Genomic DNA, 144,179 nt, shown 5'->3' on the forward strand with positions numbered 1-144,179 from the left:
TTTGGCAGGACCAAACTGGGGAATATGAGAAGAGGCCCTGTGTTCTACTGGCCTCCAGAGGATACCAGGGGCAGGGGTGTTCTTGGAGGGCCCAGGCCACACTGGTTGCCAAGCTCAGGGCATGATGGCTGCAGGGCTTCGGCGGCCTGCTGTCTTTGGTCTGATGGCCTCCTAGCAGATAGAACAGCCCCCAGCAGAGTTGGATCGATTCTCACCTGGTTCTCTTTCATGTTCCTCACCAGGTCTTTTGCCTGAATCCACAAGTCTCTGCACAGAGGGAAGGGAGCCAAGAGAAAAGTCAGTTAAATACAACTTTGTCAGGGGCTGAAAGCTTGCCGCTTGCCCCAGCCTACGCACAAGGCTCTGAGCAGGAGGCTGCATTGCACCCCTCCTGAGTCCTGGAAGGCAGACACTGACCTGATTTTTTTATTAGGCCCATCAACAGACTAAAGTCAGCACAGGAGACACATTTCGGCTTTAACTTAACACAGATCTTTCTTTTAAAGCCTCTTTGACTCTTCCAGCACCACCACCCTCCCCCAGCCCCCACCCCCATAACATCAAAGCCTCCCATCTATATGCCAAGGACGACAGGGCGCCCAGCCCTGCAGAGAGCCAGAAAAAGAGCTTACTCAGCAGCAGCACGGCCTACCGCTCCTGTCCTGAGGGCGCATATGGGCTTCAGAACAGATGGGCTGAAGTGTCTGATGACATCTGAAAGGACTAAAGAGAGAGCTGGTTTGAGGCTGTGGTCCCGGCAGCCAGTGACCCACTCTGGGGTGAGGTGCCAGGGTCTCCACCCCTGTCCCCAAGCATGACCTGCCTTGGGCTGTGAGGGCCACCGTGTAGCAGGCCCTTCGAAGTGAACAGAGTTGAGAAAAGGAGCATCCACCAGGTGCTGGCCAGCCAAGTGCTAAGCCCCGAGGTGTGTGTGTGTGAAGGGAAACTGAGGCTGGGGGAGGCTACACCAGCTGCCTGAGGGGGCTGGGATCTGAGCCTGAGCACTCAGATCCCGCAGCTCTTCACTGTCCTGCACTGCGTACTCGTTAGGGAAAGTGTGCTGGGATGGGGGACTCGGCAGGCTGCCTCCCTGCCCTCCCTCCTCCTGAGAGCGACAGCAGAGCGGGAAGGCTCTGGGGAGCTCACAGAAGACGTGTCCCAGAGCTGACAGCCAGAGGACTGCTCAAAATAGTGCTGTCAAGACCAGTTAGGCTGTGTCTGGTCCAGAGAGAGGAGAGGGCAGACGGGGAGTGTGTCACGGCAGCTAAGTGGTGTTCCCCTCCCTGGCCCCTCTTTCTACTGTCCCCATCCACAAGTGCCTGGGGCTTTTTGGAGCAGAATCCAAAAGATAGCTTAAGAGGGGCTGCTTTGGAAGGAAGCTAACACTGTGCAGGTAGCAGAGAGAGAAGGGGCAGAGAGCAGGAGTCGTCCACTGGGCTTCGTCTGCTTGGGCAGCCCACTCAGTTACCTGGGGCCACAACTTCTTCATCCTCAACCCAAACTCATGAGCCTCCTTTATGGCGCCCTGACCAGCCCGTGGACGGAGCCCGTCCCCTACGCGTGGTGGGAACCCAGAGCTGAAGGTGACAGGGTCAGAGTGGGTGTATGGGCGTGTCTGTGTGAGAGTGCGCATGTGTGAGTGGGTGGGGGGTGGGGCACTTTCTCTTCCTCACATCAGGAGGGTCTGCGAGGATGAATGACAAAACAGCTTGGTGTTGAAAGTTGTTCAGTCCTGTCTGACTCTCTGCGACCCCATAGACTATCCAGGCCGTGGGTAGCCATTCCCTTCTCCAGGGGATCTTCCCAACCCAGGGATCAAACCCAGGTCTCCAGCATTGCAGGTGGATTCTTTACCAGCTGAGCCACCAAGGAAGCCCAAATTAAGGGCATTTGTAAAACACTGCTTCTTTGTGATCAAACATGGCCTTGGGTCTTTTCACATCAATCTGCCTACTATTTTATTCTAGGGCTGCTGGCAGCTGCTCTGTCCTAGTTACCCCTCTCTGGAGTCAGAACAAAGGACGCGGGCTATGGGGCTGGGCCACCTGGGTTCCCAGGGACTCTGCCACATACTGACCGTGTAACTTTAGGAAGGTCTGTTTACCTCCCTGAGACTCAGTTTTCCCATCTGCACAATGGCACAATGGCTGTGGTGGGTGAGGGGACACAGCTAGACTGGAAGGGCTCTAAGGCTCTGGGGTCGAAGGACAGATGGGCTGAACTCGGGCCTCGATGCCCCTGTAGCACTTTCTCCTGGAAGACCAGTTGCTCCTCTGCGGGCCTGGCTACCCAATATTGCCCCTCCCGGGCCCATCCCTCTTAGCTAGACTGGCTTCACTGTAAGCTCCAGGTGAGTCCTGTCCCGAGGGCACGCAGGTGCACCCTGCCCTCACCGCCCTGCCTTCTGCTGCTCCTCTGGTCAGCGGGGCTCCTGGCCATGCTGTACTTAATGGGGGGCTAGCAGGACTTGTTACCAGGTGGGTCAGGGACCCCCAAAATGGAGACAGACTAAGAAATCAGGTAAAGCCATAGCTGTGCTTACGGTTTCAGGATCTAAACTACACCCCATCTTCCTAGACTCCCCCAGATACAACACTTCATTTCTTTTTTCCTACCAGTTAAAGGTAAACAGGGCCAAACCTAGCCTGCGCTGAGATAGTCACCAAGTCACAGGGGCCCGCTCCTTCTGAACCCTTGACTCTTTGCAAGAGGACCCCCCACCACTTTGGCCACCAATGTCCCCTTACCTGTCAATAAGATCCTGGAGGGCTGGACACCAGGCCTCTGCCTCCCCTGATGGATGGCAAGGGCAGAAGGCAGGACCAGTGTCTTATTTATCCCTCACTTTGCAGGGAGCCTCATAATTCCCAGGTCCTTGGTGACATTCACGGGCTCAACTGACAGGGCACCAATTACCTCACTTGTTATTATGCTCTGCTTGAGTGTCAGCTCAGGAAAGCATTTGCATTGCCACCCGAGTCTTTTCACTCTAATTATGGAGTGAAAAGTGGTATTCTTGCTCTTGGCTTGTGAACACCAGCCATAGGTGACTCTATCCACCAGGCTAATTCAGCTGGCATTAAGGCACTCAGGGGTTTCAGGATGACTTAATCAAGTTGCAAGGAACCTCTGATATTAAGTGGAAAAAAAAAATACTACATATAACATATTCCTAAGCACATTTATATATAAAAGGCCAAAATGTTAATAGTGATTATCTGACTCCTTGCAAATCCATGGACTGTAGATGCCAGGCTCCTCTGTCCATGGAATTCTCCAGGCAAGAATATTGGAGTAGATTGCCATTTCTTCCTCCAGGGGATCTTCCTGACCCAGGGATCAAACCCAGATCTCCTGCATTGCAGGCAGATTCTTTACCATCTGAGCCACCAGGGAAGCCCAATCATTATCTCTAGATGGAGGGATTATGGTTAGTTTTTATTCTTTTCATTTCACTTTGCTGAAGCCAATTGATATATCTATTTTGTAAGTAAGGGAGTTACTACAAAATGAAATGAACTGATAATTGGAGCTGGGTCTTCTCCTGGGTGTGGTGGTGGGGGCAGTGAATGGTGGACAGTTTCCAGATGGAGTGCTGTAAGTCCCGCCTTGGGGTCCTGGGGGAGAAGAAGCCTCGGGATTTTGGCCCAGGCACTCCTGACCCCTCTCCTACATCCCTTAACCTTAACCCCATGTCTCTTGGAGTCTTCTCACTCAGGGACCCTCGGACACATCTCTCATGCCTTCCTTTCAAAGGACATGACTCTTCACACCCTGGCTCCCTCTCTGTCCTCTCAGAATGCCTCCCCTTTCCTCAGGCTCTGCCACAATGTGGCCAGTAGGGCACATCCTCTTTTTTCACCAAAGGGCTGCTGTGTTGGGAGGGACAGGGACAATCTGGATTCCAGCCGTGAAAACATCGAACTCACCAGTCACCACTCCCACGCATGCTTGCAGCTCCTGCTTTTCAGTCCTGCAAGTAGAAGCAAGCACACAACGCCAGCCTGAGTTCGCCGCCTACCGATGCTTGCCCTCAACTGCTGTGGCCTCTTTCACAACAGGCTTCGGCTCAGCATGGCTCTGATTCTGGATTTATCCTTTCTGGAGACAGAGGCACACCTCAGAGGGCAATGGAGCTCCCCAAATGGGGTGAGCAGCTCTGGACCCTCCTCCCCACCCCTCTAGTCTGGTCCCAAGTTGGAAGGGGACACAGACTGCCACATAGAACGAGCCTGACCCTGGTCCAACTCTGCTGGGATCCCCCGGAGCAGAGCACAGAGGCTGGAGGAAGAGCAAGAACCCCTTACTCAGCCCTTCCCGCTGTTCCTCCCTTATTCACCCAAGGGAGCCAGGGGAATTCCTGCACAGAACGCTGGATGAAGAGGCAGAAGTTTGTGTTCTGGTCTCCACTCTTCTGCCTGCCCCTAAGGGAGCCTGGAGCAGGCGTCTCCTCCCTGGCCCTCAGGTCTCCACGCCAATGAAGCAGGGAGACAACAAGAGCTTATCAACCTGGAGGCTCAGCTCAGCCCTGTTGCTCTGGGGTTCCCGAACAATTACCATTCTTGTTCCTCCAGGTCGTGCGCCCCTGAGTCCGGAAGCTGGAAAAGATATGGGGTGTGAGCAGCCCAGCCAGGGAAGGTGGCAGAGCCTGGTCCTGGGGAGACCCCAGCTGCCTGCAGTACACTCCCTCCCACCAACAAAAGGGAATCCCTGGATCCAGAAAATGGCCAGACCTGCCTGCGTTCATTTTTCAGGGAGGGAAGAAAGGATGTTAGATTTTCTCCAAAGCTTGCTGGTCCAACCTCAGGAAATAACAGGTGTAAACAGTTTCTTCAGATTAGAAAACTGGGTGGGAAAGCTTAGACTTAAATGTGTCTCTGTAGAATGTTAACATCCTTCATAGAAACACAATAGGTTGTTTCATTGTGACTTTCCATACTCTAAAATAATTAGAGAATCTAATACACAGTCTAAAATGTGTGTGTTCTGTCTCCCTTGCATAGAATGAAAACTCCAGGAGGGCAGGAATTTGCTTCTGTGTTGTTCTTCATTATATTTCTCAGACCTAGAACAGCATCTGATGCATCATAAGTACTCAATAAATACTCACTCGATACTATTTTTTGAGTGAACAATGTAAGTGTTTGATTGTCCTCTTGGTAAAAGCTGAACCACACAGGACTCAGTTGGAGAGTTTCCCTGGTCATAGGGTTGAGGTGAGACCATGAGAATCTTGTCTTTTGTGAGGTTCCAGAAATGCCTGGGGGCTTCCCAGATGGTGTTAGTGGTAAAGAACCTGCCTGCCAATGCAGGAGACATAAGAGACTCAGGTTCAATCCTTGGGTTGGGAAGATCCCCTGGAGGAGGAAATGGCAACCCATCCCAGTATTCTTTCCTGGAATATCCCATGGATAGAGGATCCTGGCAGGCACAGTCCATGAGGTCACACAGAGTCAGACATGACTGAGCGACTAAGCACAGAGATGCTTGGAATTGTGCCCAGAACACTGAAAGTGCTCAGCACAAATTAGCTGTTGTCAATAGTAGTATTTTCACAGGTTCTGACACCAATTCTCTCTCTCAAAACTCCTAGAAGACTGTGTCTCCAGGTGTGGTGATGACGGGTGATGAGGTACCATCACTACCTTACACCCAGTCTGCAGCTGCTTCCCTTTAAAGGGCCTGCTTGTCCTTCAGGACCCAGCTTCAAAGACAGCCCGTCAGTCTGTAAAAATGGGCCACACCTCTGGCTCCCTCTGGGGAGGGCAGGCAGACTCTCCTCTGACTGGGATGGAGTCCTCTATTCTTTTCAACAAGAGGGAGCTTGAAAAAGTTTTCTGAGGGAAGGTAACACATTAAACAGAAAACCACATGCAAATACAGGTCGGGTGAAATCCTGAGGGAGGCCTGGCTCTGGGGCTGAGGCCAAGGGGTCAGCCTGTGCCTGGCCAAAGTGGACCTGACTGACAGTAGAGGTTTTCCTCAGAAAAGCCAGATGGGGGTGGGAAGGGAAAGGAAGGGAGAGAACGAGAGGAACAAGGTAGAGAGAACATGGGAGAGCTTAGGGAGAGGTCACAGAGGGGAAGGCTGGAACAAGCCCAGCAAACTCCTCTGCTACCATTTTGCCAACCCCTGGCCATTTCCCCCCTGTGCTTGAAAGGTTGTTGTTGAATCACGCAAAGACGCCGGGATTCTTGGCCCCCGGAGAAGAATTCAATCCGGGGCCAGAGAAGAGGATTGATCGCTCAGAGCTTTTGTGTAATAAAGTATTATTAAAGTATAAAGAAGATAGAGAAAGCTTCTGACATAGGCATCAGAAGGGGGCAGAAAGGGTACCCCCCCTGCTAGTCTTCAGCTGGATGTTATATAGTCACTAGCAATCTGTTAATGAAAGAAAGGAATGTCTTAAAATTCAGAATGGCACCAGGCCCCTCACCCATAAGATGCATTTTGGGATAATCTTGGCACCAAATGGTTCATCCTGGGCCATAAAATGATTAACTTGAATCTTGAAGAAGGGCAGATCACCATACAAATAGTTTTATTTACACAGATTAGGGGAACAACATCTGAGTATAACATATTGGTTTGTCAAGTAGGTTGTGAGCCAAGAGGCGGAACCAACTTGAAGACAGAGTTTGGGGTAAATCCATAGTACATTAGCATAGCTTAAGATAAACATTTTCATGAGAAAAAGGCATTGGTTAACTTTAGGTGAAACCAGGTGTCATTATGGCAACACGGTATTTTAAGAGAAACCTCCTTTTAAATCTGTATAGAGAAGGAAAAAATATCGCTAGTTTGTTTCCTCCTGCCACTTAAGAGAGATAAAAATGTCTGACACTTGCAGGCTATTTCCTCGGTTTGGAGACCCCTGGCCTTCCTGCCTGTTACCCTCTCACGCTTTTCACTGGCTGCATGTTCTGTGGCCCTAGAGACACATGACTGAGACACAAGCCTTGGCTTCAAGGAATTTGATAGAGTGGGTTATAACCTCCCTGGCACGGCAAATGTCTGTGGCACTTAGTTAAGAGGGATAAAAGGTCACAGATAGCATACTGCGGTGTAACCCTATTTAGGTCACACACACTTTCTCTCACACACGCACCCTATATATTGAAGTGTGTGTGTGTATGTATATGGCTGTTGAGACAAGAGAATAGGAGATATGACTGAGACCTTCCATTTTTTAATACTATCTACACATGTTTCATTTTTTCATTATAATGAATGTCTGTCACAAGTGTTAGTTTGAAAACAATTTTGATGACTCTGATCTTTAACATTCTGTGAGGAAAAGGAAGTCCAGATTAATTAAACAAGTGCTAGCATCAGTCACAAGTAAGTGCTAGGCTTTGGAAGCTCCAGGAACTTGGAGCAAAAGCACCGGCTTTCCACCTTCCTTCTTTTTCATTTCACTATCTTCCATTATCTTTCCCTATCCTGATGTCTTTCATAAACCAGGCTGAGTTCATGAGAGCTGACTCTCAGGGCAGACAGAGGCAGGCAGCCTCCTACGAACTGTGCTCTTGAGGCTTATCCTGAAGGTTGAGGATAATGATCCGGGGCTGGGAGACCATCATGGACTAAAAGCATCTCCCAGCACCCTGGGCTCCCAGGAGGAGAGAGGGTGAGCTGAGTGACAGCAGGAGCTGTGAGGCTGAATAATTCATGAGTCAAGGAGCTCTCTCAGAGCCAGGACCAAAGAGTGGAAGCCGCTGATTGGTTTAACTTTAGAAACCTGGCTTGGAGTGGAGAGTTCCCTGCAGGGAATTTCCCTGCCTCAGGAAGGAGAATTCGCGGGTCCTCCAGCCAGTGTCACACACTCCCGGCTCTGCGATGTCACCATCAGCACGCAGGGACACACAGGCTCGGCAGCTGCAACGTGCTCCTCGTGACAGAAAATCTCTCTTCTCATTATTCCCACCTCTCCTTTACATCCCTCCCCCTGGGACACCTCCGCCTTCACCCTCATCCATGTGCACGCATGTACACACACACCATCACACGTGCAGGTTTAACCCCACCATCACAAGTAGCAAAGAGCAAGGGTGGGAGCCCTGGCTGCAGATTTCACTGGGCCTGGTCAGTTTTTCTACCGTGAAGTCTTCACCTATGGCCGGCGCTGTGTGCAGGGAAGTGGGGTGGGTTTGCAGCAAGGAGGCAGCCTGGGCCAGGGGCAAGGGTGCAGAGAGCAGCGGCAACACAGAAGATGAGGGAAGGAAACGAGGTGGGCAGAGATGGGAGGAAGACATGGAGGGGAGAGGCGAGGGGGTACTGGTTCAGGTGCGAGGGGTACAGGGCAGAGCTGAGAACACCTGATTAGTGGTCCATGCCGCTGGGACTGCTAGGACTTGTGGGGCAGCAGTGCTGAGACCAGAGCAGTGGGACTGCGGGAAGCCAGGACTGACGGGAAATCACACTGGCTCTGCTCTCCAAGCCTCCGCTTTTCCTGCTTAGCCCTCTCCCCTCTCTCCATCCTTCCCTTATTGCTCCCTTTCTCAGTTCCTGACCACATAAAACAATACCACTTCAAAGTTATTAGCAAAGATGGGTGTATTTTTAAAAATTTGCCAAGCAGGTAAGGACATTTTTCTTCTTTATCTCATAAGTAGATAATTTAAGAGATTGCTTTTAAAATTCTGTGTGATCTTTGGCTTATTTATCAATAGGTTTGATTTACTCATGAGAAAGTTCAAAAGTTTCTTCATCCTAATGTAAAGAGAGTCAGTCACTCAATTTAAAACAACAACATCAACTCAGAACCCTAGATTTTAGGATTTTTCCAGTTCAGAGAATGTTCTCTCTCCCCAAGTGAAACATTCTTCCTGGTTACTAGGAGCTCATTCAAAGAATCCTCAGTCCCAAACCCCGCCTCCCACCTCCATCTCCTTGCTATACTCACATTACCAATGGCTGCCACAAATTTAATATCAGAAGGTCTCAGAGAGTGAACTGCAAAGACAAGAACCCATGTAAGAAGATCAGATCTATGTTTCACACAATGTGGGCCCAGGATGCCAAATGGGAGAAGCAGACCCAAGGTCCTCACCCCAAGGATGCCCCAAGGTCGGCCATGGGAGGGGGAATCTGAAGACCAAGAAGTCATTGGAAGCCCTAAACCTGCTCCAAAGAGGCTCAGTCCTCAGTTGGAGGCCACATTGCTGACTGGTCTCAGGATCTCCAAGGAGGTGTCCCATGGAAGGTTACCCATGGACCTCCTTTCCTTCTCACCTGGTGCTCTTTCTGCCTCTCACTTCCCTCTATCCTTTAACTCTGCATTTCTTGGCCACCATTAATAAGACCCAGGGACAGGGAAGCCTGGTGGGCTGCCGCCTATGGGGTCGCACAGAGTCAGACGCAACTGAAGCAACTTAGCAGCAGCAGCAGCAGCAGCAGCAGCAGCATTAATAAGACAGCAACACAGTAAAATGAAAATCATTTGGGTTCAAAAGGGATCAAGTCGGCTTGGAGGCTTGCCAGAGAACAGGGCTGTGAACAGCCTGTGAACACACATAAATATCAGACACAAGCGGCAGGAAGCCTCCATTACCTACCTGGGTCACCAGCATCCTTAAAATTAGGTTTCCTTAGAAACCACTGATATATTCCTTGGTCATGTTATGGGGGCATTAAGGGTAAGCCTCCTAAAGAAGCCACTTCCTAAGAAGTACGTCGATTTCTTTTTCTAACCACACTTCTTAGATGGCAGAATAGTAAGAATAGCATGCTTAACTGGAAATCCTGGTAAGCCAGTACAATGCAAACGAAGCCATTAAACACAGTCCACAATGCAGCCGTGTAAGATGATAAAGCTGGAGAAGAGGACCAGCTCAACAGCAACATTCATAGCATCCAGGTGTTAGATGAACCTAACCCATTATAGGAAAAAATATGTCTAGAGCAGCCACTGTGGCTACATTACGGGATTGGGAAGTTTCGTGCATAGCCAGGATCCATTCAATCCACAGCTCCTGTGATGTGGTCCACCCACCTGGAGGTGAGCTCCCAGGGGTCACCTTCACCCAGGTAAAACCACCATGGGGCCATGTTGGTTTTATCTCGAATGGTGTGTTGGGCTGTGTCCCTCCATAGAAATGACTGAGGATATCAAAAGAGGAGGGACTGAGAACAGGGAAGAGGGAAGATGTGAACAGCCAAAGGTGCAAGTAGAGTGGGGCTCAAGCCTCTGCCAGCCACACCAGAGAGAAGACGCTGGCCTTCCTGGCTCATGGCTCAGGGTCACGTACCTGAGTTAGAAGGCACACTGGATCCTGGAGAAGGCATATTCTCTGAGTTGCAAAAGAATGAAAAACTCTTCAGGCTCTGCCCCTGAAACCAAATGTCAGAAATATCAACTGCCTTGTAAGGGAACGTTACAGGTCCTGAAAGCTTGACGTAGAGATGACCACGTACTTATTCTATGAGGCTCAAAATCCAGAAGCAACAATTGTCCATAGTCATGCTCTTTCAACCCTTTACCCAGTTCACTTAGTAAAAGGAGCCATATGCCTGTTGAGAACGATTTTAGAGGTGGCAAGTAAGGATGCCTCAGAACAGTGGGGTGGAGAGGGAGGGAGGCAGGATGAAGAATAAAAACCAACTCTTGTGATAATGAGAAAGTTCTGGAGATAGAAAGTGGTGACAGGTACACAACAATGTGAATATATTCAATGTCACTGAACTGTACACTCAAAAATGATCAATTTTATATTATGTATATTTTATCATAATAAAAAGGAAATCATGAAGAGACCCAATATATCTAGACTAAAAAATTTTTAAATCTCTTCTATGGTATTATATTTTTTGTATTATCTACTTTCCTTCTTTAAGTTTGATTGCTTATACAAAAGTGGGTATATGGGGCATTATGTTATTTAAAGCTGGGAATTGGGATAAAGTGGAAATTGGGAGACTCTTGTGTCCCCACTGGAACAGAATGTGTCCTAAGTCCGAGGGGCTGCTGAAAGCAAGTGACGGGGGGGTGGGGGAGGGCTGGTCCTCAAGGCCACTTGGCTGCCTCAGATGCCCGTGTACATCCAAAGCAGCCTCCACTTCTGTGAATCAGGTGGAGGACTTTGGGAAAGGAGATCACATGTATTCTCCCCAGAACCGAGAGTAAAAGGGGAAAGATTCCAGTGGGGGAAAATGTGCAGTAAATTGGTTGCACATCTGTCACTAGGAGACACAAGTTAATTTCTCATGAATTACTGATTTCAGTAAGAGATAAAGCATTTACTTTCAACTCTTATCTTGTAGATATTCTGGGAAAAGCTCACCCAAATGATTTCGGATAACTCACAGCATCTGCTTCAAGGTTCACAGATATAACCAGCCTGTTTATAAGTTTTTCTGGGCATTTCTGGAACTACCTGCTCAGTCTGAAGAGATTTTGAGCCCCAAATTCCAGGAGCTACAGTTATGCTGCCTCCACTCTGCCAGGTAACCTCCCTGTCCCTGGGGAAGCAGCTCACCCAGTCTATACCCCCAAGGCCTCAGGGAAGGCCTGTCAACTTGTATCAAGACTTGGACTCACCCTTCAGCGGGGAAGTCACTACCTCTCCCATGAAGACAAAGCCCTTACCTCTGGCCACAGCTGCTCTTCCAATGTGTTCTCTCCAGGGGAAGTATGGGCCTGGGTCATTTCTAAAAGAAAGCAAGAACTGTCCTGGTTATTTACCTGGAATTAACTCCCTGCTCTAGATTCACAGCTTCCGTGCGTTTCCTCTCCACCCTACCTATTTGCCCTGCTCATTAATGTCCCTTGTGTTAGGAAAGTCCAGGTTCCATTCCTCCAACTATCACCTCCATTGTTTGGGACCCTGTACATCCATTAACGCAGCCTCTTAAGGCAGAATCCCCAGGTTGTGAAGCAAAAGTGTCATCTGGGAGGGGTTAGCAATAACCCTATACCTTGCACAGATACATTATCGCAGATTGCTTTGTGGGTTCCTTAGTGAAGGGCAGAACTCTAGGGGAGAGTGATGTTGGACAAATAACTGCTGTTGTTTGGGGATCCAGGACAAATCAGGGAAAGCGGAGGACATTCTGGACCAGACTGAAGGGTGATGTGAGCTTAAGAGCCAATAGTGGCATTCCCAATAGCCATGACTGTACGTAATAGCTGGACAAGGGCTGTCTTCAGACATCTTACTGAACATGAAATGAAGAGGAAGAAAAGACAGGTGGAGAGACTGCCAAGACACTGTTCTCGTCCCAGCTTACTTCGTGCCAGTCTTTTAAAAGTTAGTTTTTAAAAAATTTTATGTACAATGAGAGATTCACTTTATAAGCCAATGAGTTTCCCCATCAAACCTTTAGCTTTCTAAACCCACAAATAAGGCTGTAGCACAGTAAAGTGAAAGGGAAAGTGAAGTCGTTCAGTCCTGTCCAACTTTGCAACCCCATGGACAGTAGCCTACCAGGCTCTGCGGTCCATGGGATCTCCCAGGCAAGAATACTGGAGTGGACTGCCGTTCCCTTCTCCAGGGGATCTTCCCAACCCAGGGATTGAAGCCAGGTCTCCTGCATTGCAGACAGATGCTTTACCGTCTGAGCCACTAGCACAGTAACAGCACTCTAAATAAAGGAAGGAAAACAATCACCCATGGTGACCAGCACCCCTCTAGCCAAGAGTGGTTTCATGTGCTCACACTCATGTCCACCATCAGGCTCCTGGTCAGTCTCACTTTTCATTCAGTTGTAATCAGTGTGGATGCAATATTATATCCTACAAGCTCCTTTAATGCTGTATCTTGAGCTTTCTTTTTCACACTGATATATAATCTTGATTTTTACTTCAACAGCGTCAAGAAACATTTATGATACTGATATGTAATCAGAGGTCTGACTCCCTTGCTCCCTCTGGCTTCTCTCCATCCAGTTCTCTGTCCAGGGTGCACATTCCTTCAATGGGCATGCCATGCGAGAACCCCCAGACAGCATCAGACAAGGCCAAAGGCAGGCCTGACTTGGGGAGAGGGGACTTGATCTCTTTTCCACTCCAGCCTTCTTCTGCAGTTTTGCTTCCTAACAAGAATTTATCTGGACTTTCATGAGGGTCAAGAGTGTATTTCTATTTCCACGATCCAGCGGATGTTGGCAATTTGATCTCTGGTTCCTCTGCCTTTTCTAAAACCAGCTTGAACATCTGGAAGTTCACGGTTCACATATTGCTGAAGCTTAGCTTGGAGAATTTTGAGCATTACTTTACTAGCATGTGAGATGAGTGCAATTGTGCAGTAGTTTGAGCATTCTTTGGCATTGCCTTTCTTTGGGATTGGAATGAAAACTGACCTTTTTCAGTCCTGTGGCCACTGCTGAGTTTTCCAAATTTGCTGGCATAGTGAGTGCAGCACTTTCACAGCATCATCTTTCAGGATTTGAAACAGCTCAACTGGAATTCCATCACCTCCACTAGCTTTGTTCATAGTCATGCTTTCTAAGGCCCACTTGACTTCACATTCCAGGATGTCTGGCTCTAGGTGAGTGAATCCACCATTGTGATTATCTGGGTCATGAAGATCTTTTTTGTACAGTTCTTCTGTGTATTCTTGCCACCTCTTCTTAATATCTTCTTCTTCTGTTAGGTCCATACCATTTCTGTCCTTTATCGAGCACATCTTTGCATGAAATGTTCCCTTGGTATCTCTAATCTTCTTGAAGAGATCTCTAGTCTTTACCATTCTGTTGCTTTCCTCTATTTCTTTGTATTGATCGCTGAGGAAGGCTTTCTTATCTCTCCTTGCTATTCTTTGGAACTCTGCATTCAAATGGGTATATCTTTCCTTTTCTCCTTTGCTTTTTGCTTCTCTTCTTTTCACAGCTATTTGTAAGGCCTCCTCAGACAGCCATTTTTCTTTTTCTTGGGGATGGTCTTGATCCCTGTCTCCTGTACAATGTCATGAACCTCTGTCCATAGTTCATCAATGTTTAAAAAAAAAACTTTTAATATTGCATTAAAAAATAGTTAGGGATAAACTTGACCAAGGAAGTGAAGAAGGAAATGGCAACCCACTCCAGTACTCTTGCCCAGAGAGTTCCGTGGATGGAGGAGCCTGGCAGGCTACAGTCTGTGGGGTCACAAAGAGTCAGACATGACTAACACTGACCAAGGAGGTGAAAGACTTATATGCTGAGAACTATAAAACATTAATAAAGGAAACTGAAAATTATTCAAGTAAATAGAAAGCTCCCATGCCCTTGGATTGGGAGAATTAATATTGTTAAAATGACAATACTACCCAAAACAATCTACAGACTTAATGTGATCCCTATCAAATTACCCATGACATTTTTCACAAATAATCCTAAAATTGACGTGGAACTGTAAAAGATCCAGAACTGCCACAATAATCCAGAAGTAAAAGTATAAAGCAGGAGGCATAGCCCTCCTTCAGACAATACAATAAAGCTACAATACTCAAAATAATGTGGTATCAGCACAAAAACAGACATATAAATCAATGGAACAGAACAGAGAGCCCAAAAATACACCCAGACACATACAGTCAATTAATCCTTGATGAAGGAGGCAAGAATATCGATGGAAAAATGTCTCTTTGGCAAGTGGTGTTGGAAAAGTCAGACTACTGTATGTAAATTGATGAAGTCAGAGAACACCCTTCTCACCATACACAAAAATAAACTCAAAATGGCTTAAAGATGTAAAGACACAACATAAAGATGTCATAAGACATGACACCACAAAACTCCCAGAAGAGAGCATAGGAAAAACATTCTCTGACATGAACCGTAACAATGTTTCTTAGGTCAGTCTCCCAAGGCAGTACAGATAAAAATGGACAAAATGGGACCTGAATCAAATTTACAAGCTTTTGCACAGCAAGTTCAGTTCAGTGACTCAGTCGTGTTCAACTCTTTGCGACCCCATGGACTGCAGCATTCCAGGACCCCCTGTCCATCACCAACTCCTGGAGCTTACTCAAACTCATGTCCATTGAGTCGGTGATGCCATCCAACCATCTCATCCTCTGTCGTCCCCCTCTCCTCCTGCCTTCAATCTTTCCCAGCATCAGGGTCTTTTCCAACAAGTCAGTTCTTTGCATCAGGTGGCCAAAGTATTGGAGTTTCAGCTTCAGCATCAGTCCTTCCAATGAATATTCAGGACTGATTTCCTTTAGGATGGACTGGTTGGATCTCTTTGCTGTCCAAGCTGCACAGCAAAGGAAACTATAAAACAAAAAACCAAAAAGGCAGCCTACAGAATGGGACAAAATATTTGCAAACAGTGTGACTGGCAAGGGCTTAATTTCCAAAATATACAAACAACTTGTACAACTCACATAAAACTTAAGTGAAAACAAACTTAAGAATTGGCTGCAAATTTGTTTTCTTGCCCCACCCTACACACAGACCAATAAACAGAGCCTGAGAAACGCAAGGTCTTTGGCCACCACTATCCTTTTCAAAATCATTAATCATGCAAACCCAGGGCGAATTCTAGAATGTCAGGTTAAAAAAAGAAAAGAAAACACTGAGCAAAGACAATCAGTGTCTGCCCTCTGTGGGGGAAGCAGTTTAAGTTGAGGCAAGAAACTGAAAAATGAACCAACAATCCTCAGAAAAATAAAGCAGAATGCTCAATTTTATCAGACATGTCCAGTTTTCCATGAAAACTAGCCAGTGAAAAACTAGTCCAGGAACCAATGAAAACTGGCTCTGAGTGGGCCCAGATGTTGAGTTTTGCAGGCAAGGTTTTCAAAGTAGCTATTATATATATGTTCAAAGAATTAAAGAAAAATTTCCTTTTTAAAGAAAAAAAAGGTTAGAGATTCAACAAATAGGAGCTATATTTAAAAAGTCCAGAAGTGATAATTAAAATAACTGAAAAATTTACTAGATGGTCTCAGTAACAGACTTGAGATGGCAGAAAAAAAGAATCTGTAAACTTAAAGATAGATCAATAGAAAGTACCTTTCTGAAAAATACAGAGGAAAAGAAATTGAAGAAAAATGAATAGAGCATCAGAAGTGTGTGGGTATTGTCAAGCATACAAAATAACCAGGTAATGAGTCCCAGAAGAAGCATAGAGAGGGAGGCTGAAAATTAAGAGATTAAGAGAAAATGGCTGAAACAAAGAAGCAGGGAAAAAACAAAAGCAAACAAACAAAAATTTCCCTGGACACATCAACTGTAATAACTGATGTGTCTAGATGCATATTAAAACCGAGGTAAACAAAACTCAGCAGAAGAAAAACAACTTTTAATGTATAGGAGACTGACATTATGGTAAACAGCTGACTTATGGGAAATGGTGGAGGCCAGAAGGCAGTGGAATGATGCATTTAAAATGCTAAAAGGAAGATGATCCCATGTGGAAGCATGGTAATATAAAAAGAAATGAAGTACACAAAGAGTACATATGGAGGTAAATCCAAACTAAAATTGCCTGTATAAAACAGAAGTCAACAAATTATGACCCATAGATCAAATCTGCCCACAGCTTATTTTTATATGGTTCACTAGACAAGAATGATATTTACATTTTTTTTTTTAACTGGAGGCTAATTACATTACAATATTGTAGTGGTTTTTGCCATACATTGACATGAATCAGCCATGGGTGTATATGTGTTCCCCATCCTGAACCCCCTTCCCACCTCCCTCCCCATCCCATCCCTCAGGGTCATCCCAGTGCACCAGCCCTGAGCCCTCTGTCTCATGCATCAAACCCGGACTGGCGATCTATTTCACATATGGTAATATACATGTTTCAATGCTATTCTCTCAAATCATCCCACCCTCACCTTCTCCCGAGTCCAAAAGTCTGTTCTTTACATCTGTGTTTCTTTTGCTGTCTCACATATAGGATTATCGTTACTATCTGTCTAAATTCCATATATATGTGTTAATATACTGTATTGGTGTTTTTCTTTCTGACTTACTTCACTTTATATAATAGGTTCCAGTTTCATCCACCTCGTTAGAAATGATTCAAATGCATTCTTTTTAATAGCTGAATAATATTCCATTGTGTATATGTACCATGGCTTTCTTATTCATTTGTCTGCTGATGGACATCTAGGTTGCTTCCATGTCCTGGCTATTATAAACAGTGCTGCAATGAACACTGCAGTACATGTGTCTCTTTCAATTCTGGTTTCTTCAGTGTGTATGCCCAGCACTGAGATTGCTGGGTCGTATGGCAGGTCTATTTCCAGTTTTTTAAGGAATCTCCACACTGTTCTCCATAGTGGCTGTACTAGTTTGCATTCCCACCAACAGTGTAAGAGGGTTCCCTTTTCTCCACATCCTCTCCAGCATTTATTGCTTGTAGACTTTTGGATCGCAGCCATTCTGACTGGCGTGAAATGGTACCTCATTGTGGTTTTGATTTGCATTTCTCTGATAATGAGTGATGTTGAGCATCTTTTCATGTGTTTGTTAGCCATCTGTATGTCTTCACGGCCATACCACCCTGAACGCGCCCGATCTCGTCTGATATTTACATTTTAAAGGGTTATAAAACAAATAAGAACTTGTGGTAGAGACCATACATGATCCACAAAACCAAATATTTACCATTTGGCCCTTTATAGACAAAAAGTTTACCAAACTTGATATTAAAAAAAAAATTAAAAGGGGACTTCCCTGGTAGTCCAGTGGCTAAGACTGTGCTCTCAGTGCAGGGGGCCCAGGTTTGATCCCTGCCATTCCCTTCTCCCACATTGCAGACAGATTTTTTTACCCTATGAACTACCAGGGAAGCCCATTCATTTATTTATATTAGACTTTAATAGGACAGGGATGCATGCTATAATCAAATGCCAAAATAACAAAACTGTATAGTCAGCAAGCTAACACTGAGCCGGATAGCAAGGGGCAACTGAAGCAATAGAAATATTTAATCTGAAGACAAGAAAGAAGGAAAGAAGATCAAAGAACAGGTAGGACACATTGAAGGATAGTCAGATATCATTTTAAGACCAGAAATGGGAAGCTTAGGGGGGATATACGAGAACTTCCTTCAGGATCTGAAAGGACTGGAAAACCAAGGGGGATGGTGGTGTTCCACATGACCCCCAAACCAGGACAGGACCAGTGGAGATAGATTGTCCCTTGGTAGAATAGCCTGGGCTACCTCAATAAGAATGGGCCACTCAGGGCACCTGGTCCAGGCAGAGGCTGAGGATGAAGGCGAGCGAGTGGCACACATCAGACAGGTGTTAGGAGCTTGTCCATGGGATTCTCTAGGCAAGAATACTGGAGTGGGTTACCGTTTCCTTCTCCAGGGGAATCTTCCCGACCCAGGGGTCGAACCCAGGTCTCCTGCATTGGAGGCAGACGCTTTAACCTCTGAGCCACCAGGGAAGACTGGACACCCTTGGTCTGGTCAATCTCTCCAGACCTCCATTTCCTCCCTTTTAAGATAAGGTTGATAATCATTGCCTCATGGAGTTGCTGTCAGGATTAAACACATGTAAACACAAAGTGCAGGATCTGACACATGGTAAAGATTCAGTAACTAGTAGCTATGATTATTCAAATTTCAATATCAGAGAGAGGACCAAGCGTAGACCCTTTTCAGATCCTTCCAGTCTCAATGTTTTGGGATTTCCTCATATAACTAGAGAATTCACGTTTACCTTGGTGATTTAACTCATGCCTGAAAACTGCTCCGAGGCATCACAAAGAGGCTACTCCTGGAATCAAAGTGTCTAGACTTGAAGACCCAGATGGAAACTCAGGACCTCTTGGACCTGTCCCCATTGACTCCCAGGCCTTCACTCCAGTTCTGTTTCCCACTAGGTAAATGGGAAGAAAAATTCTTGCCTTTCTCACATCACCCTTAGGCCTTTTGGGAGAAATTGTCAGAGCCTTTGTGAATTGCTTGGACACTAATCATGGAATCCCAAAGGAATTTTCCAATTTGGAAAGCTGCTTTATTCTCAAGCTCATGGATCTATGAAGGGCTTGGAGTTTGCTGGAAAACTACCTGCTTGTGTGAAGAAGGGACCATTGCCTGAGGACCACTGCTTCTCCCTGAGACGCAGGAGTATAAGAGGAAACGGCTGCCTAAGCCAGGAGGAAAGCAGGCCTTGCCAGAGCCCAGCAAACACCATGTGGGGCCTTTTTCTAGGAGCCAGGCCCACTGACTCACCAGTCTGTCACCTCTTTCAGCTCATGACCTTTTATGTCTGAAGCCAGCAGGCTCATCCTGCCCAGAACACCACTTCCATTAGACCACTCCCCTGCTGAAGAACACTGAATAGTTCCCACTTCCCAAGACTGCAAATCCAAACCCTAGGCTTGTTGCACTTGAGCCAGTCACTCAACCTCTCTAAGGCTTAGTTTTTGGGGGCTTTTAAATTTTAATTGAACTATAGTTGATTTACAATGTTATGTTAGCTTCTGGTGTACAGCGAAGTGATTCAGTTTTATATATACACACACACACACACACACACTTTTTCCTATTCTTTCACAACATGGTTTATTACATGATTTTAATATAGTTTCCTAAGCTTCCTTGGCAGCTCAGACAGTAAAGAATCTGCCTGCAATACAGGAAACCTGGGTTGGGAATATCCTTTGGAGGAAGAAACGCCAACCGACTCCAGTATTCTTGCCTGGAGAATTCCATGGACAGAAGAGTCTTACAGGCTACAGTCCATGGGGTGGCAGAGTCAGACATTACTGAGCAACTAACATTTTTACTTAATGCTATACTGTAGGACCTTGTTATTTATCTATTTTACATATAGGGTTTAGTTTTTTTTTAATGTAAAATAACAGATTTGGATTAAATCATTTTAGAAGTCTCTAAGTCTTAAGACACTCTGATATTCTATTGTTCTCATCCAAGGATTTCAAATTTGAAATTTCATTCAAAGAGACGCTGATGCTGGGAAAGATTGAAGGTGGGAGAAGGGGACAACAGAGGATGAGATGGTTGGATGGCATCACCGACTCGATGCACATGAGTTTGAGTAAATTCCAGGGGTTGGTGATGGATAGGGAGGCCTGGCGTGCTGCAGTCCATGGGGTCGCAAAGAGTCGGACACGGCTGAGTGACTGAACTGAACTGGAGGATTTCAAGATCACTTGTCACCTCCCCCGACACCAATCCTGCACTGCAGTCCGCCAGGCCTGCTCCCTGCTCCTCAAACCCATCACGTTGAACCCTGACTTTGCCTTTGGGTATGCTGTTTCCCCAGCTTGGATGCCCTCCCTGTTCCTCTGTCTTTACGTTAATCCCACTCATCCCCAGCACTTAATTGAGTTCCAACTCCCACGTGAAACTTCTCCAGCCCACATTCATCTCTCAGTTCTCTGAGTCCTGTTGCTTTTATTACATCTACTTGCACCTATTTTGGTGCTTAATTCTTCTCCAGTGATTTTATGCAGATCAGGTCTCTCTCCCCAGAGGCTTCCTTACATTTGGTTTTTTATTTCGCAACCAGGCTCAGCCCTACTTGGATTCTTGGAAGGGTGCTCAGACAGTTAACTGACAGTAGCAAAAATGCAACTAGATGAAAATGATGAGTGACAATAAAGTCTTCAGTATCTACAAGGTGCAGATGACATTCCAGAAAAGTAGGACTCCTGAGCCCCCAGAGACAATCCCATACCTGTGCCTACTACTCAGGGCAGGAATTTGGAGGCAAGTGTGTGAGTTGAAGCGGGGGTGGGAATAGGGATTCAGGCATCTGATGTAGAGGAGAGAGTCTGACACCAGACTCCAGGGATGGCTCTGCACTAACTAGACAGGCAACTTGAGAAAGCCCCCCTGGCCGCCCCCCCCCCCCGCCCCGTCAATAACTGGAAGGATCTGGGCCAACCAGAAGTCCTTCAAGGTTGTTTTCTATTAATTGGAAAGAGACTATTTCTAGAAGACTGTACTGGTAACCTCCAGGAAGGACTGCAGGCCCTTGTAAAACAAACACTGACTAACTTTACTTGTTCTAATAATAAAAGAGGCATTCCTTTCCTCACAGAATGACTTCGCCCAGTTCCCATCTTTGGCTTTGCAGCAACAGGCCTGGCCTGGGTGTGCTACCAAGCCAAGAGCCTTCATTTACTAGTATGACAGTCTCCTGGAGAACTTCTGACCCCTGCCAGGACAGTGAAATTCTAGAGAAAATTGTATTTTATTAGGCATAGGGCTTCCTTGCCAACTTGCTTTAGCAACTTGCAGTTTTGAGATAGGGATGTTTCAGTTTTCTAAAAAACTTTTCTAAATTAAAACTTTCAGAACAGGAATCTGTTTTCATATGGGTTTTTTGAGTCCATTTTAAAGCTTGAACAAAAGCTCTGGTTTGGTTCTTTCCTCTGTTGGGCTCTATTGTGATGCAGGAAGATGATGAAAGGCCTTTTTTGTGGACTCAGAACTGAATTCTGGCTTTGGTGCTTATTAGCTGGATGAACTTGGGCAAGTTATTTAACTTCTGAGTCTCAGTTTTCTCATCTATAAAATGAGGAGAATAGTACACCCCTCTTAAAGGGAAGTTGTTATATATGTACAGTGCTTAGCATGGGGCTTGGCTGTTCTACTGAACCTCATGAATTTATTTTGAAGGGTATAATGGTAGTGCCCCAGGTGCCTGACGGATAATGTTCATAGTCTCTGAAGACAGGCATCTTCATCCTAGGCCTCAACGAATCTTAGTTTTTCAAGGAGTTAAAGCATCACACACTAAAAAGTAACCAAGCACATAAACAAACAACATATCCAGGAGCAAATATTAGCAGAAAAAAACAAAGCAGAAAATAGATCAAAAACTTTGAAGACTGAAATTATAGACAAAAATTATAGAACTGCTGTTTTTTAAAAAAAGAAATGTGAGGATATTTATAGGAATACAAAATTATTTTTTAAAATGACATTGCAAATTTGATAGAGAACTAAATGTAAATTAAATTTGAACAATGAAACCAATTGTATTGTATTCAATTGTATTCAAAAATCTGAAAGGAAAAAGATTGTTTCCATAGAACCTGAAAAGACCTTCAACAGCTTTAACATTCGTTTCTGATAAATGTAAACACACTCAAGAAAACAGAAATTTGTGGATACTTCCTTAATGTGAACACACAAAACATAATGTATGTGTATGTATGTATAATTCCCAAAGCCCATCATCTAACTGAACAAGGAAAATGTTTTCTACTAAAGTCAGGAACAGAGTGGGAATTCCCACTTTCTCCCTTGCTGTTTAGCACTTATTGGAGCAGACAATGCAATCAGAAAAGCAAAGTCAGAAAAAGGAAAACTATTGATAATGTGAGAGTAACCTTGAAAACTCTAGAGAATCAGTGTTAAACCTAATTCAAACAATAAAGTGATTTAGCAAGATATAAAGTATAAAATTCACATAAAAATTAAAAACCTTCACATACAACAGTATATGGCCTGGCTCAGTTAGCAAATATAACGGAAGACATTTATAATAATATGAGATAAAACACTTCTGAATAAGCCTCTTTTCCTCCATTTACTAATTTAAGGCAATTTCAATAAAACAGCAATACCTTTCTTTTTTCTAAAGCTAGGTGAATTGATTCTAAGATTCATATAGAAAAATAAACATGCAAAATAGCTATGAAAATCCCAGAAAACAAGAGCAAGGAAGTAGGTAAAGTAGATTGCAAAATAATCACAAATTCTTCCTATCCTTGAATGTATGTCACTTGGCAATATAACGCTGCTGTTCCTCCCAGCAAGAGGAGAGGTTAAGTTCTCCACCCCTTAAGCCCGGGGTTGGCCGTGTGAATGGCTTTGGTCAGTGGGACATTATGCAAGTCCCAATGCAAGCGTGAGACTTGAAAAGTGTTGATACTTTTGGAACTTACCCTCTCATTGCTTTTTGGCACCTGAAAATACATGATTTTTTTTTTTTTTTAAGACATCTTCCTTTGCAATCAGAGAATTTAACTAAAATACTACTTCTCATCTGTGACATTTCAAGAATTCTAAGGCCTGACAATATACTTTATTGTCAAGCTATGGAGAAGTAGGCATTTTCATAGATAGATAGATAGATAGATAGAGCCAATGGGAATGTAAAATGGTACAATTCCTATGGCTGGGGGAAATTTTGGTAATATCTAACCATTTGTGTACTTACCCTTTGACCCAGAAATCCCAGTTTTAGGAATTTACCCTAAGCTATGCCTCCAAAAACATAAAAGAGACACATGTACATGATTGATCATGACAGAATTACCTAAAATAGCAGAATATTGGAAACAACCTAATGCTCATGTTGGGAGACTGACTGAATACATGTGGTACACAATGAAATATCCTATAGTTGGGAAAAAAGTTAAAAAGATATCTGAACAGATATAACGTAATTTCAGGATACACTGTTAAATGAAAAAACAAACAGGATGAAAAAGAAATGTATAATAGTTTATCTTTGTGCAAGAGGAAAAATAATATATTTGCAAAGCGAAACATAGAAAGGATATGACAATAATTAAATCTGTTACCTATGGGGACAGGCAGAAATGGGATGGGAAGGCTAGGGACAGGAATGGAAATTCTGAGTATATCTTTTCACCTAGCTTTGACTCTTGAACCAGGTTAATGTTTTATATATTAAAAAAATAAAGTGAGAGGCTTCCCCAGTGGTTCAGTGGTTAAGATTTTGTCTTCCAATGCAGGCGGTATGGGTTCAATCCCTGATCAGGAGGCGAATACGTCTCATGGCCAAAAAAAGCAAAAAAACCCCGTAAAACAGAAGCAATATTGTAATAAATTCAATCAAGATTTTAAAAATAGTCCTCATCAAAAAAAAAAAAATCTTAAAAAAAAAGTAAAATCAACAAGAATGGGAGAAACCCTACAATTGAATACAAACAGAAACAAAATTAGATGTCAAATAGATAACCACACAGAGAAGAAAAGAGTTAATACAAGTGATTTCGATCAAAATATTTTGATTACATACCCTGAGTGGAACAGAACAAACAGTCTAAGGACAAAAAAAGAGATTTTGAACTTCATTTGTTTGCGGTGTAGTATTGCAGTAATTCTAATATTGTATGTACTATAGGATTCAACAAATGAACAAATGCGTCGAGTTTTTGTAAAGCTGGTTTGCACTGTGGGATAAGGAAAATACAAGTCTGGAATACGACAAGGAGATAAAACCCTAACCTAACTAAAAGTAGAGATATCTGTATAAACACATCTTTTTAAAAAGAAAACTATGTTTCTGAGTTTTGCGCTGAGAGAGCTTAGACATAATGACACTCCAGCAGCAATGAATACCACTAGCACCTGGATCTAAATAAAATCCCCTATCAATTAACATCTGAAAGGCATTGCTAACTGCATGGCTAAAACAGGGAAAATGGATTAGTCTGAATAACTTGTTCCATAAAGTTAGAGGTGCTTAAAAATTGATGAGGAAAAAGAAGTCAGCTTGGAGAGACTCTCACAGGCCAATAACTTGAGCATCAAAATGAGTAAGCACAAGGCTGGGTTATAACATACTGATTAAAAAAAGAATCCGTAAGTCCATTTTATCTTTTATGAAAGATAAATCTCAAAGAATGGGGTATTTTTAGAAGAGAATTTTTTTAAACAGGAATGCCAACTAACAGTAGAAGAGGAAATGATAGACATTTAAAAATCACAATCTTACACTCATCATGGTAATAATTCAGGCAAAATTTATCAATGGATGCTAAAACCATGAGTTATAAGAACAGTCACTTGGTATCTCCCTAAGAACAGTCACTTGGTATCTCCCTACAAATTATAAATCACATGGGAGGTACCTTTACAAAGGAGAAATATGGCAGACATCATCTTAACCAAATTATCGAATTTAACATCAATGAAAATATTTGCTAATATCACATGTATCCCTAAATGTTATACATCAAGGACACAACACAATCTGTGTTGTATTTCTACCTCAAGAGTTTAGTCTGTAGCAATAAAGAAACAATTTGGAAAAATTCAAACTGCAGTGCACAAAAGAGCAAGCCTCAATTTTTCAAGAACACAAAAATACAAAATAAAGAAAGCGGGGAAAAAAGAACTATTGTAGATTAAAAGGGATTAAAGAGGCAGGAAAATAAATGCAGTGTGTGGTCTTTGGTAAATCTAACAAGCAATGACTAAAAAAATGAACAAAATAATACAAAGCCAATTAACTTATTCACCATATTACAGTAAATCATACAATCATTTCAATAAGTGCAAAAAAAAAAAGCATTAGATAAAATTCAACACCCACTCACATTTTTTTTTTAACCTCAGCGAATTAGGAATAAAATAGAACTTTCTTAGTCTCAAAAAGAGTACCTACAGAAAAGCCTGCAAACACCCCAGATACTGATGAAACATTAAAAATATTTTTCTTTTGAACTTGGAAATAAGACAAGAGTGCCTCCAACCATCACTGCTATGAAAAAATTGTAGTTGGAGGCACCAGCCAGCACAGTAAGGCTAAAGAAAGAAAAGGTATACAAGCTGAAAAAAGAGCAACCGAACTGTCCTCACTAGCAGGATTGCATCTACAGAAAATTCAAACGAATGTACAGATAACTTATTAAAATTTTTAAGTTTGTATATGTGAAGTCGCTCAGTTGTATCCGATTCTTTGCGACTTCATGGATTATAGCCTGTCAGGCTTCTCGTCTATGGAATTTTCCAGGCAAGGATACTGGAATGGGTTCCCATTTCCTTCTCCAGGGGAATCTTCCCAACCCAGGGATCAAACCTGCACTGTAGGCAGACTCTTTACTGTCTGAACTACCAGGGAAGCCCAAAGAGTTTAACTGGGTACAAAATAAAAATTTATTTCTATATATCAATAACACTTTCAAAATGATAATTCAACATTCCATTTATCCTACACCAAAAGAATCACATAACTAAGAAAAAAATGAATAAGACATATGCAAGACCTCTGAGAAAACTATGGAGCATTGAGTGACATTAAAGAAGACTCAATATTGTAAAGATATTTATTTTCCCCTAAACTTAATTCATAGAATTCAGAGCAATTTCTATCAAAAGTCTGACAGGTTTTTTGGGGGTAGAAATTGACAAATAGTAAAATTTATATGAAAGTTCAAAGCCAAGTCACTTCTAAAGAAGAAGATAAAATAGACTTGATTTTCCCAATAATAAAGCTTACTATAAACCTATAGAATTAAGATAATGTGCTCCTGGCACAAAAATAGGAAAAGCAGCCAATAAAGCAAAACAGATTTCAAATAGATGCAGGCACTTGTGAATCCTTTATATGTGAACAGAGGCGAGGAAGCAACCAACTGTTCAATGGTGCTGAGACAATCAGACATTGTGTGAGAGGAAAAAAAAAACCACTAGGTTTTCCCTGGTAGCTCAGCTGGTAAAGAATCTGCCTGCAATGTAGGAGACTCCAGTTCAATTCCTGGGTCAGGAAGATCCCCTGGAGAAGGGAATGTCTACCTACTCCAGTATTCTGGCCTGGAGAATTCCATGAACTGTACAGCCCATGGGGTTAAAAAAAGTCAGAATCGGACACATCTGTACGATTTAAAAAAAAAAAACAACAGGAGGGGGATGGTTCTCCTCTTACATTAGTCACAAAAATCAATCCCGGATATCTTTTAAAAGATCCATGGAAAAAAGCAAATTTATAAAATTTTTAGAAGGAAATATAGGATAATATCTTCTTGACCCAGAGACCAGAGAGAAGTTCTTAAAGACAACACAAAAAGCACAAACCAGAAAAGATTTAAAAACTTTAGAAATGGACAGGTAATATACAAACAGACAATAGCCAGACCACAGTTGACAATACACCTTTGACCCACACGTCTGCAGTAGACAGGCAAGGAAGCCCCACCAGCACGCCCGCAGCAATCAGCCTAGGACAGTCAGGACCCGGCCCACGTCTCCAGTACCCCTACTTTTGTCTCTGCTCCCAACACAGGACGGACCAGAGAAGCTGAGTATGTTTCCTAGGGCCTGCCTTCCAGTTAGCCACCTGCAGCTACTTTCCCTCTGGCAACTGCAGCCAATCAGAGCACCCCTGAAACCTCCTTTTTGGTCATCAAGCTTTCCCACTCCTCTGCCTGCCTTGAAGGCATCTCTGCCCAACTCAAATGATAGCAGCTGCCTCCTGGCCATAGCAACTTTGGAGTAACACACTGATGTGCTCAGTCGTGCCTGACTCTTTGTGACCCCACAGACATTATCCTGCCAGGCTTCTCTGTCCAGGGGGTTTTACAGGTAAGAATACTGGAGTGGGCTGCCATTTCCTTCTCCAGGGGATCTTCCCAACCCGGGGATGGAACCTGCGTCTCTCGGCGTCTCGGCGTCTCCTGCACTGGCAAGAAGATTCTTTACCACTGTGCCACCTGGGAAGCAACTTCAGCATAAATGCCTCCAATTGTTCTCATTTGGGTGGTCTTCCTCTGGGATTTCCTGGTGAATTTACTTCCCCCTAAATTTAGAATTTTGCTCTCTTAAAGTCTCTATAAAGAGATTGGAAAAACAAGCGTCCAGAACAGAAGATATTTTTGGTTATACCAAACGAACAGCAAGTGCACAGTACCTATTAAAAACTAAAACAAAATAAAGTAGGAAAAAGGACAAACCTTTGGGAAAAAGATGGGAAACACACAAGAATAGGCACTTCACAAAAGAGGAACTCAAATGGTCAATAAAGATTCCTAGGCCTCAGGAGTTGGAGAAGGAAATGGCAACCCACTCCAGTATTCTTGCCTGGAGAATCCCAGGGACAGAGGAGCCTGGTGGGCTTCCGTCTATGGGGTCACAGAATCGGACACGACTGATGCGACTTAGCAGCAGCAGCAGCAAGCCTCAGGAGTAGTCAGGAAAATGCAGTCTTCCCATACAGGGAGCTGAGCAGGTACCATCTTCCACCACCACACCTACCTCCCACCCCAGAGACTCTGAGAAAGCAGCGACATATCCTAGGTAATTAGCAGAAGCAGGGCTTGGACACCAGTGGGCCCTGGCCTCTGTCCCCATCTCCTCCTCTCCATCAGGGGCCTGCAGGGCTTTCCCACTCTGGGCCCAGGCCTCTCATTTGGAGAGAGTAAAAAAGTCATCTTTAAGGTCTACTTCAGATTTAAGAGATTCTGCCTTTCTAGACAAAGGGAGAAAGGAAGAGCCAGGGGCCAGGAGAAGAGGGGCAGAGGCCCAGTCTTCTAACCATTAGCTCTGAGGGGTCCAGAGCCCTGGCTGGGCGACCTCTCATTTCAATCAGGGCCAGTATCCCTAAAAAGCATGGGGCCATCAAATCTGCCTCCCTCTCCCCTTTCAGCCAAAAAAACAAGCATAGCCCAGCGATCATACTAATGGGCTTACCATTAGTGGTAGTAGAGGTATTAATATCTCCATGTTAAGAATCAAGGTCCAAGGAGGTAGAACTTGCCCAAGACCACACAGCAGAGAGGAGCAGCCAGGGCCCTACCCCCACTGCTTGCTTCCCCACCATGGGGCTGCAGCCCGCCTGCACCTTCCCGCCTGTTTCAAGACCCGCCTCTTCCCCACAGCTGTAGGCACTCAAATCTCTGCTTTGCAATCGGCCTGCTCCTCTCCCACGCTCCGAGCGAAGCAATGTGGGACACCTGCAGGGCCAAGCCATTTGTTGCCTGATGAGCAAAAAGTGGACTTACCTTGCCCTAGAAGCAGTAGCAGCCCCAGGAGGAAAGTGCAGGGCAGCAGCCCCATGCCGGAACCTTCCAGATGTCTGCAGACTAATGGGCTCTCACTCTTCTGAGGCTTTTATGCTCCTCTGTTGTCTGATAGAGCACCAGTCATAAATTTTATTGTCTTCACCTTTGAGAGGGGCCGTGGCCAGCTGTAAATGATAAATATTAACATTTAGGCAGAAGACTTCTCAAGGTAGATGGGTCAAAGATGGGTGGCACATTCTAGGCAAAGGCACCAGAGGACCAGGACATAGCCCTCTTCGAGTGGCCTTCCAGGATGGTGAGGGCCCAGAAATTGCTCGTGTCTAGGCACTGGAAATGGAAGGTGCTGGGCTAGAATCCCGGGTCAGAGCTTGGGGTCATCCCTTAGGTTAGCCCCAGTTTTTCTGCTGTGAGTTCTGGAAATGAAAGCCTTGAGAGGACTGAAAGTACCTTGTAACATCTGTAAACCAAACGGCCACCTCCAAACGTGAGGGCTTTGAGTGTGCGATGTGTTGTGATGTGTTCCCACAGCGTATCAGGAGCGCCGACGGGCTCCCTAGTTTGCTTGGTGCAGAGAGGTTTTCTCAGACCGCCAACCCCCAAAGCCATGGGTGGTCGGGAGTGTGGGGCTGAAGTGCCTGCCACACATTTACTGGCTGCATGTTGAAGTGACAGATGGAAGCCAAGAGATGAGCCATGGAGCTCATTGGATAGAACCAGAAGCTTCCTTTGGGCAAACGAAGCCAGAATACTGGGCTGGGTCTAGGCTGAGCAGATGGAGCTGGAATTTAAAGCATGGGTGACAAAAGAGTCTTGAGGGTGAAGCTGAAATTTTTTCCCGCAAGTATCAAGGAATGATGGCCCATGGTTAATAAAACAGATGTATTTAAATCATCCTCACATTATGGCCACCCTAACAGCACCAAGGCTGAGAGCCTGGCTCCTGAGATCTAACCAGGGGACTGGAGCTGGTTTCTACCATCCAGGCTCAAGTCTTGATCTGCTGACATTTTCCTCAATTGCATAAAATCATAGTTGGATTGTCTTAAGTATAAAGTGAAGACCAAGTGGGTGGCCCCTTTGTTTCTGACTTCCAGACATTAAGATGTCTTCCTTCCTCACCTGCTCAGAATAACGTGGCTTGTGGGTGACCACAGGCTTAGCTATGCCAAAGGCTCAGCCTCAGGGTGACACGAAGGTCTCAGGTCACACCAGGGTGTGGAGGCACTTATTTAACTTGACCAGCTGGCCATCCACTGGTCCTGGAGCCTGGCAGAGGGTGGCACACAAGGCAGAGAAGGAAGAAGCAGTAAACCCAAGATGAGTCTGCAGGGGTCATTTGAGCATAGATACTTCTGAGCATCTGACCCTTGTTCTCTGTTTTATTCTTTTTTTTTTGCTTTATAATACTGTATTGGTTTTGCCATACATCAACATGAATCCGCCACGGGTGTACATAAGTTCCCACTTTTTGGCCTCATCATCCAGCATAGGGCATCTTGGTTCCCTGACCAGGGATCAAACCCACATTCTCTGCAGTGGAAGCGTGGAGTCTTAGCCACTGGACTGGCCAGGGAAGTCCATGACACTTGTTTTCTTCACCAATTTGCCCATAAGCTCAATGAGAGACCCAAAGCTCCCATTCTATGACAATGTTAGGAGTCCAGGAGTCAGCTCCAGGCCACTGGCAGCTTTGAGGAGCATCCCTGAACCTGCTTGGACTGCATGAGTGTTCATAGGTCCTCACTCATGCTTAGGTCAGTTGCAGGTGGGGTGGCAAGCATGATGAGCAATGGACAGAAACAGCCCGGAGTCCATGTATCCCCTTCCATCTCTTACTGCTTCTTTGCATGGCCATTATGGCCCAACCCTTTTCCATTTAGAAGAACTGAGAAGTGATTTAAAACCATCTTGAACCTTTGTGAAGCATTTTTGTATACTGAATTACCTCTTAGATAAAAAAAAAAATCTTTGAGTCCTGTCAGTGCATCAGGGAATTCTCATCAGCTGCGTGGTAGTGAGGGAATAACATTTCTTGGGCACCCCTGTCCCCCTCTGTGGTGTGCTCTTCACACGTCTTAGTCTAATTAGCACCAATGACCTTTGTGATCTGTTAGCAGCTGCGAAAACAAGGGGAAAAGGACTTGCCAAACTCCCAAAGTTTATAAACTTGTTCTCTGATTTTTGCTACTAAAATATCCTATGAGGACATGTCCTAGAGATTGGAAGGTGCTCCATTTCAGATTTTAGCAACATTCAGCAGATGTTCCTTTAGGGAAAGGCACAGCCCTATGAATTCAAATCTTTCAGGGATGGCAGTCCATGCCTTGGTCAGAAGGCATTTTGGTGACTGAAAAAGCTATGTGCTTACTGTTAGTTCTTGGTGCTGAAAAAGCTAAGGGCTTCCCTTGTGGCTCAGTTGGTAAAGAATCCACCTGTAATGTGGGAGACCTGGGTTCGATCCCTAGGTTGGGAAGATCCCTTGGAGAAGAGAAAGGATACCCACTCCAGTATTCTGGCCTGGAGAATTCCATGGACTGTATAGTCATGGGGCAGAAAAGAGTCCGACAGGACTGAGCAACTTTCACTTTCACTTTGCTGTTGTCTAAGAATCCACAAGGGGGCGCTAGACCAAGCCTCGGCCACAGGGCCTGTATGGATTAAAGGGGCCTCAGAAGAGTATTTTTCAAACTGGAGGGTTACAATCTATTATTATCCCACGAATTTTATTTGGTGGATGGTAATCCCATTAAAAAAAACTGAAAAGGATATAATGTAATGGAGTGCATTGTATATAGTAAGGATAAGTAATGTTCTAAGGAACTTTAATTTCAACTAAACCTGGTGCTACAATATTACAATATGTGTTTCTAAACATGGATCACAGTAAAAAGGAAAGAAAGAAAACCACTACCTCAGAGGGTAGTTGATCAGATCCACAAAGAAGTCCCTAGACTTCACAAAAAAGAAAGCTGATTTGTTTTTCCCTCTGGGGAAGGATACAGCCACCCCAAATTCCCATGTGCCAGGAGCTAGACGCCATAGTGGAAAGTGAGTCAGTCGCTCAGTCACGTGCAACTCTGGGACCCCATGGACTGTAGCCCGCCAGGCTCCTCTGACTGTGGGATTCTCCAGGCAAGAATCCTGTACTGGGTTGCCATTTTCTTCTCCAGAGGATCTTCCCAACCCTGGGATCAAACCCATGTCCGTTACCTCTCCTTCATTGGCAGGTGGGTTCTTTACCACTAGCGCCACCTGGGAAGCCCGTCATCCTTGTGATTAGATCTGGGCCTTGGGAAGAAAGTACAGACCAAGAGTTTAGATGGTTGTGAGCAAGGAGTAAATAAAATTATTCTCTTCTTTCAACAAAGGAAAATCTAGTCTTTGGCTCCTAGGTGCGCTCTGGCAATGAGGTTGAAGTGTGTGCCTATTATTTAGGACAAGTACCCATTGGGGCCTGTTCTAAAGAAGGTCCATAGCTGGAAGAGGAAGGGTACAAGCCAGAACTGTGGGAGGGGTGGAACCAGGAGTGTCCGTTTCAGAATAATCTGCACAGAGGACAGTCAGGCCCTGAGAAGTGTCTGCCCCAAGTTCTGACTTTTCTGAAGCACCTGCTGGCCTTCCCCATGACAGCCTTGTGTCACTCAGTCCTGCATGGAAATAGCCCCATGATCCTGGTGGGTTTCCTGAGGGAGAGGTTGGGGCTTTCTCTTCCTGCCATCTTAGCATTCCTGGAACCCCTCCCCACAGAGCACCTAGCTTGATGTCTTGCACGTACAAGGCCTTCAACAAATCTTCATTCATTGGTTGGATATTCTCCAAGGGCAAAGCGACAGCTGGTCTAACCAAACCTATGTTCTCCTAGCCCTTCCTGGTCACAGAAGTAAAAGGAGGCTTGGATTAGGCATCTCCAGACCTGAATGTTACCCAGACGCGTGTTCCTGTGGATACAAAACACAAGCCTATGTGTACACACACACCGGTAAAACACTGTCCAAGTGTGAGTGACTGAGCAGATTTAGTTTGCCTGGGGCAGAGGATTTTCTTACAGTCAATATACTAAAGATAAGAGTTCAGTTAAGAAGTGAATCAGTAAGAGACAAAATGAAGAAGGGACCAGCAATGAAGGTCTAGGGAAAAAATATGATTTTCAAGTATCACAGCCTGATTAATAAAAAGAGAAAGAACAAGAGGATAAATCCCAGTAGAATGCACACTTCACTCCATGAGACCCGACCTCTTTGTTCTTTGCTATGTCCCCAGCCGCTGGCACATCGCCTGTTGTAGCAGGTATTCATTCAATGTTGGACAAATACATGAATGAATGAAATAATAAAAAGGAAAGAAACCAAGACTGCCATAAAAAGATCAGCTCATAAGTGCAGAAGAGAAAAGATGAAGGGAATACACTATCTGTTTTAGAATAGACCACTGAGGAGAGAGAGGCATGATATTCCAATACTATGTAGCAGAATGGGAAAAATAATGGAGAAGAAATATTGAGGCACTCAGCCCATGGTCTTCCCCTAGGTCATACCATTATTCTCCCACCTTGTGGTTCTCAAGCCTGGCTGCACAATGGAATCACCTGGAAAGCTTTTTAAGAAAAATACCTGTGGGGGACTTCCCTGCTTGGCCAGTGGTTAAGATCCCATTCTTCCAATGCAGGGAGAGTGGGTTCCATCCCCAGACAGGGAAGTAAGATCCCACATGCTGAGCAGCCAAAAAAAGAAAGAAAGAAAAATACCCTGGCCTTGGCTTTATCCTCAGACATTCTGAATTAGACAGGAACTTGGGCATCAAGTTCAATGATGGATTCTAGTGGAGCCAGGCCTGCCCAGCGCCCAGCACTGAAGAATGAAGAGGCTTCATCTCTGCTGTTCTGGATGAACCAAAGGTCCAGGGGATGTGGCTTGATGCCACAACAGGCTATGGATGCTGACAAAGTCAGACTGACCTGGCAGCCCCTCCAGAGAGGAAACCCACATGAACATATTGGATAAAAACTCTGGGATTTCCCCCTGAGGTCATGGAGTAGATGGACAGGGCCAGATCCTGGTGTCTGGAGATGCCCAGTCCTTGAGTTGCAGGCTTTGTGGGCTACAGTTCACCAGCAGGCCTTTCCTCTTCCTGGTTTCCTGACCTGTGAAATTGATGGCATGAATTCCATTCTTACACACAATACAAAGAAGAGGAGCACGGCAACTGGGGAAGCAGTGAGATGAGCTGCCTCCTTCAAGCATATAGAGCACCCCCTCCCACACAGCCCTTTGCACAGAGAAGGGAGTCATCTGACTAGCATTTACAGATGGGGAGCGTGAGGCATCCCCAGCATGAACTCTGACACCCTTAAGTCACACACTTGTCCCTCTCTCCCCTCTCACCCACCATCTCTAGACGCTGAGCTCCCCCCAGGTCCCCCAGAGCTTCCCAACCTCTACGCCTCCCAGCATATGGAAGATGGTGGTGCTCCCACAACACTGAGTGAGCCGATGGGGCAATCTGCAGCCTGAAATGATCAGCCAGGACTGCTCCCAAACCTCTTCCCCGCCGCCCCGCACCTTTGCCCTACCAAGCAGGGCTGGGCATGGGGGACCGTCAATGCCCTTCCCCATCTGTACACCTTATGCACCTACACCCAGGTGAAGACTTGAACAGCATTTGCTAAGCACCTACTAGGTGCCAGGCATCTTCTAATCCAACTCATAAATGAATGTTATCTTGTTTAATACCAGCTATATCCATAGGGGTTAAAAGCCACGACTGAAGTCACCCAACCAGTAAGTTGTAAACAGGAGGTTCTGACCCAAGGCTTCTACCTCCATGTCTGTTAGTTTCTTCTTGGCATGACTGATAGATGAGCCCCCTGAAGCCCAGGAAGGTTCTTGATGGTGCGTTGGTGGAGGGCAGCCCCTGGCCCATGTACCCAGTTTAGCGGGAGAGTCTGGCAATGTGACCATTCGCTCCTGGGCACTGAGTCTGAGCAGACCACCCAGCCTGACTGCCTCACAGCCCAGGCCTGGGGCGCCCACTAACCTGTAGGGGAGATGCTGTCCTCTGTGGCTCCCTCTCAGGAGGACCAGCAGACGAAAGAAGGATGCCCTGCTCCATCTCTGCTGGTGACATACTTTCCCCTCCCAGGGAGGATCCCACCCAGAGGCAGGAACGCAGCAGGGATTAGGCCAGAACTGGTCAGAAGGCACCTGAACCTCAGAAGCCATCTCGTCAGTCCCTTCCACCCCCATTGTACAGTGGAAAAGAGGGAGGCAAAGAAAGCAGCAGGGCCGGTCTTTGACTGTGAGCTAGGTCTTGCAGTCCCTGTTTCAAGTCCAGGGCTCTTTCCCACTCATTTTGCAGGGCTGAGTCACCCCAGAACACTTGCAGCAATGGAGATTTTAAGCCAGTTTTACCAATGAGAAATGAAAACCCAAAGAGGATTAGGAACTTGCCCAGTTGCTCAGCTACTCAGGGTAGAACCCAGGGCACTTGCCCTGTCTACCACAGCCCAGGAATGGCCAAGTTCAAGTCAGAGAGACTTGGTGCAGACCTCACACTAGCAGATACCAATTAAAACCCAGGGCCCACACCTCTGGGCTTTCTGGGAAGGGGCCTTCTGTGGAGATGGGCTGGCCAGTATAGCCAGTAGGCACTACAACGCAGGAGAAGCTCTTCTCTGGAGCTTCTAGAGCCGAGGTCCCTGGGGTAGAGGTCGAGGAATGCCTGGGGGAGAGGAGTGGTGGTGAGAATACTCTGCCCACTGTGGGATGGGGGCGAGGCGGACACATAGAATTGTGCGATGTGGCTAAGCTTTCTCTTATTTGATCGTTTTTGCATCCTTGGAGAGTTATGATCTGTCCTTCAAATCCAAAGGGTATAACCAAAGTCTCCTGGTCTTTCCTGGGAATCTCACACGCTTAAGGCCGTGCTGGGAGGCTCCTGGCTCCCGCAGCCTCAGCCATCATGGCCTGACCCCACATGCCTCCCTGGCCTGTGTTCAGAGCAGACCTCCAGCCAGGAGGGCATCTCCCAGACCACGGAGCCAGAGGAGGAAAAGAGCCTGTCTACCACCGAATCAGGGCAGCTTACCGGCTGTCAACGTCTTTGATCCACGCTGCTGATCCAGGAGGGGGCCTCTGGGCCTTTGGCTGTGGGACAGGGGATGGCAGTCTGGCATCCCCAGCTTGCTGTGGGGCTGGCCATCAGCCACCCCCACACACGCTGTGTGCAGCGTCAATAGCTTTGGTAATGATGAGACATGAGTGTGCCTGCTTGGCTGGCTCCCTGTTTACCTTCGCTGAGCATCACCTGGAGTGAGGGCTGTGCGATGGCCTGGGCGTGGGTGGGGCCCCTTCTGTCCCAGGGCACTAACGCAGGGGGCCTGCTGGGCAGACTGGTGCTGAGTTCCAGCTACCAGGACAGACAGGCCTGGATCAGGCTTAGTTCTGAGGAGCTTTGTCACCGCAAACTCTGTTTTCCAGGGAGCACCTGCGTGCCTCTCTTCAGGGCACTGTTGACAGAGGCAGGCCAGCCTGTTCTTATTTCTCTGATTCTAGAAGGACCTTGTTTATAACTGGAGGGTTTTATAATTGGTTATAACCCAAACAGAAAGCCTGAGAAAAAGGAATTTTCAAATTCCTGATTTTCTCCATTTCTAAGCCTTGTCCATTTTCATACTGTAACATATCTGAAAACAGACTCTGATAAACCACAGAAAGGTTTAGAAATCTGCCCAAGACCACACAGAATATAGATGAGGCCCGGTTTTTAATACTGATTCTTCTGCCCCAAAGGCCTGTCCTCAAAACCCTAGACACAGCACTGCCTTGCTTTTGTTCATTCCAGTTTGTTCCTTCCCTGACTGCTACCCCTCTTCTCAGAAAATGACCCCCATGCTTCTAGTTTCTTGGTTTCTTCTCTCCAGCTGTTCTTTTTCACCTTCCTTTGCCGGCTTCTCAGGATGCTGGCCTGGACCCTTCTCTGTCTCTTTCCCTGTCTCCTAAGGTGATCTCATGTACACCCCTCCTCCAACTCATGGTTTCATTTAAAATCTATGCATTGGTAACTCCCATATTTCAATTCCCAGCCAGTCCTCTCTTCCAACCTTCAAATCCCATGAACTCATAGATTCATTGACTCAGTGTCTCCACTATGATGTTTTATAGGACCTCAAACTCAAGAAACTGAGAACTGAACATATGATTTTCCTACATTCGTTTGCATTCCTACAGCAAATGGCAACAGTGGTTGTAGACAGACCCAAGAATTATTCTTAAAAACTTTATCTCCTCAGCCTCAGCATATCATTCATTGCTGAGTTTCATTAATTCTGGACTCTAAGTCACCTCATGAGTCTCCAGTGTGTGTCAATGATTTAAAGAGAAAACAAGAACTGCTCACCCTCCCTTCACATATTGCCAGGAAACAAAGCAATTCTTCCCCAAATCCAAAGCCAAGCCCCTTAGCATGCCTTTTTCCCTGTGACCATCACCTCCCTGGATCTTGTACTCCACGCCCTCTCCACATCCCCTGTCCCCCAGTCCACTCCCCCCAGTGCCAGCCCAGGTGCTCACACCTTACCCAGCACAGGATGGCACACATCTGCCCATAGCTCGATGACCGGAACCCAGGCACATCACCCCTGAGAGAGACCGAAGAGCCAACATATGCTTCCTGAGCTACTTCTATGTGCCCTGGGAGGCCCTTGACCTCATGGAGCTTAGATTCTAGGCAGCTAGAGAGGGAAACATGAATTCGTTTTACAAATGCATGTAAGATAAGAATATGGAAACGTGTGGCCAAGGGATCTTTTCTGGACTCATTTCAAGACTCTATGATTAGCAGGATCCTGGGGAAAGCCAGGGTGACTGCAATGCGGAGAGAAGGGAGATGGAGCCAGGGGAGGTAGGAGGGGCTATTCAAACCTCATAGGTCTCAGTCACACCTGGGCCTTTATCCCAAGAGAGACCAGGAGCCAGTGAAGGATCAAAATGGGAAAGTGACAGGATCTACCTAATGTTTTTAAAAGTGGACTGATGGCTGACTGGACTAGGGACTATGGGGAGCCCAGACAGGAGACTGTCAGCCTTTGGGCAGGAGGTGGAGGAGGTCTGAAGCAGGCTGACGGTGGTGGGGATGTAGAGATGCTCAGGAAGTCAAACCTACGGATTGTGCACGAGAGGGGAGGAAAATGGTCTCCATTTCTGGACCGTGCACTGGCCCAGACAGTGGTTCACATGCTGAGTAGGGACCACAGGGCAGGGAGGAAGCGTTTGGAAGAATGCTGAGGGAAGACTTCAGAAGTCTTCAGAAGTGTCACTTTGGATACTCAGGAGATGCCACAGGGGCAGCAGATGAATGGATCGAAAACTCTGCAGAGAATTCCGAACCAAAGTCATGTGGGAGTCAGATGGCCATTCCAGACGTGGGATGAGTCTGCCTAGGGAGAGAGGATGGAGGGAGAAAAGAGAAAACTCCAAGGACTGCATCCCAATCCTAATCGTTAGACTGCTAATTATTTAAAGATTAGCCAGAGAAAAACTGGCCAGAGAAGTAAAAGGTTTGTGTCAGAGAGAAAGCATGGGGATGCTGCTGAGAAGCCAAGGCTGAGACCTGGGAAATTGGGTTTGAGCAAAGGGAGTTGTTGCTGGTCTTCATGGTGTGCCTTGGAATCTCAGCTCAGCTCTGTGCCCCTGGGGGCAACTATGCCTCCACCTGAGACTGCTGTTTACCAGTCAGTGGAGGAAGAAGTTTGGGTCATCAACAAGGTCCCTCCCAGCTGAGCATCATTCCAGAGAGACATCACGATGGTGGCATGCCTCGGCTCCTGCCTGGCCCTGCTCCCCACCTGCATCTTACTGCATCCTCTGGGTATGTTTTAGGGTTACATTCCTAGAGGTGCAGGACCTAAATGTGGGTGGAAGGGAATTCCCATTCATCTGACATTCCATGAGTGCTGGGCCTTCCATGAGTCAAGTTGAGGTATTATGAGGGAGACAGAAAAGATATAAGATGTGATCCCTCCCCTCAGTGATCTTATCTGGGGAGTACAATGAACATACACAAAAATAAAGCCTAGAGACTGTGTAAGTTCGAGGAAAGAGCATGTAGGTGGACACTGAACCACCGAGCAGAAAATAAGGGCTAGGTCTCTGTGGGCAAGCTGCTTGGAGTGGGCAAACCTTGACCCAGGTCTGGAAGAAGGGATGTGCGCTTATTGGAAGAACTTGGGCAAAGGCATGGAGGTGAGCCATAAGCAGACTAATAAAAGGTTGGCTGACAGGTCTGGCAGGGCGGGGATCCCCAGAGATGGGGACATGTGGGCATGGCTGCTTCTGTCTGGGTCCAGGGCACAGACCTTGCCCCAGAGCAGAGCCAGCACCGTGGGTCAAATGCCTCATAGGACCTGTGAACGCAGGTATCACCACATAGGGACCTGCCCCCTCAAGAGTGACTTCAGCCCTGACCAAGATATATGAACTCACAGACTCATGGCATGTCACAGCCAGAGGTGGGGCTGTGGGAGAATATTCGAGAACTGACTGTGGCTGTACCCAGACCCTGGCCCTTCCTCATGCCCCCAACCCAGCCAACAGTGGGGTCCTTCCTCACCTTGATCATTCACAAGCCCCTTCTCCCTCTGCTCACCTGCCTCATGCTGGGCCTCTTGCTCTCCTCCCCAGGGTGGTGGGTACTGCTAGGCTCTGCCTTGGGGTCTCCCCACTGCACCTTCAGCCCAAGACAGCAGCGCTCTGGGTGCTCTTCTCCGAGAAGCTCCACTGCCCATGCAAGGAGGCGACTTCTTCCATTGTTCCCTCCCCTCCAGCCCACATTTCCAGCTGCCCTCCTTCCTCCTCAGCCAAGGTTCTTAACAACCCTTCCTTGTTGAGGGTCTTCTCTGCTCAGCCAGGCCTATTCCTGCCCAAGGTCACTATGTTGGAGGAACATGAAAGGAGGTGGCAAAAAGCCCTCAGCCTTCTCTGCCATTACTTTTCTCCATCACTGAGGCTCTTCCCTCCACTAGGGATTCCTCTGGCCCCTGGCCCGGGCCCTCAATACCCTCCATGATGAGTTGAAACCTTCCTTTCCTCCCTTGCCCTGAAAGACTCCCTTTGAGCAAACCACATGTCACTGGCACCAGGCTGCCTCCACACCTCTTTCCAGGCTGTAACTTCAGCCTGAACTACCTTCCTCCTCTTTCCATCTAACAAGTTTCTTCCCCTCTGGATTCATCTCAAACCCCATCTGTCTCATCTGGCAGCCAAGCGAATGTACATGACTGTGCCCTTTGGAGCCAGAGACCTCTGACCTTAATCTCTACTTGGCCACTTTGAAGCTCTTTGCCCCTGGGCAAATCACTTCATGTCTCCTGAGCCTGTTTTCCAGTCTATAAAAGCAAGCACTGATCCATCCCTCAGTGAAGCAAGGATGAAAGGAGACCGGGTGTGCGTGGTGCTCAGGGCAGCACGTGGTTCCTGGCAGAGACTCAGGAAAGCTAACTACTGGAGCTTGTTTTCCATTCCCCTCCTACCAGCTGTGACCTCACCCTGCTTTGAAGCTCCGGCACATTTGGGGTCTCACCCAAATTGGCCCTCTATTATAGGTGACAGACTTCCCTGAAACAGAAACTGCTTCTGTGCCCCTGTGGGTCCTACACAGAAGGTATTTGTTGAGTGGAGATGAGGATGGACCAGTAAGGACCCAACGTGGGAAGGACAAACACTTCCTGTGGTTGGAGATGCTGCCAAACCAACAGAGGCCAGTTGCCTTTTCATCCCCATCTGGTCTTACGCCACATCCCAAGGCACTGGACTACTTTTGCCATCTTCCCGTTTCTCCTGTCCCTCCAACACAGTGACCTTGGGCAGGAATAGGCCTCGTTGAGTAGAAAAGACCCCTAACGAGGGCCAAAGGAGAAGCTGTGCCCCAAGCTGTGCCTCACCAGCTTGGCCACTCCACATGGCCTCGTGTCTTTGCACTGTGCCAATGGAGGGGTTTCCTTCCCAAGGTCCCTGGTGCTCTCTCCCACCAGGTGACCTCAGACAGAGTCACTTTCAGTAGGAATGTTAGTGTTGATGGTGCCCCCTCCATGAGCCGGAAGCAGGCCCTCGAGGCAGCTCACAGCTGCCCATCTCCTCCCAGCAGTCTCCAAGCTGTGCCTACAGAGAGCTATGTGTACAGGACAGGTCCACACTGTACTTCCTCACCCCAGCACAGCAGGCGTCAACTTACAGACGTCCATATAACTCAAGGCAAAGAGAATCTGCCCAACGTGGCAAAGCAGAGTCTTTCCTTGTTCAACCCCCTTCCTAAAAGCAGAGATATCACCTTGCTGACAAAGGTCCATATAGTCAAAGCTATGGTTTTCCCAGTAGTCATATATGGATGTGAGACATGGACCATAAAGGAGGCTGAGCACCAAAGAATTGATGCTTTCGAACTGCGGTGTTGAAGAAGACTCTTGAGAGTTCCTTGGACAGCAAAATCAAACAAGTCAATCCTAAAGGAAATCAAACCTGAGTATTCATCGGAAGGACTGGTGCTAAAGTCAAAGCTCCAATACTTTGGCCCCCTGATTCAAAGAACTGACTCATTGAAAAAGACCTTGATGCTGGCAAAGACTGAGGGCAAGAGAAGGGGACAACAGAGGATGAGATGGTTGGATGGTATCACTGACTCAATGGGCATGAATTTGAGCAAACTCAGGGAGATAGTGAAGGGTAGGGAAACCTGGTGTGCTACAGTTTATAGGGTTGCGAAGTTGGACACGACTTAGCAACTGAACAACAACTGGGATAAGAGACCAAAATGATCAGATGGACCAGGGGTGCCATCCACACAAAGAGACAGGGTGAGCTCTTGGCCTTAGGGACTGAACCAAAAGTGGGGGATGGGTTCATCAGCAGACTGGAAGCCCAACCCCCAGCCTAGCAGATTCCCTGGAGCCCCAAGACAACTTTCCATCTGTGCCCCTGAAAAACCACCTTGCCATCCCCTCTGCCCTCCTTGGTGTCCCTTCTCTGGCCAGGCCTGGTGGCATCCTGTGTCTCTCCTGGAACAGCACTTCACCCCTGTCTTTGACTGTCTCATCATAGACAAAGAGCTCCTGGAGGGATCTGCCTGCCTTTGGCCCCAGTTGCCAGCACATGCTGGCACACGGTAGCTGCTCAGTGAAAATGCACTGACATGAATGAAACCACAAATTAGAATGTAGATTAAGATCTAGAATTTAAACTTCTCCCACTGGTGCCAAGAAATAAGATGAAGCCTCCTTCTGACACCCCAAACTCTGTGAATCTCCATTCTCCCCGTCTTCCAGGTCCAAACCTCCATCATCAGATTCCTTCCTCTTCTTGTCCTTACCACCACAAAGCCCTTTCTGACTACCCAGGTCCCAGAGACCATTCACCAGGGCAACCTTTAAGCCCTGGTTGCCTGGGCTCTTCACCTGCTATTTGATTTGTCCTTTTTTTGTTTCTGAATGTGCAAGCATAATCTGTCTCTCTGTGCAGGATAGCAAATGCCAAAAAGGCAGCAAGGCTATGTTCTCCTTTTTTGCATCCCACAAAGAAGCAATACAGAGTATGGCCCAAAGTCAGCATTTTGTAAATTAATAAAATGACCGAGTGAATGGATGAATGGCCTCATTTCCGGGGGAGATTTTCCACAGTATCACACAACTCCATACACAAGTATGGGGCACAAGGATGCTCTCATGTCCTCTCTGGAGCCCCCTTGCATGTGACACATGCGGGAGGGTTCACACACTCCCCTCAGGGTGCACAGGACACTCTGGCTCTCCCACACCTTCTGAGTACCCTTTGCTCCCACTCCAAGTACATATGTTTCTTTCATATCCCTGGTGCAGGAAAAAGAGCTCCTTTCTTTCCAGGGCTAAGATGGGGGGCCCAATGTCACCTCTGCTTTGGTCCTGACTTGCTGGGAGGTCTGGCCCTATATGCCTTACATTTCTGTATCTATTCCCTTTTGTTGTCTGTCCCTTTATTTTTACCATAAAACACATGTTTCAGCCTGGCATATAGTGCTCTGCAAGTCTCTTTTGCTTTCCCTCATGGTTGCAAAGTGGCTGCCACATCTCCAAGCATCTCATGTTTATATAACAGTGGCCAAAGGCAGGACAGAAACAGGGCTGTTTTGGTGTATGTCTGGTTTCTGTCAGAGGAAATCATTCCCAGAGATCTCCAGCTGACTCCTCCTCAGGGGCAGAACTGGATCAGTCAGTCATTGGCAAAGGAGATGGTATTACCATGTCTGGCCTAGAGCAAGCATGACTCATCTCTTAGGGTTGGTACCACCTTCTTTGAACATATTGTTGATCAATATCTAAGCAAAAGTGGGATTCTGCTCACAAGGTAGAAAGCAGGAATAGCTGTTGGGAAGGGAGCCAACAATGTCTCCCTCATCACCAAGAGCTCTCAGATCAGAGCAGGCTTCATCAATCAGGAAAACAATAAAACCTGTTCAGTGGAGTACCAGGTACTTCATTTTATGTGAAGCATGAATTTTGGAAACCTGCACATTTTAAAGCTCATGCAAATTAAAACCAATCTTGACAGTGTCTGGTAGTAGTTTTTGTTTACTCACTGAAGTCGTAGCTCCATATGGTAGTCGTATTAACAGTTTATCATTCACTTGGCCTGCCAGGTTTCAAATCATGCAATTGGCGAAGAATTTTTAAAACTTTTGGGGACTCTCATTATTTCATGTGTTACATATAAATAAAGGCTTTATTAATTATTTTATTTTTTAAAATAAAATTATATCTTAAAATTTATTTATATTTTATCCAAATTTTATACTCTGCACAAGATATGATACTATGGCAAAGGTGAGTTGACCAGGCCAGCTGTGAGTGGTGGGATGGGGTGAGGGGAAACTGGGGTTCATCCTTTCAAATCACAGGGAGGATGACATGAAATAAAGGAACTAGTGAACCAACAGCAAGACTTTAGGCAAATGATGCTCTGCCTCAGTTTATCCCACCTGGCCAGCTCGCCAGTTGACAGGCTCCCTTTTGCCCTAAAAATCCATAGTTCTGTGGATCCCATAATGAATAAAAAATTTTAGGAAAACCGATTACATTTCGGCCCTGTCTTGCATGCTTTATATCTGAAAACACACAAAAGCATTTTTATGGTCGTTACTTTGCAGTCACAAGGAAGGAGAGATGAGGTCACTTAGGAAGCCAGGGGCCAAGGAAAGCCTGATTCCCAGCCGCACGGAGCAGGTAATGTTGACTAGGTGGCAGTGTTTCCGCCTCTTGCAGGAGGAGGGGGTGGATTCCATTTAAAACCTTCCTCTACTCCATATGGCAGGCTTAATTGCCCTCTCCACCTGCCCAGAAAACACTCGTGGGAAACTCAGGCAAGCTCCCTCGGGCTGCTTAGATAACAGAGCTGTTTTTCCAAGTTTGGCCCTGGCTGCCACGTGGCTCGAAAACTGTCTGGAGAGACTGAAGCAAGAGGAGGGTGGCTCCAGCCTGGAAGTCACCAGGCTCCACCTGGTCCCAGCCTCACCCTCCAAGGCCCTCTGCTCTGCAGGTAGAGAACAGAAGTCTAACAGGAGAGCTGAGGTCACAGCATTTGGTCTAGCCTGGACATTTTTGCCTCAGACCATATTTGGGGGGAAAAAATTGGAACTAGCTGACTTTTTCAAGTGGGATGATTCTATTTTAAAGCTTCATATTTCTGGCTTTTTAGAAAAGGTGGATGATCTTGAAACATGAGGGTCTACATTCCTGCATGGTGATAACTGGCTGGAGCAGGGTAAGTGCTTCCTCCCAAGATCATCACAGCCCCACCACTCGGCCACACTGAGACTCCCTGGGGCGGCCACAGGATGTTTAATTCTTCCTGGGTGGACTCACTACATGCCTGCAGGCCTCATTCCTTCCAGGAGAGCAGCTGGTACATTTCCCCCAAAGGAATGTGCTCTGGAGGGAGGGATGCCATCTCCCATTCCATTATTTGTGGGTGCAGCCTCTCTCTGCTCTGATGTGGGCTATTAATTAATCCTGGGTAGCATAATTAGCCGCCAAGCTCTCAGGTTACAGGAGGTGCAAGTCTCTGTCCTCTGCCCTGGTGCCCCACACGGGGAGTGCGTGCGTGTTCAGTCGTGTCCCACTCTGTGACCCCATGGACTGTAGCCCACCAGACTCCTCCGTCCATGGAATTTTCCAGGCAAGAATACTGGAGTGGGTTGCCACTTCCTCTCCCAGGGGATCTTTCCAACCCAGGAATCGAACCCACATCTCCTATGTGTCTCCTGCATTGGCAGGCAGATTCTTAGCCCCAGGGAAGCCTGGGGCCAATTCTGGAGGCTGGTGTTTTCAGAGGAAGTATCAACCTGGCTCAGAGGTTAAAGCATCTGCTTGCAATGCAGGAGACCTGGGTTCGATCCCTGGGTTGGGAAGATCGCCTGGAGAAGGAAATGGCAACCCACTCCAGTGTTCTTGCCTGGAGAATCCCAGGGATGGAGGAGCCTGGTGGGCTGCAGTCCAAGGGGTCGCAAAGAGTCAGACACGACTGAGTGACTTCACTTCACCAACCTGTTAGAGACCCACCTGCATCAGGAGAACAGTGAACTGGATGGGAAAGGGCAGGAAGGCACACTACAGCTAGGACTGACGGAATTGTGGGTGTTTAGCAGAGAAAAGAGAAGACTCGGGCAACGCAATGCCTTCCTTTGAACACGTGAAGAGCAGTTGTGTGAGAAAAGGGTTAGAGATTAGTTATTACTGTTTACAGCACTAACACAACCACTGCTAGTCATACTGTTGTTCAGTCGTCTAGTCACATCTGACTCTTCACGACCCCATGGACTGCCACACACCAGGTTTCTCTGTCCCTCACCATCTCCCAGAGTTTGCCCAAGTTCATGTCCATTGTATCAGTGATGCCATCCAGCCATCTCAACTTCTGTCACCCTCTTCTCCTTCTGCCTTCAATTTTTCCCAGCATCAGGGTCTTTTCCAATGAGTCAGCTGTTTGCATCAGGTGACCAAAGTATTGGAGCATCAGCTTCAGCATCAGTTCTTCCAAAGAGTGTTCAGTGTTGATTTCCTTTGAGAGGGACTGGTTTGCTCTCCTTGTTGTCCAAGGGACTTCCAAGAGTCTTCTCCAGCACCACAGTTCGAAAGCATAAATTCTTTGGTGCTCTGCCTTCTTTATGGTCCAGCTCTCACAACCGTACATGACTACTGGAAAGACCATAGCCTTGACTATATGGATATTTGTCGGCAAAGTGATGTCTTTCCTTTTTAGCACACTGTCTAGGTTTGTCATACTAGTAACAAATATTTATCACTATGTGCCAGGCACTGTTCCAAGAAGACTAATTTTGACACAAAAAGTCATAAATGGAAGCATAGGTAAACAGATTTTCGTTTAACTAATATTGTCCAAGGAGGGAAGGGGCTGTCCCTGGCAGTAGTGAGCTTGCTGTCCCTGGAGGAATGCAAACAGAGGCCAGAGACTACCAAGATGCATCAAAGAGGTGGTTGTATTACATGATTCTTAAGGTCTCTTTCATCCTTGACATTCTGTGACTCAAATATTTTACCTTCCGGGACTTCCCATGGGGATTGAGTGGAAAAGGTGGAGTGCTGAGTTCAAAGGACAGAAGCAAGGAATAAAGAGGTGAACTCAGCACTGTGGCTCCACTGTCAGGAGAGGGAGGCTATCTGAGGTTAGGCCAAGGAGGACAAAGTGTGTATTTACGTAAGTGCACTCTGAAGTTTGTATATGCAAATAGTGGGGAATGGATAGATATGCTGAGATAATAGGTTGTGTAAGAGACTCTTGGGATCTTTGTGTGGCTCCCCACCCTTGAGAACCAGAGAGACCCAGAACTGATTAGCTTATGTGGTTAGGGTGGTGTTTTCCAAACTACTGGTTGGAACCCACTGGTGGGTTATGAAATCAATTTGATTGATTGTAACCAGCATTAAAATAAAAAAAAAGAGTGCAAGAGTGCATCACAACTTACTACAAACTATTTCTTTAAAGTTTAGTTTTAATAATGGGTTAGTCCACATATCATATGTGTGCATGTGCTGGTTTATGATGTGAAATTGGTGAATAAAAGCCAACCTCCTGGACCAAACTTGGATGGGCTCTGTTCCCAGTTGTTGGAGGACAGAGGGAACAAAAGTGCCCACCAAACTGATACAGCATCTAGAGACTGAAAATTGAGGCCGGCAGCTCCATATAATCCATGGATCAGTTTGCTGCAGGGTAACCTACTCACAGGGTGGGATCTGATCAGGCAGGCAATGATCTAGAATCACTTGCAGCTACACTCTGTGCTGCCAAAGTGCCACTGGGACAACTTTGTAGTTGACCTGGGGTGTGGGGGTTCAGCTCAGTTCAGTTGCTCAGTTGTGTCTGACTTCTTGTGAGCTGGACTGCAGCACACCAGGCTTCCCTGTCTATCACCAACTCCCAGAGCCTACTCAAACTCATGTCCATCATGTCAGTGACACCATCCAACTATCTCATCCTCTGTCACCACCTTCTCCTCTTGTCCTGAATCTCTCCCAGCATCAGGGTCTTTTCCAATGAGTCAGTTCTTCACATCAGGTGGCCAAAGTATTGGAGTTTCAGCTTCAGCATCAGTCCTTCCAGTGAATATTCAGGACTGATTTCCTTTAGGATGGACTGGTTGGATCCCCTTGCAGTCCAATGGAGATGCAAGGACTGCAAGAAGACTGCAAGATGTGGGGGTAGGAACTTGGAAATGGGACACGCATTCCTATGATGGGTAACAAGTCACGTGAGTGCCAGGAATATGTCTCCAAAGGTCTTTATCATTGTTGGGGACTAACAGAGCACAGTGGCTACCCAGTCCTAATCATTATTAAGCAATATCTATTAACTACAAAGCCCTTGATGACAGAAGAGTGATTCACTGCTCAGCACAGTCCTGGGTAGGGTCAGTCAAAGGACAGGAGAAACTGTAAGGGTCAAAGATGGCATCAGTTATGCTAACGACTGTACACAAGTCAAGGAGGCAGCGGCAGAATGCAGGGACAGATCCCAGACTTTCGTCAGGAAGATGGTGTCAGTCTTCTCAGATGAAATTGTTCCCCTGAGTATCCTGCCACTTGGAGAAATACCTCTCCATGATGGCAGCTACTGTCTTGGTAATTTCGTTGATCACATGCCTTAATTCACCCTGGGATTAAGCCAGAAACTTCTACAGCCACTGAGCCTCTGGAGTCTGCCCCATGACCAGGTCTGTTCCTTTGACCCTTCCACCTCAGCTCCTTGACACCGTTCACCCAAGATTGCCTAAGTGCCTGAGTTATGGCAAGGAGCTAGCTGCATAATCCGCATCCCTTCCCCATTTCCTGAATTATGTAATCTGTTAAATACCTTCCTTTATTATTATCTGCAGACTGAAGAAACTGACCAAAGGGGGGGGGGAACCAGAAGCACAAAGTGTGGTCTATGCTGAGCTATTCTCCTTGCAGGAGCTGCCTACTAGAAGCAGCTGGTTCTCAATGACCTGCTGGAAGGTACCTGGCCATCAGAATTGGAGAACACAAGTACCCTTTCGGGCTTACCTAAGGGCTGGAGCATATTGTTTAGACACCGTTTCACAAGAACTGGAGTTGGGGCAGAATTATACACAGCTTCTTGCCTTTCACCCTGGAACTTCTGTAAATAATCCATTCCTACCCACCCTGATTTTTGATGTGTGCATGTTTTAGTCGCTTAGTTGTGTCCAACTCTTCGTGACCGCATGGACTGTAGCCTAGCTGTCCATGGAATTCTCCAGGCAAGAACACTGGAGTGGGTTGCCTCTTCCTTCTCCAGGGGAATCTTTTGTACCCAGGGATCGAACCCTGGTCTCCTGTACTGCAGGCAGCCGATTTGTGATGAATGCCCTAAATGGACATTAAAAACCAGGATGCTATGACTCAAGTATCTTGATCCTATGGTGGCTTTGTTCTGAAGTAGAATGCCAATAATAAATCAGAAAATGCTTCAGAGACTTACCTTTTCCATAACGTTTGAAATAGGCAATATATAAACATATCACAAAATTCAAAGGAACAAGACAATGTCGACTCTTCTCACTGAAAGTGAAATGCAAATCTCCCCCTTCTTTTCCCCATGCAACCAGTCTCCACCCCCAGCTCTGCACACACCACTGAAACTACTGTCATAGTTTGTTAAGTATCTCTCCAAAGATATTGAGAACATTTTACATTCTACACACGTTATCTCAAATCATTCAGTAGTTTTCTCAAAGAGCAGCAGCAACGGTCCTCAGTGGACACCAGTGTCTAAAGCCTGAATAATATTGATTGAAATAGGGAAACTCAGACCTTCAGTTTGCTGTGGGAAAACCTGGGTCCATAATACATGGAGGTAGAGGGTTGCTCTTTGTGTAAACAGAGTAGCTTATGTTCTGATCTATTACAAATGAATAAAAAATGTATTTCAAGCATTATCTGTGCGCTGAAATTAACCGTGGCTAATGTTTACTGAACCCTTACCAAGCCCTCATACACATCATTTCACTTCATCCTCATAGTAACTCGGGAAGTGTGTGTGTATTGACTTCCTTAGCCCCCACAGCATCCTCCTTCCTACTGCAGAGGCTGGAAAGGAGCTTGCAGCTGAGGCTCTGGATATGAAATAGGTTCCACCAATTAGAAGGAATTTTGGAATACAGAAGGAAGGCAGAAACTGTTTCTCTGCTGTTTTCTGCACTAAACTCTGATTGATATAAAATCTGTGAGGTGGGTATTATTATGTCTGTTTACCCAGAAATTGAGGCAGAGTAGCTAAGTAACTTGCCTGAAGTCACATAGCTAGTACAACAGAGCTAGGATCTGAACTTGAGCAAGATGACTCCTTTATTGCATGTTGCTTGGTGCTTTCATAAACCTTTCCTCTTTTAATCTTCTTGGGTTGAATATGAATCACTGCTATTTACAGATGGAGAAATTGGGGGCCCCGTGAGTTTATTATATAAGGTTGCAGGGCTAATAAATGCAAGAGCCAAAACTGAGCCAGTAGCTTCTGACCTCTGTTCTAATTTGTATTCCACACTTCCAAACACTGCCTGAGTAGTTTCCTTGTGTGTGTGCTTAGTCGCTCAGTCGTGTCTGACTCTTTGCGACCCTATGGACTGTAGCCCACCAGGTTCCTCTGTCCATGGGATTTCCAAGGCAAGAATACTAGAGTGAGTTGCCATTTCCTCCTCTGGGGATCTTCCTGACCCAGGGATCAAACCTGGGTCTCCTGCATAGCAGGTGGATTCTTTACTGTCTGAGCTACCAGGGAAGACCAATGAGTAGTTTTCCTTGGGGAATTCAAAGTTTTCAAGAAAATTAACAGTCCAAATGCCTGCTGGTGACTTTGTTTTAGCTAAAGATGCAGACTTGGGTTTACGGTTAAGACTGCAGAATAGGAAGACTCTGAGCTCCTCCTCTGACTGGCACACCAGAATTACAGCTGTTTACAGGGTGATGAGGATGACCGAGACTAGCAGGAAGGATTTTTCACAACTAAAGGTGTAAAGAAGAAACTACAAAAGACAGGTATGAAGGGACAGATATAGTGTAGTCAAGACCTATACTCCCGTGTAGGTGACCCACAAATGAGAGATAATCATGGTTGCAGAGATTACTCCCAAAGAATGAGGGGCCTGAGCCATACATGGGGCTCCTCAACTCTAAGGGTCCTGCAATGGGAAGATGTATCCCCAGAACATCTGGTGTTGAAGGTCAGGGGGTCTTGCACACAGGAGAGTCAGAGGACTGTAAGAAACAGACTCTGCTCTTAAAGGATGCACAAAATCTCACCTGCTCTGAGATCAAGCACAGAGGCAGTAATTTGAAAGGAGCCTGGGGTCAAATCCACTTGCTGATCTTAGAGGGCCTCGCAGGAGGCAAATGGGACTCCTGCTAAAGACAAAGATGCTGGTGGCAGCATTTTGGGGAGCTCATTCTATCACAAATACAGTGGTGCTGGCATGTGCCATTTTGGAATCCACTGTCTAGCCTATTAGCATCAGGGTCTTACCACTCACCAGTCATTTGGCACCAGTCCTGAGGCGACCCTCCAGGTAGCAGCCAGCAGCCTCTATACAAAGTAGGGCCTGACAGCCAACAGGGATGGTGGCTAGCCCCATCTACCAGTGTGCCATGGTAGTCAACATGCTACAACAGGACCCATGCAGCACATAGACACCCCTAGAGCATATAACTCTGGTGACCAAAAGGAAGTATGCTGCTGGATCCCAGAGGATGTTTCCTATGTAAGGCCACTTATTCAAGATTGTGAAATGCAACCAACTCACCTAATACATACAAATAAAAACAGAAAATCAACATGAGGTAACAGGATATGTTCCAAATGAAGGAAAAAGATAAAATCCCAGAAGAAGAACTAAGCAAAGTGGAGATAAGTAATCTACCTGATAAAGAGTTCAAGTTATTGATCATAAAGATGCTCCGTGAATTCAGGAGAATGGATGAACATAGTGTGAAGTTTAACAAAGAATTAGAAAATATAAAGAAGAATCAATCAGAACCGAAGAATATAATGACTGAAATACCATTGGCAAATGTAAATACATAGTAAAAGTAGTAGATCAACCACTTATAAAGCTAGCAGGAATGTTAAAAGACAGAGGTAGTAAAAATCATCTGTATTCACAATAAGTAGTTAAGGGATACACAAAACAGAAAAATGTAAATTATGATATCAGAAGCATTAAATGTGGCAAGGAGAATAAAAATGCAGGGTTATTAGAATGTGTACAAATTTAAGAGATCAACTTAAAATAATCATGTATATATGTTATATGGCTATAAAGTTTAATAGGTTAAACCATTTGACAACAGACTTTAATGTAATAGTAGAGGCCCTGAGCAAATCAAAGGCAGAACTCATGGAAATAAGTGAAGATAAAACTAAAATTAGAAGATCTCCAAGCAAACCCCTCACTGAAGTGACTGATGAGTATAAAAATTATGTAAAAAACAGATCTGTTTATATTGTAAGTGAGCCTTTAATTGTATCTTAAAAGTTATTTAGAAATAAATAACTCCATGGACGGAGGAGCCTGGTAGGCTGCAGTCCATGAGGTCGCTAAGAGTCGGACATGACTGAGCAACTTCACTTTGACTTTTCACTTTCATGCATTGGAGAAGGAAATGGCAACCCACTCCATTGTTCTTGTCTGGAGAATCCCAGGGATGGGGGAGTCTGGTGGGCTTTTGTCTATGGGGTCGCACAGAGTCGGACACGACTGAAGCGACTTAGCAGCAGCAGCAGCAGCAGAGCTATTATAAATCTCATGGCAACCACAAACCAAAAATCTATAATATATATATGGAAAAAAGAGAAAGAAATTAAAAATAACACGAAAGATAGTCATCAAATCTCAAGAGAAGAGAGCAAAAGAAGAAAAGAACAACAAAGAACTATAAAAACAACAGAAAGCAATTAACAAAATGATAATAAGGACCTAACTATCAATAATTACTTTAAATGTAAATAAACTAAATGTTTCCATCAAAACACATAGAGTGGCTGATGGAATTAAAAAAGAAAAAAAGACCTATATATACACTGCCTATAAGAGACTCACTTCAGATCTAAAGGCACACACAAGCTGAAAGTAAGAGGATGAAAAAAAGATATTCCATGCAAATGGAAACAAAAAGAAAGCTGCAGTGTCAATACAATCATACAACATGGAACTTAAGACAAAGAATAATAAGACAAAGAAGAATATTACATAATGATTAAGTCATCAATCCAACAAAAAGACATAGCAATTATAAATATATACACACCCAACCCTGGAGTATCTAAACACGTAAAACAAATATCAACAAACATAAAGGAAGTAACTAACCATAAGATAGTAACAGTAGGGGACTTTAACATCCCACTGACATCAACAGACAAATCATTCAGACAGATAATCAAAGAAAACTCTGATCTTAAATGACACAGATCAGACAGATTAAATACATACAGGACTTCTGACATAAAACATTCATTCAAAAGCAGCAGAATACATATTCTTTTCAAGTGCACATTGAATGTTCTCCAGGAAAGATCACCTATTAGGCCACAAAACAAGTCTCAATAAATTTAAGAAGACTGAAGTCATATCAAGCATCTTTTCTGACCACAATGAAGTGAGATTAGAAATCAACTATAAGAAAGAAACTACAAAAAAACACACAAACATGTGGAGGTTAAACAACATGCTACTAAACAACCAATGGGTCACTGAAAATATAAAAAAGAAAATTAAAAAAAATCTGGAGACAAATGGAAATGGAAGCACAATGATCCAAAATCTACGATAAGTAGGAAAAGCAATTCTAAGAGAGAAGCTTATAGTGATTCAGACCTACAACAGCAAATAAAATCTCAAATAAATCATCTCACCTTACACCTAAAGGAATTAGAAAAACAAGGAATCCACCTGCTAATGAAGGAGACACAAGAGATGCAGTTTTGATCCCTGGGTTGGGAAGATCTCTTGGAGTAGGATCAGGAAACTTTTGCCTGGAAAATTTCACAGACAGAGAAGCCTGGTGGGCTACAGTACATGGGGTCATGAAGAGTCAGATATGACTGAGCACAGCACAGCGTAAGAACCCCACCACTAACATAATACTCAGTGGTGAAAAGCTGAAAGCATATCCTCTAAGATCAAGAACAAAACAAGGATGTCCACTCTCACTACTTTTATTCAACATATTATTGGAAGTCCTAGCCATAGTAATCAGACAGAAAAAGATATAAAATAATCAAAATTGAAAAGGAGGAAGTAAAACTGTCACTGTTTGCAAATGACATGATATCCTAAGTTCAGTTCAGTCGCTCAGTCATGTCCAACTCTCTGCAACCGCATGGACTGCAGCACGCCAGGCCTCCCTGTCCACCACCAACTCCCAGAGTTTACTCAAACTCATGCCTACTGAGTCAGTGATGCCATCCAACCATCTCATCCTCTGTCATCCCCTTCTCCTCCTGCCTTCAGTCTTTCCCAGCATCAGGGTCTTTTCCAATGAGTCAGTTCTTTGCACCAGGTGACCAAAGTATTGGAGTTTCAGCTTCAGCATCAGTCCTTCCAATGAATATTCAGGATATCCTAAAGACACCACCAAAAAATTATTAGCTTAAATGAATTCAGTAAAGTTGCAGGATACAAAATTAATATACATAAATGTGTTGTGTTTCTATACTCTAACAATGAGGTATCAAAAAGAGAAATTAAGAAAGCAATCACATTTTATAATTCCGTCAAAGAGAATAAAACACCTAGGAATAAATCTGAGGAGGTAAAAGAGCTGTATTCAAAAAAACTCTAAGACATTGATGAAAGAAATTGAAGATGAAACAAACAAATAAAAAGATATACTATGCTCACAGATTGGAAGAATTAATATTATGAAAATGACCATACCATCCAAGGTAATATATAGATTCAATGGAATCCTTATCAAAAGTCTAATGGCATTTTTTACAAAATTAGAACAAATAATTCTAAAATCTATGGAAACACAAAAGACCTCAAATAACCATAACAGTCTTGAGAAAGAAGAAAAAGCTGGAGGTATCATTCTCCCTGATTTCAAACTATACTATGAAGTTATAGTAATCAGAACAGTATAGTACTGGTACAAAAACAGACACATAGATCTATGGAACAAAACAGAGAGCCCAGAAATAAACCCACACTTACATGATCAGTTAATCTAAGACAAAGGATGCAAGAATATATGATGGAGAAAAGATCTCTCCAATAATGACTCTTCAATAAATGATGTTGGGAAAACTAGATAGCTACATGCAGAAGAATCCTACTGGACCACTTTCTCACACCATATACAAAAATAAACTCAAAATGGATTAAAAACTTAAATGTATAGACCTCAAACTATAAAGCTCCTAGGAAAAAACATATGAAGTACATCCTTTGACATCAGTCACAGCAGCAAGGGAAACAAAAGCAAAAATAAACAAATAGGACCATATCAAACTAAAAGCTTTTGCACAGCAAAGGAAACCACTAACAAAACAAAAAGGCAGTCAATCGAGTGAGAGAAAATATTTGCAAATTATATATCTGATAAGGGGTTAATATCCAAAATATACAAAAAGCTCATACAACTCAAAAAACAAAACAATTGGATTAAAAGATGGGCAGAGGATCTGAATATGTGGATATTTCTTCAAAGAAGACATACAGATGACCAACAGATACGTGCAAAGATGCTCAACATCACTAATCATTAGGCAAATGCAAATCAAAACCACGAGACATCATCTCACATCTGTTAGAACAGTTATTATCAAAAACAAACAAACAAAAATAACAAGTATTGGCAAAGATGCAGAGAAAAGGGAATCCTTGTGCACTGCTGGTAGGAATGTAAATTGGTATAGCCACTATGGAAAACTGTATGGAGGTTCCTCAAAAAATTAAAAATAGAACTACCATAACATCCAGCGATTTCACTTGTGGGTATTTTTCCAAAGAAAACAAAGACCCTAGTTTGAAAAGTTATGTGTACCCAATGTTCATACTAGTATTATTTACGATAACCAAGATATGAAAGCAACCTAAGGGTCAGTTGATAGATGAGTGGATAATGAAGATGTGGCGTATATATACAATGGGTTACTATTCAGCCACAAAAAATAAAATTTTGTCATTTGCAACACGGTGAGTGGACCTGGAGGGGATTATGTTAAGTCAAATAAATCAGACATAGAAAGATACACACTGTATGAGTTCACTTATATGTAGAATCTAAAAACCAAACAAATGAATAGACAAAACAATTTCATAGATACAGAAAACAAACAGATGGTTGCTAAAGCAGAGAGGAATAGGTGGGAATGGGTGAAACAGGTGAGGGTGATTAGAAGGTACAAACTTCCAGTTATAAAATAAATGAGTCATAGAGATGAAATGAACAGCTCAGGGAATATAGTCAATAATATTGTAATATCTTTGTATGCTGACATATGGTAACTGGGCCTACTGTGGTGATAATTAATATCAATCACAACATTGTGCACCTGGAACTTACATTGCTATACATCAATTATAGTTCAATAACAAAGGGGAGCAGGGGGCATGAGAGTGAGAAAGGGGGTGAGGAAGAGAGGGAGAAAGCAAAAAAGTAAGAAAGATGCAGACTCCCTGTGAAAGATAAATGAGAAGACGAGACCCTTCTGTGGCTCTCTTGCCTCACACACATCTGAGGATAATCCTGTCTCAAAGTAGAAAATTTAACTTTCTGCACATCAGAAATGAAGTCCACATTGGCTGTTTTCCTTGCCATCAGCAGTATGATGCCTGCAGAAAATAATCCACAGGGTCGAATGGTCAGACTAACTAAGGATTTGAGATGACTTTTTTACTCCAAAAGGACAAGCTCTGGATAGTGACTTTTCTTTCCCATACTCAGGCTCCAGGTTGCACTGGACTTTCCATGGAGCAAGTTTTGATCTAAAAAGGTATTTGCCAGGAACTTCTCTGGAGGTCCAGCAGTTAAGACTCTGTGCTTCCAATGCAGAGTTAAGTGTGTGTGTGCTAAGTCACTTCAGTCGTGTCTAACTCTTTTCAACCCTATGGACTGTAGTCCACCAGGCTCCTCTGTCCATGGCAATTCTCCAGGCAAGAATATTGGAGTGGGTTGTCATGCCCTCCTCCAGGGTATCTTCCTGGGATCAAACCCACATCTGTTATGACTCCTTCATCAGCAGGCAGGTTTTTTTTTTTTTTTTTTAACCACTAGTGCCACCTGGGAAGGTCTCCAGTTCAGGGTGCGTAGATTCAACCCCTGGTCAGGGGACTAAGATCGTACATGCTGTGCGGCATGGCCAAAACTTTTTTAAAACTTTAAAAATAAAAAGGTTTTTGCCAGACTCAACCCCAAATAGCTTATGTATATTTCCAACACCTAATCCACCAACAAAAGACCAAATCTGTCATCTTTGAGAGTATTCAAAAGGTGTAACAGATTTTTAAAGGAATTCAAAATAGAATAGAGTCCAAAGATATTTTGAGATGTGACATTCTTTGGAATTGCTTCCCAGAAGTAAATGAAAGCATGGTAAATACCCATTTGGACTCAGAACTTCTGTTCATTAATAAGAAAGTTTATTACTTTATAGCCATTTCCTTATAGATATATAGATATTTATTTGACTGTACCAGGTCTTAGTTGTTGCATGCAGGATCTTCAGTTTCAGCATGTGAATTCTTAGTTGCAGCATGTGGGATCTAGTTTCCTGACCAGAAATCAAACTCAGGCCCCCTGCATTGGGAGTGCGGACTCTCAGCCACTAGACCAGCGGTGAAGTCCCTTGTGGTCATTTCTTATAAACGGTAATGCTCTGGTCTGTGAAAATTCATTTTTGAAAGATTCATAAGATCTATATTTATCATTTAGGATAATTTTGACCCTAAGAAACACAAAATCTGACACAAACTGGTTTAAGAAGTGAAGGGGATTTCTTTTTGGTGTGCTGCTTCTTTCTACTTCTCCCTCTTCTGGGTCCTCTCATAATAGACCTTCCCACCCCCATCACATCCGACATCTAACAGCTTCCTTTCTTGCCTCCGGCTGCTCTGAAAGAGTTGCTCATGATTTTATCTAAGACCAACTCCCCACATGTGCACAAGAGCCTGGTCCTCTCTCTCTCAACACACCAGCTATTTCCTCTCAACTACTTTCTACTTTAGCAAGCTAACATGGTCTAATTTTTCCTGATGTCAAAAAGCAAAGCAAAACTTCTTGAAGTCACACAACCCCTTCCAGTTTCAATCACATCTTTCTTCCTTCTTTGATGGTAAAATTCCCTGACAGATTTCTCCATTCTCCTGGACTTCGATTCCTCACTTTATTTCAGTGAGTTCTGACTCCACTTTCAGTGAGTTATGACCCCACAGTTTTTGAACTGTGATCTTGGAGAAGACTCTTGAGAGTCCTTTGGACTGCAAGGAGATCCAACCAGTCCATCCTAAAGGAAATCAGTCCTGAATATTCATTGGAAGGACTGATGTTGAAGCTGAAACTCCAATACTTTGGGCACCTGATGCGAAGAGCTGACTCATTTGAAAAGACCCTGATGCTGGGAAAGTTTGAAGGCAGGAGGAGAAGGAGAAGACAGAGGATGAGATTGGTTGGATGGCATCATCGACTCAATAGGCATGAGTTTGAGTAAACTCTGGGAGCTGGTGATGGACAGGGAGGCTTGGTGTGCTGCAGTCCATGGGGTCACAAAGAGTCAGACAAGACTGAGTGACTGAACTGAACTGAACTGAACTGACTCTACTTGAACAACACAATCATTTTAGGTTTACCAACGACCTTCCTATTGCTAAATCCAGAAGTCAGTTTTTATTTATTTGTTTGGCCATACCGCACAGCATGCGAGATCTTAATTCCACGACCAGGGATCCAACCCACGTCTCTTGCATTGGGAATGTGGAGTCTTAACCACTGGACCACCAGGGAAGTCCCCCAGAAGTCAGTTTTTACTATTAATCTATCAGCAGTATTGGATACAGGTGACTGCCTTGCCTTTTCTTTTTTTTTTTTTTTTTTTTCAGAAATTTTTCGTTCACTCGGAATTCACGATAACACTCTCTTGGTTTTTCTCTTCCTTTGTTGTCCACTCTTTCTTGACTTTCTTTGCTAATTCTTCCTCATCTGATCATTAAGCCCTGGAATACAACTGGGTTTGTTTCCCTCTTCTATAGGTATATTCACATCTTGGTTGATTTTCCTACACCCATAACTTTATACACCATCCTTTCAAATGTTGAATAATTTCTCTCCAGAAACTCCAGGTGCATTTCTGACTGGATAGTGAACTTCTCCACTTGGATGTCTAATGGAGTTCTGCAACTTAATGTGTCCAAACCAAAAATGTTAACAGTTCTGTTTCCAGGATAGTTCAGTTAAGCTCATAGGAGATAGACTCCTGCAGAGAGCAACTATGAACACTTAGAAACTACCAATTACCCTGGAGAGTGAACAAAAGCAAGCAGTTTCTGAAGAGGAATCAACTTTGGAAAAAGAGAATGCATAGGGCATATTTCCTTTTTTTAAAAAAATGGCTTTTAGCCTGAAGCAGGCCGCAGTAGAGTCACACAGGGCAGTTAAAATAATAGAAAACCTGCGGTCCTTCTTGCCTAATGATTCAAAGGAGAGAATTTAAGGCAGCCACAGCCTGTAGAAAATGTTGGGAGGAATTCAAGAAAAGAGACCCAGAGACGAAAAGCCATACATTTTTATGTATAAGCTCTGTCCAGATCTCTGGACAATTCCTGAAATGTAATACATGAGGCAGGCTTAAGAGGCCCAGATAAGAATAAAAGAACTGGCATTTGAACTGTGGCCTAAGAGACAGTTTATAGTCTGATAATACAATCAAGTTGATTGCCTGCTAAAGCAAACAAACAGTCCAGCATTTTGGGGGGAGTTGTACAACAGAATCCAGAGTCGTATGACCTAATCACAAGTCCAGAATATCCCCAAATTACTCAATGCATGAGGAAGGTGGAAAATGTGACCTATACTCAAAAGACAATCAGTGAAAACTGAGATGACCCACACATTAGAATCAGTAGATTATAATTTTAAAATAAGCTGTTATAAACATACTTCATGAGGTAAGTGGTTATGAGTTTGTAACAGATGAAGAGATAGAAAACCTTTGGGGAAAAATAAACTCTATTTTTAAAAAGCTAAATGGGAACTCTAGAACTGAGAAAGGTAATGTTTGAGATAAAAGCTTCACTGGCTAGGCTTAACAACAGAATGGAGATAACAGAGGAAAGAGTCAATGACCTTGATGTTAGATGAGTAGAAAGCATCCAATCTGAAGACAAGGAGGGAAAAAAAGTTGAAAAAAAATGAGCAGCACCTCAGAGCATAAGAAACACTATCAAAATGTTTAACATATGTAACTGGAATCTCAGAAGAAAAGGGGAGAGACTACTGGACAGAAAAAAAAAAGAATTAAGAAATAGCCAAAATTCCCTCGAAGTGAAAGATATTCAATTACAAATTCAAGAAGCCCAGTATACCCCAAGCAAGACAAATACAAAGAAAATTTCCCCAAGGCACATTGTAATTAAATTGCTAAAAATCAAAGATAAAGAGAAAAATTTGAAAGTAACCAGAGGAAAAAGATGTTTTACAAATAGAGGGGAACGTGAAAGTCGTGTCTGACTCTGTGCGGCCTCATGGACTACACAATGCATGGAATTCTCCAGGCCAGAATACTGGCGTGGAGAGCCATTCCCTTCTCCAGGGGATCTTCCCAACTCAGGGACTGAACCCAGGTCTCCCACCTTGCAGGCGGATTCTTTACCAGCCGAGACACAAGGGAGCCCCATACAGAGGGGAAAACAACTCAAATGACCCTGACTTCTCATCAGAAATAATGGACACCAATATTCAAAAAGGGGTTAATATCCAAAATATACAAAAAAAAATTGTACAACTCAATAGAAAAAGACCATGTAACCCAATTTTAAAATGAACAAATAACCTGAATAGACATTTTCCCAACGAAGATATGCAGATTGTCAACAGGTACATGTAAAGGTGCTCAGCATCACTAATCATCAGAGAAATCATGAAAAAACAGAGAGAAGAATGCTGTCAGGGTGTGAAGAAAAGGGAACCCTTGCCCATTGTTGGTGGAATGTATACTGGTACAGTCACTATAGTATGGAGGCTCCTCAAGAAAATAAAAACAGAACTACCATACGATCCAGCAATCCCACGTCTTGATATATATCCAAAGGAAGTAAACCATTATCTCAAAGAGATATCTGTACCCACACGTTCATAGCAGCAATATTTACAATAGCCAAGGGATGGAAACACTTGAAGTGCCTTTCAAAATATGAATTGATAAAGAAAATGTGGTATATATGTACAACAGTATACTGTTAAGTCTTGAAAAAGAAGGAGATCCTGTCATATGCACCAATATGGATGAACCGGGAGGGCAATGTGCTAAGCGAAATAAGTCAGACAAAGACAAATACTTCACGGTATCACTTACACTTATATGTGGAATCTTAAATAAAGGGGGCAGGGGTCAAACCCATAGAAACAGATCAGAATAGTGGTTGCCAGGGGCTATACATCAGATAAACAGGCAGAAGTTGGTAAAAGTATACAAACTTTCAGATATAAAATAAATAAGCCCTGACGGTCTACAGTATAACATGAAGACTAAAGGTGACAACATTGTATTGTATAATTGAAATTTTCTAAGAGAGGAGAATTTAAATGTTCTCACCCAGCCCCCAAAAAGATAAATATATGAGGTGATGGATGTCCTAATCAAACTAGATGGGGGCAACCTTTCACCATGGGTCGTATAACAAATTACTGTTATGTACTTTAGATATCCTATTGTTTTATCAGTTATACCTTAATAAATATCATATCAAATCACTGTGTTATGTACTTTAGATATCTTATAATTTTATCAGCTCTACCTTAATGCCAAAGAATGTTCAAACTACTGCACAATTGCACTCATCTCACACGCTAGCAAAGCAATGCTCAAAATTCTCTAAGCCAGGCTTCAACAGTATGTGAACCGTGAACTTCCAGATATTCAAGCTGGATTTAGAAAAGGCAGAAGAACCAGAGATCAAATTGCCAATATCCACTGGATCATCAAAAAAGCAAGAGAGTTCCAGAAAAACAACTACTTTTGCTTTATTGACTATGCCAAAGCCTTTGACTGTGTGGATCACAACAAACTATGGAAAATTCTTAAAGAGATGGGAATACCAGACTACCCGTCCTGCCTCCTGAGAAATCTGTATGCAGGTCAGGAAGCAACAGTTAGAACTGGAAATGGAACAACAGACTGGTTCCAAATTGAGAAAGGAGTACATCAAGGCTGTATACTGTCACCCTGCTTATTTAACTTATATGCCTGGAAAATCCCATAGATGGAGGAGCCTGGTGGGCTGCAGTCCATGGGGTCACTAAGAGTCGGACACGACTGAGCAACTTCACTTTCACTTTTCACTTTCATTCATTGGAGAAGGAAATGGCAACCCACTCCACTGTTCTTGCCTGGAGAATCCCAGGGATGGCAGAGCCTGGTGGGCTGCCATCTATGGGGTTGCACAGAGTCAGACACAACTTAGCAGCAGCAGCAGAGTACATCACGAGGAATGCTGGGCTGGATGAAACACAAGCCGGACTCAAGATTGCTGGGAGAAATATCAATAACCTCAGATACGGAGATGACACCACTCTTATGGCAGAAAGTGAAGAAGAACTAAAGAGCCTCATGATGAAAGTGAAAGAAGAGAGTGAAAAAGTTGGCTTAAAACTCAACATTCAGAAAACTAAGATCATGGCATCTTGTCCCATCACTTCATAGCAAATATATGGGGAAACAGTGGAACCAGTGGCAGACTTAATTTTGGGGGCCTCCAAAATCACTGCAGATGGTGACTGCAGCCATGAAATTAAAGGACTCTTGTTCCTTGGAAGAAAAGCTATGACCAACCTAGACAGCATACTAAAAAGCAAAGACATTACTTTGCCAACAAATGTCCATCTAGTCAAGGGTATGGTTTTTCCAGTAGTCATGTAAGGATGTGAGAGTTGGACTCTAAAGAAAGCTGAGCACTGAAGAATTGATGCTTTTGAAGAGTGGTGTTGGAGAAGGCTCTTGAGAGTCCCTTGGACTGCAAGGAGATCCAACCAGTCCATTCTAAAGGAGACCAGTCCTGAGTGTTCACTGGAAGGACTGATGTTGAAACTGAAACTCCAATACTTTGGGCACCTGATGTGAAGAGCTGACTCATTTGAAAAGACCCTGATGTTGGGAAAGGTTGAGGGCAGGAGGAGAAGGGGATGACAGAGGATGAGATGGTTGGATGGTATCAGCAACTCAATGGACATGACTTTAGGTAAACTCCAGGGATTGGTGATGGACAAGGAAGCCTGGCGTGCTGCAGTCCATGGGGTCACAAAGAGTCGGACATGACTGAGCGACTGAACTGAATTGAACTGACCTTAATAAAACTGAAAAAAGTGGTGGGGAGTGGAAACAATGGAGAAACATCTCTAAAGTACTGAAAGTAAAAAATTTTTGGCCCAGAATTCTACCCCAGCAAACATATTCTTCAAAATTGAAGTTAAAATAGATATCTCTAGTTAAAGATAAACTTTAAAATATCACCATTGGCAGATCTTCACTACAGAAAATGCTAAGTGAAGTTCTCAGGCTGAAGGAAAGTAATATAAGGAAATGAGGAATATTAGAAACAAATTAAGACCATGGCAAATAGTAATAACTGGATGAATACAAAATCAAATGTGTAATTTCCACTTTGCCCCACCCAAATCCGCTTTTCCCTGTCGGTCCCTTATTTTGATGATGAAAACTCCATCTTCACAGTTCCCCAGGCAAAAATACTAGGGTTAAGCCTTTATCTTACTCCCCAGAAAGTAGTCTTGGCTCTCCTTTCAAATCAATAAATATTCAGAATCTGACCATTCTTTCTACCCCCATTTGCCTTTCTGGTCCAAGCTACTAGCATATCTTGCCTGGGTTACTGCACTAACTTGCTAATCAATCTCCCTATTTCTACCCTTGCTACCATGCAGTCAATGGCATAGGACATAGCAGTCAAAGAATTTTTTAAGACTTTTTTAAAGTCTTGATTGAACTTGTTACAGTATTGTTTTATGTTTTGGTTTTTGTCCATGAAGCACGTGGAATCTTAGCTCCCCGACCAGGGGTTGAATCTGTACTGCCTGCACTGGAAGGAGAAGTCTTAACCATTAGAATACCAGGGAAGTTCCCCCAAAGCGATCCTTTTAAAGCCTATGTCAGTTCTTTCACTCTTCTGCTCATCACTGTCTGCTGACTTCCCACCTCACCAGGAAACAAAGTCTTTGCCACCGTCTACAAAGACCTCACGTGGTGTGGTCCCTGCCCCTCCTCCGCTCCTCCTCCCGCCCTCTCTTGCTCACTCTGATCCAGGCACCTTGGCTTCCTTCCATTCAGTCGCTCTGTCGTGTCCGACTCTTTGCGATCCCATGGACGGCAGCACACCAGACCTCCCTGTCCACCACCAACTCCAGGAGCTTACTCAAACTCATGTCCATCAAGTAGGTGATAACATCCAACCATCTCATCCTCTGTCATCCCCTTCTCTTCCTGCCTTCAATCTTCAAACACACCAGCACGTTACTGTCTCAGGGACTTTGCTCTTGCCCCAACCTCCTTCTCTGGTATTTTCAGGGTCCACTCCCTCAATTATCTGCCTAAATGATGCGATATCAGTGAACTCTTTCTTAACCAGCCTCCTTTGTTTTTACTTTTCTTCATAACACGTTTTGGCTTCATAATTATTTAAACATTTGTTGAATGAATGAATGACACAAATACCTACAACACAAGACTGAGAGCTCAGATAAAGAGTTATGAGAGTTTAAAGGAAGGAGACTATTATTAACTGAGCATTCTTCATATTCTATCACTGTTGGTTATATCATTTAATCTTCATTACTAGTCTGTTAAATCATGTCATTAGTATTGCCACTAATTTCCAGAGAGATGTTGAGGCTCAGAAAGGTAGTTTTCCAAGGTCACATGTATAGTAAATGAAGGTGGCAATTTATTCAACAATGAAAGTATTAATTTCATTGCTACATTCATTGCCTCACACAGCTCCCCAACCCCTATCTGGCTCAGATGAGGGAGAGACCAGAAGTATCTGGAGAGACTTTCTGGAGGAGGTGGTATTCTGAATTCTGTGAGGTAAGAGAAAAAATATTTATGTTTCCCAGTTCCTGGCACAGAGTCTTAAAACCCTTAGAATTCCCCACATGATAAGAACACTAGAAGCATCTTTTATTCCAATATTTGGTCTTTGACCTCGGTTTCTGACATAGAATGCCTAAATCCTTTGGAATTTCCTGGGTGGGTAGCAATGCTTTTGCTGTAATAAGGTGGCTCTTGGTAGGTTCTTGGGTCGGGGGTGGTCTCTGGAAAGACCAAGCCACGATTAGAAACTTGGGATTTTCAGCCCCACCTCATATTCTCCAGAGAGAGAAGAGGGGAAATGGAGTTGATGATCACCCAGCTGTGCTAGTGGTAAAGAATCCACCTGCCAACCCAGGAGACACCAGAGACAGGTTTGATCCCTGGGTCGGGAAGATCCCCTGGAGAAGGAACTGGCAACCCACTCCAGTATTCTTGCCTGGAGAATCCCATGGACAGAGGAGCCTGGCAGGCTATGGCCTATGGGGTCTCAAAGAGTCAGACATAACTGAGCACACATGCATAATAAACCAGTAAATAGTAAAGAAACTGTTGCTGAGGGCTGTGAGCCACTGCAGCAAATTAGTTGAACCTCATCCAATTTATAGTCAATCAGTCAGCAGCATAGGTGGCAACCTGGATTTGCAAATTGGCATCTAAAGTGAAGTAGGAGAGACTTCCCTCATGGCACAGTGCTAAAGAACCCACTTTCCAATGCAGGGGATGGTAAATGGAGGGTACACAGGTTTGATCCCTGGCCTGGGAGGATCCCACATGCCATAAGGCAACTAAGCCCATGAGCCACAACTCCTGAGCCTACACACTAGAGCCCCAGAGGTGCAACTACTGAAGCCTGAGCCCCCTAGAGCCTGTGCTCACAACAAAAGAAACCACTGCAATGAGAAGCCCCCATTTGCCTCAACTAGAGAAAGCCCACGTGCAGCAATGAAGATCCAGCACAGTCATAAGCATATCTTTTTTAAGTCTAAAAAAATTTAAAAATTTAAAAATATATAGTGGGGTATAAGGAACTTCCCTGGAGGTCCAGTGGTTAAGACTCCATGCTTCCACAGCAGAGGGCATGGGTTTGGAGAACTAGATCCTGCATGCTACATGGTGAGAGAGAGAGAGAGAAAGAGAAAGAGAGAGAGAAAGGAAGAAAGAAAGAGAGAAGGGGGAGGGAGGGAGGAAGGAAAAAAGAAAGTGGGGTAGAAGGGGGCAGCCTTGTGGGATTAGGCCCTAACCTGTGGCATCTGATGTTATCTCCAGGTAGACAGTGTCAGAACTGGATGAAATTCCATGTAGGACAACCAGCTGGTATCACAGATTTACTTGATGTTGGGGGGTGGGGCTGAGCCCTAAACATCTGGTGTCAGGAGTGCTGTGAGTGTGACAGAAGTGTGAGAGCCAAGGAAACACACCAGAGAAGTGGGTTTTCCTTGCACAGTTCCCAAGAAACAAGATGTAGGCAGGAGGTTAGCCTCGCTCACAGTATCAAGGGGTTGGGAGGGAAGATGAAGTTGCTAAATGGAGAGGGACATCCTAAGAAATATGTAAGAGGAGAGGACAGCAAGAGAAACCTTTGCTACTTCACAATTCTGCCTGACCTTTCCAACAATCAGAGATGTCCCCAAATGGAGCCAACGACCTAGGCAAGCAATAAGGATGATACCGCTAATGATTCCTTATCTGTTCAGAGGACTTCAGAGTTTACAAGCACTTTCACATACGTAACCTCACTGATTCTGTGACAGTTCTGTAACGTAGGAAAGGGCAAGTATTCTTTTCCTATTTTACACCTGAGGCAGCAGGGACTCAGCCATTAGGTTCAACTCGAGTCCTTTCAGCTGAAGTTCAGAGTTCATTTGAGGCTCTGATAGCTCCATTCTTGAAGTGCTGGTTCAGAGCAGTAGGGCTGCATGTTGGATTGTTATGGGGTGGGAGGTGGCGGTGGGGAGGGAAGGCGAACCACGGTAGAAGAACATGGTGGAATCTGTGCACTTTATGATTTCATGATCTTGGTTCAGTCTTTTTTTACAAAGTTTTTTTATGGTAGTTAAATATATCTGACATAAAATGCACCACTTTAATCATTTTTAAGTGTACAGTTCAGTGGCAATAAATACACTTGCAAGAGAGTGCAGCCGTCACCACCATCCACCTCCAGAACCTATCATCATCCCAAACTGAAGCTCTGTCCCCTCCCCAGCCCGGGGCAGCCACCATCCTGCTTTTTGTCTCTATGGATCTAACTATTCCAGATGTGCCGTATAAGAGGTTCCGTCCACTTCAGTTCAGTTGCTCAGCCATGTCCAACTCTTTGTGACCCCATGGACTGCAGCACGCCAGGCCTCCCTGTCCATCACCAACTCCCGGAGTTTACCCAAACTCATGTCCATCGAGTGGGTGATACCATCCAACCATCTCATCCTCTGTCGTCCCCTTCTCCTCCTGTCCTCAATCTTTCCCAGCATCAGGGTCTTTTCCAATGAGTCAGCTCTTCATATCAGTTGGCCAAAGTATTGGAGTTTCAGCTTCAGCATCAGTCCTTCCAATGAACACTCAAGACTGATCTCCTTTAGAATGGACTGGTTGGATCTCCTTGCAGTCCAAGGGACTCTCAAGAGTCTTCTCCAACACCACAGTTCAAAAGCATCAATTCTGCAGCACTAAACCTTCTTTAGAGTCCAACTCTCATATCCTTACATGACTACTGGAAAAACCATAGCCTTGACTAGATGTTGTTGGCAAAGTAATGTCTCTGCTTTTTAATATGCTATCTAGGTTGGTCATAACTTTCCTTCCAAGGAGTATGCATCTTTTAATTTCATGGCTGCAATCACTATCTGCAGTGATTTTGGAGCCCCCCCAAAATAAAGTCTGCCACTGTTTCCACTGTTTCCCCATCTATTTCCCATGAAGTGATGGGACAAGATGCCATGATCTTCGTTTTCTGAATGTTGAGTTTTAAGCCAACTTTTTCACTCTCTTCTTTCACTTTCATCATGAGGCTCTTTAGTTCTTCTTCACTTTCTGCCATAAGAGTGGTGTCATCTGCGTATCTGAGGTTATTGATGTTTCTTCCAGAAATTTTGATTCCAGCTTGTGCTTCATCCAGCCCAGGCTTTCTCATGATGTACTCTGCATAGAAGTTAAATAAGCAGGGTAACAATGCACAGCCTTGATGTACTCCTTTTCCTATTTGGAATGAAACAATATTTGTCCTTTGGTGTCTGGCTTATTCCACTTGACAAAATGTTTTTAAGTTTCATTTGTATCATAACATTTATCAGAATTTTCTTCTTTTAGAAGGCTGAATAATATTTCACTGATGTATTGTGACTGTGGCTCAGATCATGAAATCCTTATTGCCAAATTCAGACTTAAATTGAAGAGAGTGGGGAAAACCGCTAGACCATTCAGGTATGACCTAAATCAAATCCCTTATGATCGTACAGTGGAAGTGACAAATAGATTTAAGGGACTAGATCTGATAGACAGAGTGCCTGATGATCTATGGACAGAGGTTCATGATATTATACAGGAGACAGGAATCAAGACCATCCCCAAGAAAGAAATGTAAAAAAGCAAAATGGCTGTCTGAGGAGGCCTTACAAATAGCTGTGAAAAGAAGAGAAGCAAAAAGCAAAGGAGTGAAGGAAAGATATACCCATTTGAATGCAGAGTTCCAAAGAATAGCAAGGAGAGATAAGAAAGCCTTCCTCAGTGATCAATGCAAAGAAAAAGAGGAAAATAATAGAACAGGAAAGACTTAGAGATTTCTTCAAGATGATTAGAGATACCAAGGGAAAATTTCATGCAGAGATGGGCACAATAAAGGACAGAAATGATATGGACCTAACAGAAGCAGGAGATATTAAGAAGAGATGGCAAGAATACACAGAACTGTACCAAAAAGATCTTCATGACCCAGATAATCATGATGGTGTGATCACTCATCTAGAGCCAGATATCCTGGAATGTGAAGTCAAGTGGGTCTTAGGAAGTATCACTATGAACAAAGCTAGTGGAGGTGATGGAATTCCAGTTGAGCTATTGCAAATCCTGAAAGATGATGCTGTGAAAGTGGGGCACTCACTATGCCAGCAAATTTGGAAAACACAGCAGTGGCCACAGGACTGGAAAAGATCAGTTTTCATTCCAATCCCAAAGAAAGGCAATGCCAAAGAATGCTCAAACTACCACACAATTGCACTCATCTCACACGCTAGTAAAGTAATGCTCAAAATTCTCCAAGCCAGGCTTCAGCAATACGTGAACCATGAAATTCCAGATGTTCAAGCTGGATTTACAAAAGGCAGAGTAATCAGAGATCAAATTGCCAGCATCTGCTGGATCATGGAAAAAGCAAGAGAGTTCCATAAAAAACATCTATTTCTGCTTTATTGACTATGCCAAAGCCTTTAACTGTGTGGATCACAATAAACTGTGGAAAATTCTGAAAGAGATGGGAATACCAGACCACCTGATCTGTCTATTGAGAAACCTGTATGCAGGTCAGGAAGCAACAGTTAGAACTGGACATGGAACAACAGACTGGTTCCAAATTGGGAAAGGAGTACATCAAGGCTGTATATTGTCACCCTGCTTATTTAACTTATGTGCAGAGTACATCATGAGGAATGCTGGGCTGGATGAAGCACAAGCTGGAATCAAGATTGCTGGGAGAAATATCAATAACCTCAGATACGCAGATGACACCACTCTTATGGCAGAAAGTGAAGAAGAACTAAAGAGCCTCATGATGAAAGTGAAAGAAGAGAGTGAAAAAGTTGGCTTAAAACTCAACATTCAGAAAACGAAGATCATGGCATCTTGTCCCATCACTTCATGGGAAATAGATGGGGAAACAGTGGAAACAGTGGCAGACTTTATTTTGGGGGGGCTCCAAAATCACTGCAGATGGTGACTGCAGCCATGAAATTAAAAGATGCATACTCCTTGGAAGGAAAGTTATGACCAACCTAGATAGCATATTCAAAAGCAGAGACATTACTTTGCCAACAAATGTCCATCTAGTCAAGGCTATGGTTTTTCCTGTAGTCATGTATGGATGTGAGAGTTGGACTGTGAAGAAAGCTGAGCGCTGAAGAATTGATGCTTTTGAACTGTGGTGTTGGAGAAGACTCTTGAGAGTCCCTTGGACTGCAAGGAGATCCAACCAGTCCATTCTAAAGGAGATCAGCCCTGGGCATTCTTTGGAAGGAAAGATGCTAAAGCTGAAACTCCAGTACTTTGGCCACATCATGTGAAGAGTTGACTCATTGGAAAAGCCTCTGATGCTGGGAGAGATTGGGGGCAGGAGGAGAAGGGGACGACAGAGGATGAGATGGCTGGATGGCATCACCGACTCGATGGACGTGAGTTTGAGTGAACTCCAGGAGTTGGTGATGGACAGGGAGGCCTGGCGTGCTGCGATTCATGGGGTTGCAAAGAGTCGGACAGGAGTGAGCAACTGAACTGAACTGAAGCGACTGAACTGTATGTATTAGATACCATATTGTCTATGTTCGTTCCCAGTTGTTGTGGTTCAGTCTTGCTGACAAAAGGAGTAGCCTGTTTCTCCACAAATATTTCCCTCTTTAGGCTGCCAGCTCCAAGAGCAGACTGTGCCAGCATCCTTGCTCTTTATCCCAGGGAGGCTGTCCCCATGCAATGGGGTTATTTGCACAGGGAATCAGCACCTTGGAATCAGATCCCATTATGAGAACAGTGGTAGTTTTCAGTCTTATAGAAGACCGTATTGTGTCTTTTGTTGAAGAACAGGGATGGCAAAATGCTCCAGGTCCTCCTGCTGCCCCAAACCAAAAAATGTAGCTTGGCCACCTGAGTTGCCTGGGGAGAGGGGGAGAGAGGTAGCCGATGGGGACAGCCACCACTTCTCCCTTGTTCCCTCATACAGTCTCCCAAGATGCCCTTGTCCCTCTCAGTCATTGCCATCTAGAAGCTGGCCAGGGCAGGGTGGTGTGGCCACCTGTTGGGAACCAGGGGTGGTGCAGCCTTGGGGCCCAGAGAGAGACCCCATCCTTTCCAGCTGGACCTGCCACAAGCACCAGGCAGCAACATGCCTGCTTCAATCCCACCCCCAGGGAAGGAAAGGTTTGCAAGCTGAAACCACTGCAGGAAAAGCTAGATTAAAAACCAGAACCAGAACAAAGGCAGCCCCTATATCCAGACAGAACTTTAGTCAGCATTAAGAAGAAATGAGGACTTCCCTGATGGGCCAGCGGTTAAGAATCTGCCTGCCAATGCCAGGGACACAGGATTGATCCCTGGTCTGGGAAGATTCCACCTGCCACAGGGCAACTAAACCCAGGTGCCACCACTACTGAGACCGCGCTCTGCAACAAGAGAAGCCACCACCGTGAGAAGTCTGGGTACCGCAACTGGAGAAAGCCCACCCAGCAACAAAGACCCAGTGCAACCAAAGCTAAAAACAAATTTCTAAAAAAAGCAAAAAAGAAGAAGAAATGAGCTATCAAGTCATGAAAAGACACAGGAATTTAAATGCAGATGACTAAATAAGCCATGGAGAAGGCAATGGCACCCCACTCCAGTACTCTTGCCTGGAAAATCCCACAGATGGAGGAGCCTGGCAGGCTGCAGTCCATGTGGTCGTTAGGAGTCAGACACGATTGAGCAACTTCACTTTCACTTTTCACTTTCCTGCATTGGAGAGGGAAATGGCAACCCACTCCAGTGTTCTTGCCTGGAGAATCCCAGTGACAGGGGAGCCTGGTGGGCTGCCGTCTATGGGGTCGCACAGAGTCGGACACGACTGAAGCGACTTAGCAGCAGCAGCAAAGAAGCCAAGCTCAAAAGGCTACATACAGTACAATTCCAACCCTATGACTTCCTGGATAAAGCAAAACGACAGAGATAGTAAAAAGCTCAGTGGTTGCCAGGGGTTAGGAAGGAGGGCAGGACGAATCGGTAGAGCCCAAGGTATTTTTAGGACAGTGCAGCTACTCTGTGCGCTGCTATTATGATGGATACAAGTGTCAAAACCCGTTGAGTGTACAACATCCAGAGTGAACCCTAAAAGGGAAACCGTGGACTCTGGGTGATAATGACATGTTAGTGCAGATTCATGGATTGTGACAGATGGGCCACACTGGTGGGGGTTATGGATGGCGGGAAGGCTGTGCACATGCGGGTGGGGATATATATGGGACCACGGGCATACGGGAATTCTCTGTACTTTCTGCTCCATTTTGCTGTGAACCTCAAACTCTAAAAAAAAATAAAGTCTGTTAAAAAAAAAACAAAAACCAGCAATTCCAGACACCCTGAGATCTGGGTACCAGAGAGGGCCACCACCTTGCTCCTCACACAGTGACTCAGCTGTAGGCTCAGAGACACGTGTTCACCAGCAGAAGGGCTCACAGCCCCATCTTCTTTTCCTATGCCACTTCTTTTTCCCACGGGCCAGGGATGGAGAGGCGCTCCTTTGCCTCGGAAGTGTGGAGAGGGGATTCCTTCAAGCCCTCTGCTTGATTCTTCAGCTTAAATGTCACCCCTCACAAGGCCTCTCCTGACCTCCCCAACACCTAGTCACCCCATCTCCCTATCTGGAGGCCTGGTTTTCTGCCCAGCCCTCCTTACCACCTGAAATTAGCTTATTTGCTTACACAGGCCAAAACTAAGGCAGAGCCTTGTTCCTGGTGCCTGGTGGGTGGCACCGAGTAGGAGCTCAATAAATTGTTGACTGAGTGAGTAATCGGGTAACCAGCTGCATAACCCAGGGCAAGGCAGTTAAACTTTTCTGGACCCCAATTTCCTCGTCTGTAAAATGGGTGATTAGGCTTAATGATTGTGCTCTCTTCTTGCTACAATGCTTTGAATGTTCCAGCAAGTATCAGAATGACCTTGTTTTTCCACTCAAGGGCTTCTGTCAGGCCACTGGGTGACTGCGAGGTCTTTAGGAAGAGAGTTTCTAGAAGCCTGATCGATGTTTCCTGATTTCTCAGGCTAGGTCTGCAGATGCAGGAGATGGGTCAGGGTGCGAGCCGAGTAGAGAGGAGTGTGGGGGAGCTCCTCCTTTACAATGTGAGCTCTAGGATGGTGAGCGCTCATATCTGTTTGTGCAGCCCATGTGCCTAGAACAGGGCCTGGCACACCGTAAGCTCACTAGACAGTGAAGAATGAGTCAAGGCACAGCTCTCAGCACGTGTTTCCAGTCTTGGATGAGTGTTCTGTTTGGGTCTCCCGCATGGTATGAAAACAGTAATAATAATCCCTCCCATGGGCAGAGCCGTTTGCACAGTGTTCATGCATCACGCATTTGAGCCTTATGACAGCCCCATGAGAGAAGGACCATCAAGTGCTATTATCTCCAGTTTACAGATGAGATGACTGAGGTTCAAAGAGTTTGTCTTGCCCCAGGCCACATAGCTGGTAAATGGCAGAGTCCGATCTCACACCCTGGGTTTTTATTCCAGCCCCAATGTCTGTGTGTTGCTGGTCGTGCAGAGCCCTGCATGGGGTGGGAGAAGGAAGCCTGATGTTAGAGCCAGCACCCCAGGAGAGACAAGGCGGCACAGAGAGCAGAGCCCTCTGGCTGGGGGATGGGGTGGGGGGAGGAGGGAGTGAGGAGCAGGAGGAGCTCAGGCAGAGCCGGGCACTCCCTCCACTCCGGCAAGGGCCTCGACCCCTGGGGGGAGGCTGGAGAGACCGCAGGCCTCACGTAGGCGCTCTGCCCCTCAGGCCCAGACATGCAGGGCTGCGAGCAGATCCTTCCTGGAGCACAGATGCCAAGGATGTGGGCAGACTGGTTTGAGGAACAAAAAAACCCAACTGAAAGCTTTCTTCCCTTTCCCACACAAGGCACCAGACCTGCCCTGTCATCTCTATGCCAAAGAATTCTCCAGAACGATATCTGCCCTGCCTCCAAAGCTGCCTGCCTTCGCCAGAGTCACCCATGAGTCTCTGCAAATCGTACACACACAGAGTGCCACCCCAGGGCCCTTCCCCGGGGGTCCCCAGGCTGAGCCCAAGTCAGCACTGTGCCCCCCTGCCCCAGATCCACCTGTGGAAACCCTTTGCTCCCATCCCACCTCCCCAGTCCTGAGGCACCTCCTCTCCTCTGCTCTCCCAAGCCTGTTTTGGTCCTTCTGCCCAGGCTCTGGCCCCTGGGCTTCTAGGCTGGCTCCCCAGGGTAGGACGCAGCCCTGATGCCAGGCCCCACTGGGTGCAGGGGTCACGGATGCCAGCCACCTCACATCAGCCCACATCAGGGAGCCCCAGGGAGTCAGCAGTTATCATATCACCCCGAAGCCTTGCTCCAGAAGCCACGAGTCAGTGACGAGGAAATGGAGGGGGACAACTGGGGCGGGGACAGGTGGTGGCCCACACACTGGCCTGTGTTCCTCACTGAGGGCATGGAGCACGCCCTGCAGAGATGTGGTCATGGTGAACACCACCCCAAAAGGGGTGGGTGGGGAGACGGAGGACCCACCCGAAGACTAGCAGGAAGAGATGCCATGTCAAAATGTCCTTCTCTTGGTGGAGGGGCGGTTTTCTCTCCAGATGCCCCAGCAAGACCCAAATGGCAGGAGCAGGGATGTCTCAGTTACTCATAGGCCGACGTTTCGGTCAGTCTATCGGCTCCATGACCCGCCACCCTCCTGCTGTGCACTGGACCTCAGAATCAGGTCCTCCTTCCTGCTTCACAAGGAGCTTCGGATGCAGCTTCCCTTGCCGCCGCCCAGCTGGAACTGGGCAAGCTAGACCAATAGGTGATGACCACCAGCCACGCAGCTGCTACTTGTGTTTTGATCACACGGCCCTTGATCGCCTGCTCTCCCAAGCCTCGTGCTGATGAGATTCTCATTTCCTTGATGGGAGGCCTCCCAGAGATGGTTCTGGTAGCCACAATGGTTGGGGCGGCGGGGCAGTTGACCTGGGTTGAGGGGGATCAAATGCCCTGTCTCGGGGACAGTCCCATTTTATGTCTGTTGTCCCAGCCTCATTATCCTCAGAGCCCCTCTCTCATGCTTAGAGGTGTCTTGGTTTGGAAGACACATGATAGGTTTGGGGAGATTGTTGGGGGATGGGCTCAGGGGAGCTGTGTGTGATGTGTGGTTTCCAAGAGGGGGCAAACTAGGCCCAGAGAGGTGGACACTAGAGGGCGCCAGTTAGCTGTGCTTTGCAGGCAAAGTCTCCAGGATGGGCCGGACTGGCAGCCGGGGCCAAGACCTGTCTGAGGAGAATCTCAGGCAGAGATGTGCAGGTGGGGGCGAGTGCCCAGCAGAGCCCTAGTCGAACCCTTTCCTGGCTTGCACTCAGCCTGGCCCACCCCTCTCACTGCCCCTGTCCACCCAGCAGAGTGCTGAGCCCTGCCCACTCTGCTTCCCCTCCTCCACTTCAGCCTGGCCAAGTCCCTGCTAGCCTCTCTCCCCAGGGTGTGGCATGGTCCACCCCAGCTGGAGGCCTCAGACTACTGGGCCTCTCCCAGTGGGCTGGGGCTGGGCTTCAGATGGCCATTCTGGAAAAATGGCCTGGCCAGGTCAAAGGAAACCCCACAACCCTGCAGGGGTGAAGGTGGGGAGGAGGCTGGTAGGTAGGAGGGGCCTGCTTTCTCTTCCTTAACCCACCCTCCCCATCATGCAGACTCAGACACAACACTTGGGTCTGGGCTTCCTCTCCCGTGGAGAGCCTGGAAGGCATATAACCCGCCAAGAGCCTGCTGCTCACCATCCTGACCTGGCCACTGCCCCCATCCAACCCACAGCTGGACACAGGATCGGCCACCAGGGAGACAAACTCTCTGTTCCTGTTCTTCTCTCCAGCTCCCAATCCTCATGACCCCTCTCCTTGATCCCGATATTACTGGGGCCCCAAGCGGGAGAGAGAAGGCCACACAAAAGCAAGGTTGGGGACTGTTAAAACCACATGCTTTGACTTCCAACGGACTTGGGCCTGGGTTGCCGCTCTGATATTGGTCGATGTGTGACATTGGGCACATTAATTAACTTCTCTAAGCCTCAGTTGACTCACCTACCAAAGGTTATAAGAGCAGCTATTTCGCAAGGGTGGTGGGAAGATTAAATGCAGTAAGAACACAGAGCACCTAGTTCAGTGCCTGGCACTTAAGGACGCAGTGCCCTCGGTGGAGGAGACCCTGGGAAGCACCAACAGGGCCCCTCAGTCCCAGCCCAGCTTCTCTCTCTGCAGCCGGAGTCCTTGTCTGCAAGAGAAGAACAAAGATGGACCATATAACATGTGATGGTACCTATGGTACATGCGGATGAATTTTCTATTTGACAGTGACATCAGGGGAAGTAGGAAGCCATGGCTGCCCCAGTGCCAACAGCCTCAGCCTTTTAAAGCATCATTTGTTCATTCATTCATTCGTTCATTCATGCATTAGACCCAGATTACAACTGTTGCCCTGACATAAGGATTAATGGCCTCCTTTCACTCTTGTCCTGCTTTGGATGATAGACTATATGATCACCCTACTTAGTTTCCTGGAACCTGTGCTAGAGAGGGATGCTATATAAAGCCACTGGGCTTATAAAGCCTTATATAGAGCTCACCAGCTAGTGAGGAAACAGATGAGATGACTGAAGAAGTGTGGCCAGCTGGTGCCCCTCTGCCCATTAAGACCCTACTGAGAAGCCTCCTTTGATTTCTCTCTCCTTGGGTTAATTTACTTTTACTTATTTACAAACCAACTTTCACGCCATACATTTTCCACCAGGGACATGAAGTAGCACTCCTTCTATTCATTATAATGTTATTTTTCGCCAGCCTCAGGAGCTGCCTTCCATTCAGATGGTGGGGCATTCTTTTTTAAGAATCGCAGATAGCCTGTCTGCTCCTTTGTGATCCTGTAAACATCAGTGTTCCAGAAGCAGGGTGCTCATTTATTTTTTCATTCTCATGACAAAGTATACAACTGGAAAATGGCAGTGACCTAGAGGCACCCTCTACAAGGCCAAGCATCATAACATGCCTGAAACGCCTCCATGAAATTTAATGAAGTTGGGGGATGTCTTGGGGAAATGAGAGGAAAGGGGCAGGGTGCCCCTGGGTTTGGCTGGGGCTCATGTCAGGGGCAAGAACCTCTGGGCTCGTGCCTGATCATCTGAGTTGGGTCAGGGGAGGACGACTGCCTCCAGAAGGGATTGGAGGCGGCCAGACATGAGTGTATGGGTAAGAGTGGTCCCACCCCTGCCACACAAATCAGAACCAGGAATTTCTTGGGAAATGGAGGCTTTAAGGGGCCCAAACCTGCCAGATCCCCTCACCCCGTGCACATTGTTTTTGGTACAGGTCTCATCAGATACGCTCTTCCTTTCCCCACCCACGTCCTCCCAGGTTCCTACTCAGTTAACTTGATCACCAGGCCCCACATTTGCTGCAGGGTTTCTGTGTCATCTGTCCCACCTTCTCACCCAGGGATCGAACTCATGACTATCTCACAATTATCCCAGAGGATAACTGGGGGAAAATCGTGATTGTACACGGCCGGCCCCAGGAAGAGCATCGCCTTATTTAGATGTGCTGCTCCCAGAGGAGGAAGGAAGGAAGAGGAGGGGGATGACAGGACCAAAAGGAGAAGAAAGAAGGCATGGGTGATTCTGAGAATTAAGGGTAACTAGTGATGTTATCATGGGGAGTGTTAAACCCGGGTCAGTGGGTGGGGGCAAGGCCCTGTGACTCATTCATGAGTCTGGCCCCCATACCCAGGAGAAGTCATTCATTTAGTAAGTCATTAAGTCTTTCAATACACATCGATGGAGCTGTTATCCTGTGTTAGACACTGGACTAGGCAGTGGGGAGGGAGCGAGAACTAAGGCACTGGGAGCTGGCGGCCTTGAAGGAAAGCCGGTTCCACTGCAGAGCGCAGGTGTGCAGGCGGCAGAGGGAGATGGGGCTGGAGGGCAGGGGTGGCATTGAGGGAGTGGCAGGAAAGACTGCCCCCCAGGAGGGCAGGGGAGGGTGGGGAGGACACGTGGTGTGGGAGGAGTAGTGTCTGTCGCCAGACAGACAGAGGGAGGAGGAAGGGAATTACAGGCAGAGGAAGGAGCACCGTGCTGGCAGGCACGGAGGTTGCAGGGTGGGGGAGGTTTGGGGAGCTGTAAGTAGTTCCTGAGAAGGGTGTAGGGGACGGTGGCGAGAAAAGAGCTTGAAGACCTAAGCACAGCCGATCCTGAAGGAGCTGAGATGCTCTTTCCAGGCATCAAGGTCCTTGGAAGGTGTAAACCCAGGAGAGCTTGGATCAGGCCCCCTCTTGGGAGAGGAGACCCCATGTCTAATATGGGCAAGTGACTCTGATAGATAGGTGACCAGCTTGCTCAGAAGAGACTGGCCTCAGTATGGTGCTCTCACGGGGTCAGGCCTGCGTTGAAGGTTTCATCACACATCCCCCCTGCCACCCTCCAGTGGCCCTCAGAGGTAGATCTGATCTCCCCTGTGGATGAATGTAAGGTCTGAGGTGCCACAGGCATTGAAGCTCGCCCACATCCCACAGCCAATAAGTGGCAGAGCCAAAATCAGAAGCCAGGTCTTCTGAGCTCTTGCGTGCTAAGTCGCTTTAAGTCATGTCCGACTCTTTGCAACTCTATGGACTGCAGCTCACTAGGCTTCTCTGTCCATGGGATTTTCTAGGCAAGAACACCAGAGTGGGTTGCCATTTCCCTCTCCAGGGGATCTTCCCAACCCAGGGATTGAACCCACGTCTCTTATGTCTCCTGCACTGGCAGGCAGCTTCTTCACCACTAGCGCCTCCTGGGAAGCCTGCCAGTAGTGCCCAGGACACTTAGAAGTACAAGGATCACTGCTTTGAGAAACCAGAAGCTTTCACACGAGCCCCACTTCCAAACCCGACTACCACGAGGCCTTCCTAGGACCTCCTGCTTGAACTCACTTTCCATGATTTTTCACAGCTCCTCCCCAGGTACAGAAGCTTCACAGGCTGCACTTAACAACAGCCAGGCTTCACCATGATGTGTGGCCTTCCCTGCCTCAACCTTCTCACCCATGCCCCTTCTGATCCCATCACAGGACCCAGATCCCTGGCTCCCCAAGTCAGGGTCTGGGGGGCTCCTAGCTGTGAGCACTCCATAGTGCCTCCCTGTCCCAAACCTCTACACCTCCGAGGAAGTTACCAAGACTCTCTCCTGGGGGAGCTGGAGCCAGGTTATCCTCTGGTCAGGGGTCCCCAACCTCCAGAACCTACTGTCTGTTGATCTGAGGTGGAGCCAATGTAACAATAATAGAAATAAGAGGGTTGTGGCTTAGTTGCTCAGTCGAGTCTAACCCTTGCGGCCCCATGGACCATAGCCCACCAGGTTCCTCTGTCCATGGGATTTCCCAGGCAAGAACACTGGAGTGGCTAGCCATTTCTTCCTCCAGGGGATCTTCCTAACCCAGGGGATCGAACCATCCTCTCCTGTGTTGCAGGTGGTCTCCTGCACTGCAGGCGGATTCTTTACCAACTGAACCACCAGGGAAGTCTGTAATAAAGTGCACAATAAATGCAATGGGCTTGAATCATCCCAAGACCATCCCTACCCCCCAGTCCATGGAAAAATTGTCTTCCACGAAATCGGTCCCTGGTGCCAAAAAGGTTGGGGAACACTGCTCTAGGCCACAGCCTAATAAGATGACGGGGCTTGCAGGAGGGACTCTTAACCCGGAAATTCCTTTTTCAAAAAGGAGACCTGGGTGAGAACCACGAGGACAGGCCCTGGCATGAGCAACAACATCAGCATCAGGCTCGCCTAGGCCCATGGTGGCTTCTGTTCTGCACAGAAGGAAGGAAAGTCCTTTTCCACCTGGCCTGGGGTGCCAACACTGCCCATATTTCCTGGCTGGCAACAAATTCCCAAACATATTTTTGTTTCTCCCTCTAACATTCAACCTTGAGTGTATTTCAAGGGAAACACTTCTCTGTCTGCTTCTGATTCATACCCACTGAGCTCATCAAAACCAGAATTATTTGGTAATCACTGCTGGGTTTACTGGATGCCCTCTGGGATCTGTAAAAATCTCTGTTCTTCAGAAACAGGAAGTTTCAACAGAAGGATAGAGGCTGGTTGCAAAAGTCAAAATTTGAATTCTCTCTGCCTATTGGAGCGGCATTTCCTTCCTCCTGCCCGTCAGCCAACGTGGATGCAGTGCCTACCATGTGCAGAGAACACAGAGGTGGATTTTAAAGGAGGTTCTGAATTAATTTACTGGGGCTGCCATAACCAAGTGTCATAGACAGAACAGCTTAAACAGAAATTTATTTTCCCACGATTCTCGAGGCAGGAAGTCTAAGACCAACGGGTCTGCAGCCTGGTTTCTTTTGAAGCCTCTTTCCTTGCCTTGCAGACAGCCGCCTTCTCCCTATGACTTCACATGGTCTTCCCTCTGTGTGTGTCTGTGTCCCGATCTTCTCTTTTGATAAGGACACCGGTCACATTGATGAAAGCCCACCCATATGACCTCATTTTAACTTAATTACCTATTTAAAGATCATGTCTCCAAATTCAATCATGTTAGGAGTTCACTATTTATGAATCTTGTTGTTGTTCAGTTGCTAAGTCGTGTCTCTTTGTGATACCATGGACTGCAGCACACCAGGCTTCTTTGTCCTTCTATCTCCTGGAGTTATGAATTTAAGGGGAACACAATTCAGCTGATAAGAGGCTCTGGTCTCAAGAAGGCGTTCTCCTGTGACAACAGATTTCTCTTTGATTGCCATCTGAGGTTAGCCCCTGAGACAAGGTGGTTTAGGATGTATTTCCTGTGCTGTTGTAGACTTTCTAAGGCAGAATGACTCTATGGAATAGGCACTGAACTGTCAGATTGGAATTCAAATTTGCCTCCCTCACTTACTAATTGGGTGATGTAGCTCAAGTTACATAGGCTCTGATGTCTCTGCTTCTTCACAGTATAATGAGGACCATACTGCCTGTCTCACAGGGAGTTTTTGTGAAGATCCAAAAAGATAATACATGTGAAACAGCGCAATGTCTGGGAACACGGTAAGTACTCACCAAGCACATGTGTGCTAAGCCACCTCAGTCGTGCCTGACTCTTTGTAACCCCATGTTCTGTAGCTTGCCAGGCTCCTCAGTCCATGAGATTCTCTAGGCAAGAATACTGGAGTGGGTTTCCACGCCCTCCTCCAGGGATCTTCCCGACCCAGGGATTGAACCCTGGTTCCTTACGTCTCCTACATTTGCAGACAGGTTCTTTACCGCTAGTCCACTTGGGAAGCCCGCTCACCTAGTGGGAGTTCCTTTTCCAGGTGTATCTCCTGCAGGAGTTCTTCTTCCAGGGTATTAAGAATGTATTCCATGTATTCCATCCATTCTCACTCCGGGGAGAGGAGTGTGCCAGGAAACGTAAGAAACTCAGATATAGGGTTAAGACGTCAGTTTCCTCAGCTGATCCATAGCCCAAATGCCTGACCGCTGTACTTGACTCCTCAGGTTTGGGCCAGAAGGACCCTTCCTTGGGTACCTCTTACAGTCCAGCCTGACCAGCTCACCAGCTCTCCATCCCACAGGTGGTCTCCTGACTTTTCCACCTGTTACTGCCTCAGGAGAGGTTTCACCCTCTTCTGGGACAGCCAGGCCCCAAAGCAGGAAGAGGGAAAAACAATCTGGACTTGAACCTCATCAGCAATACCCACTGACAGGACCTCTGTGAGAATGTGATGTAGGAAAGGGTGGGGACAACCATCGGGTCCAGGCTGACCCAGTTATGGAAGCTGGTCAGGCAGAGAAAACAAGTCCAGGGGCTTGCATAGACCAGGCCTCACAGTCCAGAGAGGTGGGTACTGGACTAGTGTGGGGACCCAGGTTCTATTCCCAGCTCTGATAGTCTCCAGTGGTGGGCAATTCACAAGACTTCTCTGAGCTTACATTCCCCTCAGAGAGACACATGGGATAATGTGTTAGAACGATGTAAGTTCATATTTTATCAATAAGTCCTAGAGGTATCCTACTGGCAACCCTTCTCTGGGATACCACACTTTCTCAGCTGCCTTGGAATGAAGGAAGACGTCCTTATTGCTTTGGGTTCCAATTTCCTTAAACTGTCAGCATTACACACACACACACACCATACCACACTTTGCAGAGTAAGGCTGCATTACATCTCAAAACAAGTAACATTTCCAGCTTTGGAATAAGAGGGATGAGGGCTCATTCTGGGCCACGTTGCCTCTTCAACATCATCCCACCCCCACAATCGCCAGTCCTCTCCCCGCCCCCTCCCTCCCTGAATTACTCATACTCCTGGAAACATGACTGATGACTTCGGGATGAGTAAGAGCCCCATGCGCGTCATGGCCCAACTGCTGGGAGGGTGAATGAGTTCAATACTCCCTCGAGCCAGGCCACTTAGACATGTGCCAGGAGTCCTGCTTGTGGAAGGGGCCACAAGACCCTAGATAGAAGCTAGGAAAAGCCAGTCAGAAACAAGCTAGAAGTTCTTTCCCCCTTCCCCCAGGCTTTCTGCTAACCTTTGGTGACAGTAGCCTTCTCAACATGGGTTGACAGCCCCCACCCCTTTCTGGGCAGCGGGTGCAGGGGCTATCACTGGGTTCCAAGACACTATCACTGTTTCTTTGACCCAAGCACCCCAGCCTCACCCCAGCACAGCCAGGCCCCAGGCAACCCTGAACTTGGCAGCCTAGCCTTGGCTGCTTTGAAAGAACACTAATCCAGGGCTCAATCTGCAGGGTGCGTACGTGGAGTGGGTGTGTGTGTTTACACTCTCCTGTACACCCTAATCCACAGTGCCAGTCAAGCAAATATTTTTGGTCTGTTTTCCATTATCCACATGTCCCATTTCTGGACATTTGGTGGAAATGGGATCTCAGCAAAGGGGAGGTATTAATTCAATGTGTTCTGAAATGTTTGCTTTACATTCTTGGAGTTAAAGTACAAGCTGAACATACTACTATAAGCAAAACAACATGCAAACTAGATTTCCTGCACTTAATAAATAGCGCTGAAGCATCAGTTTCCCCATTCCTAACATGGGCGCAGTCAGGACATGGACGGCATGGACCACAGCGGCAGGAACGTGAAGCTGAGGCAGACCCACGTGGATGTTCTCTGCAACCAGGATAAGACGGTGTCCTCACTCTGAGCTTCGGTTCCCCAGATGGTCTCTCCGTGTAGGAAATGGGACTTACCTCCAAGCTTTGCCCCACGAGGATCTTGAGGTGTCACCTGGGACCCACTCTGATGTCTTTTGAATTGCTCAAGACAAGATTGATGCTTCAAGGGGAGGGATTTTAATAAGGCATTTCAGAACAGAGGAGGCACTAGATCTCAGAAGAACATAGGCTGAGTTGTTTCACCGCATCTTGAGATCCTAGATGCAGGAGCTAAAACATTAGTGAGGCAGGCAAATGGACTGGCCAGTGCGCCCCCGATTCCTCTTCGCCAGTCCCTCTCCCAGCAGAAAGGAGGGCTTCTCTCCTCCACCTTCACTCTTTATTACCATTAGCCTCAGTTATTTAAATATGGATTGTTAGAAGTTCCATTTAAAGCAGGATAAACCCTCAATAATAAACTCATGTGCTTCAGGATATTACTTTCTTTCCTTCCCTATGACTCAGCTCAAACCCCTTGCTACCAAAGTGGCAGGAGATTAATCACGGTGAATTTATGATTCCTTCTCCCCTTTCTTAGGGTCAGGACAGACAGGGAACCAAGACACTAGGGTAACTTTTCATCCCTCTGCTGGGACGGCCATTGTTCTGATACATAGGCTGTTCAGGGCACAGCTCTTCCCCGGGGCTGCAGTGAGGGTCCCGGATTCATTCTGCTTCCCTGGGCCATCAGCGACAGGAGGTGTTCCACAAGGGTTCCCCTGCCTCCCTGAGATCCTAACCCCAGTGTAGGGGTGCATGGTTGTTCTGATTCCTTCCACCAAGCTTATGGTGGGTTCTCTCATGTTAGAAGAATTGTTAACTAGAAGTGGATGGATGAGCCACTTTTTATCACCCTGTGTTCCCCAAATGGTTTGTCTCTAGTCCTCGGAGGACTTGGGCTTTCAAAACCAAAGCCAGGAAGTCTCCCTTTTTTGACTGCTCTTGATATTGTGCTTCCTTCCCCTTGGCAATCAGCACAGAATTGTGGTGAAAAGGGCAGAGGATGCATACTTGAGGGAATGGTTTCATATTTCAAAACTATGCTGCCCCATGGAGGATTCTTGCTACCTGCTTTAGGACTTGATTGATTACTAGAGCTGGTGGGTCTTGGCATAAGAATAGACAATGGGATCAAAGGAACAGAGTCCAGAACTACATCCACACACATACAGTCAACTGATCACCAGCAAATCAGGAAAAAACCCCAAGGTAATTCAACGGGGAAGGAAAGTCTTTAATTTCACATGGTGGGAGAATAACTGGATATTCACATATTTAACAATGAATATTGACCGTTACATCATACTCAAAAACTATGCTAAGATGGATTATAGACCTAAACAGGCAACCTAAAACTATAAAACTTCCAAAAGAAAGCAGAGCAGAAAATGTTCATGACCTTGCAGAAGACAGTTTTATTAAACAGGTCATGAAAAGCACAAACCATTTTTTTAAAGGGAGATTTATATATTAGACCTCGTCAAAATTTTCTTTAAAAATCAGAAGACATTGTCACAAAAATCGGCAGGCCAGTCTAACAAAGAAATATTCACCAAACATATATCTGACAAAGTTTTGGTCTCCAGAATATATACAGAATACCAACAGATCAATATAGCTTCAGTTGTGTCCCACTCTTTGCGGTCCCAAGGACTGTAGCCAGCCAAGCTCCTCTCTCCATGGGATTCTCCAGGCAAGAATACTGGAGTGGGTTGCCCTGCCCTCCTCCAGGGGGTCTTCCCAACCCAGGGATTGAACCCACACCTCCTCCATCTTCTGGGTTGGCAGGTAGGTTCTTTACCAATAGTGCCACCTGGGAAGCCCCAATAAAAAGGAACTTCCCCCCAAATAAAGAAATATTACATAAAAGAGAGCAGAAAACTTGACCAGACATGTCACAAAAGAAGATTGGCCAATAAACCATTAAAGATTGCTCAACATCATTGAGTTAATCAGGAGACGCAAATTAAACCACCATACAATCGCATTTTACACGTACTGAACAGCTACACCTAAAAAGACCAACAATACTAAATGTTGGCAAGGACATGGAGCAACTGGGACTCAGACATTGTTAGTGGGGCTGCAAAATGGTCTATTTTGGAAAACTGTTCGACAGTTTCCTATAAAGTTAAATATACATCTGCCCTGTGATTCACCAGTTCCATTCCCAAGCATATGCCCAAGAGAAATAAAAACATATAGCCACCAAACACTTCTCCAAAAGTGTTCACAACATTTTACTCATAACCACAAGTACTGGAAATAGCCCAAACATCCATCCATATGTGGGTAAATAAGCTAGCTGTGGTATCTCTGTACACTGAAATACTACTCAGCTATAGAAAAAACAAGCTATAGCCACGTGTCATTTTACTGCACTTCACTTTATTGTGGGTTATTTTACTGAGCTTTGAAGATACTTTTTTTTTTTTTTTTAACAAACTGAAGGTTTGTGGCAACCTTGTGTTGTCAGGTGATGGGTACCATTTTTTAGCAATGAAGTATTCTCTAATTAAGATATGTACATTGTTTTTTAAGACATAATGCTATTGCATACCTAATAGACTACAATATAGCATAAATGTAATTTTTATAAACACCGAGAAACCAAAAATTGTTCGTGACTTGCTTTATTGCAATATTTGCTTTAGCACCTGGGGCTGTTACGACACTGTTAATTGGCTATATCCAATATAAAATTAAAAGTTTTTTAAAAGTCATCAAACTAACAAGACAAAAGAGTCTAAAAGATCAGATCAGACAAAGAATTAAGTACAAAAATATTTGCTTTATTGCAGTGGAATCGAACCTACAGTGTCTCTGGGGTGTGCTTATACTGATAGATGCTACATAGATGAACTCAACAATACGATGCTGAAAGAAACGTCAGCACAAGAGAATACATATAGTATAATGTCATTTACATGAGGTTCTAGAACAAGGAAAACTGATCTATGATGATAGAAATCAGATGGGGACTGACAGAAACATGCTGGAGACCTAATGTACAACATAGTGATATGATTATAGTTAATAAAACTGTTTCTTAAAAAAAGGATTATATGAAGAATCTAAAAAAAATTTGTTTACATTTAAAAACCATGCTAACAGATAAAGAGAACAGATTGGTGGTTGCCAGAGGCAGGAAAGGGGGACAGTGGGGAGAAATAGATGAACTGTTTTTTTTGTTAGCTTTAGCTTTAATGAACTAAATTTTTTAAAAAAAGAAAAAGGAAAGGAAAATAATGCCAGTTTGTGAGGTGATAGAAAGATGCTACATCTTGTTTGGAGACATGTTTACACGTACATACATATGTCAAAATTCATGGGTTTTACACTTAAGATCTATTTATCTCACCATATGTAGTGTATCTCAGTGAAAGAACAAGACAGTTGTCAGAGGCTTGGGAGAGGAGAAATGGGGGAAATGGGTTTAATCAGTTCAGTCACTCAGTCATGTCCGACTCTTTGTGACCTCATGGACTACTATTCACCAGGCTTCCCTGTCCATCACCAACTCCCGGAGCTTACTCAAACTCATGTCCATCACGTCGGTGATACTATCCAACCATCTCATCCTCTGTCATCCCCTTCTCCTCCCACCTTCAATCTTTCCCAGCATCAGGGTCTTTTCCAATGAGCCCATTCTTCACTTCAGGTGGCCAAAGTATTGGAGTTTCAGCTTCAGCATCAGTCTTTCCAATGAATATTCAGGATTGATTTCCTTTAGGATGGACTGGTTGGATCTCCTTGCAGTCCAAGGGACTCTAAAGAGTCTTCTCCAACACAACAGTTCAAAGCATCAGTTCTTCGGTGCTCAGATTTCTTCAGAGTCCAACTTTCACATCCATACATGACTACTGGAAAAACCATAGCCTTGACTAGACAGACCTGTGTTGGCAAAGTACTATCTCTGCTTTTTACTATGCTGTCTAGGTTGGTCATAACTTTTCTTCCAAAGAACAAGCGTCTTTTAATTTCATGGCTGTAGTCACCACCTGCAGTGATTTTGGAGCCCAAAAAATAAAGTGAGTTGTTTCCATAGTTTCCCCATCTATTTGCCATGAAGTGATGGGACCAGATGTCATGATTTCAGTTTTCTGAATGTTGAGTTTTAAACCAACTCTTTCACTCTCTTCTTTCACTTTCATCAAGAGGCTCTTTAGTTCTTCTTTGTTTTCTGCCATAAGGGTGGTGTCATCTGTATATCTGAGGTGATTGATATTTCTCCCGGCAATCTTGATTTCAGCTTGTGCTTCATCCAGCCTGCATTTCTCATGATGTACTCTGCATGTAAGTTAAATAAGCAGGGTGACAATATACAGCCTTGATGTACTCCTTTCCCAATTTGGAGCCAGTCTGTTGTTCCATGTCCAGTTCTAACTGTTGCTTCCTGACCTGCATACAGATTTCTCAGGAGGCAGGTCAGGTGGTCTGGTATTCCCATCTCTTTCAGAATTTTCCACAGTTTATTGTGATCCACACAGTCAAAGTCTTTGGTGTAGTCAAAAAAGCAGAAGTAGTTGTTTTTCTGAAACTCTCTTGCTTTTTCTATGATCCAATGAATGTTGGCAATTTGATCTCTGGTTCCTCTGACTTTTCTTTTTCTTTTTTTTTCCCCTCTGACTTTTCTAAATCCAGCTTGAACATCTGAAAGTTCACGGTTCACATACTGTTGAAGCCTGGCTTAGAGAATTTTGAGCATTATTTTACTAGCATGTGAGATGAACGCAATTGTGTGGTAGTTTGAGCATTCTTTGGCATTGCCTTTCTTTGGGATTGGAATGAAAACTGACCTTTTCCAGTCCTATGGCCACTGCTGAGTTTTCCAAATTTGCTGGCATATTGAGTGCAGCACTTTCACAACATCATCTTTTAGGATTTGAAATAGCTCAACTGGAATTCCATCACCTCCACTAGCTTTGTTCATAGTGATACTTCCTAAGGCCCACTTGACTTGGCATTCCAGGATGTCTGGCTCTAGGTGAGTGATCACACCATCGTGGTCATCTGGGTCATGAAGATCTTTTTTGTACAGTTCATCTGTTTATTCTTGCCACCTCTTCTTAATATCTTCTGCTTCTGTTAGGTCCATATCATTTCTGTCCTTGATTTTTCCCATTTTGCAGGAAATGTTCCACTAGTATCTCTAGTTTTCTTGAAGAGATCTCTAGTCTTTCCCATTCTATTGTTTTCCTCTATTTCTTTGTTTGCATTGATCACTGAGGAGGGCTTTCTTATCTCTCCTTGTTATTCTTTGGATCTCTGCATTCAAATGGGTATATCTTTCATTTTCTCCTTTGTCTTTCACATCTTTTCTTTTCTTAGCTATTTGTAAGTCTCCTCAGACAGCCATTTTGCCTTTTTGCATTTATTTTTCTTGGGGATGGTCTTGATCACTGCCTCCTATACAATGTCATAAACCTCCATCCATAGTTCTTCAGGTACTCTATCAGATCGAATCCCATGAATCTATTTGTCACTTCCACTGTATAATCATAAGGGATTTGATTCAGGTCATACCTGAAGAGTCTAGTGGTTTTCCCTACTTTCTTCAATTTAATAGGTCTAGAGTTTTAGTTTAATAGGTCTAGAGTTTTAGTTATGAAAAAAAAAAATCTCTGGAGATTGGTTGCAAACAATGTGAAAATTCTTACCATTACTGAAATGTACACCTAGAAATGGTTATGATGGTATATTTGATATAATATGTATTGCACCACAATTTAGGGCTTCCCTGGTAGATCAGTGGTAAAGAAACTGTCTGCAATGCAGGAGACACAGGAGAATCGGGTTCAATCCCTGGGTCAGGAAGATCACTGGAGGAGAGCATAGCAACCCACTCCACTACTCTTACCTGGAAAACTCCCTGGACAGAGGAGCTTAGTGGGCTATGGTCCATGGGGTCACAAAGAGTCATACATGACTGAAGCAACTGATCACAGCACAGCACAATACCACATTTTAAAAAACAAAATATTCTACCACATATAGCCTAACAAATGTTACTCAATTCAGTTCAGTTGCTCAGTCATGTCCAGCTCTTTGCAGCCCCATGAATTGCAGCACGCCAGGCCTCCCTGTCCATCACCAACTCCCGGAGTTCACCCAAACTCACATCCATCGAGTCGGTGATGCCATCCAGCCATCTCATCCTCTGTCGTCCCCTTCTCCTCCTGCCCCCAATCCCTCCCAGCATCAGAGTCTTTTCCAATGAGTCAACTCTTCACATAAGGTGGCCAAAGTACTAGAGTTTCAGCTTTAGCATCATTCCTTCCAAAGAACACACAGGGCTGATCTCCTTTAGAATGGACTGGTTGGGTTTCCTTGCAGTCCAACAGACTCTCAGGAGTCTTCTCCAACACCACAGTTTAAAAGCATCAATTCTTCAGTGCTCAGCCTTCTTCACAGTCCAACTCTCATGAGGAGTCAAACATAAGCAAGTTAATTTCATAATATTTATGTAGTTCTTGAAATAGAAGGCAAGGTAACTCAGGGGCATGGAAGGTGCTGCGATGGCCTTGGACAAGTAAGTCGCTGAGAAGGGTGTGAGTCCTCTCTGTCAGGCTGCCGTGCTCTAAGCTGAGCAACATGGCAGACTCTTTAAAGTTCCCAGGTCTCAGCCCATCTCGGCTCCCCAGAGGACAGAGACAGACAGAGCTGGAAAGTTCAGGAGACCTCTCTCATGAACGCATTTTCTGAGAACTGGACATTGCCAGTCCCCTAGAGGTCTGCATGTACAAGAAGGGCAAGGCCCTGCCTCAGTTGTGCATGCGGGGCTGAAGGAAGGAAATAGGTGAGGCGAGTGAGTTGAGTCCTTGCACCGGGACGCCTCAGTCCGCTAGCCTGAACCCCACCCATAACACCCTCTGCGGCTTCTGCCAAGTCTGTCATCTGTCACCTGTGTTGAAGGGACTAGCTCAAGGCCTCCTGCACAAAGTTCCTCAGCACTGGCTGGGACTCCCCTCTGGCTCAGCTGGTCCAAGAACCAGACAGGGGCAGAGCTGGAGGCGCAGGGGACCAAGGAGAACAGACCCCACCTCCCTGATGTGGCTGACGGGTGATGTAGACGGTGGAATTGGGGTGGCAACAGCTGTTGGGCCCAGGTGGGAGGAAGGCAAACAGAAAGGGCATCGTTGAGAAGTAGCAAAACCTGAATCATGCTATTCATTAATGCAGGCTAATTAAGAGAGCAGCATGACAGCCGTCGTACTGGCAGTGTCTCGATTCCCAGTTTCCAGAGTCCCTCTCACCCCTGCCTGTTGGTCCCTCGACCTCCTCAATCTCCCAAGAGTGCCCTGGGGGGTGTCAATGCTCTGGGGGCACTTTCCAGACTCCCTTGGCCTGTGGAGCAGACTGCTGCCTTGTGAAAAGGGGAAGGAGAGCTGGCATTTAGCAAGCATCTCCTATTGGTCAGGTCTGTGTTAAAAACTCATATACTCTGAGAGATGAAACTCATCATTCCCATTTTGTCAATGGGGAAATGAAAGCTCAGAATGGGGAGTGGATTTGTTCAAGGTCTCCTACTAAATTAGTCATCACCCTTGCACCCCCTTACCTCAATCCCTTCATCACAACATAGAACCATCTTATTTGTAAGACTGAAGATACTTCTAGATGCTCTACTCTGACCTCCTCCCACCCCAGTGGCTGTCATCTGCTTTAACAACTTCCAGTTCTTTCCAGTGACCCTCTTCCCTTGCTGGTGATGGAAACTCCCTCTACTGAGATAGAGTTTAAAGGTTTGGCTGAAGAATGCTCCCCAGAAGAGGGGAGGTGGTATTTAAATTTTTCTGAAGTCAGTTGGAAAAAATGGAGGGAAAGATACAAGTTATAGTGTGTTGCAGAGGTGAATGGAAGCCCGAGCTTAGCTCATCCCACAAGGCTGAAGGAGCCGCTGTTTGGAACACAGGGACCCGGGGGGTGGGGAGGTGGGAGAGATGAGGTTTACATTTTTTAATCCCCTGGGTGTTCCTAGCAGAGACCACGGTGTTCGCCCTGCAGCCCTATGAAGACGATGAGTAGTGTCAGGTGGGCGGTCCACAGGGTCTGGGGCTCAGCAGAGAGATCCAGGCTAGAGTGAGACCAGAAGTCGGGCTGACTGGAGATCACCCCAGGCTCGCTCATCTCATGGTCTTCTCAGAGTCTGCCGTGGTGCATGGCTAAGCTGCTTGAGAACAGAAATGGCCAACTGGTGGATTGTAGCAGATGTCCTCGCTGGGGCCCTAGTGTTTATGATCCTAGAAAGAGATTCTAGAGGAACAGCCTCTATTTTGAGCCCCACCCCACATAAATTCTGGTGTCTCCAGGGTCTTCCCTGTTGCTAGACCCAGCAGCAGCCGCAGAAAGCTTCCAAAATACGTTGCTACCACCACAGTGTTCTCCCACCTGCCCTCGTCTTCCCCACAGCATTTCCCCCTGAGCCCTTGGATTCCACAGTCCCACTTCTAAGCTAGAAGCCTCCCAGCCGACAGCAGGACCCGGGATGCAAGACTCCACTCCACACACACACACTCACACATACTTCAACATTGTCTCAACAGGCCCTCTCCCACGTATGCAGTAGACAGACTAACCTTTGCTGCCGGGCAGGAGCCAGGCAGGAGAGCTGCTTTGGAAAACAGAGAAACAGTCCCCCGAAGTCACACAGACACTCAGCATTTTGAGTCCACTTCCACTTGGTTATTACTTGGAGGACTGATTTCATTCCAGACTCCATGAGCTGCTGGAGATCTAGGTGATAATTCTACCATGAAAATCTGGCCGGCCAGGAAGCCACCCTCCTACCAGCAATTTTCACCCCAGGAAACGACAGCAGGCAGTTATGTTTGCCTGCAGAGGACTGAGACCAGGAGACCCATCCTGACGCAGGCGTGGAGAATGGCCATGGTGTAAGGCCACCTGCCCACAATGGCCTAGTGATTGCAGAAACCCTTTCCTTTTAAAACTGGTGGGGAAGGGGTAAGCTGAGGGAGATAAGAACCCAGATATAGGTCTGGCATTCTACCCATTTTGTTGTTGTTCAGTCGCTAAGTCGTGTCTGATGCTTTGTGACCCGTGGACAGCAGCACACCAGGCTTCTCTGTCCTTCAGTATCTCCTGAAGTTTGTGAAGTGAAGGGAAGTGGCTCAGTCGTGTCCGACTCTTTGCAACACCATGGACTGTAGCCTACTGGGCTCCTCTGTCCATGGGATTTTCCAGGCAAGAATACTGGAGTGGGTTGCCATTTCCGATGGGAGCAGTTTTATAAACTCGCATCAGCTTTCCTAATACAATAGATCTGGGGGTTTAAAAAGTGTTGGCAAGATGTCCTTTAAATATTTAGAAACATTCTCCACCCCACCACCAAAGCTGAGTATTTGTTTTTTAAAAATAAACACTTGGCCAGGATGCTGTGCAGTGCCCCCAGCCCAGGTGACTATTGTGCAAGCTGGCCCGCCCACCAGCCGAGGGCGGGGACCTGCCCACAGCTGTCACCCTGTTCCTAACAACTCCTCGGGGCACACCCTGCTCATTAGGCCCTGGCCACGCCTGTCCGCCCAGACTCCTGGTGGAACCAGAATGCCAGGAGCGGGCGGCTCCTTGAACCCTGAACAATGGCCTGTGAGGAGTTAATCCAGCCCCAGGGCCAGGGGGCCCAGAAAGCTAGGGGCTGGGCGCTTGCTCGGAGCTGCCTCTGCCACTGCCGTGCCTAGGACGGGCCTGAAGGGCCTGCACATAGGCCCAGCTCCCGTGTCTGTATCCAGGGGGCCAGGCAGCAGCAGGGGCCCCCAGAAGGAGACAGGCAGAGCTCTAGGCAGTAAAAATAGATTCATGTTTAGAGGCTGCCTTCCTTGGTGGAGGGCTGAGCTGTGCAGACATTATCTCACTCCAGCTCAATGTCCCCCCAGGCAGGTAAGGGATGGGACTTGTTCCTGCTTTATAGCAGGGGAGCCCAAGCTGAGTGGATGAGCAGGCAGAGAGGGGAAGCCATGGGCACAGCCCAGCATCTACCCTGTATCTGGGACCAGTTAGGGGACTGGCGCTGCCCACACTGCCCTCAGCCCCCTGGATGGACCCTGCCATTGTGGGGCGGGGGTGTGCCTCACTGAGACAAGTTGCCTGCCCACCCCCACCAGACCCACATCATCTCGCAGCCCCGAGATGATCCAGACCTAGCTCCCCTCCCCACGTTCCCCCACTCCCACATTTGTGGCATGTGACATGAGGAAGGCCGGAGCCACCCAGCCGGCCCTGCCTGGGGAGTCTGTCCCACAGGTGCCTCTGCTAACTCAGGATAAACCGGATTGGGGTTAGGCGGGTGGCGACATGCTGCTATTTGTGGAGGCTCCTGGCCTCCTGCTCCTGTGACATCAGCAGGGTGAGGGCAGCTGCCATCTCTGCCCCGTCACGGGGCTCAGGGCTGCCAGAAGCCAGCCTGGAGGCCCAGAGTCTGCAGAGAGCCAAGGAAGCTGCCAGGAAAGAACCCGGGCTTGGGACGCACGAGTCCCCAGCACAGCAAACTAGCCCCCTCGTATTGGGCTGGAGCAGGGCCCCATCTGTCCAGTGAGGGGTGGGATCAGATGAGATCCCCTCACTTCATGCTCCTCCACTATCATCAGGCTGGGCCCCACACCCACTCCTCAATTGCTTCCCTCAGTAAACCCTTCTATTGGGGAATGAGAATTAACCTGTATCTATATTAAAGGCTGAGAATATTCTTGCCTGGAGAATCCCATGGACAGAGGAGCCTGGCAGGGTACAGTCCATACAGTTGGACAAAACTGGAGCGACTGAGCATATTAAAGGCTGGGCAGGGAGGGGTGGCAGGCCATGATGGGCAGAGGCCGTGCATGTGTGGCTCTGGGCAGGCAGCCCTGGAGTCTCCTGAGAGGAGGGGAGAATCACCTCTAAGCTGGGGGTGAGGGGGCCCTGCCTGGTACCTCCCTCCTCGCCCCCACTCCAAAGCCTGACTTTGTGAGGCTTACTTGCTTTCTCCAGGTCTCTAAGGCAGGGCTGAGGCACTTGGGCCAGAGTCTGCTCCTGAAGACACAGGCATGGAGCTCCGTCATCATGCCTTGCCACAGGGAGGCCCCGAGGGTGCTAAAGGACCAGCCACAGAGCTCGAGGAGGAGTTTGAAGTCCTGTTTAAACCAATTCTGCTTCAGACATTCACCCTTCCAGGAAGGCCCAGGCCAGAGAAATCTCCAAGCCCCACAAGCCCCTTTGCTAATGGCTAGAACCGTTTAATCATCGGCAGAGCCTGTTTTGGTTGATAAACCTTTTTCTCACATGTGATGTCACTTGATCCTCATAACAAAACAATATTTCCCCATTTTACAGAGGAGGAAACTAAAGCTCAGAGTTTAAGCAACAAGCTTAAAGGATACCAACTAGAAAGTGGTAAATCTAGGACAGGGACCCAGGTGGTCAAATTCCAAGGTCATCGTTGTCTCTGGGATATGGTGTCCCTCACTCCAGGCCCTAGGGACCGAGAAAAGCCCCACCGGGACTCAGACAGTGGGCTGAGGCCTTCCCAGCCAGCACAGCTGTGTATCTGTGGTCCAAAGGGCCTGGAGGCCCACCATGCTTCTGCCCTTGGCGGCAGTGCCGGTTCATCGAGAAGGTCAGAAAAGTGAAGTCATTCTGTAGTGTGCCTGAGACTCAGGGCAGACCTTGCCTGGGGATAAACAAGGCTGAACCTCTTTCCTCCTGCTCAACCCCATGACGTTCTTTGAAGAGCCGTGAGGAACGGGGAATGGCCATCTTTGTTGGGGACAACGGGTAGAAGCAGCAGCAAGCAGATGGGACACGAGGTAGGGAAGGATCAGTATGAAGATGAACTCTCCAGCCTGGTGGGGGCTGTGATCGGCTGCTTTACAAAGAGATAAGCTCCCCATCGCTGAAGGAGTTTAAGTAAAGGCTGGGTAATCATTCTACCCTGAGAATGTTATATAGGAAATTCAACTCTTGTCAGGGTGAGTGGGAAGAATAAGACTACATAATATTTACATTTTTCTCACACCAAGAGCCTAGGATGACATGGGAGCCATATTAGCTTCTGTTTGACCCTTTGGGCCTCAAATTCCCCTCTATGGGGCTTCCCTGGTGGCTCAGACAGTAAAGAATCTGCCTACAATGCAGGAGACCTGGGTTCAATCCCTGGGTTGGAAAGATCCCCTGGAGAAAGGACTGGCTACCCACTCCAGTATTCTGGCCTAGAAAATTTCATAAACAGAGGAGCCTGGCAGGCCACAGTCCGTGGGGTCACCAAGAGTCAGACACGACCGAGGGACCCTCTATGAGTACCATATGGGATCACAATAAAGTTGTTGCAGAGTGTCTCTACCTTCTGCTGTTACAGACTGGGACAGAACGGAGAGAAGATGTTAAGAGCAGGGATGGCGGGCCGCATGGTGGACCGCATGGTGGGCTCTGGACCACAGCAAGCTGAGAGTCTGATTGGGGAGGGGTCTGCTGGAGCTTCATGCTCTGAGGGCTGAGCACTCCGAGGCCATTGTTCTCTGCAGTCCCAAGAGGTAACTGGGCCATTCCCATTGATTTGGGCAACCAGCCAAAGACCTGCCTGGCCCTCATGGGCAGCTGTCTCCTTTGCCACAGTGACCAAAATGAGCTGTCAGGCCAGGTCAAGGCAAGTCCAGCCTCAGCCCTGGGTGTTGGCCAGCCACCTGTGTCCAAGAGACAGCTGGTCGTGTCACTGTCCATCCCTCCTTTGCAGCTGGCCGTGATTGTCCATATTGAAGAGGAGCTCTCTTGGGACATCTGAGTACCTGAAATCTGGAGTTAGAGGTAGAGGGACTGGACACTAGCTTCCCAGCGCTGCCCATGGGATACCTCAAGCTACAAAACTGTCTGCCACAGTTCTTTGAGGGTTAAGAGAAACCAGACCACCCCCTCACGCAGAAAACCTCTGAGGAGTGTGCTCATTTGGGGAATAGTGGATAGCACCTTTCCTCTCTCATCACCCTTCCTGGCCACCCACCTCCTGCTTGGTTTTTGGTTTTCCCCTGAAAGCACTCCCTGCAAACCTGGGGAAGTGGGGCACAAGCTGCGTTCAGGCTCAGCCCAGCCTGGCCCGTGTTCTTCTAGGAGTCATGGGAGCGACTCCCACTCATTCCTTCATCAATGTTTCCTCAGCCCCCGTGCACCTGCAAATCCCAAACAGCAGTCATTTCTGTCATAGAAACAAAGAGCAAAGGATATGAACTGATTATTCTCAGCCCTGGCCTTGCTATTTATTTGCTATGTAAATTTGGAGAAGCAACTTAACCACTCTGAGCCTGTTTCCTTATCTGTAAAATTATGACAATAAGGGTTCTAACGCATGGGTTACTTGGGAATTGAATGAGATAATCCACATATTATGAGTAGAATTGTGTCCCCCACCAAATTCACACATTGAAGCCCTAACCCCCCAGTACCTCAGAATTTATTTGGAGACAGGCCCTTTAAGGGGTGATGACATTAAGATGAGGCCATTAGGGTGGGGCCCTAATGCAATGTGACTGGTGTCCTTGTGGGAAGAAGAAAAGACAAAGAAATGGGCACACAGAGAAAAGACCACATGAAGAGAGAGCAAAAGGGTGGCCAAGGAAAGAGACCGCCAGAGGAATACACCCTGTGGGCACACCGATCTTGGACATCTATCCTCCAGAAACCTAGGAAAACAAATGTCTGTGGTATTTTGTTATGGCAGCCCTAGCCCACTAATACAGAAAGCAGAAGAATAACGTCTGGCATATTATATACACTCAATAAACACTAATTACTGCCATAAGTATTGTTGCTTATCTCATCTGTACACCCACCATATTAGCTTCCTACTGCTGCTGTAACTGGCTTCCCTGGTGGCTCAGACAGACAGTAAAGCGTCCGCCTGCAGTGCAGGAGACTGGGTCCGATCCCTGGGTTGGGAAGATCCCCTGGAGAAGGAAAAAGTACTCCAGTACTCTTGCCTAGAAAATGCCATGGATGGACGAGCCTCATAGGCTACAGTCCATGGGATTGCAACGAGTTGGACATGACTGAGCAACTTCACTGGTTCACTGGCTGCTGTAACAAATCATCTCAAACATTCCGGCTTAACACATTATCGACTGGGGTATTTTTGCAGAAAGAAATGCCTGTGGCCAGTGAATTGTTATATAGGTGAATATTGAAGCACTCTGGTCAATAATGTTCAGGTAACAAAAGACATAAGAGGTGGCAAGAATACACAGAAGAACTGTACAAAAAAGATCTTTATGACCCAGCTAATCACGATGGTATGATAACCCACCTAGAGCCAGACATCCTGGAATGTGAAGTCAAGTGGGCCTTAGGAAAAGTGAAAGTGAAGTCGCTCAGTCATGTCCAACTCTTTGCCACCCCATGGACTGTAGCCTTCCACGCTCCTCTGACCATGGGATTTTCCAGGCAAGAGTACTGGAGTGGGTTGCCATTTCCTTCTCCAGAGGATCTTCCCAACCCAGGGATTGAACCTGGGTCTCCCGCATTATAGGTAGACGCTTTACCATCCAGGCCACCAGGTAAGTCCTGGGCCTTAGGAAGCATCACTACGAACAAAGCTAGTGGAGGTGATGGAATTCCAGTTGAGCTGTTTCAAGTCCTGAGGGATGATGCTGTGAAAGTGCTGCACTCAATATGCCAGCAAATTTGGAAAACTCAGCAGTGGCCATAGGACTGGAAAAGGTCAGTTTTCATTCCAATCCCAAAGAAACGCAATGCCAAAGAATGCTCAAACTACCACACAATTACATTCATCTCACACGCTAGTAAAGTAATGCTCAAAATTCTCTAAGCCAGGCTTCAACAATATGTGAGCTGTGAACTTCCTGATGTTCAAGCTGGTTTTAAAAAAGGCAGAGGAACCAGAGATCAAATTGCCAACATCCGCTGGATCATGGAAAAAGCAAGAGAGTTCCAGAAAAACATCTATTTCTGCTTTATTGACTATGCCAAAGCCTTTGACTGTGTGGATCACAATAAACTGTGGAAAATTCTGAGAGAGATGGGAATACCAGACCACCTGACCTGCCTCTTAAGAAACCTGTATGCAGGTCAGGAAGCAACAGTTAGAACTGGACATGGAACAACAGACTGGTTCCAAATAGGAAAAGGAATACGTCAAGGCTGTATATTGTCAACCTGCTTATTTAACTTATATGCAGAGTACATTATGAGAAACGCTGGGCTGGAAGAAGCACAAGCTAGAATCAAGATTGCTGGAAGAAATATCAATAACCTCAGATATACAGATGACACCACCCTTATGGCAGAAAGTGAAGAAGAACTAAAGAGCCTCATGATGAAAGTGAAAGAGGAGAGTGAAAAAGTTGGCTTAAAACTCAACATTCAGAAAAGTAAGATCATGGCATCTTGTCCCATCACTTCATGGGAAATAGATGGGGAAACAGTGGAAACAGTGTCAGACTTTTATTTTTCTGGGCTCCAAAATCACTATAGATGGTGACTGCAGCCATGAAATTAAAAGATACATGTTCCTTGGAAGAAAAGCTATGACCAACCTAGACAGCATATTAAAAAGCAGAGACATTACTTTGCCAACAAAGATCCATCTAGTCAAGGCTATACTTTTTCCAGTAGTCATGTATGGATATGAGAGTTGGACTGTAAAGAAAGCTGAGTGCCAAAGAATTGATGCTTTTGAAGTGTGGTGTTGAAGAAGACTCTTGAGAGTTCCTTGGACTGCAAGGAGATCCAACCAGTCCATGCTATAGATCAGTCCTGGGTGTTCATTGGAAGGACTGATGTTGAAGTTGAAACTCCAGTACTTTGGCCACCTGATGCGAAGAGCTGACTCATTTGAAAAGACCCTGATGCTGGGAAAGATTGAGGGCAGGAGGAGAAGGGGATAACAGAGGATGAGATGGTTAGATGGTATCACCAACTCAATGGACATGAGTTTGGGTAAACTCCGGGAGTTGATGATGGACAGGGAGGCCTGGTATGCTGTGGTTCATGGGGTCGCAAAGAGTCGGACATGGCTGAGCGACTGAACTGAACTGAACAAAAGACATATTAATACATCTCTGGCCAATAACATGTTATAATATGTTATAACACATATGTATTATCTTACTCTGTAGATCAGATATCCCACTGGGCGAAAATCAAGGTTTCTACAAGGCTGTATTCCTTCTGGAGTCTCCAGAAAAGAATCCATCTCCTTGTCTTTTCCGTCTTCTAGAGGCCATCTGCATTTCTTGGCCATGGCCCTAACCTGCTCACACCTGCTCCTCCAGCCCTTGGAGAGGTCTGGGCAGGGAGGTCTGCGGCACAGAGAAGGGGAAGGAGTGATGGCTTCTGAGACAGTAGTTATGGGGGCAGGAGCTCCAACATGGTGGGGGGAGGGGATGGGAGGGGTCCAAAGTAGCAGAGACTGCAACAGGGAGATGTGCCCAGGGCAGACACTGCTGGTCACCAAATGCCTGGCTTTGGGGTGTCAGAGACAGCTTTACGGAGCTGGAACTCCTGGTTCTATTTCACAACACCGACATGTCTTTCATTATCTCCAGGGCTGTTGTGAAATGTTCCAAAGAGAATAACGTACTTTCAATTCATTTTAATTGTACAAAAGATCTGTATGTCAGGCAGTACTTTTGAGGAGGGGATAAGGTGTCACAAAGTCAGGGAAATGCTGATGAGTCTGGGTCCACTCAGGAGAGGTGGGGGTGGGGTGTCTGGTACTGGGTCTGGCTGCAGGATGAGCAGGCCAGGGGCTCTGGAATGCTAACATAGCTCTTGCAGAGGGAGAGGTGTGTGATCCTTGGAGCCCTGCTGTCTCCCACAGGGAGCCCAGCTCGGTGAAGTGGGCAGAACTCAGCTCAGAGGAACTCAAACAAACCATCCCAGTTTGCAAACTAGTGGCAGAGCTGGAAAAAAGTAGCAGCCTATGGTTTTGTAATTCCATTGTCTGATGGGCACAGGGGGCTGACTATGATGTGAAATGTAGGCTATCAATTCATCCTATCTGTTAGGGATTCTCAGAAAAGGCCCGACCAAGGCAGCCAGGGAAATGATTTCAGAGGAACCCCCAGACAGTCATGAGCCAGCTGTGTAGCCTTGAACCAGCTGCTTCCACTCTCTGGGTTGCACCTCCATCGTGTTGTAAGAAGGAAGGGTGGCTGTATAACAATGGCGTAAATCGTTATGCAGGGCTTACTGGGTTTGAGTCACCTTAAGTATGTTATCTCACATAATCCTTCCAATAATCCTCTGAAGGGTTATCCTCATCTTGCAAATAAGAAAATGGAAGTTCAGGAAAGTTAAGTAACTCATCCAAGTTCACACAGCTAATGAACCACCCAATAGGACTTTAAAGCCTTGAATGCCTCCTAACCCCAATGCTAGATCCCTCAAGGTCAGCTCTTGGCTCCATCCTGAGTGTGAAAAATCCAGAAGGGCCACCCCGGTTCCTTTATGCTCCATCTCACTGCTGTTTGAGGGCTGGACCCTGGGCTTGGTATGCAGAATGTGGGTGGGGATGACCCAGGTCGCCACCAGGACTCCTGAGAACATAGAGGAAGTGAGAGCTCTGGCACCTCCACAACCCACACACCTACTCCTGTTCCCACAAGTCTAAGAAAGGCCACTGCCCTTGGTTTAAAGTAATGCTTCTTTCCAACAGCTTATTACATATACCCTTTACCTAGAAAGTTCATCAAATAAAAGCACATCTTCTATGTCCACACAATACCCTGCACATGTCTTTTTGTGGCTTAATCACTCATTTATTTCTATCACTGAATAATATTCCATTTTCTGGATGGAAACCAGAGTTTCTGTCTTCAGCCACCTCCTGAAGGGCATCTTGCTTGTTTCCAAGTTTTGGCAGTTGTGAATAAAGCTGCTGTAAACATCCATGCACAGGTTTTTGCATGGACGTAACTTTTCAACTCACTTGGGAAATTACCTAGAAACACCACTGTGGGTTCATAAAGAATATGTTTAATGTAGGCCCTTGTTTTTTATCCAACCTGCCTTTCTCTCTTTTAATTGGAGTATTTAGTTCATTGACATTTAAGGTAACTGTTGATAGATATGTATGTGTTGGAAACAACCGAAATGTCCATTGACATATGAATGGATAAAGAAGATGTGGGGTGTGTGTGTGTGTGTGTGTGTGTGTGATGTGTGTGTGTGTGTGTGTGTGTGTGTATGTGATGGATTACTACTCAGCCATAAAGAGAATGAAGTGAAGCTGTTTGCAGCAACATGTATGGACCTGGAGATCATCACACTAAGTGAAGTCAGAAAGACAAACACCATCTGCTATCACTTATATGTGGAATCTAAAATATGACACAAATGAACTTATCTATGAAACAGAAACAGACTCACAGACAAGAGAACAGACTTGTGGTTGCCAAGGGGCTAGAGGAAGGGGGACGGATGGAGTGGGAGTTTGGGATTACCAAATGCAAACTATTATATATCTATAGATAAAACTGAGGCACTTTGCTGTACACCAGAGACTAACACAACCTTGTAAATCAACTATACTTCAATAAAGTAAGAAAAAACTTTAAGAGTGTGCTTAGTTTTATAAGAAACTGCCAAACTGTCTTCCAAAGTGACTGTACCATTTCTCATTCTTAATGGCAACCCACTCCAGTACTCTTGCCTGGAAAATCCCAAGGATGGAGGAGCCTGATAGGCTGCAGTCCACGGGGTCGCTAAGAGTTGGATACGACTGAGCGGCTTCCCTTTCACTTTTCACTTTCATGCATTGGAGAAGGAAATGGCAATCCACTCCAGTGTTCTTGCCTGGAGAATCCCAGGGATGGGGGAGCCTGGTGGGCTGCCGTTTATGGGGTCACACAGAGTCGGACACGACTAAAGAGACTTAGCAGCAGCAATGGCTGTGGCTTTTATTTTTATTCAGAAATGAAAAGTGACTTGCTTACGATCACATAGCCATTCTTTGGCAGAGGAAGGATTCGAAGGCAGTGCCCTTTTGGGTGGTTGCCTTTTGACCACGCTGCCCTTCAGGTGGACATGCTGAGCACACACCCTCACAAACACTTATTCACCATTGGCTTTCGAGACCTAGTTCTTGGTGCACACATGTGCTGAGCATTCTCTTCTGCATCCAGGAAAGCCTGTCGTTCTAGTCCCTATGTCTGAGAAGACTGTGATGCTCTTGCCAATGCCTGGGTGCATAGGGGCCAGTGTCCTGGTGTTCCAGGCTTACCTATACCTAGAGAAGAACCAGACACCCTGGGAGACTCTTTCTCCTATCAAAGCCGATCAAGCCCCAGAGTCCCAGGAGTCGCTGTGACTTCATCAGGGACTGGCTGGGGAAAGAAACGCCCTCTCCCTTCTTCCAGCTTCCAAGTCCTTCCTTCCTTCCTCCCTTCTTTAGGTGAATTTCACGTAATAAAATCAACCATTTTTAAAATGTACAGTTCAGCGGCATTTATCACATTTCACAGTGTCCTGCAACCACCGCCTCTCCCTGGTTCTAAAACGTTTTCCTGCCCCCAGAAGAAAACTCTGTACCCATCATCCCCCATCCTCTCTCTCCCCAGCCCCTGGCTACCACCAACCCACATGCAGCCTCTCTGGGTGTACCTATTTCAGTAATGGAAGAAACAGAATCATACAGTATGTGACCTTTTGTGTCTGGCTCCAAACACCTTTCTTGGACCACACTTTCTGTAACTCCCTAAGAAAGGAGGAAGAACAAGGGCCATTTCTGTTTCCTTTGTGTCTATCCTTACCCCCTGGTCCATGTTGCCCTGCACCCCCTGCCCACAGTGTCTGTGGCCAGGCTCATCTGTTCTATGCCATTTCCTATTTCTTGTAACTACCCGCAGAAGAGGACTTTGATGCTTCCTAGAGTCATTCAACAAATAGCTTCTGGGCTGGCAGAAAACAGAAGACAGGGCAGACAGACGGGTAGCAATCATTGCAGCCGTGTGATGAGGCACTGCTAGAGGTTTTTCAGAGAGCCAGAGGAGCCCAGAGGAAAGACAGGTAACTCAGCCTCAGGGTGAGGCTATCCAGGGCAGATAGACTGGGGACGCTGTCTGCCTTGTTCATGCTGTTTCCTTTGCACTTAGCACCATTTCTGGTGCCTAGAACAGGATGAATGGCATGTCCATCCATCCATCAGTGCAGCTTTCTCAGCTAGGAGCCAAAGGATGAGAGTCGTTTATACCAGGAGTTAGGCATAACTTACCTGAAGACTTGTAGGCAAAGGTTCAGCCCCTACAATACCCTAACCAATGTTTCAATCTAGATGAATATGGAAGGGGAGAGGCAGACAAGTGAGAAAAGATAGGGCCAGATCACACTTTGCCTTGGAAGCTGCATAAAGGAGACTGACTTTAACCTGAGTGAAAGAGAAGGAATTCAAGCAGATTTGCGTTTTAGAAACTCATTGTTCTAATAGAGATTAGAGATTATGACCTAAGGATGTGCCAGGCAGACAGAAGAGAGGTCATTCTTGCCCCCTCTATAGCTGATTTCCAGTGGGAAGCAGAGATACATCATATGTTGTTTAAAATAATTAAATAGTCCCAAATGTGCAAGGTACTCTAAGGGATGCCATGGCAGGTCCTTTAAATTGAAACCTGAGGAATGAATGAACAGGAGATGGTCAGTGAGAGAGGCAAAGAGCTTTCCAGACTATACTAAAGCTGTTATGAAGGTCCTCAGCAAAACGTCCTGAAGGAACTGAGAAAAGTCCAGTGTGGTTCTTGTGAAAATGCGAGGCTGGAAGTTTGACCAGATGAAGCTGGGGAGGTAGCAGGAATCAAACCCCACAGAACACTTTTACACATTTTGGACTTACCCTCAGCAAAACAGGAAGTCTTGAATGATGTAAGCAGGATCCTATTTTGAAAAATAGGATCACTTGCATTTCTCTTTTGCATTTCTGTGTATGTGACCTTCCTGGTCAGTGCATTGGTCTGCTTGCCTTGAAAGTGGTGCTAGAGTGATCAAAGAAAAAAATATTCAGAGAAGGGGATAAGGAGTATTGAGCTGCAGACATTCAAAATCAAATTCTTCAGCCACACAATGGTCTTGAAAGATAGTCTTTATTAAGAAAAAGGATATTCTGGATGTCTTTAACTTTCTCTGTAATATATCAAGAAGCTAGCCTGACAGAACTGAACTTAGAGCTTTATCTAAAGAGGAGAACAGACAGGAGAGCCCTGATCTCATGTCTGGAGGATGGCGGGGAGGAGGGGAGACAGGACGCAAGTGTGGGAGCAAGTCAGGTGTGTATCCTCATTGTCCATCTTCCAGCTGAAGTCCCAGACTGCAAAGCGAGAGGGGAGCTCTGGGAGGAGATGCCCTTACATATCACTCTAAAGGTCTTCACATCAAAGTAAACTGCAGTGTGGTTAGGCACAGGGAAAGTTTGAATTTAACTTTCTCAAGTCCCCCCTGGTTCCCCTGCAGTGTTAGAATGATGGCTGCACTAGGTCTGTAGTTGTGGATTTTATATAAGAAACTGATCGGAAGCAGATAGATTGAAAGCCTGCTAAGTTGGTTTTTTTTTGAAAGCACTGAACAAACAATAAAAAGTATCGACTATGACCGTTACTTCCTAATACAGTCGCTGGGATCCACAATCTGCAGCAGCAGGAAGTAGAGGTGAACACTCTGAAGCTCCCAGGGCCCTGCTCACCAATGCCCGTTTCAGGTGTAGCTGTGGGGGATAAGAGCCTCCCAGAAGGAAAAGCCCAGAGACATGGACAATGGACAAAGCTCCACTGCCGGGGTAGGGGGCTCCCTCCTCCAGCCCAGCAGCATCTGATCGTTGTCATGAACCAGTGCCAGACGTGTTCCCATGCCGCTTTTCTCTGAATGGGAGTCCTCACTGCAGTTACCCTGCACCTATTCCATCTGCCACAGTCAGCATGGGGTGGAGGGTTTTCGTGTCTATGTGCTCAGACCATGTGGAGCCCTTGAAGAGGGTTGCACATAGCCTGATGATCCTTGATCTGCATGAGGCTTTGGGGTCATCTCCCCTGGGGAGGAAAGGAAAGAATTCGGGGGGCATGCGAATTTTGGGGTGACTATGGCAGAAACTGCTCTTTGGTTACTCCAGTGCCCATTCTTCCCTTTTTACCTCAATAACACAACCCTCAATTTTATGTCTTAAGGCTGTATTTAAGATTACATTTCTCAGACTCCCTTGCAGCTAGTTCTGACCATGTGTATATGTTCTAGCTAACAAAATACAAGCAGAAATGTCAAAAGAACTTTCAGGAAAGTCTCTGTAAAATGGGAGTTGAAATAAAATAGGGAAGGGGAAGCCCCTCTCCCATTCTGCCATACTGTTTCTTAGAAAGCAAATATGATGGCTAGAGTTAGCTAGAATCATGGAAATTAGAGCCATACCTTGGCTTTTTAAGGGAGAGAAAGAAGCCCTGTATGTTCACAGTTCTGCTTATTTGGGTTTTCTGTCACTGGCAGCTGAATGTAATCCTAATTGATATACCTCTAAGACAGGGGTTGAGTGGGAGACTTACATCATCAATTTAGTGGTTGGGACCCAAAACCTGCAGACACAATGCTGATGTTCTGGCTGCAGGAAGGAATTGAAGGTGACAGAGGCTTGTACAAGGACAGTAACAGTAGAGCTGGATAGAACACTCAGATCTGAGACACACTTAGGAGGTAAGACAGGAGTTGGTGATGGTGAGGGAGAGACGAGAAGGAAGTCAAAGAAAATGGCCCTGTAAGGAAGGAGCAGTGAGCAGAGCCATCAGCGGTGCTACAGCCAAGAAAGATGCGGGCTGAGACAAGTCTGTAGGAATTGGTAACAAGGAAGTAGCCTCAGGACAGTGGAGGTGGAAGCAGACTTGAGTGTGTTGAAGGAAGAGTGGGAGGTGAGGAAGTGGGCCCAGCACGTAGAGATAACTCCTCTGAAGCTGACCTAGGGGTGGAGTCATGGAGGGTTCTTATTTTTAAATGGGTGAGACTTGACCTCATTTAGAGGAAAGGACCCTTAGAGAGGTAGAGGTCAATGATGGAATAAGAAGAGGAAGAAGCTACTTGAAGAGGATCCCTGAGAAGAAGGTGGGAGGAATGAGTTTGGGGGAGCAGGAGGACCCCTTCTCTGTTAAAGCAGGTGAAGGAGGGCAGACGGGAGACAGGCTGGCTCTCTCCTGGGCTGTGGGCAGAGCCTTCTCCAGGGCTCCCAGCCCCTGGCCTCCTTCCGCCCCACCCCCGTCTATCCTGCACGTCTACGTTAATCTTCCTAAAGTGACTGTAGCGGCATCCACTGGCTCTTTGTCTATAGCTCCCAATACTTCAAAACAAAGAGTTTGCTAGAATGTAGACTCATTTCTGCTGACTTTTGGGGTCTCACCTTAAGTGGGGCTAGTTCTGGAAAAGCCCCCCAGATTAGGGAAAGTCCTGGTGATAATCCACAGCCACAACAACTTATATGTCTTTGAGGTGCTCACTGACCTTGTAATTATGTGATCAGACTGCCCCATTAGACAATGGGTGGTGTGTGTGCATGTGAGTACTTATCACCTGTGTGTGTGTGTGTATGTGTGTGTGTATGTATGCATGTGAGTGCTTATCACCTCTATCTCCAAAGCATGGAGGACAGCCTGGCACAACCAGGCACTACGCTGGGCTGAATGACCAACTGATAGCAAGACTCAAGCCTGTCATTGAGGCTCTTAAGATCTCAGGTTAAATTTCCAGCATCCCCTAAACCTGCCCATGCTCCAGATGCTGGGTACTCCTTCCTGGTTCCCAAGGCTGCCCCATGCTTTCCTTCTGAACAGGTCTTTTCTCAGACTGTTCCCTGCCCAGCATGCCCACCCTCCACTCTGTCCTGTACAGACTCCACTCCCCTCCCAGCCCAGGGACCCTTCCACTGCAGAATCTTCTCTGAAACCCCCACCAGCCCCAAGCTGAGCCACTTACCATATTCTACTGTGAATCTCTCCTTCCTGTCCCTTTCCGCCCATCACATTGCAACCTCCTTGAGGGAAACCTCTAGGTAGTAATTGTTATTTCAAATGAAAACACTTGACTGTGAGGCAAAGAAACACCTTATATAACATCTGTATAAACAGTCTTATATGGCTTTATCCCCAGCGGTGTCTGCATGGTGTCATGGACTTGGTAGGGACACAAAAATAATTTTGAATGAATGTAAGAATATGATGGTGAATATAATTAATTTTTTAAGTTAATTTAAATGTGGTTTTCCTATGCTTACAACACAAAAAGAGTGCCTGTTTTTATCCATGAACAAAATCTGTCTTTTCAGATTTTTTCCATCTTTCCTTGAGAAACAAATGCATGCCTCATGCAGCAGATCAAGGTGGTGACTGTATTTGCCAGCGTACCAGACACACCACTGCGTAAGGGAAAAGGAATTTCTCCTGGAGCTGATAATTTCCAACGTGTTCAGCAACATTGGTCTCTTGGGCTTCTGAATAAGATCAGGTATGTGAAAGCATATAAAATCTACAAAGCGCTAAAATAAGAAGGAAACTACATCACTATTCATAGCTATTATTTTCCATGTGAAGGTCTCATGATTGTTTTTTAGTTCAGAAAATAGAGTCATTGAGATTCTCAAAAGTTCTACCTTGATATAAATCCATAGAGACAGTAGGCAGATGGGTGGTTGCCAGGGGCTGGAGGCAGGGGGACAGGGAGCAACTGTGTAATGGGGTCAGGGCTTCCTCCCACAGTGATGAAAATGTTTTAGACCTAGACAGAAATGGTCGTTGCACAACATTGTGAAGGTACTAAATGCCACTGAATTTGTTCACTTTTAAATGGTTACTTTTAAAAAGATTTCTTGATGTGGACCAGTTTTTCTTAAGTCTTTACTGAATTTGTTAAAAATACTGCTTCTGTTTTACATTTTGTGTTTGTTTGGCCAGAAGGCTTATGGGATCTTAGCATGCTGACCAGGGATCCAAACTGCACTGGAAGTTTCAACCACTGGACTGCCAGAGAAGTTCATAAAATGGTTGCTTTTATAGTTTTGTGAATTCTACCTCAATTTTAAAAAAATTGCATCCCTAAACACTGAATCATTTCTAAATGTCCCAAAGGGCACGACAGTGCTATATTCTAGGGCAGCCCCAGAGTCAAGGTCCCAGAGCACCTTATACTGCACCTTTGGATCAAGACTGGAGTTCCCCTCATGCATAAGCATGACCTCCAAGTGTCCTCAGAGACACTCAGCTGAGCACTATTACCAACCAGCTGAGTGTGTGTATTTTGGTTTCTTACTTCACTGGCTGAGTCCTTAACAAGGACTTCTGAAGGTGTTTAGTTTGATTAAGGATTTGATAGTTCCACAGGTGGAGCCTGGAGCAGGTTTTATTTTTTCCTTTAAACCAGGGGGAACTTTCCAGAGACAACAGCTCACAGCCTGCGGATGGTGCTCAGATGCTCTCCTGGGCCATCTGTCTGTCCACTGGGTCCCGTGGGGAGGAAGGAGGATGATCCCATCCCAGAGGACAGAATCGGGGGTCACAGTTCCTCTCCACTCAGGCAGGTCCCAAAAAGGCGAAGACCAGTTGTGAAGAAGGGCGGGTGGACTTGTCCTAACAGCTCACAGCTTCTCAGGAAACAGTCCTTTGGTTGTGTCAGGGGAGGGACAGACTCGTGAACAAGGGCAGGTGCGAGGCTGGTGGGGAGGGAAGGCCGTCAGCACTCCTTCTCGACCTTCAGGCCTGGTGGGCCCTGGGCCAGCGAGGTTGGGCTGCCCACGAACAAGTACCCATCCATCTCAACCTTCAGGCCTGGTGGGCCCTGGGCCAACGAGGTTGGGCTGCCCACGAACAAGTACCCATCCATCCTTTAAACACAGAGGACCCAAGGGGAAATCACACCTTTTCATTTCAAACACAGCTCGGAGCTCAAAACCCAGGGGCTATGCTATAATCAAGTTGCATCAGTCAAGTTTATAACGAAGTCTTTTTTTTTTTTCCTTTTTTAGCACTTGATACCTTTCCTTCTGCCTTCACATATACCGTTTCATTCACTAGCCCAAGAAACAAACATAGCTGACCACCTTGGAAAATAGCAACTCCAGGGGAAATTCCTGTTCCCTTACCCAGCAGTGGTCCAGTGAACAAAGAAAGCCCAATGACAAGCATCCACTTGGGAAACTCTAGGTCCAACATAGGGGACGGTTCGGGGAGTTCCTCACCAAGACATCTTTCCTGGGAGAGAACCCCACTCAGTCCAAAGAACTCCAACTTTGTTAGAAATGTAATCAACAGCATTTACCATCAAGCCAGATCACTGAACCAGTTTGGACCAAGACAGCCTAGACTCAGCCGGAATTGCAGAATTCCCCAACAGACCCTGTTAGAACCCAGTGGAGGTGGCCCCTTATTGTTTTTCTCAATTAAAAAAAAAAAAAACTAAAAAGTTTTCTGCATGCTTTTAAGGCATTTACAGCTGCCCAAAGAAGCAGGGCTACTATGACTGCACTTAATAAGCACCTGGCAATCACCAACCTCTCTAATTGCCATGTGGGTGAAGAGGTGGGAATTCAAACAAACGAAGGAGATTTCGAAGTGTTGCTGGAAGATGAAAAATGTGACGGAAGCGCCTAGGCATGAGAGGCAAGCAGAGACACATGCTTCTCTCAGGACAGCATAACCCGGAAAGCCGACTGAAGCTGATGTGAACATTCCCAGCATCTGCCTCCCAGACACTTACACTGAAAAGAGCCACATCAACTGCTCAGAAAAATGCAGGTACCACTGAGACACCCCAGGCACCATGGCCTGTGTTGTCTACTTAGGCATAAGTTGTTGCTGGGAGGCCCAGTGCCAAGAGTTTTGAATGTCCGGTTCCTCATACCCCAAGGCCTTCTCAAAAGGGAAAGAAGATAAAACATGGGGGTTCACCACAGCACTATCAATACCCTCCCCCTTTACAGAGAGGAAACTCCGGCTCAGAGAGATTACGAGTAGAGGGGCAGGGCTAGGATTCAGAGTGCCTGTACTTCTCACGGTCCAGAGCTCTTGGGTCCTCCAAGGAACGAGGCCTTCACTCTGGGCTCCTCTTCCGCAGATTAGGAGTGAGTGGTGTTAACTCAGCACCTAACACTCAGCTGCTGCCGACCATCTTGAGTGCTAACTACTGAAACGTGTGCCTCCCTCCCATTTACAGTGCAGGGGAAGAGCACCCAGGACAGACACTCATTTACCCCCGGCTTCCTGGGCAGCAGGGTCTGGCTGACACTTCTGTGTCACCAACCTGTGTCTATTCAAAAAGGATATCTGGAGATGTGATTGTCCCACTTATGTACATGCCTTGGTTGTTCCAGAGGCCTGCGTATGACCTCATGCAACCACCTGGACCCTCTGAGCAATACCTTAAATTGGCTTTTTAAAGATTCTCAAGTCCCCAGAGTCAATTTTATTGAAACAAAATCCAAAGTGCCCCCAGGAACTGTTAGTGGCTAGCTTTTGGCAGTACTTGGCAGCTAGCTGAGAATCAGGCCCTAAAAAGTGGGAAATGGGACTGGGAGGGGTCGGAGAGGGTAAAGAGAAAGAAGCATGAGAAAGGAGGTGGGGAAGGTCTAGGCAGCCTCACCCCCAGCAGCTCACCTTCTAATTTTGCCAAAAGAGATTCCCAGGGAGTTGTTCCCTGCCTCCCCATTCCCAACAGAAAGACCAACTCTGCCCATGGAGCCAAAAGTAGAAAAGCCTAGAAGGAAAAAAAGAGAAGCGACAGAAAAGATAGGAAGAAAAGACAGAATAAACCAACCATCAGAGGCTCTTCAATCTTAATTCATTTTATTCTACAAAAAGCTACTCAATTGAAAGTGAAAAAGCTAACAAAAAAAAAAAAAAGGAAAAAAAGTTGTAATATGTTCTTTCTTCCATAGCAGCAAGCTTTTTCTAACAAGCTTTCTTTAGTGCAAATACTGTAGGCTTGTATTACAGTAAAATAACAAGACAGAACAACAACAAAACACCACCAGAGATGCTTCAGAGCTGAGCTACTCCTCGAATTTCAAAACTATACAAAGATTTTTGAGCTCATAGTCCTGCCTGGAGAGGCCTATTTAGAAGCCTTTCCAATGGGACCATTTAAGAAAAAAAAAAAAAGACAAGGTGCTCAGATAGATAATTAAATCCCCCATCAAGCTGTAGGAATCTTGTACAACTTTTTTTTTTTTTTACCTCCAGGATCTTAGAGCAATTTATTCCACATCAACATACCTCAAATACAGATGCACAAAGCTTTTGATTTGCCACGATATACCAAAATACTATATATACATCTTTCACTTCAGAAAAGACACCCTGATACCTATTCTTTATACAAACGTGAAAATTTTTCTTCCTCAACATCAAGTAACCACAAACTAAAATAAATGGAATAAACTTTTTAATCATACACAGAATATAATTTTTGAGGAACAGGAGAGGATCTTTCCTTGTGTTCTCTTCTAACGCAGAGTTCTTGGTGACCGCTGTCCCCAGAGGAATGACACACCATCTTTAAAAACAGAACCTTTTTTTATACAAGTTTATACAGCACAAGTCACAAGTCATTTTAGAAACAAAGCATCATTAGCCTAAATTTAAAAAAATATATAAAGAAAGAGAGGGAGAGAGGAACTGAGCATTTTAATGCTATCTGTTTCTATTCAGGCTTGGTACAACACAAAGATGTAAACATTTAAAATAAATAATAAAATAAATGTCAATTACTTCTCCCCCTTCCCTTCCCATGCCCTGCTCAAAATTTGACCCAGCTCCTCCTGAACATGTCAGCCTTAGAAAATTAAAACCCTTTGTTGATGTACAACCAATATACTAGAAGCGTGAGAAGATGTCAAATAGGTAGTGGGGTGACTGGGTTTTCTTTTTAAAAGGTGTAGGAGGACATGGGCACACCTAGAAATACACACACACACACACGCACGCACGCACACATACACACAACCCGTCAATAAATAGTGAGATGCTGGCTTTTAAGATTGAATGCCAAGAAGACTCAACAAGCAGAAAGTAGCAAGACCACTTTACTTAAGTTTTTAAAAGAAAGTTACACACACCACATATCCTATTGGTCCACAAATTCTATAAGGACTCAGGTTAACCATCTGAAGAGTGCAAAGGAGCACATCACAGGGGAAACAAATTTAGAGGTGGGAGGATATTGTAGGGGGTGGGTCTTTGAGAACAAACCTCAGACTGAAGGCAATCTTGCCTTGGATCTTTGGAGAAAGACTTTCTCACCTCCAAGTGTTTTTGTGATCCATCAGTGGTGGGCTTTTAATAAGGGAAGTCCTCATCACTTAGTCTCACCCTAAAGAGAGTATATATATATAAAAGTGCCTAACACAGTGCCTGGCACATAGTAGGTGCTATTCTTTTCCTTCTTAAAGAGGCCACATGGATGTCTGATCAAAGGAGGAAATCAACCTAAAAGTTACAAGGTGAGATTGCAAGAAGTATTGTTGGTCCATCAAGGAAAAGGGAGAAAAGTCCCAATGCCTATAAGTTGAGCTCAACCTTAAGATGGAGCCTAGTGGGAACAGAGGGGAGACTCCCTTCCCTAAAGTCTGAGAAAGGGAACCAGTAGCCTCTGATGGTTCCTGGCTTTGAGATGCTTGTGGGATGGGCCACAGTGAAGACACCTGGCCAATCTCACAGGCAGAAAAATGATTTTTTTCTGAAAACTTCCCCAGTGAATTTCTCTGCTTTGAGTTGGCTCTGGTAATTGCCTAAACTTCACCTGGGATCTCCTCTCTGTCCTGTGTCAGCAGCTGTCCCCATCCACTCAACAGGAAGAGGGCTGTTCCCAAGAGGCTAGCCAGGTGGCCAAGGGGACTGTGTGTTTCACACCAGCCTGTCAAGGAGTGCCTGCCCTATGCTGTCCCAGAGCTGCCTGCAGCCCAACTGGAGTCCACACCAGCTGCCTCACGGCTGGGGACACAGGGGGGCATGGGGTTCCCTGCCAAAGTCCAAAGGCTCCCCTGCCGCTGCTCCCAAGGAGGAGGAGAAAGGAAGGAGGAGGAAGCAGCAGGCCTGGTGTCTGGCAGCAACTTTGGAGAACCAGCCAGAAGGCAGTGACTGAGGATATGCCTATGAGTTAAGAGTGCTCTGGCTTTGAGGAAGCCAAACTACCTCCAAGAACAAAGTTAGAGGGTCCTGAATAGAAACACAGCTCAGAGGCCTCGAAGTCCTGCCACACGGCTGGGTTCTTGCTTTCTGCTGGTCCCAAAGCCAATGCAGTTTGAAATCTGAACTAAAGCCAGACTCCATTTCAGGAATGTCCAGCTTGGCCCCAAGTCACATGCCGGGGCCTGCCTTGGGATCAGGGCTGTGCAAAATGGGGCACAAAGAGACTTTAGAAACAAAACACCAGAGAGCAGCTTCATTTAAGAAATATATAACACATATATTCAAAAAGAAGCAAATAGCTCCCAGTTGGCCACAAATGCCACTTGAGATGATTGAGTCTTTCAGAGCTGAGTTCACCCCAGTTCTTTTCGCCTGTTTCCTGCTACGCCTAGCTGACCTCTGTGTCCTTGATTAATCTGAAGCCAGAAACCCAAAGGCCCCATCTTATTAGAAGCACCCCTCCCAGAACCTCTGGGGAACTGGGGGGCAGCGTCACAGCCAAGGAATGTGGGAAATAACATATTTAAAGCATTTGGGGGGAAATCCTGTTTCTTTCAGTCTCCTCTCTTTGCAAGCCCTACCCCTCCACACATCACTCCCAGTCACAGTGGGCTGCGTATTTTAGGCATTGGGCTGTTCCATTCTGTGTGTCTAGGGCATGGCAAGGGAGTAATGAACATTAAATACCAGCCGGCGTGCCAGGCCTGGGTCTGTGAAGGGAACAGGTGAGCAATCATGTCATCCCTTTTTCTCTCTCTCCCGAGTCCAACTTTGAGATTTAACCCCCACTGGGTTGATTTAAATAATATCTATATAGTTTTAAATTATCATACAATGATCTCTAGAGCTGAATCACAATAGCGGGGCCTCCCTCAGAGCACTAGCCCAGCACCCAGCAGAGGCCAATGCTGGAAGACCAGCCTTGGGGAGAAAAAAAGTCTCCAAGGGGTGGCAGGCGGGGACTCCGCTGAGCTCTGCAGAGCTGTGCTCCCGGGGCGGGGGGAGGGGGCTGGAGGACCCCCTTTCCCCATTCCCCACCCCACGGGAAGGGGCAGCTCTCTTGCAGTGGGATTCATCTCTGATTTCAGCAGCCCCTGGGGAATGGTGCGTAAGCTGCAAGCCACAACAGCAGCTCTGGGCCAGCTGTTCACAGCTGGCTGGTGGACCTGGGAAGCATACTGGGGTGAGGGGGCAGGGGAGTGTAAGAGAAAAAGCGCGAGATCCATCAGGTAGCAGATGACCACAGAGGGTAGCACAGCCCAGCACCTTGGTGAGAGGCGAGAAGCAGGCGCTGGGGCTGCTGCGAGGCAAACCCCACTCTGACTGCCTCCCTCCTTCCTCCCCCTGCCTTTCCATCCACAGCAGAGGCGATTTTGAGGCTTGGGGAGGGGCCAGGCCCACGCTTATTAAACCTCCACGGGTGGCGTCACCCTGAGAGGCAGGGTGGGGGAGGGTGGAGCGGGCAGGGACTTGGAGTGACGTGTGGCTCCGAGGAAGGAAGAAGGGTCCGGGGCAGAACGACGAGGCAGTAATTACAAGAGACGTCCTACTCAAGACATGGGGTGAAGTGAGGCTGGCTGGGACACCCATGTGGCCCGTTGGCACTATTCCTGGCCATTTCTGACCTGGTAGGTAGGCATTTGGAAAACCCAAAACGTGACCCAGCTGTCTCACTCACACCCTGTCTTCTGGCCAAGCTGCTCCTCCAAAAGCCGTCTCCGAGAATGGGGAGGAAGGGTCCTCCAAACCTCCTGGCGATGGTGGCCTCTCCTGGAAAGCTCAAGGAGCCCTGCTGGCAGTTCCGGAGATGGTGGTGGACCAGAAGCGTCAGAGGAGGGAAGGTTCTGTATTGCACATGGACTGTCCCCTTCTGGACAAGTCAGCCCCAGCCAAAGAGTCATCCTGCTGCCCCCTCTTCAGAAATGAAGAGCTTTACTATTCAGACCACCCAGATGAAATGTCATGGCAAATTTGATAAAAAACTAAGAGGAGGTGAAATTGACACCGGGGGAAGGGAGGGGCAAATAGAGGGAAGGTGAAACCAAAAAGGCATTGAGCATGCTTGGTGGGGCGGGAAGGACACCATCACTCCAGAGACACATCGGAACCAAGGGACAGGATCGGCCCACACCAGCTTCAGGCTCTTCAGAAGCCAGGGAGATGACTGAGTCCACCAAACCAAGTTCTCCAATGTTTTTCAAGAAACAGGATTTGCTTCGCGAGGCGGACGAGTGAGGAGGAGGTCCTGTGACTTCCAAGAGCTCATCCGAGTCCTCCGGCAACTCACCACCAAATCCCACCTGGGTCTCCCCAGAGCCAGGAAGCTCTCTGGCAGGGTCCCCCTCTTCTCCTCACAGCCCCAGAGTGCTGGAAGGTGCTGGTCCCTGGGCAGGAGGCAGTGACGAGCACCCCCACCCCCGCCCCTGGGAGCTGGGTTACAGAGCCAGCAGAGTAGGGGAGTTCAAGGAGTCTGATGACTGGTCCCCACTGCTACTGCTTCTGCGGTGAGCCTTGGAGCAGGACTCAGAAGGCGATGCTGGTGACTCCTGCTCCAGCACGCTGGGGTAGGTGAAGACGAGGTTCGAGGTGCCCGGAGTGATGGCAGGAGTGGAGGTCACCACGATGGGGGTGTGCAGGGGCTCCTCACCATAGAAGCCCCCAGCAATGCTGATGGGCTTGATCACGGAGCGCTGGGCCTTGTCCAGCCCTGCCGATGAGGACGAGGGGCTGTCCTCTTCCAGGGGCTCCTGTTTCACCACCACGGCACCGACTCCTCCACTGGCCCCGCTGCGCAGGGCCTGCAGCCCAGAGGCCGGCGGGGACCGGCGTTCCTCAGGACTGATCTTGCACACGGGCCCATGGGCCACCAGCATGAACTCCAGCTTCTCTTTCTCTTTCTGCAGTTCGGCGATCTCCTTCTGCAGGCCCGACTTCTCCTCCTCCAGCTCCTCGGTCTCCTGCAGGGGAAGAGGGGTCTGTGAGGGATGGTAGGGGATGGGCCAGGGGTTGTCAAATCTGGATGAGAGAGGGAAAACCAAACACGGTCCTCAGAGGGCTGACCATGAAGCTACCTGACTGGTGCTGGGCCACCTGTATGTTCAGGATTCCTTCTGTTTCCAGAACTCCAGGTTGAGAGTAGAGGTGAGTCAGCTTGGAGGAAGGTGAATTAACCCTTGTAGTGGCCATGACTGAGCACTGATAATGAAACTGAGTTTCCAAGAGGTTTAATCATTTGCCCGATGCCAGAGTAAGCAGATAGGGTAGCCTGGATCTGACTCCAATGTATCTGATTGCAGAGTCCACGTGCTGCTACTCTTTCCTGTCAGGACCGCCCCTGGTACCCCGAGGGGGTGAGTAATAGTGAGACCTGGCAGGGGAAGGGAGCAGAACAGGCAGCTGCACCCCTCCCCCACCCATGCCTTCTCAAGCCCCTCCAGCTCACCACGGACATATCGACACTGAGCTCTGAGCTGCGTGACTGGATATTTGTCTGCACACACAAGCCTAGGAGTAGCTGGCTTGTAGGAAGCGCTCAATCCATCCCACTGGATCTTCCCTGCCCCTCTTCCTTTTTTTTGCTCTTCAGGACTCACAGAACCCCGAGAGAACATTCAGTTCAGCCCCCATGCTGCAACAGATGAGACCCCTGCCAGCCTGAGTGGGCAAATGAGGCCGGCAGGAACCTTCTGCAAGGACCTCAGCCCCTCCCTTCACACAAAGCCAGAGAAGCAACAGATGCACGTGGTGGCGGGGTGGGGAGGGGGTCGTCATGGAATTTACGGAGAGGTATGTGTCACCAGCCTCCTCCCCACTTTTCCCTAACACAGATTCCTGTTTGAGAACGAGATGACATGGGCCAGAGCTTCGCTAAGCAGAGTACAGCATATTCCGGAGTGAAAAAAACTTTCCATCTGTCTCAAGGGTCTGATGAACGTCATGAGCTTCTGAGAGGCTTCCTGTGCAGGATGTGGCTCAGAGGCCTGGGTGGCTGGGTCGTGGGGAGGCGGGGGTGTAGGGTGTGAGGCTTCAAGGGAAGAGAGGGGAGGAAAACCGATGGGCCTCGGGGGGCAGGCTATTCTGGGGCTGGTGGCAGAAGCACCTGGGGGTAGACCCAGGGGGATATGGCTCCCTGAAAGGCTAGTGGTGGGGAGGGCTCTCCAGGGTGTCTCCCAGGGAGTGCTGATCACTAATGGATCTGCCCCACCTGGCATCGGAGAGCTCCCACTCCTCCTCTGGCCTCTAACACCTCCACAGGCCACTACTACGGGCATCCCAGAATTCACCCGGTGCACATTTAAGGCCCATGAACAAGGGCTCCAGAATGGACACAGGGAAGTGGAAGCAGGAGAATGGTACCTGGGAGGATTAAATAAAATAATAGGATTTGCAAGGCCATTTCGATTTCCAGAGCTCCAACCTGGCTCCTCAGTGCAATGACCACTGACACAGTCCACCTCATCTCCTCACTTGGAAAACATTCCACCCAGGAAGAGTCAGTCCTGGCTCTGGGTTTCCTCCACACGGCCTGTCCTGGAGGGCTGGGCTCTGGAGGGAGTTACGTGATGTCGGTCAGGTCAAGGTTTGGGGAGGGAAGGGCGGGGCTGAGAGCCCCCAGGTGGGGGCAATTAGCCAGCGGGGGGAAAATGACTCACAGGGCAGAATGAGGTACCAATGAGGTGACAGCTTCAGGCTCAGAGCAGAGGCGGGGAACCCTCCCGCCCACGGAGGATATGAGAAAACCCCAAGATAGTACAACTCAGCTGCCTATGATCCATACCCATGAGCCCCAGGGAGCACCGAGACCCTGCAGAGGTGGAGAAGCCCAGAGAACCAGATGGCTGAAGCCAGGCTGGGCCCACTCCTGCCGGCAGCAGGCAGGCAGGCATGGGGGCGGCTGGAACCTGGGAAGAGGAACCCTGGAGGGGGCAGGCCTGGGCCTGCCTGGCTGCTGGCCGGCAACGGTGACACCCTCTGCCTTCTCTCGCCCAGGAGCCCCAACAGGTCTCAGCACAGGATCCTTCGGGTGCTGATTTGGACAGGGTGCCAGGCCCAAGAAGCTCATCCAGTTCTCTCTGGGTCCAGGCTGGGCGATAAAGGCCAGCTCCCTTCTCCCCAACCCCATCCCCCCCTCTTCAAATCAGGGCTGGGCTGACCCATGTGCTCAGAAGAAGGAATGCTTTTGCCCATACTCATTCTCTTGTCAGTCACTAGGGGTGAGGGAGGGAGGGGAGAGGGCCGGGAGCCCTGGGGTCCCGGCTCCAGCCCACCCAGGAGTGCGCCCACCCCACGCAGGGCTCCTCACCGCCTGCAGCTTCTCCGTCAGCTCCCGGCGGCGGTTCCGGCACTTGGCCGCAGCCAGCTTGTTCCTCTCCCTCCGAATTCGACGCTTCTCCTCCTCTTCAGGGGACAGCTAGAGGCCAGGGCCAAGGATCATGGTTAGGCTCGGGCGAGTGGCTCACCAAGATTTTCCGCTTTTAACCGCATTGTAAGTAGGGGAAGAAGCCCTTCTGGGACCGGGCAGGGAAGGAGGAAGGCAAGAGGAATGTGGTTCAGGGGCCCCAGAACATGTACCTCACCCCAGTTTGGGTGTCTGGGGGTAGGGGGAGCACTCAGAACTAAACCCCAGCCCCCAGCAGGTGATATCACATGTTTGAAGGGAGAGCAGGGTAGCCATGGGTCAGAGACTCACCAGCCCAGGCATGATGGCAGCATGTGTCATGTCGGCCCTGATTCAGTGCCAAGGCCCGAGAGAATGAGTTGGGACTGTTCCCCAGAGAGTCCCCTTGTGCCAGGCCTGGCCCCACCCACTTAAGCAGCTTCCTCCCAACTCGGCCTAATTACTCCTCCCCAACACTCTGCCTGCTCTGCAAGCCTTATTATCCCCACTTGATTACGTAGCTGGGCCCAGAGTAAGAACCACCTGGGGTGGCGGGGGGAGGCATGTTCTCCTGCCAGAGGGCGGGAGGGAGGGCCACCCCACTCCCAAGTCCCTCTGCCAGCCCTCGAGTGCTAGCTGCTCGCAGTTCAACCCAGAGGACTCATCAGTGTGCCTGGCACAGTGCTGGATTGAGCAGGATGGACAAAAAGGAGGAGGAGCCCTGGAGCAGGTTAAAACCCTGCTGCCCACCACATCTACTCATTCAGCCAACCAGCCCTTCAACATACCAGGCATAGTTTGAGGGGTTAGAGATTTGTCAGCAAACCAAATGAACAAAAATCCGCCTGCAGAGCTTATGACCTAGCTCCTTACCAGGAAGCTGGTTAGGGGCCTGCAACTCAGGCCAGAGGGCAAGAACTCTGCTCCACCAACAGGGATGATACTCCGTTTACATAGAGCCCTTCCAGAGGTGATGTGAGTAGATGGCTGTGGGCCAAGGCAGGAAGGAATTCAAAAGGAAAGACCCCCTCCTTCAGTGATCAGACCCTGACAGCACACCATCTAGGTGCCAAGTGATGTACTGGGGGCTTAGAAGATTCTGGGGGCAGTAAGGCCCAAGTCCTCCCCTCAAGGGACATGTGGGGAGAAGGCCAAAGCCATTTTTGGAGGGGCTGAGAGAGAAGCCGCCCCCACTGAAGGATGCTGTCTGGACCTCCAGCCAGCCTGCAAGTGAGGGAGCCACTCCCCGGGCTGAGTCCCCAGGACGCTGCCTGCAGAGCAGGGCATAGCATCACTGTGTCCCTCCCTAGCACCATCTGTCCCTGCAGTGGCCTCCATGTGGGGCGCACTGACCTGAGCCCATCCAGCTGGTAACATCACATTCCTGTTAGTCTTCATCCCTCTTACAAAGGCCTGGTCTTCGAGCCCACACTGGATCCTGGCTCCACTTCCCTCCTCAAGCCCCTGCCCCACCTCCCCGGGAAAGCTGATGGCTCCATGGTTTCTCTCCTGAGAGGTGTCGGGGGGCTCAGAGCCAGATGAAGATGTGCCACCTCTGGGTGGACCCAGACAGATTACTGACCCCCCGAGCCTCAGATCCTCATTTGGAAAGTGGGGTTAATAGGACCTGCCCCGCCTCCCACAAAGCTTCTGCAGGGATCAGATGAGACGCAGTGTGAGAGTCCTCTCTAAACCACAAAGTGCTAGAAAGAAGACGACACAGTCCAGAGGCCTCCTCTCTGATACCCTTGCTGTACTCACTGAGCAGCAAATCAACCAGACACCCAGAGAACACAGATGGGGGCGCCCTATTCTCTGTGGGATCACAGAGGATCACAGGCTGAGGTCACAAAAGGCCACTTGGCCAAGGCCCTGAATACCTGCCGCTCCAAAATCCATCTCAGCCTGAGCCCGAAAGGGACCGAGAGAGCCTGATGGCCCTGTTGCAGCCCCAGGTTCAGGGCTCAGCATCAAAAGGCTACCAGGGCTCCCCGTGAGGCCCAGCTAGCACCCCGCTCCCTCACTGACAAGGGGCAGACAAGACAGAGAGCTGGTCCTGATCCACTTCTGCTTCCATTCCCCCTGGACAGATTCTGGCCTCCCCAGTGCCTTAGAAGTTTCTCTCTTCTAAGAAGTGTCTGGTGAGGTACAGGGCAACTTGTGGGAGCTCTTGGCATAGGAAGTGTTCAGGGGTGGTGATAATACGGTTACAGCATGAGTGTGTCACACCACCACGTACCCACCCACAAGCCACACACACCCTCCTTTCCCCGCCACTGCTGGCCTCAGAGGGAGCCTCCGGGGCAGGCCCCGGAGGAGGCAGTGAGGCACCAGGCCAGAGCCATAACAGCCTCTGCCCCCTGGGGGAGGCTGGGAAGGCGGAAATGAGCCTCAGAGAAAAGACCCTAGAGCTAGAAACCTAAAGAGCCAAGTTCTAGGATGCTGCTGTCTAGGCTTCCTCCAAGCTGCCGAATGATGGTCTGAATTCTTAATTGACATGGGATAAAATGTTCCTGGCTCTCTCCTTCTCTCTCAAAAACAGAAGGAAACTCTCCAAGGGCACGCCTGGGTGGTGTGATGGAAAAAATCATAGGGCTGAAGGTCAAAGGGGGTGGATTCCAGTCCTGGCTCTGCTGCCACTCACTGCATGAGCCTAAGCAAGGCCCTTCTTTCTAGGCATCAGTTTCCTCATCTGTAAAATGGGTGCAGAGGGAAATTTAGAAAAGCCAGTCTCCAAAGTCTCTTCCTCTCTAATCTTGCAAATTTGGTGTGACCTGGGTCCAGAAAAAGGACTTCCCTGATAGCTCAGATGGTAAAGAATCTACTTGCAAAGGAGACCCAGGTTGGATCCCTGGGTCAGGAAGATCCCTTGGAGAATTGAATGGCTTACCCACCCCCGTGTTCTTGCCTAGAGAATTCCATGACACAGGAGCCTGGCAGGCTACAGTCCATGGGGTCACAAAGAGTTGGATAAAAGAATGAAGAGTATTTAGCACATCTTGCTTGGCTGTCCTGCTACCCTGGGAGTCCCTCACAAGCCTAGCTTGTAAAGGATAAAGGGTCCTTTACATACCAGGAGAATCCAGATCACCAGTGAGTATAAAGCTTGGTACCCTGTGAGCTCCCTGAAGGAAGCACACTTATAGAGGACACTGGGATCACTGCTACTGCACATTTATAACTACAAGTATGGAAGCAGCAGGGAGGGGGGATATTGGCCACTTGCCCCAGAAGCAGAAGCCCAACAGGACCTGGGAAGTGTTAGTGTCTATTACACACATCTCCCCATGCTACCCCTGCACAGGGTCCTGTCATTAAGAGAACAAGCCAACAAGTAGCGGATACAAGGCCCAGCTTTGTCCTCAGAGGAATGGGACTCGTGTAAAAGCTTCTGCTTCCTCAAAGCAGTGATCCTTGTAATTCTAAGTGTCCTGGGAACTAGTGGCAGGCTTCCCAGGTGGCACTAGCGGTAAAGAACCCGCCTGCCAATGCAGGAAACATAAGAGACGTGGGTTCGATCCCTGGGTGGGGAAGATCTGGAGGAGTGCATGGCAACCCACTCCAGTATTCTTGCCTAGAGAATTCCATGGGCAGGGGAGCCTAGCGGGCTACAGTCCATAGGGTCACAAAGAATCAGATACAACTGAAGTGACTTAGCACACACACAAAGGGACTGGTGGCACTGGGTCCACAGTTATCCACTGGGCACCACGTTTGAAAGGTCCTTGTATTGGAACACTGTGGGCCTGGGGATCCCAGAGTGGAGGTGGACAGTGGCTGAAATGGGAAGGGGTTCCAAAGCTGTAATCGAAGTAACTCTCCAGGCTAACATTTCAGTTGAAAAAGGGATTCTGCTTCTAAAGTATTTCCCTTCCTTGGACTCACGGTGGCCTGGTGGTGTAGAAAGAGCACTGCAGAGGGGTGGAATCCCAGAGGCCTGGTTCTAGACCACATTCCCCACTCACTGGCCAAGTAGCCCCAGGTAGCTGTTTGGCTGTGTCATCTGTGAAGGGGGACAGGTGGGGCTCTTACAAGGCTCATTCCCTCCTTTCTAGAATTATGCATGACTCTGATTTCTCTTTTGGGAAGCGGAGGGCCATCACTGCCCCCACTCTCTGCTAATACAGATGATAGGCCTTTGGAGGCTCGGGTAGATGCTATCTAGAGAGAAGAGGCCCCACGCCTTTCTGGCATCCCTTCCAGCCAGGTTGGCTCCTGCTCAAAGCTAAGCCCCTTGAGGGGAAAAAAGGCTGCTGCTGTCTGACCCCCCACTCCACTATGTGTCCCTGGAGCTTAAAGAGCTGAGCAGACTCCAAAGACCCCAGAGTCCCAGATGCACTTCTGGAATGTGCATCCCAGGCACTTGAAATGGGCTCTGGCCTCGAGTTGGAGGCCTGGGACACAGAGGGGTGATGGACACACCGTGGGCAGTACTGGCCTGGAGGGGGGCCCCTTTAGGACAGCTGGGTTCTTGCCCATACTAGATACTAGGAGACACTTAGGGGATAAGCCCACAAAGGCTCCCAGCCAGGGTTCATCGGCTGCTTGTCCCATGGTCCCTCTGCCAAGGATCAGAGGATACTGCTGTAGGCAGGTCCCAACAGTCCTGCCCATGTGCTGACGCCTCATCACTTACCAAGTGCTTTCCCACCATGATCTCATTCCAGTGGCAGCAAGTCCTGGCTGGCAAGACACCATCCCCATTTTGCAGCTGAGGAAACTGAGATTCAGAGATTCTAAGGGACATGGGCAAGATGCCTGACTCTCAGGTCGCATGCTCTGCCTCCAAGGATGAGGGTCCTGAGTTCCTTCATCTCCCCAATGCTCCCAGAACACACACCTGCTCCTCATCAGTCTGCAGGAAAACACTCTGCATTATAAAGCCACTGATGTGGCTCCCGAACAGAACTGTACCTGCTCATCTCTCCTCCTGCGGCCCACCGTGGTGCCAATGGTCTTGATCACACCGGGTCTTGGGAGGGCCATGTGCCCGGGGACAGAGGCCAGGCCTGGCAGGGGGCTGTAGGGGTGCGAGCGGGGGTATGGGCTGGACATGGAAGTGATCACCGTGGGCTGCACCATCCACTGCAGATCCTGGCTGGTCGTGATGGCGTTGATGGTAGGGATGAAGGCGCTGCCTGAGCCAGGCATATCTACCCGGAATTTCTGAAATGAAGAGGAAGATAGGACTGAGCCAACAAATACTGCAAAACAGGCCAAGCCGAGATAGGAGGCCAAAACCAGCAGAAAGTAGGGTCAGTGCCTGGAGTGCCGAGGTCAGGATAACTGGGCGGGCTTCCTGCACATTCAAGAATCAAGGGGATCTTAACTCTTCCACGTCAGATCCACTCCCTGACTGAGGTCCTGGAAACTCCATCCCCCACCGGCTCGGGAAAGATATGGTCATATCCCCAATGGCTGCCAGGACAGATGTGGTCCTCAGCAGCTCACATCCCAGCAGGCCCTCTCTGAAACCCTCCAGGCCAGCTATGCCCCCATCTTCAGGAGAGCAGGCCTCCCATCTGGGCCACCTAAGCCTCTGGGTCACTTGCTCTTATTCCCCAGGTACCAGCTTAGTATCCTTTGAGGAGATTTGTAGACCAACTGCTGTACAGCAACAAAGATCACCAGGAAGCTTATCGTGTCTGCTTCTGTTACTTTCCAAACAGTTTCATTACGAGGCTGAGATTCCATCAGGGTGAGACCAGGTCCATGAAAAGATGTCCCCTGACCCACAAAACTGAAAGTGGTAGCCTTTGCTGCCAGACTTCCCCTTGCTGTCCTTGCCCTCCTTGACCTTCACCCCCATCTTGAGAGATACTGCATCTCTCTCTACCCATTCATGTATCTATCTATCTGAGCTCACAGGCCTGTCTGGGAAATTTTGGTGCTGCTAGCTCTGAGTTTTCTCCCTGTCACTTAATTTATGCCCAGACCACGTTGCAGAGCCCTGTGGAACATGCTGCAGGAAGCAGTCTATTTAAAATATAACATGATGACAGAGTACCAAAGCTAAAATGGGCCATGCTCCTCAGCAGCTGGGCCTGACCTTCCTTTAGGGCAGCTACTAGAAAGTGAGAAGGAGGGAGAAGGGGAAGACCACCCCCAACTTCCAGATTTTCAGGGGAGAGCCCCCCTCCTGGAACCCTCAGCCTCAGATGATTCCTGTTCCCACAAAAAGGTTCTGCACATCCTTTCTTCCCTAACTTGGGGGATGCAATGATGACAACAATAATAACTAACACTTACTGAGCACTTACTAAATGACAGGCACCACAGTAGTGTTTAACCTAGATTATCCCATTAATTCTCCCTCTGAGGTAAGAACTACCATTATCTCCATTTCAGAGGCAGAAATTTAGGCTTAGAGAGATTAAGTAACTTATCCAAAGCCACGTTCTAATAAGCAGTGGGGTCAGGATTCAAACCCAGTTCGGTCTGACAGAGAGGCCAGGTCTCTCCCACACAATGCAACACTTTGCAGAATTGTTTTTCCTATCTTGAAGTCCAGCCCCAGGTGCTGGTATCCACCCCCAATGCACCTGGACAGAGCATCAGGGTCATTCCCACCCAGGGTCCCTACAGACCTTCCCTCACCCAGGAGGCCCCACAGATCTGTTTGACCCCAGATGAAAGCCCACTGACATTAGCATGGATGCTATCGCATCCCTGCTCTTGTGGCCCAACCAAGATTAGAAATATCAGCAGCAATGGCAGCTGCCTCTACCATGGTCTTTGCCCCTGGTGATGACATCTGTGTTCCTCTGTGTAAATAAAAGTGAAGCTTAGTGTACTTCATTGCAGCTCAGGGAGCTGGGGACCCTTCCTTGCTCACTCCCCTGGCTGACCCCAATCTAGGTGGTGAGATGGGGCTGTCTCACCTCCCAGACTAACCTGGATGAAATGGATTCTGGGATTCTGTGAAGTTGCCAGTGCAATGAATTCTGGGAGGCAATGAGCTGCCCAGTGCAAGAATGGATTTTGAGTCATCTCTCAAGACAAAGACAACTGGGCTTTTTATCAGGAGCTGACTGAAAAGTACCAGGTGTACCCAAGTATGTGTGGTGTGTGTGAAGGAGGGCTGGGTGAAGTGAACATGGAAGGATCCAAGTGGGAAATGATCTTCAAGGAGGAAAAACAGACAACCAGGGCTGGCCATAAGGAAGAGAACATTGGGAACACACAAGCAGCTGAGTGTGTACAGAAGCACCAAAGCCCAGGCAGCTATGTCTCTCTTAGGATGCTGAATTGGGAGGGAGGCTGGGAGGTCATCTGAGTCAGGAGGCCTGGATGTGAGGCCTTAGTGAATCACTGGGGACTCAGTTTCCCTTTCTGGAAAGGGGGACAGTAACACCAAACTCTTTGCACTATCACAAGGATTAAATAAGGAGCTACTTGTAATCATAAGCTATGAAAGCACATCAGTGGTGCTCAACCCTGGCTGCAACATTAGAATACTCTGAGGAGCTTTTCAAAAACACCAATGCAGGAGCCAACCTTACCATTAGAGTTCTAAAATCACTGCTTTGGGGTGGGGTTCTGATAAGGTGTTTAAAAAAAAAAAAAACAGGAGGTTCTAACATGCAGTCAGGGTTGAGAAATGATGCTCCAAATAAATGGAAGGTGCTATCATCATCATCATGACAAGAATGACAACCATCACGGCCAACATCACCATCACCACACGCATTGTCATTGGAAGTGTCTGTGGGAAGGGGTGGCTCCTGGGAGAACTGCCAGCTTCTCATTCCTGGGAAGCACCCAACATTTTTCTTGTTTCTCCCCCCAAGTCAGGTTCTGGGTTTGAAAGACACCGGAAACATCTAGTAGGACAGTTTAATGTCCTTCCTTGGAGGGGCAGGGGGGCTGTCAGCTTTCCTCTCAGGAGAGCCCCCAAGAAGCTGACTCCTCATTCCAACAAACAAAAAGCTCCCATTTCAGGCTAGGGGAGGGGAGCCAAAAGCCTGAAGCCAAGCTGAAAAGACTAATTCTGCTTAGGACTAAGTGGCAGACTCTCAGCCCCTCTCAGGGGGCCCTCCGGTCCACTCTCTCTGTGATGGCAGGTCTACAGAAGGCCGTGCCCGGCCATCAGCCAGATTCCTTGCAGCAGTAGCTTGGTCTAGACAAAACAAGACGCAATAAAAACAAGGCAGTAGGTAATGACTGCCTCTAAATGCACGCACAACTAGTTTCAGAGGAAGGTAGAGCCATCTGGGTAACACACTGCTTCTGAGCTGCAAGGAAAACAATGTCCCAGCCCCAGAGCAGACTGCTAAAGAAGGCTTTTGTCTCCAGCAGGAGCCTCTCTGAGACACACACAAAAATTTAAGTGAGATCTGGCAGATTTGTGTTTTGTGTCAACTCTGAAGGTATTTTTCAGAAAGTGACACTGGGGTTGGAGAGAAGAGGTGAGCCTCAGAGTTTGTGGTCCCAGAAGTTAGCCTGGCATCTTTCACTCCCAAGGACCCAAGAACCAGTCACATGTCATGTTGGGGAGAAATCACAGTTCTCTACCAATGGGTTAACACCGAACAGAAACCAAGATGGGGCTTCTCAGCTGCAGGTACAGGGTGGTTTGATCCCTGTTGCAGCACCAACAGGGATGTTGGTGTGCTGGGGTAGGGGGGCTAGGGGAGGTAACCCAGGACCCTCACTTGACCCGCCTGGGGCTCTCCACTCGCTTGAAAACTCCTCCTCTAAGGACAGCTTGGAAGGTGCTGGATAGCTATGTGGTATTCCAGTCTGGCAGAGCCTCCAAATGCTTTATTTAACTGTGTCATCCTGTTGACTTCTGGGTGGGCAAGAATGCCTATAAAAGGACAAATTGCCCACCTCCCCCCAACCTCCTTTGGCAGTTTGGCAAACTTTTGCTGTAAAAGGCCAGATAGTAAATATTTTAGACTCTGCAGGCCATAAGGTCTCTGTCGCAACTACTCAACTCGGGCACTGTAGCGTGAGTACAGCCACAGACGAGATGTAAACAAACAGGCGTGCCTGTGCTCTCTTAAGCCCTATTTACAAAAAGACTTGGGCCATAGTTTGGCGACCTCTGTCCTAGAGGATTATTCTCATCTCGGTAAGCTCAGGTTGAGAGGAAAAGAATAAAGAGAGGAAATGAGAAAGCAAAAAAGCAGAAGCATTCTTCTAACCCAGGGAGTCAAGCAATGGACTTTCACTAGCCAGCGTGAATCTCCAGAACCTGAAGCCTAATGTTGAGGTTACAAGCCTTGATGGGGGTCTTCGGGCAGCAGAACCTGCTTATCCTGAATTTAAGGGAGCCTTGGGGCTGCTCAGTATGTGTGTCCTGCTGCCTGTGAGAAAGCTCGGAACATGGGGCCTTTAGTGTTACCCAGCTTCATCAGATCAGAGAGGTCCCTTCAGTCCAGAAACTGCTAACTTGGGGAAATGACCTTTCTGAACTCTACAGGGCCTCAGGTTCAGAAAGGTCTAGGAAGTAGGGTTTGCTTTCCTGCAGACATGGATGTGGCAGGGCCTATCCCAGAAACTCCTGGGGGTGAGGGGCCCAGAAGTGGCATTCAAGATGGAATCAGAGTTGGTGTTCAGGGTCCATCCCCTCAGCCAGGCATTTCTCCACCAGGTTGACTCTTGACTGGGCCACCAAGCACTCAAGCCATCAGAACCCTGAATACCTGGGACCTGCCTTGACAGGTAGAAATGATTCTGCATGTCTGAGAAGAGACTGGGTTCTCTCTCTCTTAAGAACCCCTTTTTTTTTAGTTTCCCAGCACAGGAAAAGGAAAATTCCAACATCCCAGGAGACTCGCTTGGGGGAAGAGGAGAGGGCAGGGCGAATGCTGCCTCAAATGCTCCAGAATAAACCTGCTGAGGTCCAGTTTGACTCAAATGCTCTGTACTTGGACTAAACGTGGGGTGTTCTCCAAAGCCTTCTCTGTGGAATTCAACCAATTTTCACAGATTCTATATGGGACATCACCTTGACCTTTGACCTTTCATTCCTGAGGGTCAGCACTAATGTCATCATGGAAATAGTCATCAATAACTCATAATTCCCCCCCGCCCATTTTCCAAGTGATTCCTGCCAGGTTCACTTGAACGAATCATGTTATCCTCCTTCACCTAACTGCTATGGTGAAGGACAGCAAAGAAAAGAAAAAAGCAAAGAAAAGAAGGTGACCAGTACTGAGTTGTCCACCAGGTTCCCTGAGGTCTTTCCTTCCAGGGCCCTTTTGGACAGAAATTCCACTCCAAAGCAAGAGGGAATTCCCTCCACCCTTCTGTAGACCCCACTCTGTACCCCCACCAAGCCTAAGACAGTTCTGCACTCCATGGGAATGGCATGCCATCTCATCCTCTCTACAACCACAGCAGGTGAGCACGGCCAAGTCATTGCCCCGTGACGGGGCATTGGTTAAGACGACTCTTACATCTTCCCTCTCTGGCCCAGTGAGTCCAAGAGGGACAGAGTTACCAACTGGGGTTGGGAACAGATTTATTTGCCTCCAGCAGGGCAGCTGCCACCATTTTGAAATGCTGTGGCCACAAAAGGTGCCACACACAGCATGGAAGAGATGTAGTCACAAAACACTAATTCTTTTCCTTTCTTTCAATGGACAGACAAGAAAACTAGCCTCCTGAACTCTCAAAACCAGTGCGTTTATTCCTCTGTAACAGGGTGGGGGTTGGGGGGAATCGAAAGGTCTAGGTGGCAGAGGTGGCTGCTTTGGTGTGCCTTGTCCTGGTGACTGCTCTCCCAGCAAGACTCTTGAGATGGAGACCAGCAGGATTTGGAATCACATCCTGCTTCAGACACTGCCAGATCACCCAGATCTCACATATCACCGTTGGTTCCTTCTATGCCAGATCTTTTGATAACTTCCAAATATTAAATTCACCCTCAAAAGACAAAAATACGTTACGAGGGAGGGTTTTCAAAAGAATTTACTGAAGCCAATTCCAAACAGGGGTGTTGTAAAATCTTTCTGAGTCTGACTAATAACCACAGCATCCAAATAAGAATTTAGTCTCCTCAAGGAACGATTATGAAGGGGATGACTGCTGATTTGGGTGCATAAGTTCTGGTGTGTTTGTATTAAGACATGAAAGAAAAAAACAGGCTCCTAACTCTACACTCACTTTGAAAAATGAGCCAGGTAGAAATAAAGCAATGGAAATGCACTCAGGGGTTTGGATAGGAAAATTCAACTGCCACTCAGACAATACGTGACTGCTGCTTCACCCCCTTCACTTTGATGAACCAGTGACACTGACTTCCACCAGCAAGAATCAGTGGAACAGACAAATTCCTGGGATAACATTTTGTTTGATCCTAATCTACAACATCTGTGAGATCAATGCAAAAGAAAAAAAAAAGGGCACCAGACCCTTAATATACACCTCCCACCTTCCCACCAATTCTGAAGACCATCTCCTCAAACAATTTCTAGTGTCCTACTACAAACAATATCAAGAAAACAAGCCTTCAGAATTTGAAGGCATTGTGCTGCCAATGAACAGATGTAAAAATAGAAAAAGAAAAAAACACTCCTTTTTCAACCTTTTTATTTAGAACAAAATAAAATTAGAAAAGAAACTGCATTTCAAAGCCAAGCAACTCCCAGTTAACCACTGTTAAATATATGGCATTTATTTGTCCTGAATTAAAAAGAAAAAAAAAAAGGTCCTAAGAATTCCGAAAACTCACCAAGTTAACACTCTGGGGCTGGAAAAACACATTCCCCAGATAGTTCTTCTAAGAATGTCCCGTAGGGGGCACTAAAGAGGCACGATTGGGGCTGACTTGGGAATCACAGTCATTTCTGGTAAAAGTTCTTTGATGTGAGGAATGTCCCAGCCTGGTACAGTTGGCAAAAGTTCACTCTGGGGAATTTTGTGTGTGTGTGTGTGTGTGTGTGCGCGCGCGCGCGTGCGTGCGTGTATGTGTGTCTGTCTGTCTCTTGGAAAAGAGTGGTTGCCAAAGAAGAGAGTTATTCTGGTATTCCTTGGTTCCAAAAAGGAACTGTCCCCTTTGATTTATTTTCACAAGTTATCTGAGAAACAGACAAATGGCAGCCTTGGAAAAGTTCTGGGTCTTGTTTTTGTTTTGTTTTTTCATTAAAAGGGGGCCAAGCTGATGAAAACAAGTTATGAAATGACTTATGTTTGTGTAACTGGCTGAATTGCGTAATGCTCAGGGCCTAAAACCGTGAGTCGAGCAGTCAGCCAGGGCATATATCTGGGAGGTGTTTTCCTAGGAAAGTTATGAAAGAGAGAAAACAACAATAAAAAGAAAAAGCCGGGGTGTGTGTGGGGGGTGCAACTATTAGGGGCAAATCAAATCACCAATGACCAACATCTGAGATTAAAACTATAACTGGAACAGGAAATATTTTTCATACTTCAAGTTCCTGCCACATACAAGAACAGAGGTTTTAACAAAGAGTTATTTGACGCCCCTCCTCAAGTCACTGAAACTCACGGCCATGTGTTAAGACCAAGCTTCATGAAGAGAGAAGAAAGTCCTAGGCTGAGTAAACAGCAACAAATTTCTAAGGAATATTAGACCCCACAAACAAAGAGAGGAGAAAAAAATAATATTCACTTGTCCAAGGTAAAACCAGAGCTCTTATATTGAGCTGCCACAAAAGGAGGAAGGCCCATCACCAACTGGCAGGAAAGTCTCTCCATAAAGGAAGCTAAGAGAAATAAAGTGATTACAGGTTTTATCTGGTATGCAATAAAGTTACCTTGAGCCCGGGTGGGGTCACAGACATGTGAAGTAACAAAAGCTTCTCACGTCAGCTCTTAGGACCACAGAACAGCTCTGCTCCCAGTCACAGGGATGATGGAAAAACCCTCTCCCGGCCTCCCGCCACCCCCTCCCCTCAGGAGGTGAGAAACTTGCCCAAAGCCGCATTACCTTACCAATCCCTCTGGTTTCAAAGGTTCCTTGCTTGAGCTGCTGGGCCGAATGGACAGGCACATACGCAAGAACCCCGTGCACCAGTTATTACTAATTGCAAAATCCTCATGTGTTACAGCACGCTAGGAATTAGCCAACAGCTGCTTTTTGCTTCGGTAATGAGGCCCCATTACACTCTGCCGGACTGAGTTCTCTTCCTTCTTCCTAGCTCTGGTTTCCTGTCTGATTTTCTTCCAAAACAGGGAATTGCCTCCACTCACATCCTGGGCTCAAAGCCCTAGTGACACAGATTATTCAGTCGGAGCACTGATGTCCAGTCTGATTTCCCATCTAGGCCCCAGGGTCTGAGTAAAGCCCGGCTGCAAGGTTGTAACATTTCAGTGATGACTGCCACAGAAACGGCAGGCAAAGGAGCAAATGAGAAATCAAAAGATTCCTTCCTGATTTGGAGAGGCAGAGAGGGACATTTTGGGGCTGTTGAATGGAGAATGAGGGAATGGATTTCAAATGACTCCAACCCTTTGCCTAATGATGGCTGGATTCAATAGAAACCACCAATGGGGCTGGAAAGCAAACAAAATCACTTTGGGACAAGATTTGAAACTCATCACCTTAGTGTTCATTATTAAGGGTGCATGCACTGACTGTACCCTCAATGCACTGACAAGGCTTTCTCCAGTGGGTGCTTATGGGGATACCAGGGCAGGTAGAGGGAAGACACAGAAAAGCTTTTGAGGATCCACCAGGCATGCGGAACAGCTTTGGAATAAGATATCCCTCCTCAGTTACTAAAGAGAGCCACGTTTCCATTTTATTCTCCATCAGGGTCCCTCCTCCCTGGAAGCCCACCCCAGCCCCTCCTGGTTGGCTGGCTTATAGAGGCCAAGGCCACCGCCTAACCAGAGCAACTCTTGGCGCAGCCAACTGGGCTAGGCAGATCCTGACCAAGACAGGCTTCAGGCTCTAGCAGCCTTGTTTAAGTCAGCTCCCTCACAAGCTTCTGGGTGGGTGGGTGAGGTGGGGGGTGGCTGTTGCAGAGGGCAGGCACCCCACCAGCACCACCAACCTAGCAGCAACTTTCTGGTATTTATTCTGGTATTTATAGACAGAGATGGCAGGCACAACCCCTCCAGTACAAACCAGTCCGCCTGCTTTAGAAACAAGTTATTTCTCGGCTTCCAGAACCATTCAGGAGCCTAGAGGAAGTCTCTCCAGCCTCCCTTCTCTCTGCGGCCGTCCTAGCCCCAGGTACTCCCCAGACCTCAAGGCGCCCCTTTGGGTGGCAGTTCAGGCTCCTAGTCCTACCCTAACAGGAGGTGGATGGGCGCAGGGTACATAGACGCACGCAGCCTGAGCCAATCAAGGCTCACCTCCTCCTTCCTGACCTTCGCACCTGATTCCCTGAGTGACAACTCTCGCCCTCACTCTGGATCACTTGAAGGAGCCCAACCAGTTTCTGAGTCCCCAGCCTCTTTCCGAAATTAACTAAAACCAACGGCGGGAGAAGGTGTGGGGTCGGGGTGGGGAAAGAAGGAGAGGGCTTCTTCGCAGGAATAAGTTCTCTAGATGTCGGAAGGGGCCCGTGCGTGAAAAATTTGGGGAGCGGGGGGTCCACCACGGAGATAGAGGGGAATGGAGATGAATTCCTGGGAGAGGAGGGAGGTACCGGCTTCTGGGAACGGGACCTGCAATTCCAGGAGCTTGTCTGGATTCGATGTAGTGTGAAGGACAGGGTTTGTAGGTTCTTTCAGCCCACTCGCCGCTCCAGTTTAAAAAAAAAAAAAAAAGTGTTGGCGAGGGTAGAGGGGGTGAAAGGTGTGGGCAGGAGATGAGAATTCAGAACTTACAATGGTGGCCCGTAGGTATTTTCTCACCAAACCGAGAAAGGGCAAAGAAAGCAAAAGAGGCAGTGGCGGCTAGAGGAAGGCGGGGGGGGGGGGTCCACCCGCCTCGCCAGGTGCACCCGGGGCCCGTACCTACCTGCTGGCCGCCGCCGCCGCCGCTGGAGTAAGACTCGGCGTGCGCAGGAGAGCCGCTGCTGCCCCGGGACGAGGTGTCAAAGTTCCCGGGATAATCCTGGTACATGATCCGCGGTGGGGGCCCGAGAGGAAACAGGGTGTTTTTCTTCCCCCGCCCTCGCCGCGGCCGCGCACCGGCTGCTGTGCGCTGGCTCTCTGCTGGCCGCGCCTCGGGCTTGTCCCCCTCGGCGGAGGCACCCCGGGAACGGCCTCCTGAGCGCCGAGCGCTACACTTCTTTGCTGCTCTGCTAGCGCCGCGGGAGCAGTTGTCCACCCAGTCCCTCCCTCTAAAAGTCCGCGCGTCCCTCGGTCCCTCCCCTGCGCGCGCCCTCCCGCCCCCGCGCGCAATCGGAGCCCAGCCTGGACCGCCGGCTCAATCAAAAATCGGTAATTAAAAAAGAATGGGAGTCAACCCAGCGGGTCAAGCCTGCCAGGTCTAGGGACCCCCGATATCAGGGCAGAAAAGAAAGGAGGGGGGGAAAAAAGGGCAGAAAGAAAGGCTGCCCGCTTGGAGAAACTTCTATTTCCTCCTTTTAGAAAAGGAGCTGAGAATAAACTTCCTGTGGCCGACTCGCCGCCGGAGTTTGGAGCGGCTCGGACACTTGACTAGGAGAAGAAGGCAGCCTGCGCCCGGCCCGCGGCCCGGGAGGATCCAGCTGAGCTGGCGTGGAGAGGGACGCGGTGCCGCAGCTCCGGCGCCCGGACCTGCACCCCTTTCCCGGCGCCCGCTCCTGGACGGGCCCGCCTCGCCAGTCTGCCCCTCTCTCTCTCCCTCTCTCGGTCCCCGCCGAGCGCCGCTCGCTTGCTCGCTGGTTTGCTCGGAGCCCCAGCGCTCTGCCCGAGATGAGTCACTACAATGGCACGATTTCAACTCCACACTCTTTATTCTCCAGCCCCTGTACCTCACGTCAACCCGACTCCACCTTGCAGGGAGGAGCGCGCGGGGAGGCGGGGGGAGAAGGCCGAGGAGGAGGGGCAGGAGGAGGAAGACGCGCGGGAGGAGGCGGGCGCAGCGCTCCCCTATCTGCCCCGGCTCCTGGCCGCGCTGACGCCAGCCGCACACCCTGCGCGAGGAAGGAAGGCGGTGGCGGGGGTGGGAGCGGACTGCTGGCGCGGTTTGGGGGAGCCGAGGCAGCCTGGCCCATCCCCACCCCCCGGGCCACGCGCCCTTGGTCTGTTCCACTGGCGCACGTTGCCAAAGATGGTCATTTGCGTTAGAAGACGCGAGTGCGGGTTCCCTCGCTTTCGGGTGACGTGGAAGGAGAGGGATTCCCTCGCCGGCTCCCTAGCGCGCCACGGCCTCCCCACCTTCTCCACCGCCCAGGAAAGGGGCGCGGGGCGGGGCCCCTGAGAGGGCTGCCGCGCGGGCCTCGGCGCCGGGTTTCAGAAAATAATCACCGTCCTGAAGAGCGAGACTGGTGGTTCAGTGCGGCGCCACCGCGAGGCCGGGAGCCGGGCGCGCAGAGCCGCTCGCAGGGAGGGCGCGGCCGCGCACGGTCGTCGGCGCCCTTCGCGGCGCCACCCGGAGCAGCGGGCGCCCTGGGCGCCCTGGGTATCCGCGCCTCCCTGCGGCCGGGCCTTGGCGGGGCGCAGCGCCGCCGGGCGGGTCCGGCCTGCCTATTTGCCCTTCCGCGGCTGGCTGCCCACTGCTTCCCGCCTCCCTCCCCTTTCTTTTCGGCTCTGCAATTAATTTGTTAGGAGCAGCCTTGAAGACGAAATTAACCAGTCAAGACATTCCGGCCGCCCTCTATGCTGGGCAATTAAGACGCATCTAATAGTAATCGGGCATTATAAGCAACCTCGACTGTTACGAATTTGAAAGGAAAAAAACCAAACAGGGAAGAGGGAGGCCCGAGAGAGGGCGTGCCCCAACGTTGTCTTCAGCTGTTTTGGAGCGAAGTTCAGGCAGTAGGTAGTCCGGATTCCTAGCTTCTCCCGCCTCGCGGGGCGGGGCGGGGCGAGGTGCGGGGTAAAGAGCACAGGCCTTGGAGTGTGAACGCCAGGCTGTGCTGCTTACGAGCTGTGAGACTTTGGCGAGTCCCTTAACCTCTCTGGGCTTCAGTTTCTTTCTGTAAAACGAAGGGATTGAGACATGACCTTCTAAGGCCCTTGTCAGTTCTGGAACTTCAATCCTTCTGCAGAGATGATGATCCGGAGGAGCACTGTACTAGGAGTCAAGGAAATCGAATTTTGCTCCACGCTTTGCCTTAGTCTCATACCCAGCTCTTAATGTACCAGCGGGAAGATGCGTGAAGGCTGTGAAGCGTTGTGCACTGTAACACATCACAGTTTCGGCCCTCGGTCTCCTTATCTGTAAAGTGGGGGTGTTGCTAGGAAAGAAAAATAGAACCCAGCCGGGAACTCAAAGCTTTCCCGGGGCTCTATATAAAGCGCTGGCGTTTCCGGGACGGCTGGCGGCATCTGGCCGCCCCAATGGCCCCAAGATACGGTAATCCTAAACAATACTCGGGGTCATTGTTTACAACTATAAAACACATTCTGTCCTCGGCTCCATCCCCAAGGACGCGCGTGGAGAGGCGAGGCTGGCTGGGCTCCTCGCACCTCCCTCGCCGCCTGCAGCGCAGCGTCCGCAACTCCACAGGTCGGGGCGAGAAGTGCGAGGCAGATGGATGCGCACACCCAGCGCGGTCTTGGCGTTTTTGCCATCTCTCTCTCTCTTTTTTTTAATCCGGCGTCCTGCCTGCCTGGGTGTGTTTACACTCCTCTCCCAGCAGGACTGAGTAAATGCAGTCCTTTGACGCAAAACCGTTCAGCCCTTTCCCCAGCGGCAGCGGCAAAACCCAGAAAACTGGAGGTGGGGACGGTGTGGGGGGAGCGCAGGAGAATAAATCGTGACACTCTCTGACTCGCCCCTCCGTCGCCTCCCGCACCGCACGGTCCTCGGCCGGCCTGGCGAACTCCTAGGTGGGGCTACAAAGTCAGGCGCGGTCCGGGCGTCCAGCGCCCTCCTGGGAGCAGCGGCGTGTCCAAGCGGCGCTAACAGACGCACTTTTAGTTTTTCTTTGAGCTGCAGCGGCTACCCGGCCCTCCCCCACCCTGCGCTTGAAAATCCAGTGCTTCTGGGTCTCTCCCACACAGTCCTTCCAGTAATTCGCGGGGAAAGAAGGAGGGGGAAAGGGAGCCTATGCTTCCTCCGTGGCCTCCGCCGTCCCTGGCGCGTCCAGGCCCGGGCAGGCGCCGCCGGGAGCGCGCGGGCGGGCGAGCGCACCCTCGCGCCCTCGCCCGCCCCCGCCCTGCCTGCTCCCCAGCCCTTTTCTTTCTTGTGGGTTCCCGTAAAGCCCAGCAGCCCCGAGACGTCTGCAGAGCATCACGGAATCTGTGCTGATGCAAGTCGCTAGCCTTCCTTTGGTGCGCCCCGGCCTGCCTCGAAACGCTTTGATCCCGGCCTTCCCGGCTCCAGAACTTGTGCTGGCTCCCTCTGTCCGCCGGGAGGCCCGCGATCTGCAGCCGGCCTTCACCTCTCAGTCCCTGAGCGCCAGGAACAGAGCAGTGCCCTGATGCTGCGGGACCGACCGACTGGTGCAACTGGTGCCTCGGACTAACTGAATGCCAAACCAAGAATTTAGCCTCCAAGCCCAGTTCATGGCCCCGCCGTGGGGAATCATTACAGGATCACCCAGTAACAAAGGATTCTCTGACTCCCTGGAATACGATACTAAGAAGAATAGGGGCCAATCTTTATTGAACACTTACCAGGCAGAATACTTAAAGGGATTGTCTCACGCAATCCTCCCAACAAAAGTTTGAGGTGGGTATTATTCCCTGGTTGCAGATCAAGAAAATGAGATGAAGTAACTTGCCCAGGAGAATTAGTTAGAGGGTTAGTGACCCAGCTGGAAGTGCAGCTGATCCTCTATGACACCAGGCTCCTCCTCTTACCCAGGACATGCATGACCTGCCTCCTACGGGAATGTCTTTGTTTCTCTCTTACTGGTCCTCAGAAAGCATGGACTTCATCTTGTGCGTGACTCTGTCCTACACTCAGAGGTGCTCCTTAATTCAGCGCCCACCACTATCACTCAGGTTAAGGAAAGGTCATGTGAAGTGCCAGAAGAGATCATAAAATGAGTTGGGGAGAAAAAGGTACTTACTTGGGCTGCTTTCTCATTGCCTCTCTGGGTCTTGGGACCTCCCTGCACTAAAGTTAGGTGTCTCCTCTGTCCCTCCCCGTCTGATGTCTGACTCCTGGCCAAAATGACTGCCTGGCTGGACTGCACTGGCCCTCCTGTCTGAGTGCTGGACAGTTCATGAAGCCCTTTCACATACATGGTCTTGTTTCTCCTCATACAACATGCCTGCCAGGGATGGGACAACAATCAGGGTGACTCTGGATTGGCAAAGAGCAGGCTGAGAACAGAGTGGCAAGGCAGCCTGCTCAAGATTTCCCAACCGGAGTCGGAACACAAACCCTCCTCTCCCAGCTTTACATTCATTACAGCCTGTTACCTGTTCTCCCAACCTTGCCAGGTCAGAAGCAAAGTCCACGGCTTAAGGATAAACGGTCCTCTATCCACAAAGCCTGCGTGAATCTGCCATCATTTCTCTATTGCAAACCATGCATTTTGAACATTTCTGAAAGTCAGGTGCAAGTTATAATCAGTCACTAACCTGGAAGCATTTCTGTTTGTACCAAGATCTCCGAGTCAGTCAGGAGTCCATCAGGAAACAGACTTCAGCCCAGATGGTTCAAAGGAAGAGGCTTTAATAGAACATTTCCATAAAGAGGTGTGAGCAGGGCAAAGAGAGTGACAAGGGGCCTTGCTGCACCCCAGGCCTAGTCACAGGTGGTGGAAACTGCTGACCACCCCCAGGGTTGGAAAGGGAAGAAAATAGAGTTACTAAGAGCCTTATGCACACTGCGACCATGGAAGAAGGCCATCCATCAGGATAAAGAGAAGCCGCCCTGCCAGAGAGAGCCCTGAAGAGGATGGCGACAAGATCCCAAGCCCATCTCTCCCACCCTTGTCAGCCTCCTAGGGTATAGAGAAGGGCAAGGAAGGGTGAGCAGTGGATCTGGTGGGGTTGGGGAAGACACGTTCAGCAAATAAGGAAAAACCAGCACAGATGCTGTTAAACCCAGATGTATCTTCTCACGGGTGGCATTTCAGGATGGGGGAAACACGGTCCATCAGTGACTCTCAGATCTCACCCTGAGTAAGGGTAAACATCAGAATAACCCACACAGCTTTTCAAGCTGCACCTCCCCTCCCTTTAAACCTCAGGGATACACTCAGCCACTAATCCCAAGGGAATGTGTTGTATCCCTCAGGTGTGGGGGCAGAAAGAAAGGCTGGGAACCATGGATCAAAAGAGATCAGCCTCTGGAAGAAAGAGCTGGGTGAATAAGCAATGTTTGACTCCTCCCTGTGGCCTTACCCAACCTCCTTTACATTCCTAGAGGGGCCCACCCAGCTGAAATATTCTGAGACGTGACCCATGCCCTTACCCACAATGAGTTCCATTTCATGTATGGGATGCACACCAAGGAGGAGATGTGAAAGCAAGGGAGTCCAAAAACTATTGCTCTAGAGGCCATCCTAATATTAATATTAAAACAGAATATTCTGCATCTGGGTGGTGGTTATATCTGAATGCATGTGACAAACTCATCAAGCTCTGCCCTCAGTTAGGGCCCTCTACTATATGTTACCTCCAATTTAAAGAACACAAACAAACAACAGCAAATCCTTTTGATTGATTTAGACCACATTTAGCATTATGCTGAAGTTTGTGCAAGACTTCTCAGAAAGCATATGCAAATGAGGCCTTTCTGGTCCCAGCTCAGCTCATGGCCCCTGAGAGACTCTGAGTAGTGACTGCCTTAGAAGACTCAGGCAGGAAGAAGGTACTTCCCCAGTTGTGTGTGTGTGCGTGTGTGTGTATGTTTAAGCAGGATACATTCCAGAGATAAGGTGACCAGTGCTATTATTCAGAAATATCTTTATGAGTCAGAACAGAAGTGACCCCTGGTAGGAATGTTTGTTGGGTCTGGAGAGGAAGAACAGGACAGTTTCCTTTGCTTCCTCTTCTGGATCCAAGATCTGCACAAGGAGAGGAGCTCAGATTGGGCTTTGAGTTGAGAGACAGAGGTTCAAGTCTGGCTCTGCTGCGGCTGGCAGTGTGACCTGGACTGAGTCCCTTGACATCTCCAGGCCTCTGCTTCTTCATCTGCCACCAAGAGGCTGGACTGAACGCAAGCCCTGTCATAGGGCAAGGGATACAGAGAAGCCCTAGAAGGGGAGACACTTTCCCCACCACTTCTCCATCCAGGACGAGTCTCCTGCCAGGCATCTTCAAGTCTCACACAGAAACGTCTATCCTCTCTCTCCTGAGGATTACAGAAACCCAGACTCCAGCATGAGCTTTCCCCCTCCCGCTCCAACCCAGCCAAGAGGCTCCAGGTAGGCTCCCTCCACCTCTAATGTGGGCAGAGTCCAAGACCTACCGGGTTCTCGCAGCTGTCCATCAGCCTGACCCCAGGATTTGCTGAGCACTTTCTGAGGAAGGGGGAGGGGGAGAAGTCTGGAGCCTGGATGGACCCTGCCCCCAGGCAGCTCACAATCTAGCTGAGAAAAATAGAGAGTAACATGCACAATAGTTTGGGCAGGAAGCAACAACAATAGTGACACCTATAAAAACCTTTTATAGGGCTTCCCCGTACCAGTGTTTTAATTGTCATATATATTAACTGAGTTAATATTCACAACAACTCTATGAGTTAGTTACAACTATCCCCATTCAACAGATGAGGAAAACTGAAGTCAAGAGAGGTAAACTCTCTCAAGATTCCAGAGCAAAAGAGAAACACAGCTGGGATTTGAACACAAGCATTCAGGCCTGTCTAGTCATACCTATGGTTTTTCCAGTGGTCATGTATGGATGTGAGAGTTGGACTATAAAGAAAGCTGAGTGCCACAGAATTGATGCTTTTGAACTGTGGTGTTGGAGAGACTCTTGGGAGTCCCTTGGACAACAAGGAGATCCAATCAGTCCATCCTAAAGGAAATCAGTCCTGAATATTCATTGGAAGAACTGATGTTGAAGCTGAAACTCCAAAACTTTGGCCACCTGATGCAAAGAGCTGACTCATTGGAAAAGACCCTGATGCTGAGAAAGATTGAAGGCAGGAGAAGGGGACGATAGAGGATGAGATGGCTGGATGGCATCACTGACTCTATGGACATGAGTTTGAGTAAGCTCCGAGAGCTGGTGATGGACAGGGAAGCCTGGTGTGCTGTAGTCTATGGGGTCGCAAAGAGTTGGACATGACTGAGTGACTGAACTGAACTGATTTAGGCCCCAGACTCTTGGTATGGGAGGAGTTAATGAATGTCCCCCTAGCTTGGCATGGAATCATGACAAACCATCTCTGCATACTTGGGTATGCAGTAGCTAGGACCTGTGTTATTGGCCTATTTTCCAAACAGAGAAACTGAGGTTCAGGAAAGGTTAGCCATGGGCTCAGAGTCATACCTACCTTGCAGGCAGAGCACAGTTGTACCCAGGTCTTCAGACTCCCATGTACCTGGCCTTTGCTTTTCTCCTCCACACACGGGGCCCACAGGGGATGCAAAAGGAGCTCATAGAACAACCAAGAGCAGGAGACCTCATTGCTTGTCTCAGGTCTCCTTCCAGTGCTGACGAATCTCTGTCAGGTGGCAGCCTAGAGCCCACTTCCCTTTCTAGTAGGAGCACCCTGATTTTCCTTTGGGAGAGCCTACACTTCCCCACTGATCCTGACCCTTGGGCCCCAGGGATGGATACAAGGTCACATGATGCAGTCCTAACCAATCAGAACACCCGTTTCGCTGGCCACAGGCACAGTTCAGGGCTGTGTTCACGATACAAGACTGGCTTCTAAGAAGCAGACCTGAGGCTTTGGCTGAAACCTTTGGGAAAGACGTCCTCTCTTTTCAACAGAGAACAATAGGCTTCTGATGACTCTGTTGCACCGTCTGGACACTGGCAAGCCTAGAATGGTTGCTCCTAGACTTTCCATTTTAAAAGAGATTCCCTTTTCCATTGGAGCCAATTCGAGTTGAGTATCTGTCAATTTCTGTGGTGCTGAAAAAGACTTTTGAGGGTCCCTTGCCGCACAATTGCACTCACCTCACACGCTAGTAAAGTCATGCTCAAAATTCTCCAAGCCAGGCTTCAGCAATACGTGAACCGTGAAATTCCAGATGTTCACGCTGGTTTTAGAAAAGGCAGAGGAACCAGAGATCAAATTGCCAACATCCGCTGGATCATGGAAAAAGCAAGAGAATTCCAGAAAAACATCTACTTCTGCTTTATTGACTATGCCAAAGCCTTTGACTGTGTGGATCACAATAAACTGTGGAAAATTCTGAAAGAGATAGGAATACCAGACCACCTGACCTGCCTCTTGAGAAACCTATATGCAGGTCAGGAAGTAACAGTTAGAACTGGACATGGAACAACAGACTGGTTCCAAATAGGAAAAGGAGTACGTCAAGGCTGTATATTGTCACCCTGCTTATTTAACTTATGTGCAGAGTACATTATGAGAAACGCTGGGCTGGAAGAAGCACAAGCTGGAGTCAAGATTGCCGGGAGAAATATCAATAACCTCAGATATGCAGATGACACCACGCTTATGGCAGAAAGTGAAGAGGAACTAAAAAGTCTCTTTATGAAAGTGAAAGAAGAGTGAAAAATTTGGCTTAAAGCTCAACATTCAGAAAACGAAGATCATGGCATCTGGTCCCATCACTTCATGGGAAATAGATGGGGAAACAGTGGAAACAGTGTCAGACTTTATTTGGGGGGGGGCTCCAGAATCACTGCAGATGGTGATTGCAGCCATGAAATTAAAAGACGCTTACTCCTTGGAAGGAAAGTTATGACCAACCTAGATAGCATATTCAAAAGCAGAGACATTACTTTGCCAACAAATATCCGTCTAGTCAAGGCTATGGTTTTTCCAGTGATCATGTATGGATGTGAGAGTTGGACTGTGAAGAAAGCTGAGTGCCACAGAATTGATGCTTTTGAACTGTGGTGTTGGAGAAGACTCTTGAGGGTCCCTTGGACTGCAAGGAGATCCAACCAGTCCATTCTAAAGGAGATCAGTCCTGGGTGTTCATTGGAAGGAATGATGCTGAAGCTGAAGCTCCAATACTTTGGCCACCTGATGCAAAGAACTGACTCATTAGAAAATACCCTGATGCTGGGAAAGATTGAGGACAGGAGGAGAAGGGGATGACAGAGGATGAGATGGTTAAATGGCATCACCAACTCAATGAACATGAGTTTGAGATAGTGAAGGACAAGGAATCCTGGGGTGCTGCAGTCCACAGGGTTGCAAAGAGTCAGACATGACTTAGCAACTGAACAACAACAAATCTGTCAGTTTCGAGTAAAAGAGTCCACCAGGGAGCACCTAAAGAGCACCTACTGTTAGCACTTACTATTTTCTAGACATTTCAGAAATAAGCAATGTCAGGTAAGGAAGTGGCTGTCTTCAAAGTATGTGGAATCTGGTGAGGCATGAGGAAGATTCTCAAACAACTTTGAAACAAGTTAGAGCACAGTAAACACTGCAAGGCAGCCACCAGGGTTCTTTGGCTGATGCAGAGGGTGAGAACATCGCAGGCGGAACACCTGAGAAAAGGCTTGGTGAAGGCAGTGGTTCTGACACTGGCCTCAGGAGCCAGATGAGATCTTACAGGTGAAGGTGGGGGAGGGTGCAGAGTAGACAACTTTAGGAAGAGCCAGGTTCAGGGAAGTATACGTGTGCTGGGGCAAGAATCAAGTGATGGGGTTGACTGAGACCAGGGGAATGTTCTAAAATTTATAGTATGGGGGGGCGGTGAGGAGAGAATGGTTTTGAGCTATTTCCAAATATCTGAAGGCATTCCCTGTGGGAAAAAAGCTAGGTCTATTTGGTATGGTTCTAAGGGATGAGAGCCATAGGGCAAAGGGTGGATGCTGGTATTGGGAGAGGCAGAGTTAACCTTAGCCTAAGGAAGGCAGCCCTGCCAGTCAATATCATGGGAAGTTTGGGGAAGATGTTCAAAAAGAGGCCAGACTCTGGTGCATGTTATAAGGAGATTCAGAAAGCAGAAGGGAGTTTGAATTGGCTGACCCTCACCATTCTGTGAATACTGAGCCAGACTTGGAAATCTGGCTGATACTGGAGGGATTTGGATTTCATTTCAAAGGCAGTGCTAATATTTTGCAACTTGAAGAGGGAGGAAAGGAAGCAGGCACAGTGATGGGGTCAGAGATATATCTGTATCTGTGACTTTCTTTTGTAAACACACAGTTTGGGAAATTTTAGTATGGATGGGATCAGAAATTTTTTGTTGTTGTTAGATGGGATAATGGTATTCATTTATATAAGATAATAGCCATATTTTCTAGATGCATGCTGAAGAACATAGGGATTAAATGACATAAGGTTTGCATCTTGATTTAGAATATTTAAGCAAGAAAAGAGGCAGAAAAGATGTATTTTTTCCCCATACACATACATGTGTATGTGTGGATAAACACAAGTGTATGTGGATGTGTGCATATGTATACTAGACACATGCACAAAATTAGCAAATATAATGTTGAACAAAAGATACCAGATCGAAAGTGATACTGATTGTGGTGTTCTATTATATAATTTTTAAAGAGAAAACGAATCTAGAAGTCATTGCAGGTCAGGCAAACTGTAGGGGCGTGAGGGCTGAGCCCTGTTTGTTGGCTAGGTTAGGCGTACATGTGTGTTGTGTGTTCACTTTGTAAAAACTCAGTGAATTTGCACACAATTTGGGTACTTGACTGGATGTTTTTGTTTTCTGAGTATCATTCTATTAGTGATGACAATTGAACAATGCTCATAAAACGTAACTCTTCTTGAGTAACTAATAATTATCAAAGATTATAATTGTACAATATGGAGCAGTATAGAACAAAATACAATTACTGGAGGACAACTGCTCTGCAGTATTGTGCTGGCCTCTGTTACACATCAACACGAGTCAGCCACAGTATACATATGTCCCCTGGATATATGTTTCATACATCAATGAATTTACCCCAAAATGCCACCCCACATACATGTGTGTGCACACACGTGCATATACGTGGGACAGAGACCA

At 47.3% G+C, this 144,179-nt stretch overlaps 1 protein-coding gene and 2 long non-coding RNA genes across 5 annotated transcripts; all 3 read right to left on the minus strand.

Annotated features, from left to right (window-relative positions):
* Window positions 1-215: 215 nt before the first annotated feature.
* On the minus strand, window positions 216-3,974 carry LOC120851532. The gene is made up of 3 exons (XR_005718347.1): window positions 3,930-3,974; window positions 633-723; window positions 216-267 (listed from the first exon to the last, which is right to left on the minus strand). It is a non-coding gene; the product is annotated as an uncharacterized LOC120851532 (long non-coding RNA).
* Window positions 3,975-8,905: 4,931 nt separating this feature from the next.
* LOC120851533 lies at window positions 8,906-39,847 on the minus strand. The gene is made up of 5 exons (XR_005718348.1): window positions 39,286-39,847; window positions 28,624-28,808; window positions 11,588-11,649; window positions 10,251-10,332; window positions 8,906-8,955 (listed from the first exon to the last, which is right to left on the minus strand). It is a non-coding gene; the product is annotated as an uncharacterized LOC120851533 (long non-coding RNA).
* Window positions 39,848-110,779: 70,932 nt separating this feature from the next.
* FOSL2 (FOS like 2, AP-1 transcription factor subunit) lies at window positions 110,780-134,599 on the minus strand. 3 transcript variants are annotated; one of them, XM_040224349.1, is made up of 4 exons: window positions 133,007-134,599; window positions 123,040-123,291; window positions 118,051-118,158; window positions 110,780-115,705 (listed from the first exon to the last, which is right to left on the minus strand). In XM_040224349.1, the coding sequence occupies exons 1-4, from the start codon at window positions 133,109-133,111 to the stop codon at window positions 115,184-115,186; spliced, it is 987 nt and encodes a 328-aa protein (XP_040080283.1). In that variant the 5' UTR covers window positions 133,112-134,599; the 3' UTR covers window positions 110,780-115,183. The 3 variants fall into 3 exon arrangements, with proteins under 3 accessions (XP_040080283.1, XP_040080284.1, XP_040080285.1); XM_040224350.1 differs by lacking the exon at window positions 133,007-134,599 and adding an exon at window positions 131,029-132,977; XM_040224351.1 differs by lacking the exon at window positions 133,007-134,599 and adding an exon at window positions 131,024-132,974.
* Between the last annotated feature and the right edge of the window lie 9,580 nt (window positions 134,600-144,179).

The sequence above is a fragment of the Oryx dammah genome, unplaced genomic scaffold (assembly GCF_014754425.2).
Source record: "Oryx dammah isolate SB20612 unplaced genomic scaffold, SCBI_Odam_1.1 HiC_scaffold_25, whole genome shotgun sequence".
Classification (NCBI taxonomy): domain Eukaryota; kingdom Metazoa; phylum Chordata; class Mammalia; order Artiodactyla; family Bovidae; genus Oryx; species Oryx dammah.

Bases quoted from the DNA above. Each gene is read 5' to 3' on its own strand.
- FOSL2 (XM_040224349.1), bottom strand. From the start codon at position 133,111: ATGTACCAGGATTATCCCGGGAACTTTGACACCTCGTCCCGGGGCAGC. The intron at 118,159-123,039 runs GTACAGTTCTGT...CCTGGCCTCTAG, and splicing joins GCAGGAGGAGAGATGAGCAG to CTGTCCCCTGAAGAGGAGGA. The intron at 115,706-118,050 runs GTGAGGAGCCCT...CTTCCCCTGCAG, and splicing joins TGACGGAGAAGCTGCAGGCG to GAGACCGAGGAGCTGGAGGA.